The sequence below is a fragment of the Coregonus clupeaformis genome, chromosome 7 (genome assembly GCF_020615455.1).
Source record: "Coregonus clupeaformis isolate EN_2021a chromosome 7, ASM2061545v1, whole genome shotgun sequence".
Taxonomy (NCBI): Eukaryota; Metazoa; Chordata; class Actinopteri; order Salmoniformes; family Salmonidae; genus Coregonus; species Coregonus clupeaformis.
The window spans coordinates 25,542,154-25,664,049 of record NC_059198.1 but is presented as its reverse complement, the minus strand read 5'-3'; the positions used below and the strand labels follow the sequence as shown (position 1 = coordinate 25,664,049).

At 42.8% G+C, this 121,896-nt stretch overlaps 4 protein-coding genes and 1 pseudogene across 10 annotated transcripts; 4 read left to right on the top strand and 1 right to left on the bottom strand.

Moving 5' to 3' along the window:
• Window positions 1-5,882: 5,882 nt before the first annotated feature.
• LOC121568976 (netrin-1) lies at window positions 5,883-56,720 on the bottom strand. Of its 3 annotated transcripts, none has more exons than XM_041879522.2 (7): window positions 56,446-56,720; window positions 55,094-56,138; window positions 31,773-31,961; window positions 25,168-25,317; window positions 23,961-24,014; window positions 14,074-14,148; window positions 5,883-8,529 (listed from the first exon to the last, which is right to left on the bottom strand). In XM_041879522.2, the coding sequence occupies exons 2-7, from the start codon at window positions 56,106-56,108 to the stop codon at window positions 8,210-8,212; spliced, it is 1,803 nt and encodes a 600-aa protein (XP_041735456.1). In that variant the 5' UTR covers window positions 56,109-56,138; window positions 56,446-56,720; the 3' UTR covers window positions 5,883-8,209. The 3 variants fall into 3 exon arrangements, with proteins under 3 accessions (XP_041735456.1, XP_041735457.1, XP_041735458.1); XM_041879523.2 differs by having other exon boundaries at window positions 56,477-56,720; XM_041879524.2 differs by having other exon boundaries at window positions 56,543-56,720.
• A 1,849-nt stretch (window positions 56,721-58,569) lies between these two features.
• LOC121570394 (phosphoinositide 3-kinase regulatory subunit 5) lies at window positions 58,570-71,585 on the top strand. The gene is made up of 18 exons (XM_041881853.2): window positions 58,570-58,715; window positions 61,643-61,755; window positions 62,367-62,467; window positions 62,617-62,685; window positions 62,838-62,976; window positions 63,329-63,398; window positions 63,545-63,722; window positions 65,633-65,801; window positions 66,031-66,099; window positions 66,229-67,037; window positions 67,229-67,354; window positions 67,461-67,589; window positions 69,388-69,481; window positions 69,658-69,734; window positions 69,833-69,926; window positions 70,130-70,212; window positions 70,648-70,763; window positions 70,877-71,585. The coding sequence occupies exons 2-18, from the start codon at window positions 61,656-61,658 to the stop codon at window positions 71,025-71,027; spliced, it is 2,574 nt and encodes an 857-aa protein (XP_041737787.1). The 5' UTR covers window positions 58,570-58,715; window positions 61,643-61,655; the 3' UTR covers window positions 71,028-71,585.
• Window positions 71,586-71,889: 304 nt separating this feature from the next.
• Window positions 71,890-86,473, top strand: LOC121570393 (phosphoinositide 3-kinase regulatory subunit 6). 5 transcript variants are annotated; one of them, XM_041881851.2, is made up of 20 exons: window positions 71,891-72,031; window positions 74,452-74,536; window positions 74,758-74,844; window positions 75,002-75,093; window positions 75,225-75,293; window positions 75,539-75,671; window positions 75,835-75,904; window positions 76,197-76,374; window positions 76,510-76,654; window positions 82,286-82,372; window positions 82,487-82,853; window positions 83,213-83,306; window positions 83,438-83,557; window positions 83,745-83,855; window positions 84,523-84,628; window positions 84,742-84,815; window positions 85,054-85,144; window positions 85,242-85,294; window positions 85,601-85,701; window positions 85,854-86,473. In XM_041881851.2, the coding sequence occupies exons 2-20, from the start codon at window positions 74,524-74,526 to the stop codon at window positions 86,008-86,010; spliced, it is 2,148 nt and encodes a 715-aa protein (XP_041737785.1). In that variant the 5' UTR covers window positions 71,891-72,031; window positions 74,452-74,523; the 3' UTR covers window positions 86,011-86,473. The 5 variants fall into 5 exon arrangements, 4 of the variants coding, with proteins under 4 accessions (XP_041737785.1, XP_041737783.1, XP_041737786.1 ...); XM_041881849.2 differs by having other exon boundaries at window positions 75,536-75,671; XM_041881852.2 differs by having other exon boundaries at window positions 74,452-74,540; window positions 75,536-75,671.
• Window positions 86,474-90,584: 4,111 nt separating this feature from the next.
• Window positions 90,585-92,351, top strand: LOC121568640 (annotated as a pseudogene).
• A 1,885-nt stretch (window positions 92,352-94,236) lies between these two features.
• Window positions 94,237-107,600, top strand: LOC121570391 (bMERB domain-containing protein 1). Its single transcript, XM_041881847.2, has 6 exons — window positions 94,237-94,495; window positions 102,689-102,812; window positions 105,360-105,433; window positions 106,188-106,302; window positions 106,904-106,974; window positions 107,152-107,600. The coding sequence occupies exons 1-6, from the start codon at window positions 94,417-94,419 to the stop codon at window positions 107,271-107,273; spliced, it is 585 nt and encodes a 194-aa protein (XP_041737781.1). The 5' UTR covers window positions 94,237-94,416; the 3' UTR covers window positions 107,274-107,600.
• Window positions 107,601-121,896: the final 14,296 nt, after the last annotated feature.

Genomic DNA, 121,896 nt, shown 5'->3' with positions numbered 1-121,896 from the left:
CCGGTGCGGCATGTCCAATCAGCTGCAGTATCCCTATATGCAAATAGACTATTGCTATATATGGATCTGTGCCATTCACTTTGAACTGGACTGTGTTTACAGCATGAGTGGTGGCGAGTAGATGCGCTTGTTTTGAGATCAAAGCGAGAGCTGCATGTAGCCATGTGTGCACATTTGTTCATATTCTTAGCTAGTCAGTGAGTTATTAGCCCAGTTATAGCTCATTTCTAGTCAGCACTGTGGGAGTGGTTGCTTCCTACAAGAGCACAAAACGTGTGGTTTTCTAGCTATCTTTGAAAAGTGAGTCAGGTAAAGAGCATTTTTTCTGTCTTAAAGGGGCAGTGTTGTATTTTGAGACAGGCTTGAATATTCTAAGTAGCCAATAGGCAGAGGGTAGCATAATTTGCCTGATTCTCTGTAATAATGGTATGGGAATAATAACGAACTTTATTTTTTAAAGTGGTTTCTTGCATCAAACAACACATTTTCAGTCACCTCCTTGTCTGAAGGACAAGTGGATAAACAGGTTAATGTCAGCCCTGCATATTTTTTCCAATAGACTCATGGAATGTAGGCCTACATTGAACACCACACATTGGCTGCTACTGTAGGCTGAATGATAGAACAGCTATTTCCATGTTAAAATGTTATGGGATGCATTTTCTCCATTGTTTTTGATGGTAGGCCACTCTGATAGACCTACATCATGATCAAATAGCCACAGTAGCCTACTTGGCCACTGTTATAACTGTAACTTAAAACGGGTACAGCCTCAGTGTTCACAATAAACGTGTGCTAGAATAAGTGCACAACATTTTCACAACGTTCAAGTTTGCACTCAGCAGACCTGGAATTTGCTCATTCCCTAAAAAAATTTGAGGGAACATTGGTCCACACAAACCAACACAGTTGGGAAGAATGCACAACAACGCTTCTTCCCCCTCAGGAGGCTGAAAATATTTTTTATGTGCCCTCAGATCCTCAAAAAGTTCTACAGTGACACTATTGAGCGCATCTTGACTGACTGCATCACTGTTTGGTATGGCAACTGCTTGGCATCCGACCGCAAGGCACTACAGAGGGTAGTGTGTACGGCCCAGTACATCACTGGGGCCGAGCTCCCTGCCATCAAGGACCTCTATGTCAAAGACTACATCCACCCGAGTCATAGACAGCAGCGCCAGGTAGCTTAGTGGGTAAGAGCGTTGTGCCATTAACCGAAAGGTCGCTGGTTCTAATCCCTGAGCCGACTAGGTGAAAAATCTGTCGATGTGCCCTTAAGCAAGGCACTTAACCCTAATTGCTCATGTAAGTCGCTCTGGATAAGAGCGTCTGCTAAATAATGTAATTTAATTTTAATTTAATAGACTGTTCTCTCTGCTACCGCACAGCAAGTGGTACCGATGCACTAAGTCTGGAACCAACAGGACCCTAAAAGCTTCTACCCCCATGTCATAAGCCTGCTAAATAGTTAACCAAACTGCTACCCAGACTAGCTACATTGACCCCCCATTTAGCACTAACTTTGACTCATCACATACACTGCTGCTACTGCTTATTATCTACCCTGTTGCCTTGTCACTACCTATATGTACATAGCTATCTACCTCAATTTCCTGCACATCGACTCGGCACTGGTACCCTGTGTATACAGTGAGGGAAAAAAGTATTTGATCCCCTGCTGATTTTGTACGTTTGCCCACTGACAAAGAAATTATCAGTGTATTATTTTAATGGTAGGTTTATTTGAACAGTGAGAGACAGAATAACAACAAAAAAGTCCAGAAAAACGCATGTCAAAAATGTTATAAATTGATTTGCATTTGAATGAGGGAAATAAGTATTTGACCCCCTCTGCAAATCATGACTTAGTACTTGGTGGCAAAACCCTTGTTGGCAATCACAGAGGTCAGACGTTTCTTGTAGTTGGCCACCAGGTTTGCACACATCTCAGGAGGGATTTTGTCCCACTCCTCTTTGCAGATCTTCTCCAAGTCATTAAGGTTTCGAGGCTGACGTTTGGCAACTCGAACCTTCAGCTCCCTCCACAGATTTTCTATGGGATTAAGGTCTGGAGACTGGCTAGGCCACTCCAGGACCTTAATGTGCTTCTTCTTGAGCCACTCCTTTGTTGCCTTGGCCGTGTGTTTTGGGTCATTGTCATGCTGGAATTCCCATCCACGACCCATTTTCAATGCCCTGGCTGAGGGAAGGAAGTTCTCACCCAAGATTTGACGGTACATGGCCCCGTCCATCGTCCCTTTGATGCGGTGAAGTTGTCCTGTCCCCTTAGCAGAAAAACACCCCCAAAGCATAATGTTTCCACCTCCATGTTTGACGGTGGGGATGGTGTTCTTGGGGTCATAGGCAGCATTCCTCCTCCTCCAAACACGGCGAGTTGAGTTGATGCTAAAGAGCTCCATTTTGGTCTCATCTGACCACAACACTTTCACCCAGTTCTCCTCTGAATCATTCAGATGTTCATTGGCAAACTTCAGACGGGCATGTATATGTGCTTTCTTGAGCAGGGGGACCTTGCAGGCGCTGCAGGATTTCAGTCCTTCACGGTGTAGTGTGTTACCAATTGTTTTCTTGGTGACTATGGTCCCAGCAGCCTTGAGATCATTGACAAGATCCTCCCGTGTAGTTCTGGGCTGATTCCTCACTGTTCTCATGATCATTGCAACTCCACGAGGTGAGATCTTGCATGGAGCCCCAGGCCGAGGGAGATTGACAGTTATTTTGTGTTTCTTCCATTTGCGAATAATCGCACCAACTGTTGTCACCTTCTCACCAAGCTGCTTGGCGATGGTCTTGTAGCCCATTCCAGCCTTGTGTAGGTCTACAATCTTGTCCCTGACATCCTTGGAGAGCTCTTTGGTCTTGGGTATGGTGGAGAGTTTGGAATCTGATTGATTGATTGCTTCTGTGGACAGGTGTCTTTTATACAGGTAACAAACTGAGATTAGGAGCACTCCCTTTAAGAGTGTGCTCCTAATCTCAGCTCGTTACCTGTATAAAAGACACCTGGGAGCCAGAAATCTTTCTGATTGAGAGGGCGTCAAATACTTATTTCCCTCATTAAAATGCAAATCAATTTATAAAATTTTTGACATGCGTTTTTCTGGATTTTTTGTTGTTGTTATTCTATCTCTCACTGTTCAAATAAACCTACCATTAAAATTATAGACTGATCATTTCTTTGTCAGTGGGCAAACGTACAAAATCAGCAGGGGATCAAATACATTTTTCCCTCACTGTATAGCCAAGTTATCGTTACTCATTGTGTATTTATTTATTGTGTTATCTTTCCATAATTGTTCAGTTTTTCTCTTTGCATGGTTGGAAAGCAATTCACTGTTAGTCTACAGCTGTTGTTTGCGAAGCATGTGACAAATACATTTTGATTTGAAACAAAGGCTCTGATTGCATCTAGTTTTCAGCAGAGAGAAGGGGATCAGAACCCCATGGTTCTGGTTCTACCTGATTTAAACACACCCTAAAGCTTTCTCTTGAATGAAATGTGGATGCGCTCTTCTAAAAAGTTAAATGAAGTCTCTGTTTCACAGAGTCACTTCCCCTCACAGAGTCACTTCCCTCAAGCGGAGCGGAGAGGAGAGGAACGGAGGGGGAGAAAGGAAGGGCTTTACTAGTGTCAGATGAACCATGGTGGCGCTAAAGGCCCTACTGCCTGCTGAGGGCCCTGGTTGGATTGGGTCTAGGAGTTTCTCACGGCACCTTTTCTCTCCAGGCTAATCCACTCTCCAAGCCTCAGACCTCCCCTCAGCCCTTCACCACCCACCCAACCCCATAGCATTCCTGTCAATTGCATCTCAAACAGCCTCCGAATGGTGTGCAATGGTGTTGGGTGGTGTAGGCGGGAGGCTTGAGTGTGTGTGTGAGTCATAGTTGCGTGTGAGTTAATCATAACAGTGAAGTGGTGCTTCACAAGAGGTGTGAAACAGGAGAATGGGGGTGGTGATCTATTCCTGGATATGATGTGAAAAGTTAATCAGCGATGTGCTCAGACCTTGTTTCTACTACCTTCTAATTTACTAATAGCAGGTGGAGGGGTCCTTTGCTTCATTTAGAACCTTATTTTCATTTTACCTTTGGACATCACTGTCTCCACAGCAACAGAGAAAGGGGAAGCAGTTGGTAATTATATGCCCCTCAAAACTGCAGACACCCCTAATGGTCTCAGGGTTATGGGAACTGAGAACATGGATGGTCATGTGATGGGAGGTTCCTCCATCAGTGTCAGTGAATGCTGTAGACCAGTGGGGGGTATAGGGACACTGTCCAGCCCTGTCCTGTCCTGCTGTCAGCTTGGTCCCTGTCAGACGTGCGGGCGGAAGCCTTTGTTTTCGCAGGAGTCTGCAGCCTGTTCACAGGGAAACAATAGCAGGAGTGTGCCTGGCCCTGGGCTGGATGTTTATGGAATGTACAGGGCTAAAAGCGGGAATCCCACCCTGCTGCAGTCTACTGGAGACTGCCTGCATGGGAGCTGACCTCATTCCTCCTCCCAATGTCACTCCAAAGCTCTCTCTCTCTGCATCCTGGAGTAGAGCCTTGTGTTGCTCCAGATTCTCCTGTTCTCACACTGAGAGTGAGACACACACACCCAGATCCCTTTTCACCTCATTTCCCATCCCTCCCTATGACACAGTGTATAGAGAGAGAGCACATCACAACCCTTGTGATTTAAAACAGTAAGAGTGTCTTAAAACAGTCAGAACTTTTTAGTCTGAAGTGAAAGAGTTCATGTTTTGGGTGTTCAGGACTGAACTGTGTTTTTGTGGAGGAGGCATGGGGCTTGGATAGCTAGAACAGTCATCCTGGCAGCCAGCAAAACCAAAACCAATAGAAACCAATAGCAGCACATAGAGAAAGGAACAAGAGGCTTGTTGTGCAACTCTAGACACACCACATCTTTTGTGTGTCTGAATGAGCGTTATGAGTTTACACTCATCCATAGTGACCTCATCCTCTGTCTTTCTCTCCTCCATCTTTAAGGCTTGTTAGTTGGGATCATTTTACGGCCATGTCGGCCAGTCATGTTAGTGGTTATGGTCCCTTTCACTAATGAAGAACACAGCCTTTTATAAAGGGGCGGTTGGTTGGATACTTGGGAGTATTTTGGATTGGGCTTCCCTTGAGTAGGCCTAGCCTATGACCAATCAATCCTACTGTAGTGTTGATACAAACTCCCATAACAGACAAAAAACGAACTAAGGACTTGAATTGTATGAGGGCTACTTTTGGCCATGAACACATTGTTGAGAATGGAGTTTAGGATGTCATCCAATGACTATGATGCCTCCACCTCACAGTTCCATCTGTGCTGTGCATGAACTAAAAGCTTGGTGATATAATCATCTTAATATCCAGTACTTATTGTCTGTGTAGTTTATAGAGTTCAGGGATCTAAAACCAATGATGAGAAGGAATTGCTGAGTTAACTACTTTGTGTTGTTGTAAATGACTGGAGCTCTTGGGCGGTAATGTCTAATAAATGTTGAATACATTTCCTCAATGAACAACTCTTAGTATTGCTGTTTTCTGTAGTCACCTAATGTGCTGACTGTGCTGAAATGACCTCTTTAACTTGTAACTTGGTGCTGTTTAGATATATAATGGTTTTTGTTAGTTCTTTATCAGATTTTTAAAAGTTTAATTACATTTTCCCAATTGTAATTCACTGTTATTGCAGGAGGAAAATAGACAATGGCTGATGCGGTCTCATAGAGTAATGACAGACTGTGGTCATATTGGGCCACACCATTTAGCCCATGTCAATCCCAAATGACTCACTACACTGAAGTACATAACTACCAATGAGACACAGATGAGATGATGAGAAACAGTTCAAAGTCCACAAGTACTTTTACAGAGCTTTATTTCAGATTTATTAGGCTGTTCAATAGCTACAGACTTTTACTTTTTCATTACAGCCGTCTATTATCCAAAGCAAAGAGTAACCAAAAATAAAAACAGGCAAAAACAAAAGCCACATTGTTTCATGTGTCATTAAATATATTCATTTGTGATAAACATAATATATTAGTATGCATTACAGGACATTACACAAACCTTTGCAATGGACAAAGCTTAACAACATTTACAAGCGCAAGTATGAACACAAGCAACATTTAGATATATTTCTGTAGCAGATATCTGGTCATGACTGAGTACCATTCTCCAAATGTGTGTGAAACTGGTCTAAATTTACACAGTGGACCCACTGACAGCTTTGATATGTGTAGATCCAGAGATGGATGCACTGGCACAAGAACAGTTTAAATGGATTGCAATAAAAATGTCAATACAAATATGTCCAAAAAAAGTGTGTGCGTGTGCATCTGCTTGCATTTATGTGTGTTTATGTATTTCTCAAATATTTTTGGGAACGTTTATTACAGGTTGTAGATAAGCCTCTCTCTGCTGCAATACACTCCTGGGTAGGCATAACTCGTAAACAAGAGAAATATGCCTCTTTTTCAGTCATTTGTCTACCCATTTATTAAGCCTATGGTATTTAAAACTCTGGTTAATAACACATGGACATAAATCTAGTAAATGTTTAACAAAAAATAGTAACAAACTATACAACTATATAACATTTAAACAGCCGGTCACCCCTTTTGTTGAGTACCAAGTAACGTTTTGAAAATTGAATGTCTGCAAGGTTTGAAGTGAGAATCAGACGCTGGCACAGTGTGTTGATCACACAGCTTGACTCCTGTGATATTTCATCACTCCACAGGTTATCTTTCACAACATAATGTATGTATCTGTATACAGCACACACACACATACTGTACATACTGTCATCCACAATTTGGTTAGCTTAGTCAGCTAAGTAGTCAGCATGCATCTATTATTTTAACAAAACGTAGGTTCCTTTTGATAGGTCTTATCAAACAACATGAGGTGATTCACTGTTGAAGAAACCAGTATCATCAAACCAGTCTGTGGATGATTAGAGAATGCATCAATCAACGAGACAGAGTCAGTGGACATTAGGTTCCAGGACCAAAGGCCAAAGGCAGCACAAGATGATCAGTCAAATGTGTGATCTCAGTTTGAACAATCATGAATGGACATACATTCGTTCTTTGATGATTTTTCTGAAACCATACAAGTATGTTAGTTTGTATCCTGCAAAGTGCCATTAAACACTGAACATATCTTATATGTTCTGAATACTGTTGAATAATAAAGGACTAAACATTAAGTGCATGGTCAACTCATTCTATTTTAGTTCTTCTAGTTGAGAACAGAGTGCTGTCTAAATACAATGATATTGTATAATTATGTCATGCTTAGTGGTACTTTTATTTAGCTGAGGTCACAACCACACTGTCAGGATGGCAAGGAAATGTATCATTTAATAGACTTTCTCTATGATAGTATCTGAGGAGCAACTTCTTCATGGCACTTTAATGTTGATTACATAGTAAAGCATCAGCTGTAATAATGAGGTAACACCCACATGAGGAGCTCTTAAAGAAGAAAGGTAACTGGCAATAGCTGGCTTGTTTTTTCTCTTTCTCCAATTTGTACAAGTATATGCTGAAACCACAGTAAAACCTAGTTTAAATGATCAATTTAACGTGTTAACACTCTTAGCAGTTTACACAGTTTATCTTGACAAGGCCTGGCAAGCAGGAGCCACTCATTAAACATGAGAGAGATTCCCCTTAAGCCATGCCATGCCACCTCAGCTTGCTAGAAAACACTTTACAATATATATATATATATATATATATATATATATATATATATATATATATATAAAGAGCCTCTTTAAACACAGAAATGTGATACAGTAGATTGTTTTCTGATGTTCTGTAGAAATGAACTGGAAATATAAAAATAACGGTATCATGAATAAAACAAAAAATAAGTAACTTATTTGAAATATTAGGTGCAAACTCTGCAATTCCACAACGAAACAAACCTTGAAGGACAAACAGAACAACAACTGTAAAAAGAGCTCCTTCACAGGAATGTTTCTAAAATCACTAATATTCTCTTTTTGCTTCCACTCAAAGCAGCAGCACTCAGTCACTTTCTCTCTCTCTCTTTTCACTTCACCTCTCCCTCTTTCCTCTCTCCCTCTGGTATTTCCTCCTTCTTTCTCTATCCTCCTGTGTTCCTCAGACTCGAGGTGAGCCCCCTCTCTTTCTCTCCTCTCTGGCTCCTCTTAACACTTGCCCCTCTTGTCGCGCTGTTGGAACTTCCTCAGTCTCCGGCCCCACAGGTCCTTCCAGGGGATGAGCAGGCTGCCCTTGTCCGCCACCACGCCACTCTGCCCAGGGGAGTCATCATCCGTGCCCAGCAGCAGGTACTTCCTGCCAAGCTTGATTTTGGGGCACTTGCAGGCCACGTCCTTGGCACGCACCCACAGGAGCTGGTCACCGCGCCGGATGCGTTGTTCACCTTGCTTGTAGACAGAGATGATGTTGACGGTAAACTTCCACCACTCCCCTGCCTTGTCTCCTTTGAGAACGTGCATCTGGACAGCTGGATGACCAATGAGAAGAAGGAGTGAAGGGGGAATGAGAAAATGTCACAATAAAGCAAGCAACTCTTGAGTATAAGAGATCCAGTTAAAAGTTAATGTACAGTAAAACATAGATCCCTCTTAATAAAACACAGGGTAACTAAGCAGGGAATCCATAGCAGCCTGTGGGTTTCTGTTCCTGGGGTCCAGACTGGCCTGGGGGTGACCGCTCAGCTGTAAATGTCCTGTTTTACTATAGCTCCAATAACTGCTCCAATGTTTGAGTATGATTCAGGAATTGCTGACCCAGTGTGTTTGGATTGCTCCCCCTGGTCCCTCCCCTTAGCCATCACCCTGACCTCTCCTTGTTGTGTTGGCTAGCATACTCCGTATTACAGCAACAGTTGCCATAGTGCTCCACAGGGCAAAGACAATGGGTGCCCGCTGAGTACATTTGAATGAGCACCTCCCTGAGACTGGCTGTAATGTTTGACTACTGTGGACGTATCCTTAGAAACACTTTCCTTTCCTCAACTGACAAACCTGGAGAAAAAGAAGTGGTGAGTATACCGGATTCAACTCAGAAAGTCCAACAGTGAAAATGCAGCATTCAACCTCAAAAATACCACATCTGTTTGAGGTAAAAGCTCTGAAGCAAAGCCATTCTTGTGCTTTTGATAGAATGGCCTTTCAGGTGTTAAGCAGGATTTAAGCAGGACTGCACATCTTAAGAACCCTAGGCTAGAGCAACCTGGACCTGGTAGCCATTGAACCCCCCCCCCCTGCAGCAGCTCCCCTGCATGGATTTCTCTGTCACATAAATCTACCATTACTTCATCACTCTGATTGCAAAAACGCCTCAGTCATCGCAACAAGGGGGAAACAACTGAACTCACTGGGGTAGGAGCTAATCTGTGCTTGAGGTAAAGTGGCTTAGCTGGGAATGTGCTATTAACGATTGGACTAAAGTAGGGGGAAAATGAACCAACCTGAATAGTTTCCACTCACAATTGTTTGAATTGACCCAATTTGGAAAACAGTGTGTGGATGGTGTGAAATGTTCTCAAGATTCACACACACACTAATAAATACACACACACACACAAATGTATACACGCACACGCAGACACACGAGTGCACACACACACCTGTGTGTGGGCTAATGTTAGAAGAATATAGGTGTCTGAAAATAGCACAGGAAGTATTTTTTTCTACTTGTCTCTCTCTGAATGCCAACGTTCTCTATTGCGAGCCGCATCGATTGTCCCCCATAACAGCCTGGAACGTTCTAAGAGAACGGAGGGGGGGGGGGGGCCTGCTGGTGTGAGCAAATTGTACACCATTTCAGAAGAAAGGAGGCCTGTTGGGCTGAGTAGAGCATGCTCTCACAGTCCTGCCATTCATTAACAATGTGTCTCTGGGCTGGAGCCTACTCCTTCATCCAAACACATAAAGGGTGTGTGGGGGGGTGGAGTGGGCCACTATTTATCTTCCCAGCCACAGAGAGGCTTCCAGAAGAATCGGGATGTGTCCCGACCTCATGAGCTATCCAGGTTCTGCTCCCAGAGCCCCATCCCAGAGCAGCGTGAGAATCCAGCAGAGATAGCCCTCTTCTCTCCGGGTCGCTCTTACTGACCGACTGGCTAACTAGCTTCCCGGGTGAATGGACCAGACTCAACTCTCTGCTGTCTGACACCAATGCAGAACCCTCTGTCCTCAAACCTCTGCACATTGCTTCAGTCCTGCTCCTAACCCAATGAAGTCCAAAACGCCCATGGGGCTGGTGTTGAATTGAGCTCATGAATGGAGATCTAGGAAACTAAACATCTGTTTTTCTAGCAGACAATCGGGTACATCAGTACTACTTGGACCATCTTAGCAGGGTGGCACAGAGGGAGGGAGAGAGAGGGAGTGGGAGAGAGAGGGAGTGCGAGGAAGAGGGAGAGAGAGGAAGTGCGAGGAAGAGGGAGAAGAGGTGCGAGGAAGTAGGAGAGAGAGGAAGAGGGAGAGAGAAGGAGAGAGAGGAAGAGGGAGAGAGAGGGAGAGAGGGGAAGAGGGAGAGAGAGGAAGAGGGAGAGAGAGGAAGAGGGAGAGAGAGGAAGAGGAAGGAAGAGGGAGGGAGAGAGAGGAAGAGGGAGAAAGAGAGGGGTTTAATAGCACAATGGCTGCCAAGCCTCCCGCTGGGTCCCCTCTCTGAGCAGTGTGCTGGGGCTTGACCTGCACACCGCCAACAAGGGGGCTCTAATCAAATTAGAGGGTGTTTAATTTCAATACTGAGGCCCCTGTCCCATCTGGTTATCAGCTGAGTGACTGATCTGGGCCCTGCTGCCCCCAGGGTGAGCTCACAGGGGCCGCTGGGTGACGGGGCTGTGTGACCCTTCCTTTCACCGCTGGCCCTGAACGTCTGTAAAAGCTCTTTGATTCATTGTCCTCCCCGCTGGAGGGGTGTCAGCCCAGAATATAACCGTTTGTGGCTGCCGTCTCCATAGCTACGGCCGAGATGGAAAACAAAAATGAATAAACACAACATATTTATTTCTCTCCGGGGTGGCAATCCATCAGCGTCGGCCTAATTTACCACCTGTTTGCGCCCTGTGGATTGCTCAGAGCCGGCAGAGTGCACCACTGTGTTTAAACAGGGGGCCTCTTCCCGTGACCCTTGGAGGCCCGCAGCGCCACTCACACAGGGGGGTCGTGGCCCCCAAGAACAGAGACACTGTGAATCCCACAAAGGCCCAGGGACAGCCCTGAGAATGAATTAGATTGAGGCAGAGAAAAAGCCCCCTGAGGAATGGTCTCTCCATACAGCTCTAGCTCAGCCACAGGAGAATCATCAGCGCTCAGCTTTTTTGATGAACTCCGGAGAAACCAATAGGAACCTCCTGCTTTTCATGAATCAGTCTTGTGATTTATAGATGCGTTGGATGACTAGCAAGATTAAATTCATGAAAATATGGATTCTGATGACTGTTCAGTTTTCTGGTGAACTGAAACAAGGAGCTCAAATTATTGTCTCTCTCTCTGTGTTGCACAATATTGATTGAGAAAAGAAGAACATTTTGGCCATTTATGCATTGGAACTTTGTTAAAAGTCTCTGACGTATCGCTCTGTTTGATTGATGAACTATGATTGATGATGAGGTTTTTGGACATGTGACAGCTATGAAGGGGAACAGTGTGGCCAATGCAGCTGGATGTGTTTCACCATATCTGCTATAATCAGGGTGTCACGTTCTTTCATAGACGGGTCAGACCAAGGCGCAGCGTGATATGCATACATGTTTATTTTAAACTTAATAAACAACGACAAAACAATAAACCAACGAAACGTGCCGTCCAAAGGTAAAACACAACAAACCTCACACAGAACAAGATCCCACAACTACACAGTGCCAATAGGCTGCCTAAGTATGATCCCCAATCACAGACAACGAGCGACAGCTGCCTCTGATTGGGAACCACACCGGCCAACATAGATCTATACATACTAGAATACAACATAGAAAAAGCACAACAAGGAATATACACACCCTGACTCAACATATAAGCATCCCCTGAGTCAGGGCGTGACACAGGGTTTGGGGAAGTTCACCCAAATTAAAATATGACACATTGGTGTACTTACCCTGTAAGCAGTCTATGGACAAGGGTATAACTACAGAGGAATTGGTGACCAAAATATTCAATATTATATAGGCCTACTGTACAGTTAGGTCTCATGCCAGGAGTCTAAGAGAGCTTGCACTGTCTTTTATAAAGGAAACTTTAGTGGATATTTGGTGATAGGGAGTATGATCTGTTCTCCCATGGTGGCAGAGCGCTGGACATGCCTCAGGGTTTGTGCTGCTGCTGCGACTGGGGAGATTTGTACAGTGGTTAGCAGACATGAATCTGCTGATAGGAGATCTGCACCATACTACTACTGTGATTAATGGAATGGAAACCCTCAGAGGGGAGGGAATTACTCTCCTTATGGGGATATGGAGGCTACACAGTGGTACAGCGCAATGAAACACTATATTAGAGGCCGCCTGGCCTATGATATCATCCATGGACTGTCCCTACTGTCCCCTACTGTCTCTCTTACATTACCCCCCACCCTTCTCATTCTTTTTGATCTGTTTTTAGATCTAGTGTTGCTGTTTTTTGGTGCTGATTCAGAATATAATGATACAAGTCCAGCATCATCAATCATTCAAACTCAAATGTCCATTTAGCTTCAAGTTATAGAAGTTATTTCATTTGTGAAACAGTTCTAAAAAAGCAAGGCATGAGAACACAAGCTGTTTAATACCTGTATTTGGCTTGGAAGTGAATGCTTTCATACTGGCACATTTGTAATGGCACATTTAATCAGAAGTATTTCAGATGCAGATGAATTCCTGTGGAGTCATTGATGACAGAGTATATTTGTTGTGCGCTTTGGCTAATATTATTAATATGGGGCTTGCTGAAAATGCCTAAGAGCCAGCTCCCAGCCAGAGCCTCATGCTCCCAGGGTGCACCAGCCTTTCACCATGGAGCAATAATACTGGACCCCACAGAGGCTAGCGGGCCTGAAAGTAGTGATTTCCCCAGACCATGGGCAGGAGCCAGGGTGAGCAGATCCACAGGGCTTAGAGGGAGGTGGAAGGGGAGAGGAAATGGTCCGTTAGCTGTAATTGAGAGGGACTGTGAGAGGACGCAGTGGGAGCTTGTTCTGCGGCCTTTTGAAGCTCAGAGCCCTGGCTTTATGAGGTACAACTCCCCTAAGACACACACACACATCTGTCAAGGTGGAACAACAAATCCAAAGAGTTCCAGCTAAAGCCTGGCAGAGCGGAGCTTTGCAGCTCTCCAAACCAACAGGGGGGCTGGCTCGTGCCACAACCTCTCTCTGTGGACAGTTTCAGCTGGAGTGGAGGAACTGATATGAGCTCAAGATGTAGAGGATAGAGTTGAATAATCCCTTTGTTTCTCTGCCCAGACACTGATGCCACTGATCTCTATCTTTGGTGATAAAAGTAGAGGCCCTGCGGTGAGGATGCCCCCAGCAAACACTCTTCTCTCTGTCCAGCTCCCTCTCCCTCCAATGAATCTCACATAGTAATGAGTGTATGTCAGTGCAGGGATGTTAGGATATGTTAGACATAGGTTTTGTGTGGCTAGCTTACAGATGATAGATAATAATATGTATATATGTTTTACATATAAACTAATCAAAGTGTAAGTAGACTGGATACATCTGTTAATGTGCTTTACACCATCATGGCTCAAACACAGTCTAAAGCTGTCTGGTTTTGAACATGACCTTCAGGAAATATTTAATTTAAAAAAATTCCATCATGTATTATTTCCCAGAAAGCAGCACTTCTCAGTCTAATACTGGCTGGCCTGTCCATCATCGGGGTCCCCTGGGCTCAGTTCTGAGACCATTTCCCTTTGATGCAATGACTCTAATCCTGGGAGCGTGAATAAACCACAGAGAGGGGCTTGGGAGTGGACATGCCTGAGATTAATAAATACATCTGACCCTCAACCGCTGGTCGACGCCTGGGCATAATATTCCTGCATAGTGGACTCACCATAGTCTTTCTTGCAGTACTTCTTCATATTGATCTTTAGCTTGCCCTTGGATGCCTTGCAGTGAGAATCACAGTCTGTGGAAGAGAGGGAAAGAATGGGTGGATTAGGTTACAGCACACCCAACATATCACAAACATCTAGATTTGAATTATTCTCTCTCTCAAATGGTTTATGGACTGACCTCAATTATGTTATCTAATAAATGCTTTTTAGGTACATCCAAGGGTCTACACACTACCCCCACTGTAAGGGTTTGAAAGCTTACATATATTGCCAGGCCATTTTAGTGTACTTATGGTCCACTGTCTCATGTTATGCTGTTATCGTGTCCCTGTGGAGCTGGTGGAGGCTTAAGGCTTCCGCATGCTTCGGTTCGGCTGGCGCCTAGCCGAACTTGGCTAGGAAAACCGAACGAGTGTGCTCACATACTCCCTTACAAGACCTTCGCTTGAAAAATGAGAAGAATCGTCAATAGTACTGTTTGTTCATCTTGAGGCGCCGTAGCCAGTTCCTCAAAATAGTTTGAATAAATCTAAGATAACTCAAGAAATCTGTCATTAATTTTGACGTTTTTGCAGAGGAGATCTTTGTCGCACAGTTTTACATCTAACTAAGATGTTTGGTTTAGTATTTCTCAAGTGAACAAAATGTGCATGAAAGTGAGTTGTCTATCATTGAATGTCAACAAACACTTCATTGAAGAATCCCTACTGTTGACCAATGACCGACAAAGGGGCGTAGACTTCGGCTCCCGAACTTGGGATAGCATCGAGAACATTTTTTGTGTGCCCGAACAGCTGGAAACAAAAAACTTGCCAAAGACCAGAACAAACAAAAACGTCACACAATGTCGTCATAATACACTGAGTGCACAAAAACTGATTGAAGTGGATTTAACAGGTGACATCAATAAGGGATCATAGCTTTCACCTGGATTCACCTGGTCAGCCTATGGTTTTGTGCACTCAGTGTATATGCACAAACTGTTCCGAGCTGTTTAGGATGGGAAGCATGTGGACGCCTTTACACATATCCTATTGTCAGCTCTCTCCCACTCTCCTCCTCCAACCTCTCCACACAGAATTCCTAGCCTGTCAGAGTCCTGGCATCCATTGTGTCAGCACTCATGGTTGGGAAGGTCTCTTACAAAAGGAGGTCACTGAGGGAAATTAGCTAGTAGCCTACCAAAAATTAGCAGGGGCCTAAACAGTATCCAACACACTTGAGGCGAGAAAGAGAATACTCTCACGTTGGCCGGAGCCGATCTCTCTGTGGCCTTTGAGAGGAGCCTGCTGCAAACCAGCGGCCAGAAAGAGCTCATAGAGTTATGATTAATTGCTTTCGGGTCTGGTGCTATCCCTTTGACACCAGGCTGTGTTGACCTGGGCTCGCAGGCGTGCCAAGAGGCTTTATCGATGTCCGCCGACCGTCGTGTTGTCAGGGTGCCAGGCACCTTTTGTAATGGGGGAGATGGGGCTGGGACGAGAGGCCAAACTGAAAATGGAAATCGTTTGTTCCCTCCACTTTTCCACTTACTGACACAAATTGTAACCAGAACATCTCCTGGTTTTGCTCCCCCTCCCAGTGTAATAAGCCCCATGCTCTTTTTGGTGGGGTGGGAACGAGGGGCTGGTCGGCCAGGGGAAAAGGGGGAGCAGTTGGGAGAGAGGGGACCTTTCAGCTTGCCTGAATATGGACAAACTTCATTATTTCTTCCAGCCCTCTGTCCAGTCCTCCCCTTTCTTTCCCTTTATACTCAGTGTGAATGAGGTTGCCCGGGTAACAGCGGAGTGAGAAAAAAACGCACTCCCCCCAAAAAGGAGGATTGGGGCGGAGGCAGGGGGATGGGGAGTGCATGTATGTGGAGAAAACATTTCTAGTGACACGCCTGGCAGCTTTCGGGTGGTGTAGAAATAGAAAAAAGGGAAGGGAAATCCCAAAGTAAATGAATTTGACGAGTCCATATCGACCACGCCTGATTTCCATGTAAATGTGGTGAGGGCTGGGGCCCATTTGTCTCCCCCTGGCCCCTGGAGGCCTTCATCGTACCTCCCTTTGATAGCTGCCATTGCCCATTAGCCCAGCAGCACAATCCCAGCACTGGCCATCACACCCACAGCTCTCATTAAGGCCTCGGCCCCCGCTGGGAGGACAAATGTCCCCTTTGTGTGGCCTCTCGAGCGGGGCCACCGCCATTCTCCAGGGTCCCTGGGGACCACACCGCTCTTAATTAGGAGGTTGGTGTCTGTGTGGGGCTCCTGACAAGACTCCAAACCCCATTGCAGCTGGTTGCCACCGTATGTAGCAGGTTGGCCATTCACCTCAGTGAAATATGTGGCACCACACTGTTAGTATGATGATAATGATAAAAAATGACAGAACCTACAGTACCAGTCAAAAGTTTGGACACACCTACTCATTCAAGGGTTTTTCTTTATTTTTACTATTTTTTATATTGTATAATAATAGTGAAGACATCAACACTATGAAATAACACATATGGAATCATGTAGTAAACAAAAAAGTGTTAAACAAATCAAAATATATTTTATATTTGAGATTCTTCAAATAGCCACCCTTTGCCTTGATGACAGCTTTGCACACTCTTGGCATTCTCTCATCCAGCTTCACCTGGAATGTTTTTCCAACCTTCTTGAAGGAGTTCCCACATATGCTGAGCAATTGTTGGCTGCTTTAATTCACTCTGCCGTCCGACTCATCCCAAACCATCTCAATTGGGTTGAGGTCGGGGGATTGTGGAGGCCAGGTCATCTGATGCAGCACTCCATCACTCTCCTTCTTTTTTTTTTTTTTTTTTTTTCGGGGGGATGGATCAGCTTAATATTGCAGATAGATTGTATCTTCTATCAATGTAATTGTCTGCATCACTTCCAATCCCCCATGTTTTTTTAATTTTTTATATATATATTCCCCTTTATTACTTTTCAACCCCACCATCCTTTCCCTACTTGGAGTAAATTAGTGAACAACAACGCCCAGGCCTCTACTTCCGGTCTATACTTACTATCTACACCTTATGGACAGAGTTAATTTTACAATAATTCTATATCTATATATATATATATTTATTTATTTTTTTGCTCCTGAACTTCTTCTACTCTCAACCTCTCCGATCATTTTCATGATGTCCATCCGGTTTGCTTCTAAATGCCATATCTTTCTAACTGTGCTCTTTCCCAAAAGCTCCCAACATACAACCTATATACTTATTATGGACACAGTATGCTTACATTATTAGCTATCTTTGTTATTATTTGTTGTTATTTGTTATTAGTCCCATCCTTCAACTCTATTCAATACCTCCCATCTATCTCTTAACACCATCCATATAGGATTTCTATTTGCCATATATATTTCAACCATACTGTGATGTTTTACAAAAGTTCTGAACCTTTCTATTCTCATTGCTTCTACAGATTATGAATTAAAAATAAACATTTTTGCTAAAAGTATTATTATATTATTGATTGATTGACTATGACTTTTCAGATCACCCAGTAATGCTATCTGCAAGGTTAGTTCCAGGTAAATATTGCAATCCTTTAGCCATTCCTGGACCTGTGTCCAAAAACAAGCTACAAATGGACAGAACCAAAACAAATGATCTAATGATTCTATCTCTTCACAGCAAAATCTGCAGAGCTGGGAAGATTGTATCCCCCATATAAATAACATTCTATTGGTAGCAAGAATTTTATATAATAATTTAAATTGAAAGATTCTAATTTTTGAATCCGGTGTCGTTTTGCGTGTCAGTTCATAAACACTATGCCATGGGATCGGTACGTCAAAGATCTCTTCCCAACTATTTTGCAATCTATATGGGACTGCTGTCAATCCTTTGGTCCTTAAGTGAAACTGATATACTTTTTTATTTATCACAGTTTTCCTTAACCAATTATGTTCTTTAATGCAAGGCCGACAGACAAGTTCCTTACTTTCTCCCCCTTCAACTTTCCTCTTCCACTTTTGCGGTAAGGCTGCAATTATTTGGTTGTAATTTTGGGTATAGCAGACATTTCCATATGTTTTTGTTAGCTGCATGTGCGACATAACTCCACCAGTCCTACCAATGATATCATTTACGAAGATTATACCTTTTTTAAACATTCTGTCAAAAAATAAAGGTTTTTTGTCAATTAGTATATTTGAATTTAACCACAATATTTGTTGCATTATTTGTTCTGTCGTTTCTGGAGGATTAAATTGAAATTGCAACCAACTTTCTATGGCTTGTTTTAGAAATAGTGACATTTGGGAGATTATTTCCTTTTCAAATAACTGAAAGTGAGAGGTTGTAATCTGAATAAAGGGAAAAAGGCCTTTCTTGAACAGTGGGTGAGACAATCTTACTAATTTGCTTGAGAACCAGTTCGGATTTAAGTATAACTTTTGGATGACTGAAGATTTTAGTGATAGGTCTAATGCTTTAATATTTAATAATTTCTGTCCTCCGAATTCATATTCATTATATAAATATGCTCTTTTAATTTTGTCTGGCTTGCCGTTCCAAATAAAATTGAATATTTTTTTCTCATATAATTTAAAAAACTGTTTGCTAGGCGTAGGCAAGACCATAAGCAAATAGGTAAACTGGGATAATACTAAAGAGTTAATCAGGGTGATTTTTCCACAAATTGACAGGTATTTTCCTTTCCATGGTAGTAAGATCTTATCTATTTTTGCTAACTTTCTATTAAAATTTATTGAAGTGAGATCATTTATTTCCTTTGGAATATGTATTCCGAGTATATCCACATCACCATCAGACCATTTTATTGGTAAACTACATGGTAATGTAAAAATTGTATTTTTTAGTGATCCAATACGTAATATAGTACATTTGTCATAATTTGGTTTTAATCCAGAGAGGTTAGAACATGTATCTAGATCCTCTATGAGGCTGTGGAGGGATTCTAGTTGTGGATCTAAAAGAAAACATGAATCATCTGCGTACAATGACACCTTTGTTTTTAAGCCCTGTATTTCTAATCCTCTGATATTATTATTGGATCTGATTTTAATAGCTAACATCTCGATGGCCACAATAAATAGATATGCCGATAGTGGACAACCTTGTTTCACTCCTCTTGACAGTTTGAAACTTTCTGAGAAATAGCCATTATTTACTATTTTACACCTAGGGTTACTATACATGATTTTGACCCATTTTATAAGAGATTCTCCAAAATTGAAATGCTCCAGGCATTTATATATAAATTCCAGTCGAACTTTATCAAATGCCTTTTCGAAGTCTGCTATGAATAGCAGGCCTGGTTTCCCATATCTTCCATAGTGTTCTATTGTTTCCAATACTTGCCTTATATTATCTCCAATGTATCTTCCATGTAAAAAACCTGTCTGATTAGAATGAATAATATCCGACAATACCTTTTTTAATTCTATGCGCTATACATTTTGCTAGGATTTTTGCATCACAACACTGAAGTGTAAGGGGCCTCCAATTTTGTAAATGGACTGGATCTTTATATTTTCCACTTGTATCCTGTTTCAGTAATAATGAGATCAGACCTTCTTCTTGAGTGCCAGATAATCTACCATTTACATAGGAGTGGTTAAAACATGCTAATAACGGTCCTCTTAGTATATCAAAAAAGGTTTGGTATACCTCGATTGGTATGCCATCCAACCCTGGAGTTTTCCCCGGACTTAAAGTCTTTAATTGCATCCAGAAGTTCCTCCTCTGTAATTTCACCTTCACATGAGTCTTTCTGTGTGGCTGTTAATTTGACATTATCAATAGGAAAAAAATCTCTACAATTAGCTTCAGTTAGAGGAGATGGAGGCGACTGAAAAGAAAACATATGCTTAAAATACTTTGTTTCTTCCTTCAAAATATCATTAGGTGAATTATGGGTGACTCCGTCAATTGTAACCAGTTTCATTAAGTTCTTTTTGGTAGCATTCCTATGTTGAAGATTAAAAAAGAATTTTGTGCATTTTTCCCCATATTCCATCCAGTTTGCTTTATTTTTATAATATATTACACTTGATCTTTCTTGAATAAGTTTTTCCATTTCTTTTTGTTTTTCCTCTAATTTATTCTGAGCCTCTATGTTACAGTTTTTATTGCCATCTATCTGTTCTGTTAGACTTTCTATTTCTTTCTTAGTATAAACTCTTTTGACCTAAATTGCTTTTGTTTTCGAGATGAGTACTGAATTGCATGGCCTCTAAAGGCACATTTAAAGGTGTCCCATACAATAAGGGGATTCGCTGTACCTATGTTATGTTGGAAAAAGTCAGTTATAAATTCCTTTGTTCTAATTATAAATAAATTATCATCTAATAGGCTTTGATTACATTTCCAATATCCTCGCCCACGTGGAAATTCAGTCAGAGTAATGTATATGCCTATTATATGATGGTCCGACCGCATTCTGTCCCCTATCAACACTTTTTTTTACTTTTGGTGCCAACGAGAATGAGATAAGAAAGAAGTCAAGACGACTAGCTTGATTCAGTCTCCGCCATGTATATCTCACTAGATCAGCATATTTAAGCCTCCATATATCTACTAGTTCTAATGTATCCATGACATTCACAATTTCCTTAAGAGCATGTGGGTGATTGTTTGTGGTGTGATTTCCTTTTCGGTCCATTGAGCTATTTAAAACAGTATTATAATCCCCCACCATAATAATATTGTCTTGAGTTGCTTGCAGGCTTGATAATTTATTATATATATTGTCAAAGAATTGTGGATCATCATTATTTGGTCCGTAAAGGTTAATGAGCCATATCTGTTTATGGTCCAATACCATATTTAAAATAATCCATCTACCTTGCGTATCTATTTGGACAATTTGCACATTCGGATCGAAATTACTATTAATTAATATCATCACCCCTTTTGAATTTCTTTGCCCATGGGAGAAGTATATTTCCCCCCATTCTTTTTTCCACGCTACTTCATCTCGAATTGTTGAATGAGTTTCCTGTATACAATAGATATTATATTCCTTCTCTTTGAGCCATGTAAATATTGTTCTTCTTTTGTTATTATCAGCTAAGCCATTACAATTATAACTGGCTATACTTATTTCACCATACACCATAATGAGATACAAGTTTCAAGTCTATTTATCATTATATATGTTTGTAAATTTACCAATAAAAAATAGCGTAATGATTGAGTGTCCATATAGCTGTACCGTGATATTTGCATTGCTACGGAGTAACCCTTCAATTGTTCTCCACTAATTCCCCCGCTAAAGCCCCTCCCCATCCCAAGTTGAGCCGTCATCCCAGTGATCAGCATCCCCCCACGTCCCTCCGTATCCCTAAGGCCCCGAGAGGCCAGGACCCATCCATCGAAAACAGCACACAGTGCCACCCACAAAACAGAAGCAGGTTAACCGCCAAAAGCATTTCCAATGCTTTCACCTCTATATATATATATCTATATAACAATTTTTTTATTTTTTATTATGCATATCCTATTTTCCATCATTATCAATTAATATGCGTAATAATGTCGGCAGTTCACGCATAGGATTCTAACATATAACCAGGATTGCCATTGTATTACATTTAATTCATTGACAAGCAATTATTATCCTAGCAAATAATTCCCGCGGTCCATCCCATACCCCCCCAACATCCCCACCCCCCCCACAACAGATGCCAGACCAGCACACACGCACATACTCCAACACACTCAACCCCCCTCCTCCACAATCCACCATAAAATCCGATACTCAACGGCTGTTATATCCCAGAGCCCAACTCGAGAAATAACTTGATCTACGAGTGCACATACAGTTAAAGCTGATTGAGAAAGCATGCAAATTGAGCAGAAATTGACAACAATGTGAGATTTGATTAATCTACTTAATCTATGTCAAGTCCTAGGTGATGGAGATCAGATCCATCACTCTCCTTCTTGGTAAAATAGCCCTTACACAGCCTGGTGGTGTGTTGGGTCATTGTCCTGTTGAAAAACAAATTATAGTCCTACTAAAGCCCAAACCAGATGGGATGGCGTATCGCTGCATGATGCTGTGGTAGCCATGCTGGTTAAGTGTGCCTTGAATTCTAAACAAATCACTGACAGTGTCACTAGCAAAGCACCCCCACACCATAACATCTCCTCCTCCATGCTTTACGGTGGGAAAATACACATGTGGAGATCATCCGTTCACCCACACCGCATCTTACAAAGACACAGCGGTTGGAAACAAAGATCTCCAATTTGGACTCCAGACCAAAAGACACATTTCCACTGGTCTAATGTCCATTGCTCGTGTTTCTTGGCCCAAGCAGGTCTCTTCTTCTTATTGGTGTCCTTTAGTAGTGGTTTCTTTGCAGCAATTCGACCATGAAGGCCTGATTCACACAGTCCTCTTTGAACAGTTGATGTTGAGATGTGTCTGTTACTTGAACTCTGTGAAGCATTTATTTGGGCTGAATTTCTGAGGCTAGTAACTCTAATGAACTTATCCTCTACAGCAGAGGTAACTCTGGGTCTTCCATTCCTGTGGCGGTCCTCATGAGAGCCAGTTTCATCATAGCGCTTGATGGTTTTTGTGACTGCACTTGAAGAAACTTTCAAAGTTCTTGAAATGTTCCATATTGACTGAACTTCATGTCTTAAAGTAATGATGGGCTGTCGTTTCTCTTTGGTTATTTGAGCTGTTCTTGCCATAATATGGATTTGGTCTTTTACCAAATAGGGCTATCTTCTGTATACCCTCCCTACCTTGTCACAACACAACTGATTGGCTCAAACGCATTAATTCCACAAATGAACTTTTAAGAAGGCACACCTGTTAATTGAAATGCATTCCAGGTGACTACCTCATAAAGCTGGTAGAGAGAATTCCAAGAGTGTGTAAAGCTGTCATCAAGGCAAAGGTGGCTATTTGAAGAATCTCAAATATAAAATATATTTTGATTTAACACTTCTTTGGTTACTACATGATTCCATGTGTATTATTTCATAGTTTTGATGTCTTCACTATTATTCTACAATGTAGAAAATAATGAAATTAAAGAAAAACCCTGGAATGAGTAGGTTTGTTCAAACTTTTGACTGGTATTGTATATGTTTTACAAGCATGGCAATTTAAGGGAATACTTCGGGATTTTGGCAATGAGGCCCTTTTTCTACTTCCCCAGAGTCAGATGATGTCTCTGTGTCCAGTATGAAGGAAGTTAGAGGTAGTTTCTCGAGACAATGCTAACTAGAATTAGCGCAATGACTGGAAGTCTATGGGTATCTGCTAGCATGCTAGTATCCCTTTAAGTTGGACCAAAAACAAGTTGGCTTAGGCAACAGGTTTTAGAGACCAATACTTTGCTCAAGGTCTCTCTTTTTCTCCTCACACGCATGCACTGAGCAGTGACAAAGTATGAGCTAAATGTTACAGTGGTAAGTCATTTAAAATCAGTGTTGCACTATAGCACGCAGACTTAGAGCTGTGCATTTGAACAATAGGGTGTAAATAAGTAAGCAAGGGAAGGGTTATCTTCCCTCTCAGCGCAGCGAGAATTGATTGAAAAACTTTCGGGTGTGAATGAAGCATGCAATCAGATTATGGGCTTGAGGCTGAGTGGGAATACAGAATGGGAGGCCGGGGAGAGAGAGCTGACCAAAAACATCTCCTGACACATAGATATCCACTTAAAATACTACAATTATGAAGGTGACCCTTAAAATACTACAATTATGAAGGTGACCCTGAACCGAAATAAGATGTAGAAATAGAAAAACATAAAAAATATAAACTGTGCAATGATAAGAATTGTGCATGTACTAAAATACAATATATTTGTTATGTAATGCTTTAGTAATTGCCATACTCTGTGGATGCCACATGGCTCAATAGTGTCACAAACTCACCTAAGGGCTCTTCAGAGCTGATATAGGTGGCGGTGGGCGATGCAACTGGAATCTCTGTAGCAGAGAGAACACAGCACAAACATAATGACATTTCACATCACTACTCAGTTTGACAGCTTCATATGTGGAAAAAGGAGCAAAGTTGTTAGAACGTCTCAGTTCAATTTCCTGCTCGCCTTCCTTGGGGCTTAAATGAACCTCAGAGCATTGGTGATATACTCTCAGGGATGCCTTAATAGCTTGTCATGTTATTGATGGCTGATTAGGACACAGAGATTGTGCTTGGAATACACATTAATAGCCAGTTTCCCATTTGTGTTTCATTGTCTTGTATTCGTGGCATGCTGTATTGTCAGGTACAGAGAGCCAGGCCCCCCGGCCTTGTTAAAATTGAAGTTGGCAGGAAGTTTGATATCACAAAAATGTAATATTAAGCTATTAAACCTAAAACATATTATCTAGAAAATATACGAGAAACCAAATATTTTCAGCTCCAACTTTTACACTAAATTTGTTACTTTCCCAACAAAATTAAAGAAATCCTGTTCCAGTGGGTTCACAGATTTATTTTATCGCTGTGGATCCTGGCCAAACATATCACACTGATTCCTTTTCCACAATGGCTTTGTTGAATTTCCAAATACAACTTTATCGGAAATGTCACCAATTGAAACGGCTGTATAAAATGGTGGCCAATTGTAAATGTCTATGTGTCCCAGCCATCAGCGTTATCTTATCTGGTCATGCCAGCTGCGTTGGCGGTGCTAGCCACCCATTAGCCCATCTTGTGTGTGGCGGTTTCGTTTATCGGCAAGAGGCTGGAATCTATGGGCTGCTGATACTGCGAATAAACCTATCAGTCATCATTCCCCTGGACTGGCTGGGTGGATTTATAGGGAGATGGGCTGTTAACGGTGCTGCAACACACAAGGCCATGTTAGCCTAGACATTATGGCCTGTTTACTTAAGCTCTGGTCAAACAGTAAAATATCCATCCAAAGAAATAAAGGAACACGGGGAAATAACCAAATGAAATGAACTCAGGCCATGAATTCATGTATAACAAGCATGGGTTTTGGCGCGATAAAGTACTTGTCAGCGACTACTCCAATTGATGGGGCCAGTGTTGTTACTAGCTGGGCTATGGTTGGGCTGACTTGTGTGGTCTATCTGAGGACAGATCTCTAAGTACTGAGGCAGGTCATACTTATACAGGGGGCGATAGGAGAGCGGCTCTGCTGGTAGCCCTTGGCACAGCGGTTGCAGGTGATGCCAGTAACGCCGTCCTTGCAGGGGCACTGGCCGGTGGTTTGGTTGCAGGTCTTGCCGGCAGCGCCAACTGGATGACAATCACACGCTGTCAGGAGGAAAGAGCAGGAGAAAACAGAGATAACAAATGAGATGATATCAACAAAATGTAGATTATATGAAATCTGTTAGGTCTTCACTAGTATTGGTTTAATATTTAAAACCAATTAGGCATAAAGCATCCTTCTCAATTCACTGTGCCTCTCGTTCCTCCAATGTTGACTCTCTAAACTTCAAAGTAAGCTTTGAACAAGCTTAAAGTGACTCCCAGGACACCACAGATGGTGACTGGGACCTGCACCAGCAGTAAACCTCAAACAAATTACGATTACTCCCTTTTTCCTTAATGATTGTAGGCCTTACCATCAGGCATGAGTATTGAGGAACAGTATATTACATTATCAAATAATATCACATTTCTCTGCCTGGTCTGTTAGCACTTTGAGACTGCACCTGTGTGTGTGTGTGTGTGTGTGTGTGTGTGTGTGTGTGTGTGTGTGAGCCGTGTGTGTGTGAGCCGTGTGTGTGTTTGAGCCGTGTGTGTGAGCCGTGTGTGTGTGAGCCGTGTGTGTGTGTTTGAGTCGTGTGTGTGTGTGAGCCGTGTGTGTGTGAGCCGTGTGTGTGAGCCGTGTGTGACCAGTCTTTGTGTTCTCTCTGTGGAGCGTTGTGATCCACGGTGGGCAGAGCAGAGCCTGTGCGCCTCTCAGATTGAGTGTACAATCTAAAGCTTTTTGGCAAAGAGCTCCTCGCAAATATATCCTGAATAATGTTCCCCATTAATGGAAGAGTGGAACACACTTCAAAGCCGTCTGTTTAAGTTGTTAGTCGGGAGGATCGCACATTAAATGTGAGAATTTCGTTTTGTGCATGTGCTCTGCCAAACGTTTACCATAAAGCCTGTGTTTGAAGTTGAAGCCCAGCTCTCTCCATTAGAGTTGTATGTGTTTTATGTAGCAGAAGAGTAATTTGAAAATAGTTTTAAGTGGTCCAACAGAGGCTGGAGTTGGGTGCTATTAGCTGGGATACAATGGGCTTCATGAATATTAGAAGTCACTTGTTAAATAAAAAAAACGAAAACTTTTCTGTCCTCTTTCTACTCAATTTGCAGTATAAGTACATTTTGTCAAGTCTGTTTGACACATTTTATTGAGGTATAATTAAATGAGCATAAAATAAACAAGAAGGTCATGAATGAAAAGTCATGTTTCTAATCAAGTCCTCCATCTTTCCCATCTAGAATGTTCTTATGGTTCTTACGTCACACAGTAGGAATACAATAAATATGCCCACGGTTATATGAGCATTAAGTTAAAAACATGATTCTAAACTGTACGGTACATGGACTGAAACTGTAGGCTTGCTCTTTCTTTCCGTTTATTTCATGGGCATTATCTTCTAAAGCATTTACAAATGACTTTTTAATGCAGGGTGAGACCATAAAAAAAAAAAAACCTGAGGTCACTCTTGTCCCTCCCTACGGCATGTGGGTAACATCCATGTGTATTCTAAAGTTTTGTGTCTATTTCTTAAGGGGTTAAGGGGTTGTATTTGAAAGCAACATCAAAATAACTATTGTTTTTGTATTGCTTTATATTATTTCACAATAGAGATGCACCACTGCGTCTCCACTCAATCCATCCACTACCATCTAGTCCTCGTCCTCTGAGCTCAAACCACTGCACTATGCTCTTAATGTTCTGAGTCCTACACTGGGAACCAACTGGAAACATTAATTAATTTCCCCATGCGTGTGTGGAGCTGCCTGCGGTGTGGAGGTAAAGAGTTGCTGAGAGGTTGAGGGGGAGTGTAGTGCAGTGGACCGTGTGGCTGCTCCACTGCTGTGGGCTCCCTGTGCCTGGTGAAAGGCTTATACGGCGGAGCGGACGAGAGGACGGGGAATAAAACAAACCGTTAGAGCTGGGGGCCGCCGGGGGCCGCGCTGCACTCCGAGAGCCGTGTTTACACTGCGCTTGATGAGGGATGAAGTCGTTAATCTGGGAAATAAAACATGAGGCATTCCACACTGCCACTGGAGACGCTGGTGTTTCGGCCTATATGGCGGAGGGGTCTATTTCGTAACCTCCACCTTTCTGAGAGTGGTGATCCTAAATTTTGGGGGTTCAGGTTGGAGAATGAAAGCAGACTTCCTCCTGGCTGTGTTGGCACAGCATTGTGTTTCCTGTCCAAAAACAGCAGAGCGAGATGGTTGGCTGAGTTGAACAATAAATACCTTGGGCCCTAACTTATGTCACAAAGCGCTGAGTTTGTCATCTGAGGAGAGCACAGCAATCAGGCTGTTTGGGTTTGATCCCAGAGTATGGACCAGAGTAAATGGTGGGGCAGAGCTGGAAGCCGTCACATTACTGATACTGCCCACTAGAAAGCCTAAGACAGGTTGCTGTATGTGGTAAGCTCATTAGGGAAGGAGAGAACCTCTGTAACACTAACTTGCCCATAGCTTCATCCTCTGCCTGCCCCTAACTGCATCCCAAATATAGGCTGTAAAAATGTTTGGGCTGGCAGCGTGCAGTGAAACAATGATGCTCCCAACCATTAGCCACTTTCAAGTGCAAAAGATCCATCAAATGTGTTCAGAACAACAGCACAACATGAACTATGTTTGCCCTGAACTCCAATTAGGTGTGAACTTTGACAGCCACCACTGTGAAACAACCCCAAAACAGACTGGGTAAGTGGCTGTGTTTTATAAATGATGGTGGACTGTGTTGATACTTTCACTCCGTTAGACTTGGAATAGTCAGAATGAGTTAAGAGTGGAGGTCTATTGTGGTCTGCAGTAAGAAATGTAATATGTTGCAGTTCCTGTGACTAATTGGCCAGTGGTGTACCAGGCTAAAGGGCACTGGAGGATAGGTACTCCGAGACCCCGCTCTGAGCCAATAGGAATGCAGCCACGGAGACCACAATATGTGGGTCTGCACAGAGTCACTCACTTGTCACTGAAGCGCAAGCTGGGTCCCAGTGTAATACAGCACATTGGGATGTTGTAATGGGACTGGAAACAAACGACTTGAAACAATATTCTGTCTTTCATACAAGGAGGATATTACACGCTTAGAAAAAATGGTGCTATCTAAAACATAAAATGATTATTCGGCTGTCCTCATAGGAGAACCCTTTGAAGAACCCTTTTTGGTTCCAGGTAGAACCCTTTCCATAGAGAGTTCTACCTCGAACAAAAAAGGGTTATCCTATGGAGACAGCCGAATAACCCTTTTTTCTAAGATTGTAGGATATTGCTGTATGATAAATATTTGGAAAGACTAGAAGTCATCCAGTTCAGGGTAAAGTGTAATGTTGGTGGATCTGATGCTGGCTTGTTCAAAGAGACTGTTTGAATCAACTCCTGTACTCCTGAATTCCATGGCAGACCTCACTTCTATTGTTAGCCACTCATCTCTTTTTCCAGGGAAATCCTCTGAGGTTTCCCCTCCCCCGTTACAATTCACAGATATTCAGGGCGACTCATTATAGTTCTCCAAGTTAAGCAAATAAAATGTGGTCACTAGGGACCGAGTGTTGGGATCCTCCCCTGCTTTAGTGGTAAAGGTACTCCAACTACATTGTTTCATAGGCTCTGTCCACAGAAATGCTGTTATTACTGTAACATGTAACCTCTATTTGAGAGAGATAACTTATGACTTGGACAAGGAACAACGGTAGAAGTTAATGCATTTGAGGTAAATGTGCAAAATGAATATGCTTTTTATTAATCCACTCACTCAAACCTGCCTCAGCATCTGGTTGTGCTGGTGTTTGTGTGATTGCATGTGATTTAATGTGTGTGTGTGTGTGCGTGCGTGCACATGTGTGTGCGCATGTGTGTGTGGACGCATGTGTGTGTGTGTGAGTGACAGGTGCTTGTTTGCTCAGTGCCTCAGAGCCTGTCTCCTCTCCCCACGGTGCAGGGAGACAAAGGGAGTGAAGCTTTTCTCTCCTCCACACACTAATCCTGGACAGCATGGACTCAAACCTGACTTATGTGCTCACACCTGTGAGTGTGTGTGTATGGGGGTGGGGGATGATAGCAAGATCTGATTCCACTCAACTGTACAGCGGATCAACTCACATATCACTTCAGTTTGTTTTGCTTGTGTTGTCATGGAATTCCCAATAGACTCCAAATACAGTGGGGGAAAAAAGTATTTAGTCAGCCACCAATTGTGCAAGTTCTCCCACTTAAAAAGATGAGAGAGGCCTGTAATTTTCATCATAGGTACACGTCAACTATGACAGACAAATTGAGAATTTTTTTCTCCAGAAAATCACATTGTAGGATTTTTTATGAATTTATTTGCAAATTATGGTGGAAAATAAGTATTTGGTCAATAACAAAAGTTTCTCAATACTTTGTTATATACCCTTTGTTGGCAATGACACAGGTCAAACATTTTCTGTAAGTCTTCACAAGGTTTTCACACACTGTTGCTGGTATTTTGGCCCATTCCTCCATGCAGATCTCCTCTTGAGCAGTGATGTTTTGGGGCTGTCGCTGGGCAACACGGACTTTCAACTCCCTCCAAAGATTTTCTATGGGGTTGAGATCTGGAGACTGGCTAGGCCACTCCAGGACCTTGAAATGCTTCTTACGAAGCCACTCCTTCGTTGCCCGGGCGGTGTGTTTGGGATCATTGTCATGCTGAAAGACCCAGCCACGTTTCATCTTCAATGCCCTTGCTGATGGAAGGAGGTTTTCACTCAAAATCTCACGATACATGGCCCCATTCATTCTTTCCATTACACGGATCAGTCGTCCTGGTCCCTTTGCAGAAAAACAGCCCCAAAGCATGATGTTTCCACCCCCATGCTTCACAGTAGGTATGGTGTTCTTTGGATGCAACTCAGCATTCTTTGTCCTCCAAACACAACGAGTTGAGTTTTTACCAAAAAGTTATATTTTGGTTTCATCTGACCATATGACATTCTCCCAATCCTCTTCTGGATCATCCAAATGCACTCTAGCAAACTTCAGACGGGCCTGGACATGTACTGGCTTAAGCAGGGTGACACGTCTGGCACTGCAGGATTTGAGTCCCTGGCGGCGTAGTGTGTTACTGATGGTAGGCTTTGTTACTTTGGTCCCAGCTCTCTGCAGGTCATTCACTAGGTCCCCCCGTGTGGTTCTGGGATTTTTGCTCACCGTTCTTGTGATCATTTTGACCCCATGGGGTGAGATCTTGCATGGAGCCCCAGATCGAGGGAGATTATCAGTGGTCTTGTATGTCTTCCATTTCCTAATAATTGCTCCCACAGTTGATTTCTTCAAACCAAGCTGCTTACCTATTGCAGATTCAGTCTTCCCAGCCTGGTGCAGGTCTACAATTTTGTTTCTGGTGTCCTTTGACAGCTCTTTGGTCTTGGCCATAGTGGAGTTTGGAGTGTGACTGTTTGAGGTTGTGGACAGGTGTCTTTTATACTGATAACAAGTTCAAACAGGTGCCATTAATACAGGTAACGAGTGGAGGACAGAGGAGCCTCTTAAAGAAGAAGTTACAGGTCTGTGAGAGCCAGAAATCTTGCTTGTTTGTAGGTGACTAAATACTTATTATCCACCATAATTTGCAAATAAATTCATTAAAAATCCTACTATGTGATTTTCTGGAGAAAAAAATTCTCAATTTGTCTGTCATAGTTGACGTGTACCTATGATGAAAATTACAGGCCTCTCTCATCTTTTTAAGTGGGAGAACTTGCACAATTGGTGGCTGACTAAATACTTTTTTCCCCCACTGTACCAGAGTCACACAGGTCAGCAACACTCACACTGGCACAGGTGGGAGCTTTTCTTTTACAACTCTCTTTCCCCTGTCTCACATAATAATAAATAGTAGTGAAGTAGTGGAAAGTTCTACGCATAAAGGTTATCAAAGGTTGTTGGAAGACTTGTTTCCTGCTGATAATGTGTTGAATTTCTAGATATCATGGCAGAACAATTCAACTTGTTTTCCAACAACATGCGTCAAGAAAGTCCATAACTGGGGCCTCCCGTGTGGCGCTGCGGTCTAATGCATTGCATCGCAGTGCTTGAGGCGTCACTGTGTCACAGCCGGCCGTGACCGGGAGACCAATGAGGAGGTGCACAATTTCCGTGTCCCATCGCGCTCTAGCGACTCCTTGTGGCGGGCTGGGTGCCTGCAAGCTGACTTCGGGCGCCTGCAAGCTGACTTCGGTCACCTGCTGGACGGTGTTTCCTCTGAAACATTGGTGCGGCTGGTTTCCGGGTTAAGCGAGCAGTGTGTCAAGAAGCAGTGCGGTTTGGCAGGGTTGTGTTTTGGAGGACGCATGGCTCTCGACCTTCGCCTCTCCTGAGTACATAGGGGAGTTGCAGCGATGGGACAAGACTGTAACTACCAATTGGATATCACGAAAAAGGGGTAAAAGTAATAATAATCCAAAACTGGAGCAGAATATCAGCTAGTGTGAGGTTTTTGTGTCACACAGCCATTTTGAGCAGCCCACCCAGCAGACGCCCAGCCCAGATACCTTTGCAGGCCCTCCTGTGGGAGATGGCCTTGGACATGTCCCGGAAGAAGCCCTCCTTGCAGTAGTGGCAGTGGCGTCCGGCCGTGTTGTGGCGGCAGTTGAGACAGACTCCGCCACTCCTCCGCCCAGATAGCTTGTACAGCTCCATGTTGAAACGACAGCGCCGGGCGTGCAGGTTACAGTGGCAGGCTGCAGAAAGATGGAGAGAGGGGGAGAGAAAGAGAGGTGAGGGGGAGAATAACACAGAGGTCAGTGGGTTCGCATGCTTTTTACACAGGTGTTGAGTACACTTAACGAAGGCTTTGGCCTCCTGAACCTGAACCTCAACACTCAACACAAAATAACTCCCACCATGCAACCTTGCAGTTCAGCTAGTCTAGTGCTTCATAAGCTGGAACTGAAAAACGAATTCACATGTACAGTATATCATGGTAGGGTGTTGACCATGTTACTTTCCAATTTCCAAAAAGCTAGTGGAGGGGAACCAAATAACAGCTAGTGAAGTGTAGTGTATGGGGACCCTGAGAAAGTTACTGTTACTTTAATGACATCAGAGGGTCAAAGTCCTCTGGTCAGACATGTCATTTGGAGACAATGGGTTTTTAAAACAGATGGCCTGGCCAGGCTGTGAGCGATCCAGTTTCTAAGAGTTAAATGGTGTGGTCTGACTCCACGCTCTCCTTTCCCCTCCACCTGCCTATGGATTTGACCTCTGACCCATAGTGACGTCAGGAGAGAGATTTCCTTTCCCACAGATCTCGCAGCCTTTACTAACTCTCTTAGTTGTTTTATTGTCATAACATCATGAGGAATACCTTCCCAATTAAATAGGGTGATTTATTCCTCCGTTCATCAGTTCTCTCTGTGTGTTAGAGCCAGGGTGGACTTTCCACCTCTGCTCTAGTGATATTATCTTCCAAAGCACTGTGAAAGAGCTTCAATTTCTGGGCTTGCATTTGAGCTTTTCTGTTTTAGTGTCATCCAGGCACGTACTGCTGTGATAGGGCTGGAAGAGGAGAAGCCCCCATGGTTTCTTATTTGTGGATAATCTCTCCATCAGTGCACCCTGCCTTAAGGTTATAGCCACAAGATCTGAGCGATAAGGGCACATATGCTACACGTTCATCAGCACTCCCAATCACGTATCAACCAACTCACACCTGCCATTGGGGACCAGAGTTGGCAGGTGGGTGGTATTCAGAGCGGCTTCCTCTAAATTGAGGCTTTATCACACACAGTCACACACACAGTCACACACACAAACCGAGGTGTTTGGCAGCTGTCATGGGCTTATCACACCTCAAACCCCAGGGCCGATCAACACACTCAGAGCACACCAGACCCCCGGAGCTTTGAAGCGTGCTCCCTCCCTCCTCCTCTATCCCCCTCCCTTCCCTCTCTCTCCCCCTTGCTCTTTACCGCCTTCTTATCCCAGATGTTATCTCCACTTTGGGTGGAAGTGTTACTACAAATGTAATGGGATTTTTTATGAATGGGAAATGGAATGGAATGCTTTTAGTTTTCTAACCAGAGAAAAACATCCTACAGATAACTGCCAAAATAAAGGAAACACCAACATAAAGTGTCTTAAGGGCATTGAGCCACCACGAGCCGCCAGAACAGATATATATTCTGGAGTGTCTGGAACTCTATTGGAGGGATGTGACACTGTTCTTCCACAAGAAATTCCATCATTTGGTGTTTTGTTGATGGTGGTGGAAAATGGCGCCGCTCCAGAATCTCCCATTAGTGTTCAATTGGGTTGAGATCTGATGACTGAGACACACACGCATCTTTGAGACCCCTCTTTTAAAGTCACTGAGATTTCTTCTTCTAGCCATGGTAACCAAAATAATGGGTAAGTGGGCATTTATATACATGACCCAAAGCATGATGGGATGTTAATTGCTTAATAAACTAAGGACACACACCTGTGTGGAAGCACCTGCTTTCAATATACTTTGTATCCCTCATTTACTCAAGTGTTTCCTTTATTTTGGCAGTTACCTGTATGCTGGTACTGTAACTTTAATCTTCACAGTGAGTCAGATAGAAAGTTGAGAGATAAGAAATACCCAGGTAAGTATCTGGGCACATGCATTCTGCATGCAATATAGGCCGAATCTCCCTATTACTTTGACAAGCAGCAAGTCTTTGTGCGGTGTGTATCACAGTCTGTGTGTATCCAATAATGCTTCAGCCTGTGTGTGACCCACTGTGTGTGGCGTCGTTGTGGTGTCTATGTGTGTGTGAGAGAGTGTCTGCATCATGTGATTAATAAGCGTTATCTCCTTGGCTGTCCCCAGCCTCTCCTAATGAGTGCTGTGCTATCTCATACACACTTCCCTGGCCTGCTCTCCAATCACTCCGCTAATTGTCCATCAGTGCCAAGGCCTCAAGTACTAATAAACTATATTTAGACCAGCTAGCCCAAAATGTCCCTCACAGCATCTATAACACACACTGTGGGCGCCTGACAACAAAACAACAAGTGAAGAAACAAACAAATGCTACCTAGTTTTCAATATGTGTTCAATAAGAGTGTAAATTTAGTCCAATTATGGGAGGAAATGTGATTTCTGTCATTTCACATCAATAATTGTTGTTGTTATTTGAAGTACTGTAGAACCTACTTAGAGGTACACCATTTAAATCTATTTATGTTCAAGTGTTGTAATACTGTATAGTGAAGGACATGGTAGGTGTGAGACGCTAACATGATTAATCATCCCACAGCTTGCTGTAGGTGGATTCATATTCTGTGTTCTGTGAGAGAATATAAAGGCCATACATGCCCTGTATTGATACCAGGTCCTGGATTGTTGCAGGGACTCCCTGCCACAGACAAACATAACTTACCTGTCACCAGGTGTCTGATGTTAACCAAACACCCTGTGTGTATGGCTGCCTATGTTCCTAGACTGCATACAGAGGAGTTGTGTGATTTGTATTGAGAGGAATGCTGCGCTTGTTCAAGGATGAAGAGGAAAGGAATTCCAATGAAATTATTGTTTACCCAGGCTCAATTCAGGTCCTCTGTAGCTCAGTTGGTAGAGCATGGCGCTTGTAACGCCAGGGTAGTGGGTTCGATCCCCGGGATCACCCATACACAACAATGTATGCACGCATGACTGTAAGTCGCTTTGGATAAAAGCGTCTGCTAAATGGCATATTATTATTAATGAGTCCCTCAGTCAGTGAAGGCCCATAATGATAGTGGCCCATATTATGAGAGGATGACGTGTGCCAAGCCAAACAAGCCTCTCATCCTCACCCTGCAGCGATCTGAGGAAAACACAATATCAGTGCCGTGAGCAGATTCATATACAGTGAGGGAAAAAAGTATTTGATCCCCTGCTGATTTTGTACGTTTGCCCACTGACAAAGAAATGATCAGTCTATAATTTTAATGGTAGGTTTATTTGAACAGTGAGAGACAGAATAACAACAAAAGAAATCCAGAAAAACGCATGTCAAAAATGTTATAAATTGATTTGCATTTTAATGAGGGAAATAAGTATTTGACCCCCTCTCAATCAGAAAGATTTCTGGCTCCCAGGTGTCTTTTATACAGGTAACGAGCTGAGATTAGGAGCACACTCTTAAAGGGAGTGCTCCTAATCTCAGCTTGTTACCTGTATAAAAGACACCTGTCCACAGAAGCAATCAATCAATCAGATTCCAAACTCTCCACCATGGCCAAGACCAAAGAGCTCTCCAAAGATGTCAGGGACAAGATTGTTGACCTACACAAGGCTGGAATGGGCTACAAGACCCAAATAACTGTCAATCTCCCTCTGCCTGGGGCTCCATGCAAGATCTCACCTCGTGGAGTTGCAATGATCATGAGAACGGTGAGGAATCAGCCCAGAACTACACGGGAGGATCTTGTCAATTATCTCAAGGCAGCTGGGACCATAGTCACCAAGAAAACAATTGGTAACACACTACGCCGTGAAGGACTGAAATCCTGCAGCGCCCGCAAGGTCCCCCTGCTAAAGAAAGCACATATACAGGCCCGTCTGAAGTTTGCCAATGAACATCTGAATGATTCAGAGGAGAACTGGGTGAAAGTGTTGTGGTCAGATGAGACCAAAATTGAGCTCTTTGGCATCAACTCAACTCGCCGTGTTTGGAGGAGGAGGAATGCTGCCTATGACCCCAAGAACACCATCCCCACCGTCAAACATGGAGGTGGAAACATTATGCTTTGGGGGTGTTTTTCTGCTAAGGGGACAGGACAACTTCACCGCATCAAAGGGACGATGGACGGAGCCATGTATCGTCAAATCCTGGGTGAGAACCTCCTTCCCTCAGCCAGGGCATTGAAAATGGGTCGTGGATGGGTATTCCAGCATGACAATGACCCAAAACACACGGCCAAGGCAACAAAGGAGTGGCTCAAGAAGAAGCACATTAAGGTCCTGGAGTGGCCTAGCCAGTCTCCAGACCTTAATCCCATAGAAAAACTGTGGAGGGAGCTGAAGGTTTGAGTTGCCAAACGTCAGCCTCGAAACCTTAATGACTTGGAGAAGATCTGCAAAGAGGAGTGGGACAAAATCCCTCCTGAGATGTGTGCAAACCTGGTGGCCAACTACAAGAAACGTCTGACCTCTGTGATTGCCAACAAGGGTTTTGCCACCAAGTACTAAGTCATGTTTTGCAGAGGGGTCAAATACTTATTTCCCTCATTAAAATGAAAATCAATTCATAACATTTTTGACATGCGTTTTTCTGGATTTTTGTTGTTGTTATTCTGTCTCTCACTGTTCAAATAAACCTACCATTAAAATTATAGACTGATCATGTCTTTGTCAGTGGGCAAACGTACAAAATCAGCAGGGGATCAAATACTTTTTTCCCTCACATTCTCTCCGAGGTATCCAATGCCGTATTTTCATGACAACACTTGGTTTTATAGGTTGATATTTCTGAGCGCTGGGTTTGTTTTCCTCCTCTACCACATTGCTTACTGTAAACCTCCCGTTGCGGTGGCTGTGCATTAGGTCTAACTGTGAGATACTACAGACACAGCGATTGAAGTGATTTCCCAATTAGAATAGATGTATACATTTTACATGTTTATAGGACATTTTATGAGCTATGCAGTTTGTTAAACAGCTTTTGTTTCAATGTGCTGGTAAAACAAATCCTGGCATCATGCGAAGTTACACTAATAAACGGTTTTAGTTGAAATTAGAGAAAAATCTACTTGTGACATTTAATTCAAAGTGCTTGTTACAAAGCCTACATGATGCTTGCATAATACTTGCATAACACCTGCGTGGTGTGTGGGTGAAGCTTCAGAAAATGAGTCACAAGTATTCATTAACATTCATAAAGCACTGATGAAATCAAAGTGTTACCACTCCTTCCCCCATAAATATCAAAATTGCAATGGAACTGTAATATATGAAGTAATAGTTAAGTCAAGTAACTATTGAACTAAATCAAGAAAAATGACAAGTGACTAACAGCATGTGTAACAGGGTTGGTTATGTTTCCACTTGCCTCTAAAGAAATGTGTATTTAATGTTCAAGCATTCTTATTGGTTGGTTCAACTCTGATGATAATAAGGCGTGTTGTGATTGGCCCCGCTTGCAGCTAGGGGGAGATCGCGAACGTCAGGTCTTCCCAGTATGAAAATGTGATGCAAGGGGTAGGTCATGTTCTGAATACTGTTTTATATTTTACAATGTGTACAAGGTTGCTGTACGTTACTGATTTATACATGTGTGGGTATATGGTACCTGTTAGGGATTGAGGGGCTTTCTGGGATGTGCTTTGGCATATGATTGCTGTAGATAAGTGTGTTAGCTAGCATACACCGACGTAATGGTCACATAAGCCCACTGCTAACACAGTTGCCTTTATGCTACAGATTTTGCCATCAACAGCCATCCATATCGTTAAGCTCTGCACAACTAACATGCTGTTTCCCATTTAACAGCAGGTATTTACACATGTTATATTTTGTATTGTATTTTTGTATTTTGTTCGCCCAGTATGAAAATGTGATGCAAGGGATTTTGCCATCGACAGCCATCCATATTGTTAAGCTCTGCACAACTAACGTGCTGTTTCCCATTTAACAACATAAATAAATGATGCTCAACTGGGACCACTGGCTGATGTGATTTATTAGGAGAAAACACAACGCAAGGAGAGTACAATATACATCTGTTACACATGCCTGACTTATGAAAGCATAATGAATCAATCGTTATGTTTTATTAAGGATGAGAGCCTATGGGATTATATAGGCTTCAATGAGAGGGACATGGAAGTCAATATTTGGCTCATTAAGAATTATAGCAATAGTTTTAAGTGGATGATACTATATGTTGCCATTACAACAGACTGAAAATCACTCCTACATTACTCATATGAAGTTCTAATACATCATTGTCATAAATATCTGGTTTAATAAAGAAACACATATATTATACATTTTGGGGCCAAAAACATGCAAAAATCAGCAGACATGCCTTGAAACATTACTTGTAATATGACTACATTTCTATGGGCCAAGGGATTTGTCACAGAATTAAGATCCAACTGTGCATTTGGTCTGTTGATACATGTACTGCATGACTTTAATGGTGCAAATGCCCCTGAACGTCTTCTGTGGGGCACTCCCGTTAGATCAGTCACCCTTAAGCTCTTAGCTTCATGCCCCAGACACACTCAACATTTTCCTACAATAAATATTTCGATTGCACATTGCTGGAGCAGCTGCTATTTTGATGAGGGAGAAAAAACAACAAAGGCCTTTTGGAATGAGCTATCCAGATGATGAATCATTTTACGAGTTTCCGGAATGCTTTTGATGACTTTAGCTGTGGTGAAAAGACAGAAACTGTATAAAAATAGAAGAAACTTCTCTTATTTGGAGGACTGATTCAACCCGTCACCTTGGCGTAATGCAAACAAATAAATAAACAAGTGAGAGTGCAGATAAAGAGCATATAAAGACTTTGATCAGTCTGAGCAGAGCTGACAGGTTGAGACAAACAACTGTTTGAACACGAGGACTTTTAGCATGTATGATTTGTTTTTAATGAGACACACATTGGAGGCGGTGGGGGAGGAGGTTTCAACAGGACGCAGTGATGAATGACCCTGGGGCTGGGGTTCATCTGCAGTGGAAGCAGCACCTGTCTCAGTTCCTTCCTCAGCTATGGGAACTCAATGGAAATTCTGACCTCTCTACGCTGGAAGGTCTAACATCTGCATTGTCCCCCTTACTGGCCTCTCATACCATACCACTGACACTTGGCATTCAGTAGCACTCTCTCTTTTAGAAGGAATGCACACAGGCATTGATGGAAATATTGCTCATCCATGAAGAACATGGAAGAACTCAAATCAATCAAATCAAATTGTATTTGCCACATGCGCCGAATACAACAGGTGTAGACCTTACAGTGAAATGCTTACTTACAAGCCCTTAACCAACAATGCAGTTTTAAGAAAAAAAGAAAAAGAAAAAAAATGTTAAGTAATAAATAGATAAGTAAAAAATGAAAATAGCAAATAATTAAAGAGCAGCAGTAAAATAAAATAACAGTAGGGAGGCTATATACAGGGGGTACCAGTACAGAGTCAATGTGTGGGGGCACCGGCTAGTCGAGGTAATTGAGGTAATATGTACATGTGGGTGGATGATGGAAGCAGATGAGCACAGGAGGCCTGATTTTACTACAGAGATGTTATCAAACTGATGTGTTAGGATATCCAATTAGTGTCAATATTTCTAATCCCTGCTATGGCTTGTGCTCTGTTACCATAACAGCACTGAGTGAGACATGATGATCAATCACTCAGCTCACCTTTAACCTTTGAAGACCTGCCAAACCACACAAGAGTGCACTTTGTGCCCTGAGATAAGACAACAGATGGAAGAGATAAGCCAGGCTAATGAAATGGATTTCTGTGTTATGAAACAGTGTTTGATTCTGATCCTTTTCCATTTCACCCAAGGCGTGGGTCAATACGCTTAGCCCATTTTAGTCTTCAGAAAGGTAAATGCTGATTTTATCAGTAACTGCTTGCCTTATACCAAGTCAGAGTGTAAGCTTATAGGGAAAACTCCCAAGGATAACCTTTCAGCTTTAAGCTATCACTCTTGCCAAGAGAATACAACAAGAATAATTTTAAAGACCTTCTACTGAAGCTAAACGTAAACTTCAGTAGCCACTACATGGTCATGAAAAGCTCCAATCAAACTTCAATCAGACTGCCTATACTTTGAGGTATAGTACAACAACAATGTTTTATAACACCATGACAGATCTGGACTATGATAGTGTACCATAATGATAACTTGCACTCTAAATGACTGAAAGTCTGAAAAACACTTGTCCTATGTATCCTAGCTCAAGTGGCCCCAATTTCTATGTTACAGAAAACTCCCTTATAAAGGCCCTTTGGCCTGGCAGCAAAGTGTCAGAAGTGAAGTATGTTGAGCAGCACTGTGTGCCTGAGGACTAATAGGATCTCCTTTATACAACCAACCCCTGTGGCCATGTTTAGCAACAACAAAGCCTCCCTAATGGAATCCCATTTCCCACTACTAACGCCGGTTTAATAGCAATGTGTGTGTTTGTGTGTGTTCTCTCCCTGTTCCCCGTTTCAGTGAGACACCATACCCCTCTCTCCCTTTGGGCTCTCTCTCACACAGAGGCAGTCTGGGAAGGCATCTCCCCTCCGCCTCGCTACGCAGTGATGTCATGGGGAGCGCTCTCTTTTTACAAGCGCAGCTCTGTGATCTCTGGCGGAGATCAATTAGCTGAGCAATCAGGCCTCCCCTGCTTTTGTGTGAGTAACTCCTCGTAAAACAGAGCGGTTGCCTGGCGAACGGGCACATGGCGTCTCAACAAAAACAGCCACCCAAAGTCAGGCCAAGCCATGCTCTAAGAACGAAGGCAAAACCAAACCGTGATTCTGCTGTTCTGAGCGTAACATTAGCTAATGTAATGTAACATTAGTGAATGCTAATGTATCATGTGTGATGGGTGGTGACTGGTGCCACTGTCAAAACCAGTTGTTAATTGGCCTAAATGATGCCAGTCTGCTGCACACAAGATGTCATAACCATGGAGAAGTTGAGGTTGGATCATGTTGTATGAGAGTTCATTGGAAGCCTCTCAAAAACCATTACAATGTGCTTGTTGATCTCAATGACAATGTATGTGTCTTTCCCAGGTATTCCTTTGCTTGTGTTATCAGTTAAAAAGGCATAGCTACTGTATGGTATGCTGCCTTTTCCTTTTAGAATAGCTCAAGTGGAACCACACATCACCTACACATGAACCCACAGAGACTGCTCTGTATCACAACCCTTAACTACAAGAAAAAAGACCTGACACTTTGGAACAGCAAAATTGTATAATTGTGCAATCAGTAATAGCCAGAGAGCTCTGCTCCCTCCCCTCAACAACTAGTTGTGGTGCCAATGATAATACACCATGTCTTGTGAATAATAATATATAATGAGCAGCATATCTCAGTCCATTTATCCTGCCTGCACTGGGCTGGGAACAGGACGAGAGCAGGCAGGAGAATACCTCAGTGGAAATGAACTCGCTATCAAACAGAGCCCAATCAAACTGCTACTCTCCCAATCGACAGGCCTGTTCTCATGGCCTCTGGTCTGAATGAGTCACGCTCTATTTAAATACTCCAGGTCCCCACAGTCAGGAGTCATCATCACCTCCGGGGAGCTACTTCTGAATGATAAAGGTCGCTGAGACTTAGCGTGTGCATTAGCTGTTAGCGGCCACGTTAAGGGTAATTGTAACTTATGTGAACTCTGCTGCTGCCTGGGCGGTCAATGCGGGAAAACATTGGACTATAACATTTCCAATTAAAGTATCAGGCTGACGTGCTAGTGGCAGAGCGTCCTGTAGTGTCATGAGCTGCCGGGCGGTGGGAGAAAATAAACAAGTGTATATGAGGGGGTGTCGGTTTGACGGGTCATCTGGGGAACATTTCCGCTTTAGCGTATGTACTGTACAGCACCGGTGAGGAAACATGCCAGCATGAAATATACCTCAGCGCTGTAACATGGGTGTTGTAATCATCTTATGAACAACGTATTAATTTCTGATTTATTTGTCTATATTTTGTCTGTGCAGGTGTTTATTTTCATAACTGTACTGTAATACATCCAGTGTGTAAGTAAAGAAACCAACTGACAGGGAGGCTGTTCCTTTCCTTCCTCAGGTTTATTTCTTTGAGTTTATGAGAGAAGTGATATAAAATCCTTTGCTCACTAAGCTCAATAAGCAAAGTTTACACTCTTCCTGAACTTTCACAATGGTCAGTTGATGAGAGGTATGGCTCAAGTTCTTCTTGATTTACTATAAATGTGTATAGCAACATATACTACACCAGCCCTAATGCAGCAGAAACTATATAGATATTAGTGAACAGAGGTCACAAGTCAGTCACACAATTGACTTCATTTACTGTTACTGAGTCAAGATCATGAAATGATTAGTGTAGTGCTGACGACACACAAAACCACAGTTGGCTTCTTAACCATTTGAGCAGACAATTTATATAGTTTGAAGGAAAACAAATATGTCAAAATACTTTCCATAATGACATAAACAAACATCCAAATGTCACAATCTAGCAACAAAAAGACTGTGTTACAGTCCCATTGATTTCCTGAATTCCTATACTCCATACAAAATGCTTGAATGTGCATATCATTACCCCCAAATAAATGAAGACATATTTTAAGACTGGAAAGTGGAAACCCTCCACACTAAGGTTTTCAAAGTGAATATGATTTTTTCCCAATAACAAATCCATCATAACCAAGAGGTCCTAATTTTCAGGAGTGCTTATCTCTAGTAGCATTGCATCCCCTTTCCCTCAGGTGTAAGACAGGCAGTTCAACAGATGTGCAGCATTATAGCTCATCCACTCATCATCTCATCTCTGAGACCTTCCTTCTGAGAACCATGCGGTCATGGTCCAGGGAGCGACCCTCTCCTGGTGCAGATGTCGTCCTCCTGCATTGCCTTCCATTCCTCTCCACAGGATTTACTGGCCTTGGTGGACGTTCACAAGCCTCCACGCTGTTTTATTGGAATGCAGCAGCTCTACAGTGGGGGCCTTCTTCAGGGTAATTTACTGGCCGTGAAAATAACTTCAGTTGGTGGTGAGGTGGGCATGACATAGTGGGGGGCCAGGGTGTCCATGGTGGTTAAGGTTGGGGTGAAGGACCTGATCTTTATCACCACCATTCATCAGGAGTTCAGAGCTTGTGAGGCCCATTGGTTTTACTAGCTGATTTCTTCATTAACCACAAGTATCTCAGACAGTGCACTATGGTCTGATTAGTGGAGAGAGGCAAAGAAGGTCCACGACTGCCAATGAAGATCAGGAGATTAATTCGTTCTGCACATCCATGAACACAACATCTCTACACAGCCTCTGTCATATCCTGGCTTATAGGTCCCTTTCTTCTTCTTCTTCTTCTTCTTCTTCTTCTTCTTCTTCTTCTTCTTCTTCTTCTTCTTCTTCTTCTTCTTCTTCTTCTTCTTCTTCTTCTTCTTCTTCTTCTTCTTCTCTTCTTCTTCTTCTTCTTCTTCTTCTTCTTCTTCTTCTTATTATTATTATTATTATTATTATTCCATGTCCTGAGGCTGGAGGTGTCAGTGATCAGAATGTAAACAGGCTCTGTTGTGGTGAAGCGTGTGGTCAGAGGGGAGTCTCTCATTCATTCAGTCTCCAGACCAGAGGAGATAAAATAGAAAGCTTGCAGTGAACATGTCCTGCCCTGGGCACTCTGGAACTTTGGGGGCTGCGGTGCGGTGGGCTCCAGTCCAATCCTCCCCACAGCGCGGGGAGGATTTTTTTGCGTTCCGCCACGCGCGCCCTCCACACTGTCTCCCCCGTGGCGGAGAGCGAGCGAGCGAGCAGGAATCCGCTGAGCTGTAAATCATAAATGACGATCCATCGTAACCCTGGCGTGTTTATTGTGCTTTTCTCCCCTTTTCTCCATGTGCTCATATATAACCACGCAAACCCCCGATGTCAAAATCTCTCTCAAATATGTTATATTTTTTTGAATGTGTCAGGCCAGCCATTTTCTTTCTCAATAATCAGAGGATCATTAAAGGTCCTTATCCCAGGGTTGTTTGAGGCTTTCCTTTTAGTGGCTTAAGCTTTCTATATTAATCAAAACAGGTGGAAAGCTCATAATGTGAGATAAATGAGGAAATGTTTGAGCCCTAGGGGTTCCAGCTTGCCTTGGGAAAAGGGACTGAGTAGGTCCATTCTAGCGAGATGAAGGAAAATGTTATGGAATAATTGTTAATTATTGTTTTCGTGGAAACACTGAGAAGTCATTGTGAGTTGTGTTTTTTCATACTAATTTCACCAAAGTCCCAAAGTTTGTTCTGGTTGCTAGGTGGCTTTCAGGAGATGGAATTGGGCTGGAGAGGAAAAGGCAAGGTTCCTCCTTTTGCACGCCAACGGTTTGTTGTCTTAGGGAACCCAATCAACCTACAGTAACTACGTCCTGAGCCAGATAGAAAATACACCAATCTAACCTGTGCATTTGAACCATCTGGTTCCAATCACTGTCAAATACAATTTAATACATTTCACATAGACTTACATCACGTTGATGTCTGCCATTTCTGTCACTTTCAGTTAGGTCAGAATTATCAACTTGTCTCCAGATAAGATATCACAGAACTGTCTGGCTTTTCACAATGACTTATTCAGCTCTGACAGTTCCAATATGTGTTTCATTGTAACACTATGTGCTACTGGCTTGTTATGTTGATTTTTCTGTCAGTTGTGAGTGATTGGGGACAAAGACAAACTAGAACGAAACAGTAAAATAGGCTTAAAGGCCTACCAGGGTTAGTTAATGATCTTTGTGGGGGTAATTTAAACTATGATGCAGTGTGTATACGACCTGTTAACTTTAAGGGTTTACTGTAATTTATGCAATTCCCTGAGATACGGAGTGAAACCCTTCTGAAGCTACTGGCTACTGTTTCCATTGTGATTTGAACGTGGACACTGAGGTTGTGGCCTGGAAGTTGCTGTGACCTTTAAGGTCATTGAAATGGTCTTGTCTCCTTTGAATCATCTCCATCTGTTGATGGAATGGGCCAAGTCCACCATTTTGGGTTTGATACGTGTTGAGGAAATGTCACTCTTGAAGTTCAAAACATCTCATTACGGAGCCCAGACCCTGCCATTGTTACATCACAGCGTAATCTAACTTGGGCTTTGGTCTGTGTTTGTTATTGGGCCTCTTAGCTCATTCCATTTCCCACCCGTCTGTGAGGAAACCAGATATCACATCTCAAACTCACTATCCTGAAGAAATGAAGCCCAGTATCTTGGAAAATAAACCATCTGGCATAAAGAAAAGGGTTGTGAAAAGAGGGCGGGCCAATGATCCCCATCGCCTCACCAACCCCATGCACACACATTATATGCACACACAAACACGCACACGTGTACAGTCAGTGTTCATCACCCAAGACATCAGCATGACAGGGAGGATGTTATCTCTGCCTGTGGGTTTGGACCAGCAGGAGTGGGAGGAAGTCACGCCTGAGGGTTTGGGGTGTGTGGAGCGACCATGACCCCAGGCAAGTGCTGGTTCCTTGCCCAGAGTATATGACAGCCACCCTGGTTTTCGTCCATCTTCTCCAGGACTGTAAGACTTATGAAAGACTGTGTAATCCTCTGCCTGTGCAGGGTTCCATGCTCCAGGAGCCAACAGAACAGAGATCTGCTCCACACAGCACAGCAGCAGCAGGAAGAGGAGGAGTACGATTGATGAATCCCCAGGTTTTAACTTCTTACAGCAGATGGAACCCTGGGATATTTACAGTTCTGTGGGGAAGGATGGGGGTCTGGTAGCCATCCTCCTCGAGCTCTACTGATTCTATCCTACTGTTATTTATCCTCCTGGATTTCCCCCCAAATCCACTAAGTGGTTCCTTATTCGGAGAAAGGAATTGGTCACTGGGGTATGGGAGAAAGACGTGGTGTCGGGGGGTGACTGAAATCAATTTAAAAGTACCGAAGATCCTTTGAGAAGCCCAAGCAGAACTTATTTGGACAAATAAATAAAAGTGGGAACAACTCCATTTCTTTATCACGGTGGTGATTGGGTCTGCTGTTTGTTTGTTTTACAACGTTCTGGAGATAAGTGGTTTTTAATTAGGAGGACGAGAAGCATCGCTGAAGTCTGCACATGTGAACTGAGCAGAGAGAAGTTTAACAATTAGACGCTACACGAGCTTCGCTGTATCTGAAGACATGTTTTCCAGCTGAAATTAATTGAGTGTTGATACTGTGGTAGCACTATCATGCAACAGTATGGATCAGTCAAAGCCTTCAACCAGTCAAAAATGTTTACTTTTTGGTCCAATTTGTTGGTGTAATAGCAGCAGTTGTTGGAAAACTCCTTAGCTCTGACCCAAACTGCATGGTGAAAAAGATGTCCAGAAAATGAAAAGCCCCCTGCTGACTGTCTCAGATTCTAATGAGTATCAAGCCTTCATTCAGCCATAATAGAGCCAGTTGTCATTTGTTGTCTTTGTCTTTGAGTTAAAAAGGCCCTGTATCCACATAACAGCAGGGAGGATGGCATCAGCCAAGGGCTGTTAGCTCGGCTTCTACTGGGAATTTCACAATGCTGAGGTAATAGGGTAATTGCAATAACCAGCCATGCCATTGCACAGGGAAGTATGTGTGTGCGTGTGTGTGTGTGTGTGTGTGTGTGTGTGTGTGTGTGTGTGTGTGTGTGTGTGTGTGTGTGTGTGTGTGTGTGTGTGTGTGTGTGTGTGTGTGCGTGTGCGTGCGTGTGTGTGTGTGTGTGTGGGCAAGGGGTGGTAACATCCCAGTACTGGCTGTGTTGGGTGGCAGCACGGTGGGGGAGCTGGTGGGGGGTCTGTAGCTGAGCAGTGGAGCGCGGAGCGTGTCATTTCACTGGGCCATTAATCATTCCCAGACTCCCCAGCTCCAGCGCCGCGTAGGGGCTCCATGCGCTCACACTCACGCTAGGTGGTCCTGTCGCCGCCGTGGCAGCCCAGGCGGGCAGAGGGTGGCGGAGGTTAAACCCACGTAGGTTAAACACACAAACACACATCAGCTTCCCATGCCTATGTCAACAGATACACTCAAACAACACACACAGATAAACAAACTATTACACATTCATTCCATCACACACGGTTATCAACAGATATAAATATTGCATATTTGCTTGTTTTGACAGAAGTGGCAATCTCTTCCTTGGCTTCTCTTCAGACACTAGAAGATAATCACATCTAGCAACCAGTGAAACACACTATTGAATCCCTCTCAATCCTCCACATCCCCTGTTCTCTACTTTGGAATTAGAAGAGTGCAGATTTTCTTCTGGTGGACAGTTTATATTCCAACACAGGATGGATACATAGTAGACAGACTCCCAGCTCTACCTGTGCTCCCCCTCCTCTGGTGCCCATTAAGAACCCTTATATATTTAAGCCTGTATTTATTTAACCCACCCCCACCCCCCACCACTGTACCTCAGCATGGTTACCCCATAGAGATAATGAGGTCACAGATTAGCCACGTGTGCGGCTGTTCCATTTAGTTGCCAGACCCACCTGTCTCCGTTTTCACTGTGAGATCTCTGACTTATACAGTCTCTACAATTTCCTCTTGGCTGGTGATACAGCACCTCAAGCATTCATAATGTGACCTGTGATATGTGTAATGCAACACTTGTCAGCAGTTATCACGTATTAGTAACACTAGACAATACATTAACTGTTTCAGTTCCTGAAGAGATGAGAGTGCACACCCAGATTCACAGAGACTGGACCTGTATGTCCTCTGACACACTGAAGCAGTGTGAAATGACCCCTCATGGTCATCTGACGTCAGAGTCAAGAGAAAATGAATCTTAAACCAAAGCTAACATTTCCTTCCAAATGTTGAGGGCCACCTCTCCAAACCGCCGTCCACAACATAGCTATAGAATATTTTCTCTATTGTCTTAAAAGCCAGAGTAAAGCCTTTTTGGCTCTACGTTCATGTCTGTCTTGAATTATGAGCTCAACAAAACAAAATCCCCCAAAACATGAAGCATTTGCCCAGAGGACACTGGATTCCACCAGAGCTTGGATTTTGAGATCCCAAAAATACACGTCTTTGTTTTTTAGTCTCCTTGTATACAGTGAAACCTCCCAGCTCACTACAGCCACACAGGCTGATGTGCCAAAAGGACTGTCCTGCAGGCCCACCATATGGAGATACACTGTAGTTTCCACTTCAGTTATGGAACAGAACTAGTTTGGGGATGTTTTGGAATGAGTAACAGCCCAAATGTACTGCTATTCATTGCCTTGTTAGCATAGAGGTCCATCGTGTGGACTTTTAGAACTCCTGATATTGACTGCAGATTATTGTATTTTCTTTAGACTGCAAATGTTATATTCTTTTTTTATATGCAGTAATTGTCTCTACAAATGCGCAGACCATAATTTTTCCTTGAAAAATCCTAGAGGCCAAACAATGTACATATTTCCCTCCAGGCACTGTGCTCTATACCCACAGTTTCAGATGACCTAATGATATGTTTTTAGTCCTGCTCAATCTAAGAGCAGTCTAACTGACCTTCTACTCCCAGTGGGGTGTTTAAAGGTGTCTGAGTTTTCATCTGTCTGTGAGAGACTCCCAATACTGACCTGGCTGCAACCCACCTGCTTCCAATTAACTATTCAAAAAGCTCTCCTGCCGCATGTATTTGTTTTCATTTTTGTGTTTTCTTTTGTTGGTTATTTTTCTCTTTCATTCAAAAAACATTTATTTTACAGAGATGTATTTTTAGGTCTGCATGGGACATTTCCTTTTGCTTGGTACCCATAATTGAATGGTGCATTCTTTCAGCCCATGAGACCTTTCTTTACTAGCTGTGTTCACTAATAAATACAGTATTCTATGAAAACAAGTAACTATCCATAAAAAACAAGTAACTCAATAAAGAGAAAGCATTTCAGTGGTTGTTTGCTCCAATATACTTTCACTTAATATGCTACATTCTTTAACCAACAAAATATTTGTTAAAACTGACAAAATAAAGGTTATTAACATAACATAACATCGTGGTCCTCTGTAGCTCAGCTGGTAGAGCACGGCGCTTGTAACGCCAAGGTAGTGGTTTCGATCCCCGGGACCACCCATACACAAAAATGTATGCACGCATGACTGTAAGTCGCTTTGGATAAAAGCGTCTGCTAAATGGCATATTATTATTATTATTATTATTATTATTATATTATAACAGAAATAACAATAATATAAAATTATTCAAAATAGGGATTAATAACTTGACAAATCAAAACCTACAAACATGTCACCAAATCCAGATGGACTGGACCTAAACCCTGGCAGTAGATAATGGCTGCTTCGGGCCGAAGAGTTCCTCTACAAGAACATCTATGACATCATCTTTCAATAAATTATTTTCCCTGTCACATGGGCTATAAAGGAAGCGGAATGAGACCCAGATGGTGGGCAGCCCCGGCCCCGACCCAGCCTGGCAGTCCATGGGAAGGCAGCAGGACTGGAGTCAGCAGAAACAATGTCAATGGTCCCAGTCAGCCACATGGAGAAAGAACAGGCCTGCAGAGAGACTCACTGAGTTGCTGCACACATAGAGAAGGCCTCGTCAACATGGGGTCCATCAGAGGTCTGGGGTTTGTTAGAGCCTATCTCCTATTCACTTTTTACCAAACAGGTGGGATAGCCCAACCAGCGATATCACAGTTTAAACAAAGCTCTGTGTTCTATAACTGGGTCTTTTGACTGAAAAGCTTCTGCAGTAGAACATGAACTTCTACTTTAAAAATGCTCTCTCTAAACTGTTCCCTTTGAGACATAGTGAACGCAATCTAATGGGCTTTCGGGGAGATTTAAGAGCTCACATAAAGATTCAGCACACTTTGACACTATTTTTAGTGTTGGTCTAACACAAGTACGTGCTGGACTGCCCGGGAGGTGAGCCAGTGGGCTATTGACATAATTACATCCCATTCAACATCACTGTATGTGGTAGACGTGTCAGTCCAAACCAAGAATGACTTCTGTTTATGTTCGATAGCTGCCACATACTTTCAACAGTGTACAAAACATGCTGATAACAATTAGAGAAAAAAAAATATCTTATGAGAGAATGTGGCTGTTTCATCGGTTTGTCAAAATGTGAATTCAGGTACATGACATGCATAATTTGTATCCTATTTCAATCTAAATGTAAATTCACTTTTGTCCTTTCCTGTAATATGTACTATAAACCAGGGGGTTGGACAGTTTCTTTTCAATTGCTTTCTCTCTCTGGTTCTTTGTGACAGGCTCTTTGTTATGTTGATAGGCAATGCATTTAATTTAGGGGGGTTAGACACATGTAGAGATCTGTCTAAGGCAACAGGTCAAACATAACGGAGGTGCCAGTGGCAAGTGACTGATACTGCCCCTCTGCCAGAGAATCCCAGCTCAGAGAGAAAAGAAGGCCATGCTGAATTACCAGGCCTTGGCAGGAACTTTCCAACTCTCCCTCTACATCAGTGGGCCAAAAGCCTATAATGTACATTAAAGAGGAGAACATTAAATCAATAACTAGGCTTGGATGCACAAATGCTCCACAACTGTACGAGCCTGGTAAGGTCATCTCAATTAAATAATAGTGTTGCATTTAACCTCTGTTCAATACAAAGTTCAAGTTGAACAAGTGCAAAATTACACGTATGAGTGACTAAGGCTACCATTTTCAACTTGCCTCCAAAGCCACTTGGCAGGCAAGTCTTTCCCACAGTTTCCTTCACACCCCATCAGTCAACGAAGTGAGGAGAGTAGGTCTGACGCGAAAGGGTCAGTGCTACGCTGTGCATGGGTGGAATACAAAGCAGCTGGGATGAATTTAAGAGATGTGCTTCTTCTGGAAGAGAAAACCTGATGGTCAGAGGAGGAGCCGATTCTCAATTTCTCTCCTTCATTTATCTCTTCAATGATAAACCAATCACTGGCCTTTGGGGGTATGGTGGTAACAGATGAAGCAGATCATGCAGATGTATTTTCTCATAGCATCTAAGATGCTAAATTAAAGGCAAATCCAATCATGAAGATTTTAATTTGGTTTAAATTAACTAACTTGCTTTGCATGCCACATCTGGCCCTTCATTGGACACTGTGTTAACAAACCTCCAAACGAGCTTCAACGCCATACAACACTCCTTCCGTAGCCTCCAACTGCTCTTATACACTAGTAAAACAAAATGCATGCTCTTCAACCGAGCTGCTTCCACCGTCTGACCTAGAGTATGTGGACAACTACAAATACCTAGGTGTCTGGTTAGACTGTAAACTCTCCTTCCAGACTCACATTAAGCATCTCCAATCAAAAGTTAGATCTAGAATCGGCTTCCTATTTCGTTAATAGGAATCGGCTTCCTATTCCTTTACTCATGCTGCCAAACATGCCCTCGTAAAACTGACTATCCTACTGATCCTTGACTTTGGCTATGTAATTTACAAAATAGCCTCCAACACTCTACTCAGCAAATTGGATGTAGTCTATCACAGTGCCATCCGTTTTGTCACCAAAGCCCCATATACTACCCACCATTGTGACATGTACGCTCTTGTTGGCTGGCCCTCACTACATATTCGTCGCCAAACCCACTGGCTCCAGGTCATCTATAAATCACTGCTAGGCAAATCCCTGTCTTATAATAATAATAATAATATAATATGCCATTTAGCAGACTTATCTTAGCTCACTGGTCACCATAGCAACACCCACCCGTAGTCTGCGCTCCAGCAGGTATATCTCACTGGTCATCCCTAAAGCCAACACCTCCTTTGGCCGTCATTCCTTCTAGTTCTCTGCTGCCAATGACTGGAACGAACTGCAAAAATCTCTGAAGCTGGAGACTCTTATCTCCCTCACTAACTTTAAGCGTCAGTTGTCAGAGCAGCTTACCGATCACTGCACTTGTACACAGCCATTCTGAAATTAGCCCACCCAACTACCTCATCCCCATATTGTTATTTATTTTGCTAATATGCACCCCAGTATCTCTATTTGCACATCAACTTTTGCACATCTATCATTCCAGTGTTAATTACGAAATTGTAACTATTGTTGCACTATGGCCTATTTATTTATTGCCTTACCTCCATAACTTACTACATTCGCACACACTTGTATATATATTTTCTGTTGTATTTTTGACTTTATGTTTTGTTTACCCCATATGTAACTCTGTGTTGTTGTTTTTATCACACTGCTTTGCTTTATCTTGGCCTGGTTGCAGTTGTAAATGAGAACTTGTTCTCAACTGGTTTACCAGGTTAAATAAAGGTGAAATTAAAAATAAATTTAAAAAAATTGGATGGGAATGGGAGGGTAAAAATGCATTTCCACTAAATATGATGGCCTCCCCGCATGCAAAGCCATGGGAAATGGACATTGTTTTACTTCCCCAGTGCAGCACTTGCAGTGTAGCCAACTACTCTCCCATATCCACATCTCACTCTGTCTCGCCACTTCACTCTCTCTCCACCTCTCTGTCTGTTTCTCCATATCTCTCTGTCTCTCCACCTCTCTGTCTGTTTCTCCATCTCTCTCTGTCTCTCCACCTCTGTCTGTTTCTCCATCTCTCTCTGTCTCTCCACCTCTGTCTGTTTCTCCATCTCTCTCTGTCTCTTCATCTCTCTGTCTGTTTCTCCATATCTCTCTGTCTTTCCATCTCTCTCTGTCTTTCTATCTCTCTCTGTCTTTCCATCTCTCTCTCTGTCTTTCCAACTCTCTCTCTGTCTTTCCATCTCTCTCTCTGTCTCTCCACTTCTCTCTCTGTCTTTCGATCTCTCTCTCTGTTTCTCCATCTCTCTCTGTCTCTCCACCACTCTCTGTCTATCCACTGCTCTCTCTCTCTTTCTGATAGTACTCTAAGTCAGGGGCCAACCGGAATCCCAGAAAGATCATTAGCAGCAGCCATTCTGAGCCCCTTTAGCCAGACCACTGAGTTGGGCTGTAGCCCAGTGAATAACAACCTCCCCTCGCCCAATACACACAACGAGGTGTCAGGCCACCCTTATAATTCCCTTCCCTTCCCTTGGACTGCATGCTTATTCTGGCTGTTCTGACGCTTTATCTGATGACATAGAAAGTGAGGTGGTGAAAGGGGCCTCATGCTGACAGCATGATGGATGCCACAAGTGACAACCTTTTGTTTCAGCAAAACACACTGACATGCCGGCCCTGCACAGGCAAAATGCAGAGGGCAAGGGGAACAACTTGTTCTCTTGTTCTGTGTCATTGAACAAACCATGGCAATGTCAGAACTTGTTTATTTTCCAGGTTTTGGTTCACTGTAGATGAGGTTTGTTCTGTGTGGTACTGTTGATACAAGTAATAATAATAATAATAATAATAATAATAATAATAATATGCCATTTAGCACTCAGATACAAGCACTCAGATCTGTTGAAAAATAAGCACCACAGCAAATATACTCTACTGATGATATTAAACTTAGTTCTGGTTTCAAAGTACCTAATGTTTTGTCCCTCTCTGAATAGTTGACTTGGCCCAAAGTGGCAGTTTATTCTCTACTGCCAAAAGTGTCAATAAAACCACCTTAATCGCCCATCCAATCTGATAAAAGCACCTGCTTATGGAAACACAACATGCCTCTGCAGTCTATCTCTACAGCTGCAATGTTTCCTTCCTATTGAACTGTTACTACAGTCGGAAACGCTGCTCAAAATGTAATTACGTACTTGGGCACCCGCACTTCCTTTGGAGAAATAACTTCCTGCCTTTTCTTTCAGGGATTTTTTTCTGAGAGAAATATAAAATCAGAGGCCAATATAAAGCATTTAAACTAAACAGTAATCATGTGTTTCTCATGTCTTCCAAAATGGATAGTATCCCAAAATTACATGTTTATAAATGTATTTATTTACATTTACATTTTAGTTATTTAGCAGACGCTCTTATCCAGAGCGACTTACAGTTAGTGAGTGCATACATTTTTATACTGGCCCCCCGTGGGAAACGAACCCACAACCCTGGCGTTGCAAGCGCCATGCTCTACCAACTGAGCTACATGCTACATGTTTTTTTTATTGGGGGGGGGATTTCCATTTGTTGATATCAATATCTAACTATTTTACTCTCCAATGACTGATGTGGTTACATACTTCAAACAAATATATATGATGTGTTGTTCTAAACAGTACAAACATGTCATTGGCATGTTGGTGTCAACATGAGATTAAATACTATTCAATTCATGAATTGAAAATTGTCCATTATTTTTAAAGGAGGATGAAGTTCATGATTTATGTTAATTTGTAATCTCTTAATTGAGTGATTTGAAATGTAAATTAAGCCAAGGTTTAGTCAAAAGTTGATTAATAATACAGTCCATTTTGATATGAGTGTAATATAGTATATCATAAAACAACGTAAAAAAAATAAATTATTGTAATTAGGCCAACACATTGTGGTTTTATTTTTCATAAAAATCTGTATTTTGGTTTTGATTTACGTTTTGCATAAATCATTGCAATGTGTAGCTAATCAGCGTTTGGTTTTATGTGGATAATTGTCAGTAAATTCAATTCCATACAGGATGATAAAAACAATGTTTGGAACAAGGACCAGGCCTCCCTTTATTAAATTCAAATCATTCAATTAAATGATTTTCAACAAAATGATTTTTTTTACATTAACACAATAAGTTGGTTTTAGGCTACAACATTTGATATAAATTATGCTAACTTTTTCAAATTGGTTGATATATGTTAATTATTTCCCCTCCTCCCAATTACTGTGGTTTCCCATTTTGATTCGTTATCAAATAGGGCATATTTGAACAGGGTAACTAATTTACTGGTGTAAACAAGGAGAATGTGCTTTTTATAGGCCATTACGAATGCATGGTGCATTAGTTTTATTTGACACAATTCAACGATTTAAATCAAATTAATTAGCCAAAAACAATCGGTGGTTTACAAAGCCTAATTCATATTGGATCAATGTGAGATGCTTAAATTGAATTTGAATTTAAGAAACTGAATAATTAACAAATCAGGTCTGCGTTAGGCTATGCGTAAAATTCATTTTTCTAGGCATAATAAGAAACATGCCCACTCACACAAAATACTTTCGATCATTATAAGTCTTGTAATTTAGAAAGTACATTTACATCTCGAAAAAAATACGTTATAACACAAAGCTTTTGATTATAAAGGTAAATAGTTAACATACCAACACATTCGTTTGCCTCTCTTGCGGTTGCGCGCTGCCAAGGACGGTCATAATGGAAAGGTTTGCACCTGTCACACTCCGGCCCCGCGGTGTTGTGCTTGCACTCGCATACCAGGTTTCCTTCCCTATCTTTTACGCACTTTGAAGCGTGGCCGTTGCACTTGCACCGCCCGCCAACCTGCAGGTCTGATACCGCGTAAAAGTAGGAATCTCTAGCCAGCTCCGAGTCGTCCTCGTTCTCATCCCCAAACGTGTGCAGTCGGCTGAACGTCACCTTGATGTCGGTGGCTGTCACCCAGTCCTGCAGCACGGGAGAGTTGTCGAAGTCGTGCGCCGAGGGTCTGCCATCCAAGGTGCTGAACGCAATGAGCCCACCTGTCAGCGGGTGCATGTCCGTGTGAGAGTCCGTGCAAATCGCCTCTTGTTCGTTCTGCTTGGTAATTGCCGCCTTATTCTGCTTGTTATACATCTTCTTACACTGGGTAGAGTAGAATTGGAAAGGAACCCAGGATTTGCCATAGTCCATGGACTTAAAGATAGCCATAGATTCGGGTCGGGGTGAACAGAACTGCAAGCTCACATAGGTGACCTCAAATGTTTTACCCAAGGACAAAGTGAGAGTGACGTTCTGAGGATACTGGACATAGTTTTCTGACTGCCAGCAGGTGAGGTTATGAGGGTTGTTGAGATCAGTTAAATACGCGGGTGGATGAGTCTTCTTTGGGTCCCCTGCATCGCAGGTGTGGCAATCCCTAGTCCTCTCCTCTCCCTTCTCGGTCACGACGCAGTACCTTGAGGCCGGGGTTCCACAGGTGCTGGAGACGCGCACGTCCTTCCCGAAAGCGGAGTTCACGAAATCGGGGATGCACCTCCGGGGGTTGCCGTTCTCATCATAGCATGGGTCTGGAGGGGACGACTGGGCAGCAAACATACTCATCCCATAACCTCCAAGAGCCCCCTTAACCAGCAGAGAAATGGCCACCAAAGTGACCCAAACCTCTAAAATCCTTATCATTGTAATCCGTGCTCTTTAGTGTCTCTTGCGCTGAAATGTAGTCGTAGAAAAAGAGAGACATATTTAAAATGTTTGTTACATAGATTTAGAGGAACACTATCATATCATGCATTATAAAATGAATAGCCTATAAAATATATATATTTGACCATTTATATATAAATGCTATTTAGCCTACATCTGAAATTATCCATGATGAAGACAAACCAGCAGAATACTATTCACACATGTTACTATTAAATCAATAGCCTATGTACATTTCTGTGTTTTGTTCTCCACACATAAACAGATGAAACACAAACAGTCATGCACATGTATGTGAATGAAATCATCTTACGAGACAAAGAAAACTCCACAGAGGACACTACCTCGCAATAACTGTTCAGCCTGGAAGAGAAGTGTTGTAAAACGTAAGAATTTAGAGGGCAGCCTACTTTTTACGCACGAAAATCTACCGCTAGTTTGGCTTTTTCTGGGTTTCTAGACATAAATTGGAAGGACCAGCTCGCTATTAGCTTCCCTGTCCCTGTCTTCCACTCAGTCACACCTCTGTCTACCTCTGTCTCTTGTCTGTCCCATTCCCTTTCTGACGCTCTCACTGTTTGAACAGAAAAGTGAGACCCTGTTATCCAGCAGAGCTTGAGGTCATATGGAGATGCTCGCAGAGCTGAAAGACAGAACAACGACATCCACTGGTGTGTGTAATTAAATAATAAAATATACCTCGACTCAAATGTATTTGAAATATGTTTGTAAAGTAACCATGATAATTAGGATTTTTTTCCTCTTATTTGAATTATTGCAAGATCACACAGCTGGCAGGTCCAATGACAAATTATGACAAATTGTAGCCAACATTCTAGATAACTTCAGTGTTCTTCTCAAGTTACCACCTGTGCCACAACAGGATAGCAGATGCAGGTATAACTGATAAATAATCATTAAAAAAAACGTTTAACTTGAATCTCACAAAAGTGCCAACCCAACAGGTTTCATCTCAGCCTTAACCGTATTATTGAAGTACTTTAGTAGGATACGTTGTGATCAGATTTGCCTCAAATTTAACGATAGAAGTCCCGCCAAGCTTCAGTAAATTACACGCAAGCAGCGACATCGTGCGGTGGCGGGAAGTAGTGTCACGAGAAAGGAATTCAAAGTAATCTATCCTTGAGAGATTACTGCTGACTGTGCCCGCCTTTGTTGGCTACTCTGAAGCTCAGTAAACGCTTGATTGGGAAAATGGAAAAGAATGGGCCAAAAGCAAACCAAGGTCACATCTCTTTAACTGTTTGACACATTTTCCCATATTGAAAAAGTATAATTTTGTGTGGCAAATTTTTTCAGACATAAAAAAATTGAAGGTAGACAGCGAAATGATGTTGCCACAAGCAGCACCGCAGATAAGTGTTCATGGCTAGAAGGGATACAACTTTTGTCAAATTAAAATTTTAGCTAACCTTACCCTTTTCCTAATCTTAACCTAATTATCCTAACCTTCTGCGTAAATTCTCCTAACCTGCTATGAAAAGTCAAATCTGACAAAAGCGGTATCCCATCTAGATAAAACCCAGATATTGAGAGGAGCGAGATGCAATACTTCACTCTCACACAGTCACACACACAGCGCATGTGCATGGGTTCGCGTCACGCTGTTCACAGCGTATTAGCCAGGGCACCCAAACAGAAGAGAAATTGAGCCTAGCACTTCAACGCTCTTAGTTGTTACGGAAATTGACCCACTGCTGGTCATTACTAGTTACCACAGCCACAACGTCATAATTATGGCTAAACCCCTCCTATTTCTACAATTTATCTTCTTAAAATCTGATTTTAAACCTTACCCTAACCTTAACCCTAACCTTCTGCTAATCTTATGCCTAACCCTAACCTTAAATTAAGACCAAAAAGCAAATGTTTGTTTTCATGAATTTTTATGATATAGACTATGTTGACTTTGTGGCTGTGCTATCTTGTGGACACCCACTATGCTGTTTACTTTCTGCATCTACTTCATATGTCATATCGCTGAGTCTACCTTTAAGCCTTCAAAGATGCTTTACAGTTTCAGTTGACCAGAAGTTGTCAATGTCATGCAATTTTTAAGACATTATAATCTGTCCGATTCTTAGATAGAAGTAGGCCTACTTAATTACGTTGACAGTGTCAATCTCTTGACAAGATGTCAAATGAGGTAAATGTATTTGAGATACTAGGTCCCATGTGGCTCAGTTGGTAGAGCATGGCACTTGCAATGCCAGGGTTGTGGGTTTGATTCCCAGGGGGACCAGTATGAAGAAACATGAAAATGTAAGCACTCACCACTGCAAGTCGCTCTGGATAAGAGTGTCTGCTAAATTACGTAAATTAAATGTGCCTGCCAACTACCACCTCAACATGACTTTCATTCAGTTCCTGTTTAGCTACATATGCTCACTTGACTTTGCATTTGGCATCATCTATTTTCGTTGGGCTGTGGCAGCACACACAGTGAAGGATGTGGTCGCTGTATTCATTTCCCTTCCACTAGTGAGCTGCAGCTGGATGGAATCAAAAACTCTGGGATATAAAGCAATACTGAATGACACAGACCCTTCAGGACAGCTGCAGGTAAGACTTAACAAACTTCACTCAGTGTCTGGTCTACTGCTTTGATGAAATGTCAGCAGGTCCTTTCTCCTAGAATAAGTTAGACACTTTGTAAGAACTTGTTGGTGTATATCTTGACTCAAGACTTAATTGAAACTCAAGACTTCAGTTTAAACTGCAGTTGAGTGTGTGTGCAGTGTTGATAACTTCTGTGCCATTCCCAACAACAACACTGATCTCACCTCGGGTGCAAACCAAGATCAGTCGCTTAGCTTTCTTAGATTTTTTTTTTCAGAGGTGTGAAATTTCAAAATCTTCCAAGAAATGTTGCTGCAAAGATAAAGTGTTGCTAAGGCCTTTGTTTCCTGTTCCTCTTTCAACATATCATCCACACAATCTGTCAACAACAGTCTAAACCAAGTCACAACATGATAGTTGTGGTGTTGGACATATGCTTCACGTACTCCAACACACTCAGTTATTGTTGCTCCCAGTACAATGTTGTTGTCCCTGTGTTATGTGGGAGTCCTCCAGCCGGCACCATGGATCACAGGAACAGTGTGACAGGGTGACAATAGGTTGACACCTGCTTCCTCTGCAGACAATGACTTTTCTGCTGGCTGAGGTTGGAAGTCTGGCCAGGGCCAGTACAGTAATGTCAAGTAGAAAGGTGCTCATCAGACCAGAGGAGGCTTTGTCAATGAGTTTGTGTTAGTTAGTGTGTCATAGCTCAAAGCACAAGTGTTCTGAGGCACCAAATGGAGATAAAATATCCAGCTTCATTGATTCACAAGTCATATACTATATATACAAATGTATATGGACACCCCTTCAAATGAGTGGATGCGGCTATTTCAGCCACACCCACTGCTGACAGGTGTATAAAATCGAGCACACAGCCATGCAATCTCCATAGACAAACATTGGCAGTAGAATGGCCTTAAGGAAGAGCTCAGTGACCTTCAACGTGGCACCGTCATAAGATGCCACCTTTCCAACAAGAAAGTTTGTCAAATTTCTGTCCTGCTAGAGCTGCCCCGGTCAACTGTAAGTGCTGTTATTGTGAAGTGGAAACGTCTAGGAGCAACAATGACTCAGTCATGAAGTGGTAGGCCACACAAGCTCACAGAACGGAACCATCGAGTGCTGAAGCGCGTAGCGCGTAAAAATCGTCTGTCCTCGGTTGCAACACTCACTACTGAGTTCCAAACTGCCTCTGGAAGCAACATCAGCACAATAACTGTTTGTTGGGAGCTTCATGAAATAGGATTCCATGGCCGAGCAGCCGCACACAAGCCTAAGATCACCATGCGCAATGCCAAGCGTCGGCTGGAGTGGTGTAAAGCTCGCCGCCATTGGACTCTGGAGTGATGAATCACGCTTCACCATCTGGCAGTCCGACTGACAAATCTGGGTTTGGGTGTCAGGAGAACGCTACCTGCCCCAATGCATAGTGCCAACTGTAAAGTTTGGTGGAGGAGGAATAATGGTCTGGGGCTGTTTTTCATGGTTTGGGCTATGCTCCTTAGTTCCAGTGAAGGGAAATCTTAACGCTACAGCATACAATGACATTCTAGATGATTCTATGCTTCCAACTTTGTGGCAACAGTTTGGGGAAGGCCCTTTCCTGTTTCAGCATGACAATGCCCCTGTGCACAAAGCGAGGTCCATACAGAAATGGTTTGTCGAGATCGGTGTGGAAGAACTTGACTGGCCTGCACAGACCCCTGACCTCAACCCCATAAAACACCTTTGGGATGAATTGGAACGCCGACTGCGAGCCAGGCCTAATCGCCCAACATCAGTGCCCGACCTCACTAATGCTCTTGTGGCTGAATGGAAGCAAGTCCCTGCAGCAATGTTCCAACATCTAGTGGAAAGCCTTCCCAGAAGAGTGGAGGCTGTTATAGCAGCAAAGGGGGCACCAACTCCACATTAATGCCCAGGATTTTGGAATGAGATGTACTTTTGGTCATGTAGTATAGGTGAAAAGCTACCATCAAGTTCACACAACAGAACTGTAAATATGGTAAGTGTGCACAGGAAAGGTTTCAGTGAGTAGGACAACGTAATTTTATTATTCCATGTCATCACATTCCTGCCTTCCGGGATCTTAAGCACTACAAATTTGTAACATATTGCACAAATTGGATTTGTAACATATCACACAAATTGCTAAATTCGTATGATATTGTATCATACAAATTGCACAATTCGTAACATATCACACAAAATGGATGATGTAGTACATAATTGGATGACGTAGTACACAAAAAACGGGGACCAGTTTTTGCTTGTGGGCATCACTTTCAAAACTACTGGCTGAAATTATACAACATTTTGAGAGTGCATCTTTAACTGCCATTACATTTACATATCTCCTTATCTCATGTAGGGTATGAACTTCACCCTCGGGGTGCTTCCTTAGTCACCTTCCAAGTAGTCATAATAGGGAGGCTCTTTTCCTGTTTGTTCTGCCACAGGTGACCCTCAGTTTCCTATTTACATCTCAGTCCCTGTTGCATGGCAACAGTGGCAGGGCTGCCTTTGGACCCCAGCTGTACTTCACAATGACACCTTCCTGTCTGCACACATGAAGAAAGAGACCCTCCAGGCTAAATATAGGGCCCCATGGGGACACAGGTCTGTGTGGGAGGCCACAGCAGCTTTACTCTGGGCCTAAGGCTCCTACTTAATGTATGCCCGATCTGATCATCAGTCTGTGGATTAACAAAGAGCCAGGGGAGTTCACACTGCTGAAACATGGAAGTGTTCTCCATTACCATTTTTTTATTACAGCTTTGAGTCATCCACAGGATGAACACTTGTGGTTGCATCTCCACTGGCATCAGCAGTATATTATTGCAGGTTTGAGCAGGAAGGCCACAAGTAATTAAGACAAACATAAATGTTGTTCAACTACTGAAATTCCTGTGATGCTTCTGCAGGAGATAATCTAAGATGGAGCACACCTCGTGCACAGAGGACCGGATCCACCACGCCCTGGACATGTGCCTTTATGGCCTGGGCAACAGCCTTCCCAACACACAGCCCTGGAACGGTAAGCCTCATCACTTAGAGTTGCTGATCTAATGGTCTTTGAAAAAAATCTCTTAAGAAGGAAGTTCAATCATCTCTAAATCCAAATGTAATCTCCGGATATGATTAATCAGTGTGAAATTTAACCACTTCCACATCTGAATGTTAATGAATGTGGTGCATTGGTTATGTAGTCAATCATGTGAGTTTTCATTCATTAAAAATACTCCCATTGTTGTGAAACAGTGTTCAAACGTTGGGTCATCTAGTTTCGCCATGAGTCAAAGGGGAAATGAAAGAGATGACACATGGGGAGGAGGAGGTGAGGACATAGGTCACAGGTCAAACAGGAAATTGAGATCATTTCAAGAGAATTTCTAGGGCCTAAGTCACTCCAAATGAACAAATGGTATTTGAAGCTTCAGGCTCTATCACAGCACTCCTGAGTGACAATGTGATATAAATACTTTACATTTGTACACATCCCCTTAAAAAAACGGTTATTAAATATGGACAGCACAGTGTCAATTTTATGTACACAGTATGATTTATTGGATTTGAACACCATTCCTACTGAAAGGGGAAGTAAGATAGTATATTTTTCCTACATTGTGTGTTTGTCTGTGTGTTTAGCTGGCCTGTGCATAAACCGCTGGAGTTTAGAGGAACTAGTGAAGAGAGATCCACAAAATTTCATCATCCTGCTACAGCAGATTCTGAGGAAAACACGAGAGGTATGGCTCTCCATGTAATAAAGTGTTCTACGTCTGTGTAATTTACTGTAGCTGTAATGTAACTGTAATGTAACTGTAATGTAGCTGTAATGTAACTGTAATGTAACTGTAATGTAACTGTAATGTAACTGTAATTCTATATTCTGTAGGTTCTAGAGCAGTGCCAGGATGAACTGGTGATCCCACTGGCTCTCCTGTTCTCCTCCACTCTTCTGCAGGTGAGCCCAGATACATTAGACCACCACACTACAGAAACTCATCATCACCAACCATGTCCAGAAACCCATGTGTGGACAACTTCTAAGTCTCAGACCAGTCCAATATACCATAGTTCTCAGATGATCCAGTTAGTATCTTTCCTCTGTTTCAGACCCCTCACTTCTCCCCTGACTCTGGGGTGCTGCAGGAGGCCTGTGAAGTGTTCCACTGTTTCCTGTCCTGGCCGGAGCCCTGCTGCAGCACCAGCCGACACCTGCTCTCCCTCATCCAGCAGGAGCTCAGGGCACCAGGTATTGAACCCTAGGCTATACAGCCTTCCTGTTGGTCTGGGTCTCATATCATCTTTCACTTGTCACTGTCCTGATTCAAATTCCATTTTCTTCCACATGGAGGCACTATTGTTTAAACTAGGGCTCTCCAACCATGTTCCTGGAGAGCTACCATCCTGTAGGTTTTCGCTCCAACCCTAATCTAGCACACCTGATTCTAATAATTAGCTGGTTGATATACTGAATCAGGTTAGTTACAACTGGGGTTGGATCGAAAACCTACAGGAGGGTAGTTCTCCAGGAACAGGGTTGGAGAGCCCTGGTTTAAACAATACAAGAGGTAACGCCATCCCTTATACTGTATTTCCACCAGGTATCTCATTTCAAAGACTAGTGAGAGAAGAACAGGGCTTGACCACCACCACCAATCACTCCAAAACGATGTAAGTCAACACAGGCCAACAAAGACCAACCGTGATTAAATCATTCAACATCGCTCCAACTTGAAACATTTAAACACAAACCACCGTTCTCCTCTTTGTTGTGTGTGTATTCATAATGTATGTGTGTGTATGTGTGACTGTATTAGGACGGTGTTGTTAATGAGCCCAGGCGAGGACGTCCCTCCTGAGTTCCTGTCTGTCTCTGAGCAGCTGAGTGGTGTCTGTCACTCCCAGAGGGACACCTCCATCACCCTGATCAAACATGCCCTCCAGGCTGCCCTGGGGACCAAGTACCCCCTTCACATACTGCATAATGCACTGCAGGTATGTCCTATTATATGTGATTCCTAAATTATGTGTTCACAGTTCAGTTACTTTACTTACTGTCAGGTAGGCATTTGTATATGATTATCTGTACCCAAGGGTCATGAATTACCTTTTTCCATTCACCATTTTCTAGCTCCATGGTTTGTGAACGTATTTTTGGTTGTTCGTTTTGGATTTATGCATCTATGCATTATGCATGGTGCACCAACACTATTGAAGAGAATCTGTATCATACAGTTGAAGTCGGAAGTTTACATACACCTTAGCGAAATACATTTAAACTCCGTTTTTCACAATTCCTGACATTTAATCCTAGTAAAAATTCCCTGTCTTAGGTCAGTTAGGATCACCACTTTATTTTAAGAATGTGAAATGCCAGAATAATAGTAGAGAGAATTATTTATTTCAGCTTTTATTTCTTTCATCACATTCCCAGTGGGTCAGAAGTTTAGTATTTGGTAGCATTGCCTTTAAATTGTTTAACTTGGGTCAAACGTTTCGGGTAGCCTTCCAGAAGCTTCCCACAATAAGTTGGGTGAATTTTGGCCCATTTCTCCTGACAGAGCTTGTGTAACTGAGTCAGGTTTGTAGGCCTCCTTGCTCGCACACGCTTTTTCAGTTCTGCCCACACATTTTCTATAGGATTGAGGTCAGGGCTTTGTGATGGCCACTCCAATACCTTGACCTTGTTGTCATTAAGCCATTTTGCCACAACTTTGGAAGTATGCTTGGGGTCATTGTCCATTTGGAAGACCCATTTGCGACCAAGCTTTAACTTCCTGACTGATGTCTTGAGATGTTGCTTCAATATATACACATAATTGTCCTTCCTCATGATGCCATCTATTTTGTGAAGTGCACCAGTCCCTCCTGCAGCAAAGCACCCCCACAGCATGATGCTGCCGCCCCCGAGCTTCATGGTTGGGATGGTGTTCTTCAGCTTGCAAGCCGCCCCCTTTTCCTCCAAACATAACAATGGTCATTATGGCCAAACAGTTATATTTTTGTTTCATCAGACCAGAGGACATTTCTCCAAAAAGTACGATCTTTGTCCCCATGTGCAGTTGCAAACCGTAGTCTGGCTTTTTTATGGCGGTTTTGGAGCAGTGGCTTCTTCCTTGCTGAGTGGCCTTTCAGGTTATGTCGATATAGGACTTGTTTTACTGTGGATATAGATACTTTTGTACCTGTTTCCTCCAGCATCTTCACAAGGTCCTTTGCTGTTGTTCTGGGATTGATTTGCACTTTTCGCACCAAAGTACGTTCATCTCTAGGAGACAGAACGCGTCTCCTTCCTGATCGGTATGACGGCTGCGTGGTCCCATGGTGTTTATACTTGCGTACTATCGTTTGTACAGTTGAAAGTGGTACTTTCAGGTGTTTGGAAATTGTTTTCAAGGATGAACCAGACTTGTGGAAGTCTACAATTTTCTTTCTGAGGTCTTGGCTGATTTCTTTTGATTTTCCCATGATGTCAAGTAAAGGGGCAGTGAGTTTGAAGGTAGGCCTTGAAATACATCCACAGGTACACCTCCAATTGACTCAAATGATGTCAATTAGCCTATCAGAAGCTTCTATAGCCATGACATCATTTTCTGGAATTTTCCAAGCTGTTTAAAGGCACAGTCAACTTAGTGTATGTAAACTTCTGACCCACTGGAATTGTGATACAGTGACTATTAGTGAAATAATTGCCTGTAAATAATTGTTGGAAAAATGACTTGTGTCATGCACAAAGTAGATGTCCTAACCGACTTGCCAAAACTATAGTTTGTTAACAAGAAATGTGTGGAGTGGTTGAAAAACGAGTTTTAATGACTCCAACCTAAGTGTATGTAAACCTCCGACTTCAGCTGTACATATACTGCTCGCAAACAGATTATACAATATCTGTATCTGTCTAACAGTCAAAAGGGGCAGAGGATCTGGAGCAGCTTGTGACTGCAGTAACAGAGGCCCTGGAGAAAGCAGCCTCTACACGGGACCCAGACACAGCCAGAGAGAGTCTACTGCAGAGCCTGAATGGGCTGGTGGAGAGCATTGGAATACCCCCTACAGACTGCAATACAGGCCCTGGTGAGAGAACTTTACTACATGCTTCATCATAATCTCACCATCTGAGATTATGATGTTCCTGGAACCTATAAGCTGGTCAACTTTGGGCAAACAGGACTGACTGGAGATGATTAGAGATGGACAGATGAAGAAGTCAAATTTTGAGTTATGACTCTGAGAAACTCAGTGTCACATACATTGCTTGATCCTGCTTGATCTGATTAGTCTTTGTTCTTTCTCTTCTTATTAGGAAATGTCCATACACTGATGCTGCCCTTAGCCAAATGTCACATGTACTCCTGGGATAAGGACAACTTCGGTAATTAGCTTTTTTCCCATTGCTTCTTTCTCCAAGTCCAAGACAGTATATTTCAATGCCATACTGTAAAATATGTATAGCCTTTGTGTCTGTGGCTTGTCAATGATGTCATTCTGTGTATTCGTTCAGACATTTTAAATGACATTCTTCAGAGTGAGCTGGACCAGCTCCCAGTCCTTAACCTTCCCAGAGACAAGGGAAAGGAGGATGATGAAGAGGAGGAAACAATAAAGAACCGATACACAGACCACCGGATCTCCACTGTGTCCACCTGCTCCAGAGACTCTATGTTCTCCAGCTACTCCCTGTCCTCCAGCTGGTCTGTGCCCACCACCCTGTCTGAGTCTTCTGGGGTGGACAGTGACTTCAGCGAGGACTTGGAGATAGATGACGGCCAACCAGAGACCAGGAGGAAACCTAAGTCAAAAGCTCACCTCAGCCAGCGTTTCTCCATGCTCTTCAAGTCGCAACGCAGCTCCTCCCTCTGTCGACGTGCCCAGAGCATGGGCTCCCATGGTGATGTCATTAGAGTCGGCACGTCTGGAGCGCGGTTCAAGCGATCCAAGTCCTTGCCTAGACAGGTCCGCCTGCCTCGCAGTTCAGGGGTTCCCGCCCCCACCTCAGATGGACCGTTTCCCCAGAGTCACCACGTGTGTGTCCAGAAGAGGCCCATCCTGAGCTGTGAGGAGGGGGATGGGGTAGAGATGTCCACCCTGGTCAGGGTGGTGGTGTTTGGGGAGGACCGGGAGGCAGGGAGGCTGGCCAGGGCCTACACTGACCTTCAGCAGAGGGAGAGCAGGTGTCCTCGCCTCACCAGGGCCTGCAAGCTGCAGTTCTACTTTGTCCCTGTGAAGAGGAGGAACCTGGGAGGTCCAGGAGGAGTGACCACAGTGCCTGAGGGGCACCTAGGGAGTCCACTGAAATGCCCACCATCTACGGTGAGAATAGCCAGCTTTTTGGTTCTTCCAGAAGAGGACAAGAGCATTGTCTACAGCTGACTTCATAGTTGTGTACAGAAGACAAAAAAAAGTATGATGTGCCATTAGATAAGATAATGAGAGCTTATAATCACTCCCTAACCCTAACCCTAACTTTGTACAATTTATCTTATATTTGCTGTCACATCCAGGAGTCAAATGGAGTTATACTTGAGGACAGCACCACTGACATCGCCCAGTTGATAGGCATGACTGACCCCTGGTACAAAAGGAGCGTGCTCAGTCTCCTCAGCCTGTCCTCTGATGTCCTGTGCGAGGTACCACAATTACAACTTCACCTGGGTTCCTTTTCAAACAGGCCATCATGTGCCCTTTAATTATCCTAACTGGGGATTGTATTTCTATATGAATGTAATTTCCCAGACGACTTCTAAAGTGGATTGTAACTCAGAGAACAGCTCCTCTGAGCGCCTTCTCCTCCTGGCAGACCTGGTGCTGTATTACTGTCGAAATGCAGCACAGCCTGTTCTGCTACAACTCTACCAGGCTGAGGTGAGCCCGGTCCTACTTTAACTAATACATATTTCAACACTGTATTCAGATACACTGTGAAACATTGTAGGATACAAAGAAGTTCTATAAAGTCAGATCTGTCTATACCAGTAAATGATTGAGTCCACATGAGTGAGGTTTTGTCACACACACACACAAACACGTGCATGCCATTCAAAGTACTTTCAATTATGTGTGACATACAGTGGGGAAAATAAGTATTTAGTCAGCCACCAATTGTGCAAGTTCTCCCACTTAAAAAGATGAGAGAGGCCTGTAATTTTCATCATAGGTACACGTCAACTATGACAGACAAATTGAGGAAAAAAAATCCAGAAAATCACATTGTAGGATTTTTAATGAATTTATTTTCAAATTATGGTGGAAAATAAGTATTTGGTCACCTACAAACAAGCAAGATTTCTGGCTCTCACAGACCTGTAACTTCTTCTTTAAGAGGCTCCTCTGTCCTCCACTCGTTACCTGTATTAATGGCACCTGTTTCAACTTGTTATCAGTATAAAAGACACCTGTCCACAACCTCAAACAGTCACACTCCAAACTCCACTATGGCCAAGACCAAAGAGCTGTCAACGGACACCAGAAACAAAATTGTAGACCTGCACCAGGCTGGGAAGACTGAATCTGCAATAGGTAAGCAGCTTGGTTTGAAGAAATCAACTGTGGGAGCAATTATTAGGAAATGGAAGACATACAAGACCACTGATAATCTCCCTCGATCTGGGGCTCCACGCAAGATCTCACCCCGTGGGTCAAAATGATCACAAGAACGGTGAGCAAAAATCCCAGAACCACACGGGGGGACCTAGTGAATGACCTGCAGAGAGCTGGGACCAAAATAACAAAGCCTACCATCAGTAACACACTACGCCGCCAGGGACTCAAATCCTGCAGTGCAAGACGTGTCCCCCTGCTTAAGCCAGTACATGTCCAGGCCCGTTTGAAGTTTCCTAGAGTGCATTTGGATGATCCAGAAGAGGATTGGGAGAATGTCATATGGTCAAAATATAACTTTTTGGTAAAAACTCAACTCGTCGTGTTTGGAGGACAAAGAATGCTGAGTTGCATCCAAAGAACACCATACCTACTGTGAAGCATGGGGGTGGAAACATCATGCTTTGGGGCTGTTTTTCTGCAAAGGGACCAGGACGACTGATCCGTGTAAAGGAAATAATTAATGGGGCCATGTATCGTGAGATTTTGAGTGAAAACCTCCTTCCATCAGCAAGGGCATTGAAGATGAAACGTGGCTGGGTCTTTCAGCATGACAATGATCCCAAACACACCGCCCGGGCAACGAAGGAGTGGCTTCGGAAGAAGCATTTCAAGGTCCTGGAGTGGCCTAGCCAGTCTCCAGATCTTAACCCCATAGAAAATCTTTGGAGGGAGTTGAAAGTCTGTGTTGCCCAGCGACAGCCCCAAAACATCACTGCTCTAGAGGAGATCTGCATGGAGGAATGGGCCAAAATACCAGCAACAGTGTGTGAAAACCTTGTGAAGACTTACAGAAAACGTTTGACCTGTGTCATTGCTAACAAAGGGTATATAACAAAGTATTGAGAAACTTTTGTTATTGACCAAATACTTATTTTCCACCATAATTTGCAAATAAATTCATTAAAAATCCTACAATGTGATTTTCTGGATTTTTTTTTCTAATTTTGTCTGTCATAGTTGATGTGTACCTATGATGAAAATTACAGGCCTCTCTCATCTTTTTAAGCGGGAGAACTTGCACAATTGGTGGCTGACTAAATACTTTTTTTCCCCACTGTAGCTGACCCTGGCTGGGGGAGAGAAGAGAAAAGAGGTGTTTATCCATTCCTTGGAGCTAGGACACACAGCAGGGACACGAGCCGTCAAGGCCATGGGTGAGTTTGCCCACCTCAAACACACACGTATAGGCATACATATGCATGTACGTGCACAAAAACACACACCACTCTCAAAGGTTATTTAACAAAACATGCCTGTGCTTTATTCTATAATCTATAATTGTGTATGTCCTTCTACTGTAATATCAATCATGATTGCCTCTGTGTTACAGGTGCAGCTAGCAAAAGGTTTGGGATTGATGGAGATCGTGAGGCCCTGCCATTAGCACTAGATGTTGTTTATAACAAGGTATTATTTAGCACTTTTCAAAAATACTAAGTAATCAACACTATTATAAAATTACTTGAGAGACATTATTTTCCAACCCTTCCACCATTCTTTTTTAGGTTTGTGTAAGTGGGAGGAGTCAAAGGACAGAAACAGACATGGTTTGCACCTCGATAAACTTGAGGAAAGCCTGCAAGGGACCTGAGCAGCTAGGTATGTGGCTTACCACAAGCTTTGAGGAAGATTAATTGAGAAAGATTAATGCAAAAATAGATTTGTATATTTTACACATATTTAGTCATATCGTTCTCTTGATATAACTCCCATGAAATGTTATTTTATTCTTGGTAGTTCCTGTGCAGTTGTTAGAAAATATGACATGAACTACTCAAGATAATATATGTGTTTATATCTAGATTCTAAAATGGAGAGTCTTCACTTGACAATGACAAAGGTGCTGAAGATACAGAGCTCCAAATCCAAGAAAAACTACAATCAGGTGAAGTAGAGACACATTGCTTGACACCAGGGCATAAGAGACATAAGCGACCGCTTAGGGCCATGCGGCCGGAAATGCAAACTTGTAGTGTATTCAAGGTTTTAAAAGGCTTCTGAAGTTTGTAATTTCCACTTTAAAATGTCAGACTTGATTTGCCCTTACAAAATATTTATCAACACCCTACAAGAAATGTCCATTAATTATAATCCACATAATAATTCACATTTCCTGTTGCTGCAGGGTTATTTTCCTGCTGTAGCAACAACATTTTGCTTAGGGCCCCAAAAAGGCTAGGGCCAGCCCTACTTGACACCCAGTAGCTCTGTTTTGTTCAGCACAGTTCATGGAAATTGAAAAAACATTGACCCACGAGTCATGTGTAGTGGCTTACCTTGACTAACTCCTGTCCCTTGCATCCTTGACCTCTCCCCTCAGCATATCTCCAGGTCAGAGGTGAAGGTGGACAAGGTCCAGGTGAGTGGTGGCAGTGGGACCACCTTCCCTGTGTGTCTGGACCAGGATGAGAAGAAGATCATCCAAAGTGTCATCAGGTACTGTATCAACTAAACCAACCCCAGGCCTGATCATGTGCTGCCAATATACAGTATATTACATAATTATTTTACATGACATCTTGCGGACCCAATGTTCTGTTGTTGTGTAGGTGTGAGGTGTCGTTGTGCTGTAAACCAGGCAGCGGTTCTGACTGGAGGTCTCACAGGAGCCAGCCTGGTCAAGTTCAGCCACTGCACCCCTCCTTCTGCTCCCTGCTCTGCCTGCCCATCACCTCCTTCTGTGGCTCTCAACCTTCATAAAACCTAAACCACTCAGACATAAACACCCACATGTTGTCCTGATAATAATGTATGCCATTTAGCATGAAGCTTTTATCCAAAGCAACATACAGCCATGTGTACATACATTTTATGTATGGTCCCAGTAATCAAACCCACTACCCTGGCGTTACAAGCACCATGCTCCACAACTGAGCTACAGAGAAAGTTGTATAGTTTTGCACAATTGGTGTTCTCTATACTGTAATAGTCAACTCAGTCAAAAATATTTTGGCTTGCATGATCTTTTCTCCTCTTTAATTTTTTGGCCAACCTTGAGTGGATGCCTTGTGATGCATTGTACTTGTGTGAGGATGTCTAGACTAGACAAAGGGGATTTTACTGTTGTGGTGATGTGAGAAAGTGTTTCACTCAGGATATTGTACAGTCACCATGGGCTCCCATTGCTAGCAGTGCACTGTACTTTTTTAGTCATTCTTATTATGTCTGAAGATTCATTCATTATAATGTTCTCTATGCTATAATGTCAACATTTAATTTTTCAACTATGAATGGGCGTATAGACTCCTAAGACCTCATTGACAAGTGTATAGCATTAATAAATAAATATATTTATTTAAATAAATAAATAAATCCTATTTAACAGGAGTCCACCCTGTTGAATTTATTTCAGCTAAGCAATGATATAAAGGAAGTGAAAATTCCAGTTCGATTCCTGTCGCTGCAAGGAAAATCATTCAATTTCCACCCCTCTTCCATACCTTGGCATTTTTTCCGACCTTAGCCTGCCTACATATTACAAAGAAGGTGTGGCCAAATACACGGTTTTTGTTCATGTAGCCTACTAGATTAGCCAGGCAGGCTGACGCGCGACCACGTACCTAGAGAGGCTACTGGATAGAATGTGAGGAGTGAATTGTCTCTTTTTTTACCAAACTTCCTCCTATGAACGCAACAGTATAACGTTACGGTGTAGCTGCAGCTGTTCATCAGTCGATTCGTACACATCCAGTGTGCAGCAGCAGGTGCGTCTCTGTAGGGTGACTACTGTATCATTGTATTATAGGCTATACTGTAATAGTAAAGTGTATTTGCACCTGTAAAGCAGACTTTTGCGATGGTGTTGTAATAGTGATTGCTGCAATGCAGTTTGCTGTTTTTACATCTAGAACTCTAAATACATCTCTTACTTTTAATAATCTCACGCATAGATCAATGCACATTGATATCAATTTCGCTGTTGCTTATGACCATTTTTTTTGTAAATAGCCTAGGTCAGCAATAGTTTACATGTAGGTTTATATGCTGAGCCAGTCAACTGGGTTCCCTGGGGAGTTTTTCACCCTAGGCTTGCACTTTTAAAAGTTCACTTCAGTGACAAATGACTAAAAAGTTAAACACAAATTGACTAGGATTTATTTGATTGATTGAAAGAAAGGAATTTTAAGTAAACTTTGAAAGTAGGAAGTATTACTATCGCAATGACAGTGAATGACCCTACACTTGTATCTGGAATTTGGTGAAGGGAAGACAGATTGATTGTAATTTCTCATGCGTTCAGTATTCAAATGTGCATTGTGACAAGTGCATAGAGAACTCGATAGTTCTGAACATCTTTGTGTCGTAGCAGAAGAGGAAGTCTCGCATTCATCCATAAATCCTTCTGATCTGTGTAGTTAATGTTTTGATTATTGGTCTTTCTGCCTTTCAGTTTGTCAGAGTGTACTTCTCAGTCTATAACTAGTCGCCATGCTCTCTACACCCACACATTTCTGTAGACAGGAAACAGGTTAATTCTGGCCTCAACGTGTGATCTGAGGAGACTTACTGTACTGTACGCTATGTGTTGATGCGGAAAGGCAGCATTAGACCGTTTGAGGTTGTATGATTGTAATAGTGTTTTTATGTACGTTTGTAAATTACATCAATTCATCCATTATAATTTGTCAATATAATTTGTCTACCAATGTTTCCCTGTATGTATCGACTTTGGTGTCTGATAGGTTAGGTGTCTCTTATCAAGTGAATGATCAAAAAGGCTTTATGTTTTTATGAGTTGCAGAGAAGTCGACCCACCTTCCGTTCCTTGGTTGTCGTACAGTGCATTCGGAAAGTATTCAGACCACTTGACCTTTTCCACGTTTTGTAACGTTACAGCCTTATTCTAAAATTGATTAAATATATTTTTTTCCTCATCAATCTACACATAATACCCCATAATGACAAAGCAAAAAGTGGTTTTTAGAAAATGTTGCTAATTTATTACAAATAAAAATGGGAAATATCACGTTTACATAAGTATTCAGACCCTTTACTCTGTAATTTTTTTGAAGCACCTTTGGCAGTGATTACAGCCTCGAGTCTTCTTGGGTATGACGCTACAAGCTTGGCGCACCTGTATTTGGGGAGTTTTGCCCATTCTTTGCAGATCCTCTCAAGCTCTGTCAGGTTGGATGGGGGGCGTCACTGCACAGCTATTTTCAGGTCTCTCCAGAGATGGTCGATCGGGTTCAAGTCCGGGCTCTGGCTGGGCCACTCAAGGACATTCAGAGACTTGTTCCGAAGCCACTCCTGCGTTATCTTGGCTGTGTGCTTAGGGTCGTTGTCTTGTTGGAAGGTGAACCTTCGCCCCAGTCTGAGGTCCTGAGCACTCTGGAGCAGGTTTTCATCAAGGATCTCTCTGTACTTTGCTCCGTTCATCTTTCCCTCGATCCTGACTAGTCTACCAGTCCCTGCCGCTGAAAAACATCCCCACAGCATGATGCTGCCACCACCATGCTTCACCGTAGGGATGGAGCCAGGTTTCCTCCAGACATGACGCTTGGCATTCAGGCCAAAGAGTTCAATCTTGGTTTCACCAGACCAGAGAATCTTGTTTCTCATGGTCTGAGAGTCTTTAGGTGCCTTTTGGCAAATTCCAAGCGGGCTGTCATGTGCATTTTACTGAGGAGTGGCTTCTGTCTGGCAACTCTACCATAAAGGCCTGATTGGTGGAGTGCTGCAGAGATGGTTGTCCTTCTGGAAGGTTCTCCCATCTCCACAGAGGAACTCTGGAGCTCAGTCAAAGTGACCATCGGGTTCTTGGTCACCTCCCTGAACAAGGCCCTTCTCCTCCGATTGTTCAGTTTGGCCGGGCGGCCAGCTCTAGGAAGAGTCTTGGTGGTTCCAAACTTCTTCCATTTAAGAATGATGGAGGCCACTGTGTTCTTAGGGACCTTCAATGCTGCAGAAATGTTTTGGTACCCTTCCCCAGATCTGTGCCTCGACACAATCCTGTCTCGGAGCTCTACGGACAATTCCTTCGACCTCATGGCTTGGTTTTTGTTCTGACATGCACTGTCAACTGTGGGACCTTATATAGACAGGTGTATGCCTTTCCAAATCATGTCCAATATCGACTATATACAGTACATGTGGTGTCATCAACCCCTGCTCCTTTCTCTAGGTGGGAGCCCATGATGCTAAAATGTGATGTTTGACCTCCAAATTATCTTGGGATTAATAAGGAAAGAACCCCATGGAACCCTCCAGTAGGTACACTTTCACTCACTCAGTCTTTGAACTCATACAGTATTTTAATTATTGATGTATACTTTGCTCTTTACTGTTTACTGTTGTTTGTCTCTATTAATCACTTGGGTAGACTGGTGTTTAGTAGTAAGAATCCCCACACATAGGCCCACTGTGTTTTAAACAGAGCTGCTATCTTGTCAAAATATGACATGTGATGTTTATAACTCTATTATTGTAGCTGTCAGTATGTCGTCAGCAGTGGAGTCCAGTATGTACACCAGTATCCGGGCCATCCTCAGACAGGCTGCCTCCTCATGCAACAAAGGTACATTATCAGTGCATACAACAATAAAAAGGAAACGATTATCACGTATCATTATGTGGCATAATTATCTGTTATAGTATATTATTAGTATTACACAATTTAATGGACTTGAGGACATTATGTGGTCAATTCAGCAGCATTGTATGACTTCCTGAAGGTATGCTGAGGTGGACTCTTCATAAGAAGGTGGAGACCCATCCGTCTAACAGTGTCTCACTGGTCAGGGTTCTGGTCAAAGAGCTGGAGAAGGTTGGTCTGCCACTACTAGAGTGTTTTGTTCTTGCAGAATGACACATGGCATGCCCTTTGTCTTCAGAAGTAGAATTGGCCATTTTAATTGTCAGTTTGTTGATGAAACCTTCCTTCATTTGTTGATTCAGGTGGAGAGGATTGACGATAAGATGCATGTCATTCCATTGCTTCACACTCTCATCTATGTTATTATTCAGGTCAGATCCATTTACCTTACCTTCATCTGAAATTACCTTGATCATAGAGTAGCTGTCCTGTATTACTGACGTCTTATTTACTGTGTTATTTCCACGTATCATATTTCTTGTGTTGAGTTCCTGGTTATCTTTATCATGCACAGAATAGTTATATTGTTCCTTGTTTGTTTTTACTTGCCAATCAGCTCTGATGTATGTATCTGATTGTGATGGCTGTTGTTTTTATTCCGGTGTATCGGCAGCAGTCTGCCCACATTCCATGTAACCTGTATCAGAGAGTGTATGAGTGCTTGAAAAGGCTGCTAACACTTCCAGAGCCCTACTGTACTATCACACTGAGATACATGAGGAGCATAAAGATGGAGCAGATCACACCAGGTACTCATCAATAGCACTTTACACTTCAGTGGCATGTACTGTAGCACAAGTACATTTGAATCATAAGAAGACAGTATACAGTTCTCCAAACATTTATCTGAGTTTCTACCTTACTCCCTTTGTTTTGCTAAAGCTCCCTCCTCTACAATAACTTCCTCCACAGGAGCTTTGTATCAGAGAAGGGTCATTGCTGAGCAGAGCCTAAGGAACAAACATTTTCCCAAGCAGGAAAGGTGAGTTTAAAACACCACTGAACACATGCCATCAGAATATATTTTACACTTCCCACTGAAGTCCATTTGTAGTCACTGAATCATTTTTAGCAACAGCTGACTCATTTAATCGTGGTTATTTCTCGTAAGGTGAGGGTGGTATTTTTTTTTGCTCTGTGTGAGCTGTGGTGGTACTTTCCCTTTCACAAACTGATGCTTGTAAATGAGGACTTTCCCCTCACCTACTATGAGGTTGTGCTGTATCCACAATAGCTGTGCTGACTGGCTGCCCCTCTGACTGTGTCCCCTGTAGGGTATTTGTGTTTGCAGACCCTGCTGTGTTCTCAGGGCCCATGTGGCAGGCGGTGAGGGCAGACCTGGAGCTGGCCAGCCCCCAAAGTGACACACTGGCAAGACGGGTGCTACTGCACACTCTGCAGGCTGGACTGGTGAAGGCCTGTCATGGCCCCATACTGACTCAAGCTCTGGAGGTGAGGGAGGTCAATGGGCTGTGATGATATGAGACGTTTGGATTAATTGATTTCATATTTGTGTGCATCAGATGGATCATGAAATCACATGTGTGCCTGCGTGTGTGCGGGCGTGCATGTGTGTGTGTGTTGCAGGATCTAGGAGAAGATGTGGAGCAGTACTTCCAGGAGGTGGTGTTAGCTGTAGAGCAGAGTATAGAGAACGGCGAGGCTGGCCGTGACCAGTACCAGACCAGGCTACAGCACATCTACAGTGACATCCTGACCTCTGCTAACCAAGGTGTGTGTAAAGGAGAATAGGTTTGGGCGGTATCCAGATATTCATATCGTCATATTGTCCTTCTCTCATCTCGGGATTTACGGTATTACCGGTGTAGTACACAATTAAACAGAAAAAAACATTGGACATCTACAGTGGGGAAAAAAAGTATTTAGTCATTTTTATTTTATTTATTTTATTTCACCTTTATTTAACCAGGTAAGCCAGTTGAGAACAAGTTCTCATTTACAACTGCGACCTGGCCAAGATAAAGCATAGTAGTGCGATAAAAACAACAACACAGAGTTACATATGGGGTAAAAAAACATAAAGTCAAAAAATACAACAGAAAATATATATACAGTGTGTGCAAATGTAGCAAGTTATGGAGGCAAGGCAATAAATAGGCTATAGTGCAAAATAATTACAATTAGTATTAACACTGGAATGCTAGATGTGCAAGAGATTATGTGCAAATAGAGATACTGGGGTGCAAAAGAGCAAAATAAATAACAATATAGGGATGAGGTAGTTGGGTGGGCTAATTTCAGATGGGCTGTGTACAGGTGCAGTGATCGGTAAGGTGCTCTGACAACTGATGCTTAAAGTTAGTGAGGGAGATAAGAGTCTCCAGCTTCAGAGATTTTTGCAATTCGTTCCAGTCATTGGCAGCAGAGAACTGGAAGGAATGGCGGCCAAAGGAGGTGTTGGCTTTGGGAATGACCAGTGAGATATACCTGCTGGAGCACAGACTACGGGTGGGTGCTGCTATGGTGACCAATGAGCTAAGATAAGGCGGGGATTTGCCTAGCAGTGATTTATAGATAGCCTGGAGCCAGTGGGTTTGACGACGAGCATGTAGTGAGGACCAGCCAACAAGAGCGTACAGGTCACAGTGGTGGGTAGTGTATGGGGCTTTGGAGACAAAACGGATGGCACTGTGATAGACTACATCCAATTTGCTGAGTAGAGTGTTGGAGGCTATTTTGTAAATGACATCGCCGAAGTCAAGGATCGGTATGATAGTCAGTTTTACGAGGGCATGTTTGGCAGCATGAGTGAAGGAGGCTTTGTTGCGAAATAGGAAGCCGATTCTAGATTTAACTTTGGATTGGAGATTCTTAATGTGAGTCTGGAAGGAGAGTTTACAGTCTAACCAGACACCTAGGTATTTGTAGTTGTCCACATACTCTAGGTCAGACCCGTCGAGAGTGGTGATTCTAGTCGGGTGGGCGGGTGCCAGCAGCATTCGATTGAAGAGCATGCATTTAGTTTTACTAGTGTTTAAGAGCAGTTGGAGGCTACTGAAGGAGTGTTGTATGGCATTGAAGCTCGTTTGGAGGTTTGTTAACACAGTGTCCAATGAAGGGCCAGATGTATACAAAATGGTGTCATCTGCGTAGAGGTGAATCTGAGAGTCACCAGCAGCAAGAGCGACATCATTGATATACACAGAGAAAAGAGTCGGCCCAAGAATTGAACCCTGTGGCAACCCCATAGAGACTGCCATAGGTCCAGACAACAGGCCCTCCGATTTGACACACTGAACTCTATCTGAGAAGTAGTTGGTGAACCAGGCGAGGCAGTCATTTGAGAAACCAAGGCTATTTAGTCTGCCAATAAGAATGCGGTGGTTGACAGAGTCGAAAGCCTTGGCCAGGTCGATGAAGACAGCTGCACAGTACTGTCTATTATCGATCGCGGTTATAATATCGTTTAGGACCTTGAGCGTGGCTGAAGTGCACCCATGACCAGCTCGGAAACCGGATTGCATAGCAGAGAAGGTACGGTGGGATTCGAAATGGTCGGTGATCTGTTTGTTAACTTGGCTTTCAAATACTTTCGAAAGGCAGGGCAGGATGGATATAGGTCTGTAACAGTTTGGATCTAGAGTGTCACCCCCTTTGAAGAGGGGGGATGACCGCGGCAGCTTTCCAATCTCTGGGGATCTCAGACGTTACGAAAGAGAGGTTGAACAGACTAGTAATAGGGGTTGCGACAATTTCGGCGGCTAGTTTTAGAAAGAAAGGGTCCAGATTGTCTAGCCCAGCTGATTTGTAGGGGTCCAGATTTTGCAGCTCTTTCAGAACATCAGCTGTCTGAATTTGTGTGAAGGAGAAGCGGGGGGGGCATGGGCAAATTGCAGCGGAGGGTGCAGAGTTGGTGGCCGGGGTAATGGTAGCCAGGTGGAAAGCATGGCCAGCCGTAGCAAAATGCTTGTTGAAATTCTCGATTATTGTAGATTTATCGGTGGTGATAGTGTTTCCTAGCCTCAGTGCAGTGGGCAGCTGGGAGGAAGTGCTCTTATTCTCCATGGACTTTACAGTGTCCCAAAACTTTTTGGAGTTAGCCACCAATTGTGCAAGTTCTCCCACTTAAAAAGATGAGAGAGGCCTGTAATTTTCATCATAGGTACACGTCAACTATGACAGACAAAATGAGATTTTTTTTCTCCCGAAAATCACATTGTAGGATTTTTTATGAATTTATTTGCAAATTATGGTGGAAAATAAGTATTTGGTCAATAACAAAAGTTTCTCAATACTTTGTTATATACCCTTTGTTGGCAATGACACAGGTCAAACGTTTTCTGTAAGTCTTCACAAGGTTTTCACACACTGTTGCTGGTATTTTGGCCCTTTCCTCCATGCAGATCTCCTCTAGAGCAGTGATGTTTTGGGGCTGTCGCTGGGCAACACGGACTTTCAACTCCCTCCAAATATTTTCTATGGGGTTGAGATCTGGAGACTGGCTAGGCCACTCCAGGACCTTGAAATGCTTCTTACGAAGCCACTCCTTCGTTGCCCGGGCGGTGTGTTTGGGATCATTGTCATGCTGAAAGACCCAGCCACGTTTCATCTTCAATGCCCTTGCTGATGGAAGGAGGTTTTCACTCAAAATCTCACGATACATGGCCCCATTCATTCTTTCCTTTACACGGATCAGTCGTCCTGGTTCCTTTGCAGAAAAACAGCCCCAAAGCATGATGTTTCCACCCCCATGCTTCACAGTAGGTATGGTGTTCTTTGGATGCAACTCAGCATTCTTTGTCCTCCAAACACAACGAGTTGAGTTTTTACCAAAAATTTATATTTTGGTTTCATCTGACCATATGACATTCTCCCAATCCTCTTCTGGATCATCCAAATGCACTCTAGCAAACTTCAGACGGGCCTGGACATGTACTGGCTTAAGCAGGGGGACACGTCTGGCACTGCAGGTTTTGAGTCCCTGGCGGCGTAGTGTGTTACTGATGGTAGGCTTTGTTACTTTGGTCCCAGCTCTCTGCAGGTCATTCACTAGGTCCCCCCGTGTGGTTCTGGGATTTTCCTTGTGATCATTTTGACCCCACAGGGTGAGATCTTGCGTGGAGCCCCAGATCGAGGGAGATTATCAGTGGTCTTGTATGTCTTCCATTTCCTAATAATTGCTCCCACAGTTGATTTCTTCAAACCAAGCTGCTTACCTATTGCAGATTCAGTCTCCCCAGCCTGGTGCAGGTCTACAATTTTGTTTCTGGTGTCCTTTGACAGCTCTTTGGTCTTGGCCATAGTGGAGTTTGGAGTGTGACTGTTTGAGGTTGTGGACAGGTGTCTTTTATACTGATAACAAGTTCAAACAGGTGCCATTAATACAGGTAACTAGTGGAGGACAGAGGAGCCTCTTAAAGAAGAAGTTACAGGTCTGTGAGAGCCAGAAATCTTGCTTGTTTGTAGGTGACCAAATACTTACTTTCCACCATAATTTGCAAATAAATTCATAAAAAATCCTACAATGTGATATTCTGGATTTTTTTCCCTCAATTTGTCTGTTATAGTTGACGTGTAGCTATGATGAAAATTACAGGCCTCTCTCATCTTTTAAGTGGGAGAACTTGCACAATTGGTGGCTGACTAAAGACTTTTTTCCCCCACTGTATTACCATAATGCTAGCAAAGCACAATTAATAGCGAATTTCCATGAAGGCTGCTAGCTAAATATGCTAACGAGCGCAAACGAAAATAAACAAATTGCAAAGACAGGCAATCCAGCTCATAAAGTTATACATATATAGGTAGGAGCTACCGAATGTCATTTTTGGTGAGTTTGGACATTTACAAGCGAATGTGAACGAGAGACATTGTGCAAATGAGCAAAGTTTTGATGCGTGCTTGTCTGAAGGAAGAACAGCACTGGCTCTGGAGCAGCATGTGTACACACTGTTTCTGTGTGGAGTCTGGAGTCTCTAGGGCAACGGGCCTGCCTGTTCTGCTCGGAGAAGAGGGAAGGAGTAGCAGACAGCCAAGAATGTAGAGGAGAAAAAACGCAAGGAAATCAAGATAACATTGGCAGCTGTACAGATTTCTCAGACACGGCAGAAAGCTATCATATGATGCCCTGTCACCTTATTAATTCAGCCACTTACTTAGATAACTTACTTAGACATGGGGCGGCGCACAATTGGCCCAGCGTCGTCCAAAGGTAGGGGAGGGTTTGGCCGGCAGGGATGGCGTTTGCAATGCCAGGGTTGTGGGTTCGATTCCCATGGGGGGCCAGTATGAAAAATAAATAATGTATGCACTCACTAACTGTAAGTCGCTCTGGATAAGAGCGTCTGCTAAATGACTAAAATGTAAATGTAATAACTAGCAAGTTAAACTTAGGGGTCGCGTTAAAGAAGAATTCTGCATTTTTCACGAAAAAAATATAAAACGTATAAGAAACACCTTGCTGCGTTTTATAAACGCAGATCTAAAATGCTTCTTATTGTAATTTCTGCTCGGCATCAGACTAATTCTGTGCTTCAGTTGCACTCCACTCGGATGAGAATTCACCAACGGGCATTCTATCAGCAGACAGCGCTCTGACTAATGTGGAGCTACTTTTCTCCGGTACTTTTTAGTGTAGCCAGACTACTTTTCTCCTGTAAAATGCTAGATTAACTTTAAGCAAAACATTAGGAAATGTAGCTGGCTACATTCTTTCTATGATAAACATTAGAAATATGATGGCCATGCATCATTTTTGAAAAAAAAACCTTGCTTTTTCATATTAAGCTCATTTACTTGTGTGGCTGCCAGCCAAATAGCGTTTCACTTCTGTTGTCATTTGATAAAAAATTAAGCTATTTTCTGCCGAATGTGTTACACTAATGTATTTTCTGTGAAGGAAAACTATAGTTACACGCCCCTGATCACTCTATTGAAGCAAAAAAACACTGTTGACTTTCAATATAAAATATAATACCCCTGTGAGTACTCAGCTGGACTGATCTGCTCCCGCTTTCTCCCATTATGCTATTTACAAATAAACACGTGACTGGCTTAACTGTTCTGGGGAACTACGGTAAGCTTCATAATGTAAAATAGTGTGACAGCTGAAATGAAATACGCAATCTGCTTTATCTCTTAATGTATTGCACAAGTTGACTGCAGGTATTTACTTAAAGAGTAGCTACAAATATTATTTATTTGTGAAAAACTTCAAAGAAATAGTTTAAACGTTATTGACTGTATTGAAAAAACGATCCCGTGGCTATTTCCAAATACCCCAGCATACGGTATATACGGTATACCACCCAAGCCTAGAGGAGAATAATGAAAGAGATTTGCTGACTGTGACAAACAGGATATTCACTGTTTATTGTGTTATGTTCACTCTCTCTCTGTTCAGACCCAAAGGCCCGGGGCTCTCTTTCTAACACTCCATTGCCCTCTCCAAAGATTCACTTCCACCTGTGGACAAACGAAGAGGAGCTGTGTGAGTCAACATTAGAGAACCTTAGTCTCTAGGCCATTATAAAGACTTGAGAATACTGTCAAATCAGACTAATAGATAGTTTGGCAATCTTGAATCTTTCATATTTTTATATAGGGAATGAGCTGGTGAACTTCACCCTAAACGTTTCCCCTTCTGAGCGGAACTCTATGTACCAGGAGGAGGAAGAGGAGAAGGATGTGTCCAAGAGGGGTTCCCTCCTGTCTGTTGACAGTGGAATAGAGAAGGACCTGTCTGACATGGAGGAGCGGGAACAGAGCAAGCTATTCACCCGGTCACGGTCACCGGGTTTCAGAGGGAGAATGAAGCCGGAAGACAAAATGGCGCTGGTGCAGGAAAACATCAAGGGGCCCACCAGTAGCACCCCTCTCCCTAAAGAGGAGGGGAACCATACAGCACGCATAGTGGTGATGGGAGACGACAGGGTGCTGGGGAGACTGGCCAAGGCGTATCACTCCATCCGGTAGGAAGTACTTCTACTGTCCCTTAATGTCCCTTAATACATAGTTAGCTTTATCTTGGCCAGGTCGCAGTTGTAAATGAGAACTTGTTCTCAACTGGCTTACCTGGTTAAATAAAGGTGAAAAAAAAAAAGATTACATTTTTTTTTTCCTCATACAATTTTTATCCAAAGCGACTTAAAGTCATGCGTACATACATTTTATGTATGGGTAGTGCTGGGAATTGAACCCACTATCCTGGCGTTGCAAACACAATGCTCTACCAACTGCGATACAGAGGTCTACACTGTAATACACTATAATTTTGTCATTTAGGAATGTGTGTGAACTGTTTTACAATGTGCATTGCTTTTGTGTACAGAAAAAAGGAGGCAAAACATCTCATCTTGACCAAGAGAGTGAACCTACAGATATACTACATCCCTGTCACTGATGAGCCCATCGTCAATTCACCTGTGAGCAATAATCCAGTCCAAAATCAAATAATACCAATAATGTAAAATAAACATCCATCTCATGCTGCACATGTACAGTAACCGGTATGATTTGATAGGTTAAGGAACCACAGTCTTTTTCTGTTTTTCAGGGAAGCACATCACAAGTTGGAGACAGGTTGTCTCTAGCCTCGTTCTTAGGAAGGGTTGATCCCTGGTACGAGAGCAACATCAACAGTTTGGGAGCCATGATTCCAAAGCTGGCGGAAACGGTGATGATTACTACTACATGCATTGTTTCATAAAGTAATCACATGGTCTAATTCTGATCATGATTATCCAGAAAGATCCATCAAATAGTGATAGGATACCTAAATGGAAAGGGGTTTTAAGAGAGAAATAGACATCCAGTCATGTCACAGTGAGACCTAATACTGTGTCTACTATGTGCCATTGCAGCAGTCCAGTCACAGCAGGTCATCAGAACCCAACCGATTCCTTGTGGATGTCCTCTCCTACTACCTTCGCTGTGGCCTACAGCCTGTCCACTTCACACTCTACTCCGTCAAGGTCAGGCCCCTGAGATACATCCACATGTTATAGTCACACGTGTGTGTGTGTGTGTGTGTGTGTGTGTGTGTGTGTGTGTGTGTGTGTGTGTGTGTGTGTGTGTGTGTGTGTGTGTGTGTGTTAGCAGCAGGATGATACACAAACATATGGCTGCCCATGAATAGTTCATACTTAAGAGTTCATAGCCCAGAATAACATAATTATTACGGTTTTCATCAGGGGTTAAATTGGGAATTCGGAGGTTGGGAAGCCCTATTTGATGGATGGGGGGGATTAAGGTTGGAGTTTAAGTTATGGTTAGGGCTGGAGCTAAAGTTAGGATTAAGTTTGTGGTTGAGGCAAGGTTTAGGGTTGAACCAGAATGTGGACGTAAAGCTAGGCTTAGGGTTGAACTGGGATGTGGACATGAAGCTAGCATTATGGTTAGGGTTGAGGTTTAGGCTTGAACTGAGATGTGGACATGAATCTAGGGTTAGGGTTGTGGTTGTGGTTGAGGCTAGGTTAAGGGTTTAACCAGGATGTGGACATTAATCATTTGACCCAAGGTGCAGGAGCCCTGCTTCGAGTAGCTCCGGCTCAATTTAACCACTTTTTATCATTAAGAAAAAAACAGAACACAATTTCTCCCTAATTTCAGCTTGTTCTTGTTGCCCTGTTGTGTTTTTAGATATCTGTCTCTGGCCAGACTGGCAGCCCTGTGGAGGAGGTGTTTGTGTCCCACCTGGAAGCAGAGTTCCCAGAGTTTAAAACCCTCAGAGAAAATTTGAGACAAGGTACTGTTGTCAAAACTGTGAATGCAGCCTGAACCGTGTTGTAAGGACAGGGACAGAAACTATCTGGTCCTGTTATTGCTTCTGTTGGTGATTGTCATAATGTCTCTGTGCAGAGAGATCTAGTAGGCGACGAACAAGGAAGCCACTTGGAACCTGTGGAGCGATGGTTTCTGTGAATTACAGTAAGGTACTTTCTGAAGGCTTTCTTCCCTATTTGTGTTATACAATATGTGGTTAGTGGTTAGTGAATGTGTTCCTGCTTGTTGAGTGTAGTCACAGTATCACTGTAATCATTTAGGAACAAGTGGTACACTTTTAAATGAAAAGTAACAACTATGGAAATATCTAGATATCCTTTAAGTCCGTATGGCATAATGTCTTAACTACAGTACCAAATGTGTTTGTGTCTCATATACTTTCTGCAGGTCTCCTTGAGCAAACAAGAGGTTGTTAAGGGAATGTCAGTGATGACATGTGGAGTGGTCATCAGTGCAATATCACCCAATGAAACAGAAGGTTTGCATTAAAACATATAGTAACTACCTAGCTGTTCTCAATGGCAACTTGGTTTCATTACCTCAAATCAACAATTTGTCATCCCTACTTTCCCTAGGTCTTGATTTCCTCACTGTCAATTTTGACAGCACAAATCCAAGATGCTGCGCGGTAAGGATAATTCTGAATGTGTGATAATAAATAATTGAGACCCCAGTAACACCATATTGAAAAGTACTAAAACTGTCAGTCAGGCAACACACTGCCTGATGTGGTTTCTTGATCTTATCCTCATGTCTCACCTCCAAAGTAGATTATTGATTAATGCAATTATATATAATGGTAGAGGTTTGATTTGAGCCCATAAATGCAAAGAGGGTAGGCATACAGTATGTACTGGAATTTGGAGTTACATCCCACAATGATTTTTGCTCCCAACCTATCAGGATATGTAATTTTACCCTGCTGTGTTGACAGGAGATCAGAACCCAAAACATTAAACTCAGAATCCTGGAGGATAAGACCTTCACTGTCTGTCTGGACAAAGACTGTCGCAGGAAATACACACATGTCCAAAGGTCAGCGATAACACTCATCAGCAATATAATGCCATGATGCTCTACCATCTCTACTATTGATCAATACTATACAGTAGTTTTTTGGTTGTCTTTTACAGAGAATTTCCCTGTGCTCAAACTGTAATAACTAAGTAACTAACACTCTTTTACAGCATTGAGATCTCTCCATGCTTGGATCCAGGGTATTGCCTCCAGACAAGTAACAAGTCCAATTTCAGTGTGGGAGAGGAGTGGGAGGCGGGGCTGAGCAGGTACTTGTGCAAGATCCTGCCTCTGCCAATCAACACCTTCACTGGCATCAACCACTGAGGGGATTTGATTATTTGGCCTGGGCTCCGGCCCGGGCTCCCTCCCGGGCGTGAGCCAGGTGCCCCGCTCTGGCCAACGGCGAAGGAAGCTAAAAACAAAAGTGACGCAGGTTAAACATGTGGAGTAATGAGTAGGATTCTGTGTTTTCACATGCAAAAGGGATTTATTTTGATAAAAAAAACACTTTATCTTCCCAATGAAAACTAGTTTGAAAATTCTAACATATATTTTATGAAAAAGAGATGTTGTTTGTATTTTTGGGGGTATTTTATTAGGATCCCCATTAGCTGTTGCAAAAGCAGCAGCTACTCTTCCTGGGGTCCACACAAAACATGAAACATGGCATAATACAGAACATGAATAGACAAGAACAAGTCAAGCACAGAACTACGTCAAATTCTTTTTTTTTTTAGGCACACGTAGCCTACATATCAGTACATACACACAAACTATCTAGGTCAAATAGGGGAGAGGCGTTGTGCCGTGAGGTGTTGCTTTATCTGTTTTCTTTAAACCAGGTTTGCTGTTCATTTGAGCAATATAAGATGGAACGGAGTTCCATGCAATAATGGCTCTATATAATACTGTATGCTTTCTTGAATTTGTTCTGGATTTGGGGACTGTAAAAAGACCCCTGGTGGCATGTCTGGTGGGGTAAGTGTGTATGTAAGAGCTGTGTGTTTGACTATGCAAACAATTTGGGATTTTCAACACATTAATGTTTCTTATGAAAAGAAGAAGTGATGCAGTCAGTCTCTCCTCAACTCTTAGCCAGGAGAGACTGGCATGCATAGTATTTATATCAGCCCTCTGACTACAATGAAGAACAAGACGTGCCACTCTGTTCTGGGCCAGCTGCAGCTTAACTAGGTCTTTCCTTGCAGCACTCGACCACACAACTGGACAATAATGAAGATAAAACTAAACTAGAGCCTGCAGAACTTGCTTTTTGGAGTGTGGTGTCAAAAAAGCAGAGCATCTCTTTATTACGGACAGACCTCTCCCCATCTTTACAACCATTGAATCTATATGTTTTGACCATGACAGTTTTTACAATCTAAGGTAATGCCAAGTAATTTAGGCTCCTCAACTTGTTCAACAGCCACACCATTCATTACCAGATTCAGCTGAGTTCTAGAACTTGGGGAATTATTTGTACCAAATACAATGCTCTTAGTTTTAAAGATGTTCAGGACCAGTTTATTACTGGCCACCCATTACAAAACAGACTGCAACTTTGTTAAGGGTTTTAGTGACTTCATTAGCTGTAGTTGCTGATGGGTATATGGTTGAATCATCAGCATACATGGACACACATGCTTTGTTTAATGCCAGTGGCAGGTCATTGGTAAAAATAGTAGAGGGCCTAGAGAGCTACCCTGCGGTACACCACACTTTACATGTTTGACATTAGAGGAGCTTCCATTAAGGAAAACCCTTTGAGTTCTATTAGATACAGTGCGTTCGGAAAGTATTCAGACCCCTTCCCTTTTTCCACATTTTGTTACGTTACAGCCTTATTCTAAAATGGATTAAATAAATAAAAATCCTCATCAATCTACACACAATACCCCATAATGCCAAAGCTAAAACAGGTTTTTACAAAATATTAGCAAATGTATTACAAATAAAAAACAGAAATACCTTATTTACATATGTATTCAGACCCTTTGCTATGAGACTCGAAATTAAGCTCAAGTGCATACTGTTTCCATTCATCATCCTTGAGATGTTTCTACAACTTGATTGGAGTCCACCTGTGGTAAATTCAATTGATTGGACATGATTTGGAAAAGCACACACCTGTCTATATAAGGTCCCACAGTTGACAGTGCATGTCAGAGCAAAAACCAAGCCATGAGATCGAAGGAATTGTCTGCAGAGCTCCGAGACAGGATTGTACCAAGGCACAGATCTGGGGAAGGGTACCAAAAATGTCTGCAGCATTGAAGGTCCCCAAGAACACCGTGGCCTCCATCATTCTTAAATGGAAGAAGTTTGGAACCACCAAGACTCTTCCTAGAGCTGGCTGCCCGGCCCAACTGAGCAATCGGGGGAGAAGGGTCTTGGTCAGGGAGGTAACCAAGAACCCGGTGGTCACTCTGTCAGAGCTCCAGAGTTCCTCTGTGGAGATGGGAGAACCTTCCAGAAGGACAACCATCTCTGCAGCACTCCACCAATCAGACGAAAGCCACTCCTCAGTAAAAGGCACATGACAGCCCACTTGGAGTTTGCTAAAAGGCACCTAAAGAACTCTCAGACCATGAGAAACAAGATTTTCTGGTCTGATGAAACCAAGATTGAACTCTTTGGCCTGAATGCCAAGCATCACGTCTGGAGGAAACCTGACACCATCTCTACGGTGAAGCATGGTGGTGGCAGCATCATGCTGTGGGGATGTTTTTCAGCGGCAGGAACTGAGAGACTAGTCAGCCTAAGTTTGCCCACTTTGCCAATGAAGTAATCATTAAAATAATTGGCAACATCAAATGGTTTTGTGCTGAATAAGCCATCTGATTTGATGAGTTGAATTTGTCTTTCTGCCCATAATTTCATTTAAATTATTCCAAAGTGTTTTTGCATCATTCTTTATATCATTAATCTTGGCTTCATAATACAGTTTCTTCTTATTTTTTGTTTGTTTAGTCACATCATTTCTCAATGTGCAGTAAGTCAACCAGTCAGATGTGCAGCCAGATTTATTAGCCACTCCTTTTGCCCCATCTCTTACAACCATACATTTTTCCTCATCAATCCGTGGAGCCTTAACAGTTCTAACAGTCAGTTTCTTAACAGGTGGTTGTTTATCAATAATTGGAAGAAGCAATTTCATAAAGTGCAGTGTCTGGATGCTCCTTATTAATCACATCAGACCAACAAATATTTTGAACATCATCCACATAAGAGTCACAGCAAAATATTTTGTATGATCTCTTATCCACTATTTTAGGCCCAGCTTTTGGAACTTTGGCTTTCCTGGATATAGCCACTATATTGTGATCACTGCATCCAATGGGTACGGATACAGCTTTAGAACAAAGTTCTACAGTATTAGTAAAAATGTGATCAATACATGTGGATGATCTTGTTCCTGTAGTGTTTGTAAACACCCTGGTTGTTTGTTTCTGAATGATGCAACATGCTGTCTAGTAGACAACATGACAGAGCAGGGCAGATTACTGTTCGAGTTGAGAATTGCGCTCCTCGCTCACCACTTTTGCCCATTCACGTCATGGGCCATAGACCGGTGCACCGTGGTCCAGCTTAATCGATGCCAATGCCTAGTAGTGTGGGTGGGGTTCAACAGGCACAGTAACATTTTTAGAGCTGTCACTCCTGTCTACAAAAGTGCAGCTATATTCTTGAAACACAACTAACTTTTGTAATTTTCTGTAACACAGCAGATTGACTGTATAAAAGACATGTTCAGCAGTTGTATATTTCCTTGCAAATTCCAGATGGACAGTCCAGTGAATTGTTGATGTTTTGAATGTATTTAATCTGGACTACTTTCTACAGTGCTTGTTTGCAATAAATGTACTGTTTACACTATGCTATTAAAGGAAGGCACTGTGTTATTAATCACAGAGGAAATTACTTCTTACATCTTACCCGATTCAAATGTTTAGAATGAAGAACATATTTTTGACTGTGTGACTTTTTTGTATGAATAAACTATGAGTTCATTGAATCATGTAGCACTGGACAAACTCACCACCTGAGCTGGGTGTTTTTTTTCCCTGTCTCGTGCAGTTGTCATCCTCATGCCCTGAGGGCGCTGCAGACAAACAGATTAATACGTGCAAGGTGTGTACCACAACTTTGCTTTTTCCATTTACAGAGAGGTGATAACAGGTGGTTATGCTCTCGTGACAACTGTCAAGAACGATATAAGAGACGTAAAAGGTCAGAGCCAAAATGACCGAGCACAAAGTATAACCATACGTTAATTAAAGTCTACGGATAAGTTGTGTAAAACAGTTTACTGTAAAAAATTACGTGGACATGGACGGAGTGGACATGCCTCTGTTGAAACGGGTGCATCGACTAGCCTCAAACACGCCAGCTGCGCTGAAAATGGAATTAATCGTTTAGACGTTAAGCCATTGTAGCCTACTGATGTTAGTGGTTGATGTTTTTGGCTCTATTGAATTAGGTTACAGTTTTTTATTGAAGTTTTGATTAGGTGCATATATGGCCGAGTATATCTTTATTTTCAGTGATTTGTCATTCTTATAATATAGGCATTTGTTAAAGATAAATAAAAACAAATATGATCACATCCTCAATGTTAAATATGATTGCTATGTATCTATACTTGATTTTAAGCTATATTGCATTATTTTCCAGGTATTCAAACATTAACCAAATAGTAAATGTACATTTATGAAAAATGTAAGCACTCACTAACTGTAAGTCGCTCTGGATAAGAGCGTCTGCTAAATGACTAAAATGTAAAATGTTAGCTACTGTTTGAAATATGTTTATAATTATTTCTCTACATATTATTCGTATGTATTCACAGTGCGTGCTCTGTATGAAGATATTCTGTGAGTCAGCAAGTTCACTTGGCTGGCAGCCATGAAGAGGAACAAGCAGATAGACATTAAGGGTGCTCTAGCCCTCGCCAGCACCTTCCACTTCCTGTATTCTTGTGCCAGAGCCTGCATCCTCCCCTTCCTCACCCTGTACCTCAGATACCTGGGCCTCACTCCCTCCATGACAGGCCTTCTCATGAGCACCAAGCATCTCATCTCCCTGGTCTGGAGCCCTCTGGACAGCTTTCTGGCCAGACACTACAACAAGAGGAGGGCAGTGATTACGGGGTCTCTGGTCTGTTCAGCACGGGCAGCCCTCGTCCTCCTGCTCATCCCATCCACAGGCGTCGAGATGCTGACCAGTCACTGCAACATCTCTCACCTCAGTGTGAGCCCCACTGAAGAGCTGAGTGATGATGTGCCTGTTTTTGGCAGTGTAATGCCTACCACACACACTACCTCTGTATCCCAGTCAGCAGCACATGAATCTTCACCTACAGAGACAACCGGTGACACTGTGTCTTCCCCTGTTTCAGTGAGCGAAGCCACAACCTACACACTCCAGCAGCAACGTTCCAACAATGTGACTTCTCAATGGTCACAAGTGAATGTATCTGTGGCCAACCGCAGTAAAGGAGGGGAGAGCAATGGCTCAGAGTCCCACCACAGTGCCTCCAACACTTCACCCACAGTGAGGAGGGTCAGGAGGTCAGGAGAAGCAGCAGCAGAGGGAGAAGGACGAGGCCCGCTTCCAGTTCCTGGGCAGCCTCCAAGTTATGGACGTCCAGCACCAGCTCTTCTTCATGCTCCTCATCGTGGTGTCGCTATGGGAGCTGATGGCCGCCCCGCTGGAATGGACTGTGGACGATTGGCTGTATGAGTACTTGGATTTTGTGGATGCCTCTGATCGCTATGGTAGCACAGGGGTGTGGGGGCTTCTTGGGGCAGCGTGTGGGGTGGGTGGTGCAGGACTGCTGGTGAGCCACCTGGACTGCCTCATTGGCTCACACACACCCAGGAGCGCTGTCCACTTCTACTCCTATGCAGCTCTGACAACCCTGGCCGTGCCTGTGGTATCCTTCCTGCCCCTCTACCTAAACAAGAAGCGTAGTCGCTCCACTGGGCTCTTCAAAGCCTTACAGCTGGTGCGAGGGGACCTCCGGGCCCTGCTGTGTGCTGTCACTGCCTTCCTAATGGGGTTGGCGGGGTCTGCGGTGGATGACTTCCTGCTGGGGCAGATGCAGGACCATGGGAGCAGCGAGCTGCACATGGGCCTCTCTTTAGCCTTAGCGGTGCTCTCCCGGGCTGCCTTCCCTCTGCTGAGTGGCCAGGTGTCAAAGCTCCTGAGCCCAGGCAGGGTGCTGCTGGTGGGGACGGCCTGCCTGGCCCTGCAGTGCCTCTACTACTCCTTCCTGTGGGGCCCCTGGGCTGCACTACCTGCCCAGGTGCTGAGCTGCTTCAGCAGTGGTGGGCAGTGCAGATGAAGTGCGAGGACGTGGCCACGCCGGGCATGGAGAGGAGCTTGAGGAGGGTCTACCAGGCCCTCTCTCTGGACCTGGGGGCAGGGCTGGGCAGCTTGGCCGGGGGGTTTGTTGTCCACAGGTTTGGGGTATCTGTGCTATTCAGAGGGGTGGTGGTGATTCTGCTCCTGTGGTGCCTGTTTCTGCCACTGCTCCAGTGGAAAGCTACTCCCGCCTCCTCACTGCTGACACCAGTGAAGTGGAGCAGGAGAGAGACTGGCTGGAGAAAGCCATGGAGGATGACAAGAGCAATAATAACACGGGCAGAAGAATAACTCATTAGCCCTACAGTACAATATGCAACACAATGGGAGCAGGACACCACCACTTACTGACATGTCGCTCTTCATTTAGTCTGCCTTCTTGCTGCTCTACAAACTGCTAAGTGAATCCGTCCTTGGCTGGTTTAATTGAAAACCAAGTATTGCTTTTTAATTCTCATTACTGCAGCTTTATTCATTTAGTGCTAATGCTCTGGCATTCCCCACCTGCCCAGAAGACGTTTAACATTCTTCAGTTAAACTAAGCACATGGACTGCAAGCCTCACTATTACACTGGAGGTTGATCCACTGTGAATGCAGAGTGATGATAAACTGTAATTTGCATAAGCTATAAAGAAACTCTGGATAGCAAATAACGGAGAAGAATTAGGTGTGGGCAGGTGACTGAGTAACTGTGCGAGTGCTTATGAGTGTTAGTACAGTCCACGTTAGGCAGCTTTACTGTCTGTAACATAAGGCCACTTGAGTTCAGGTGTGGTCTTTGGGCGAGACAAAACCCTGGACTAACAGACTCATCCTGAATGTGTGGTTTAGCCTGCTCACATATGACAAAGATACTTACTCTCTTGAGTCCACTGTGAAAATGTTATGTATTGTTCAACGTTCAGCTGTAGGAAATTGACCCAAGGGTTGATGTCTACTAACTAAACATTAAGTGGCTCTTGTGTGGGGGAAGTACGAGGAAGTATTAGAAGCTATCTGTGGTTGGTTGCTGAACCTGTATTTCAAAGGATGTTTGCCAAACTTGCCACAGGTGACATTGCCCATTTTGACCTGAATGCTATTTCAGTCAACATAGATATGCACCTCTCCCTGAAAGCTTTGTTTAATTTATAATGCTTGGAGTGGATACAGCAATACATTACATACAGTGGTTGATATACATGTCCAATTAAAAAAATAAAATTCCATTATTGTGCCTTGAAGACATTCTCAAATATTGAAGACTGGCATTACAATACCTTTTGTTTATCTAATGTTTATAGTATGTTTATTGATACATTGTAAGTCAATGCAGTGGACAGGATATGTCAATACCTCACAACAGGGTAGTGTCAAACATCAGAAAATGTATTGTGTGAATATCAATACACCTCTTAATGTAACAAAGCAAAGGTCAGTAGTATGTGGCAGTCCTCTTGAATCTTTGTATTTGGCCTGGTCTGTCATGACTCATGACTGTAGAGAACAGTCAGTTGAATGATAAGGAGCTAACAGCCTGAGCAGGCGCCATAAGTAAAATATTTGTTTTGGAACAGTCGATCCCAGACGGGTGTCCTTCTGTTCACTTCCACCTTATACTGTTGACTTATTCACGCACTATCCTGACCTTGTCAGCCAGTGATTTTTTGGGGGGTGAATTGTCACCTCATGAAATTGATTGAACTCTTTTATCTGTCTGTGTACTGTAGACTTATAGGCTACTGCTCTCTACTGATGACTTTAGTCTGAAGTCCCTTTGTGTACACAGCTGCTGGATCAGCTCAAAGGGTAAGTGACAGTGACCTGGGCTTGTAGTGCTGCCTCCTACTGGCCAGAGGCAGCACCTGCTGCCAGACCAGTCTTTCCAGACCAGACAGAGCTGGCTGACAGCCCCAGTCAGTGAACATAGATGATGCCTCCTATACAGCAGCACCATCTGCTCCCTCCTCACCAGTCAGTCCTCAAGGGCCCTGCAGGATGAAATCATGTCAGCTCCAGCATTAACAACTCAATCAGGCATGATGAAAAATGAATGGTGAAAGCTGATATCACATGTGAATGTTATTAATTGTTTCATTTTTTGAGGTGGGGGAATATTGATTCCCCCCCCTTTGCAAGTCACAAGGTGGCGCTTCACGTTATACTTCAGTCATCCGACTCGAGCTGTGTCCGTGGTGCTGAAATTGCACTGTGTTCTGCAAATACATAGCCAGCGTTCAACATGTATTCTCCACGTGGTGATGGTGTTTCGATATGGCCACATAAATAGGCTGCGCCGTGTAATTCCATTTTCAATTAGGCTAAGGGTATTTATCTGCTACTGATTTATTATTATCAAGCCTGAAGTCGTTCAGACCGAAGAAATGGAAAAGGAGCGAAAATCCTCCAAACAATATGGGTCTTTGGATCGAACCAAATTGGATGGAAAAGCCGATAAGAAGGGTGAGCCTTTGCAAAATGATTAATTATGTACAGTGCATAGCATGGAAAGTTGTAGATATACGGGCTACCTTTTTATTATCTATTCTACTTGTGTTTTTTTGCATGAGGATAAGTTCAGTTTGATAGGACTTGGTGCTGAAATCTTTCAGTTTTAGACTATTTTCTTTACAAAAATCCAAAATGTTTTGTGATTTAGAGACTTTTTATGAAGATTATATGATACTCAAATTGAGCTATACACCTATACATAGAAATACTTGCAGTAATTCAGATTAGATCAAAGTGTTTCACAACTTCGGCTATTTGCCTATTATCACCAGAACCTTGACTATGTGAACAAAAGGTTATTCACTGAACCCCTCTATGGACATGTTAACATTCTTTGTATGTATCTGCATGCTATGTATAGAAATGTCAACCAGTGACCAAAATACTGAATTCACAAAGGTAATTTCTAACTTACAGCCACTGTCAGATGTATCATTGTCATATTCCTCATGGCTATAAGGCTCAAAATGTTACTCTGGTCCTTGTGCTAATCATAAAATGAACAACACTTGACTGGGTTAAGGACACTCATTGGTGAGTGGAATGGAGTAGTGATCTGATATTGTTGTGTAATGTCTGTTTTTTCTTCTTCTGTACTAGTAGAATAATTTCATGAACATGGACCATGGATAATGTTACTGCATTTAGAAGTAATAGCCAGGACAGAGAGACACGTGATGAAAGATAGATCGATAGATCTTAAGAGTGAGACATTTATTTTCTGAAAATAGAACTTAATGCAACAAGGCATAGAACAGAGCAAATGTTCCCAGGATCTTTATGTAATCTGGTTGTGCAGTGCAGACTGCAGGGGAGTACACTTTCAAATGACATCTGAAGGCTGGGGGTGGCAAGGCGACCTAAAGAGCGACTTTGCTTGGAATAAGTAGGCAAAAGAGAATGAGGGACAAAATGATGGAAATCGGGGGTGTTTGAGCTGAGGTTGAAGAAGAGGAGTTTTTTCTTCTTCTTTTTTTTACTTCCTCTTAATGTTTTTGGTATGCAGAGGGGCTCAGTAGAGTGGACTGGTATCCTAAAAGAAGCCCTGAAATGCTGCTGTCCTGACTCATTGTGTTATTCTGTCTGTACAGATGCAGTGTGAGGATATCACTCACCTTTGCCTCTAGCAGTGACTCTTCATAGGTGACACAGGAAGAGACAGTGATGAGTCTCCACAAAGGTGAAAAGGAATGGAGTATAGCCAGCCACACACAGAGCCCTGGTAAAGCTCTGGTAATCCAAAGTGACATTTGGAAATCCAATTGTCAGGAGCAATTTTCACAATAGGGGCAGAAAATTGCCTCCGGAGGAAGGCACATACAGCAGGCAACTCACGATCAAAACACAGACCCCAAGCTTGCTCTGAGGGTTTTGTCAGAATGCGTAATTATTGAAGATCCATTGAAAAAACTAGATGGAGCTTCTAAAACGCTAATGATGATGTGTGTGTTTTTGATGGCGTTAGCCTTGTTATCCCTGGTGATTTGGCCTCCGTTTGTAGCTAATGTTGTCTTTTCTGACAAGGTCAAGTAATTAAGAGCCAATTGCAGCACTGTTGGATGAGTCATAGCTGGTCTGTGAGGAAGCTGCAGGCTGAGCAGTAAGTGGTGCATTACTGGGCTTTCAGTGGGCTGCAGGATTACATAGTGGTGAGGAGTCAACCTGGAGGTCTGAGAGGTCAGAGGGAGTTGTTGACTCTTAAGGGCAGTTCACTCTGGGAGGTGTTTTGAGTTGTCTCATTAAACTAATGTTGACTAAGAACACAATAGCATTGGATAAGAAAAGCCAATAGACTGAAGAAGGACATCTCAGCCTTTAATCCCCTGCTGAGATCCGAGTCATTTGTCATCATCAAGCTGCCTCAAATTCCACTCACCATCATGTTCAATTTTCTCACTCATCCCCAGCCTTGCTAAGCAAGTCCGTAGAACGTTACACTGAGCAATGAAAGGTTTATTCCAATTATCCAGCCCATTGTCTGTTGTAGGATAGAGCATTTCTAGACAAAATGAAGGGGAATCTACATGATTATCACTGATTGCAAATCACTAGTCCTAATTTCAAATTATTTCTTTGTAGTTCCCCAATATACCTTCATGCACCAGTTTAGTGTATATGTTGTTTATGTATTGTGATGTCACGAGAGGCTACACAGCTTTCAGCGGGATTGCTCAAGTAGTGCAAGGAGACCAGGTTCAACCAAAACAAGGATTTTATTAAAGGTCTTGGGAAACTAACGAAAGTATAACACAATTCTGTTCTCTTGTGGCTCTTTAAGGGTTAACAGTTCAGGGATGTCTCTTCCACATCCAAAATCATAACTCTCACTCGCTCAAATAACTTTTCCCCAGTCTTACTGTATTCCACGTTGCAGCTAGTGGCCAACCCAGCAAAACGTCCCTTCCAAATGTCCCACACGTATTTCCACCGGTGCATATATCCAAAGGTGAGTATTTCCCCAAAGGTAAGTATCTCCAAATCCTTATATTCCTCCTGGAAGTGGACGTGCAGCACTCTTGTCCTCCAGAGAGCCCAGCTTGGAGACTGTGTCTCTTCCCTTCCCAAACCTTCAGCTCATCAGCTCCTCATTTGTTTCAGCTGCGTGGGAAGATTGGCCATAGAGGGGTGGAGTTCCCGACCATACCAGCAGATGGAGCCATAGCTGTCTGGGTTTGCAGCCACCTCAGGGGGATGTAACGTCCCTCCAGGACACAGCCTCTCGTGACATCACACATCCCCCTCCTCGGGACCGACGTCCTCGTCGGGGTAAAGGCAGCGAAGAAGGCATCACGCCGGGAGAGGGCGTCCGCATTGCCGTGGTGCTTGCCAGCCTGCTCTCTCTTCAACTCCTCCACCTCTAGGACCAGGGACTCAGCCTCCTGTTGTCTCTCCTTGAGTTTCTTACTGAACGCATCAGCCTTGGTTTTAGCAGAGTTTAGCTTCTGTTGAGCAGCTTTCAGTTCCTTCTCTCTCTCTGCCTCCGCATTCTTCATCTTGTTCTCCAACACCTTGTACTTCTCCTCTGCCTTCTTCTGGACCTCCTTACTACTGCGCAGGGTCTCCTCACACTCCTCGATGGTCCTGCGCAGCCTCTCCAGCTCCTCCTGTTGCTTATGGAAGGAGCTCTGTTGGAGTTTAGCCTGGAGGATATCTAACTCTTCTGTCTTCATGTCTAACTGTTGCTTTAACAAACGATACCTCTCAGCGGTCCCCTTCAGACCAGACAGTTCTTTTGTCCAGATTCTGTAGCTCCGTCTCTGTGTCGGTCTGGGCACCTGCCATCCCTATCCGAGTTCGGGCGGGAGTGAGTAATTCGGAGGATTGCACCGGGAGCCTTCCCAGGATGAGTCTTGCCTCTCCGGTTCCGAGGTACTCGGGTTATCCTCTCCTGAGACTCTCTCCAGAGTGGGTAAAAGGCTGGGCAGTCTCGTCCAATTAGGACAGGGACGGGGAGGGAATCAACCACCCCCGCCGTCGTGTGTATGGTTCCCCGTGTGCTGGTCATTGTAAGTTCAGTAATGGGGTATTCTCTGGTGTCCCCATGGACACAGGAAACTGGGAGGACTTTCCCCGGGGTCAGACACGTTGGGCCCACCAAATCCTTACGCACCAGGGTGGCCCGGCTACCAGAATCCAGTAAGGCCTCCACATCATGGTGATTCACAGTTACCGGGCAGGTGGGGGGTCGATCTGGGCCGCCATCTACGACTCCCAAGAGCGAGGCAAAACGATGTGTGGGTGCTGAGCTGGAGGACTCCGCAGTGGGCATAGGTTCATCGGCTGGTTTCCCCACACTGCCAGGAGATATGTCCCATCTCCCCACACCGGTAACACTGTCGAGGTTCCCCATCCTGGTGTACTCTTCTTGGACCCGCCTGGTTTCTGGCTCCCCTGGAGCCGGGATAAGTCCTGACGCAGCGGGGTTCGAGACCTTGGGGTCCTTTGGACGGGTTTTCCCCATTTGTGGTGGGGCCGCACTCTGGGGTCTTTTTCGGAAGCATTCAGCATCTCCGCTGTGGCCTGGTACTTTTCCACAGCTTCCACGGTCAGATCAGCCGTGGTCAAGGCCTGTTGACTGATGAACCGTTTTGCCTCATAAGGCAGGGCGCGTAGGTAACGATCCACCACAACGGCCTCCACCACCGCCGCTGCTGTATTCCTCTGCGGATCCAGCCATTTCCTTGCGATTCGGACAAGTTCATGCATCTGCGCCCGAGGAGGTTGGTCTGGTTGGAAGGTCCAACTGTGAAAGCGCTGGGCCATACCAAACTTTGTGAGTCCATATCTGCTGAGGATCTCAGACTTCAGGGCATCATAGTCAGTAACCTGGTCAGGGCCCAGGTCCCGGACAGCATTCAGCGCTTCCCCGGTTAGAAAGGGGGCTAACAGACCAACCCACTGTTGCTTGGGCCAGGCTTCCCTAGTGGCCGTGGCCTCAAATGCATGCAGGTATGCCTCAATGTCATCGGTAGCTCCCATCTTAGATATAAAGTCACTTGCCTTTATTGGGCGGGTATTTTGGACCACCCTCTGTCTCTGCAACTGCAATTCCTCTGCCTTCAGAAGGTTGGCTTTCTTTGCTCCTCCAAGAGAGCCACGTTTGCTTGCATCTGGGCTTGCTGGCCAGCAACAAGGGCTTTCAATATGTCCTCCATTTCAGTCGGGCGGGGAGCCTACGGCCAACTTGGAAAACTGGGTGATCAAACCTTCGGTATCCTCCTCCGACATGCACTATTAACGCTGAGCGTGCCTGTATTCTCCACCATCTGTGATGTCACGAGAGGCTACACAGCTTTCAGCGGGATTGCTCAAGTAGTGCAAGGAGACCAGGTTCAACCAAAACAAGGATTTTATTAAAGGTCTTGGGAAACTAACGAAAGTATAACACAATTCTGTTCTCTTGTGGCTCTTTAAGGGTTAACAGTTCAGGGATGTCTCTTCCACATCCAAAATCATAACTCTCACTCGCTCAAATAACTTTTCCCCAGTCTTACTGTATTCCACGTTGCAGCTAGTGGCCAACCCAGCAAAACGTCCTTCCAAATGTCCCACACGTATTTCCACCGGTGCATATATCCAAAGGTGAGTATTTCCCCAAAGGTAAGTATCTCCAAATCCTTATATTCCTCCTGGAAGTGGACGTGCAGCACTCTTGTCCTCCAGAGAGCCCAGCTTGGAGACTGTGTCTCTTCCCTTCCCAAACCTTCAGCTCATCAGCTCCTCATTTGTTTCAGCTGCGTGGGAAGATTGGCCATAGAGGGGTGGAGTTCCCGACCATACCAGCAGATGGAGCCATAGCTGTCTGGGTTTGCAGCCACCTCAGGGGGATGTAACGTCCCTCCAGGACACAGCCTCTCGTGACATCACAGTATGTATAGTGTTTGACAGTTCTAAGCCATTGCAGGTTGAGATGACTATAATGGAGATGATTATATTCAGTGTTTCATATAATCTTGGGAAACTAGGATCTCATCATGGATAGCAATCACAGCGCTTCACAGACTATGACCAATGAAACAGACCGGCCCCCTCCTGGCACCACTGCTGGAGATGGGCCAAAAGAGGAAATGTTAATGAGACTGCACAAGTCTACTTAATTGATAAACCTTAACCAGTTCATTATAGATTCTAGAAATGTACTAGCCCGTGGGTGCTCAGCATCTATTTCCTACTTTAATTGTCACTGATTCTCAGTCTTCTATCTCATTGTCTGAGATTCTTTGTCATTGTTCATTAAACTCAGGCATGTATCAATATCCTGATGTCAACTGTTCAGAGAGAGCTGCCGTCATGCCATCCCAGTCTCAGCACCACTGAGTCTCTGTCCAGCCTGGCAGTGTGCCACTCAGAGGCATGTTCCCTCCATGCTGTCCCACTGGGGGAGGAAACCCAGGAAGCATGCTGCACACATGCCATAATTAAGGCAGGCTGAAGACACACACACTCACCACCACGCACACACCCACCCACCACTTATGCTGCTGCCATACTGTTTACTATTGTTATTTTTATTTATCCTGCTACCAGTCACTTTCTCCTAATCCCTGCCTACGTGTACATATCTTCCTCAATACTCCAGTATCCCTGTACATTGTACATTTGGTGCTGGCACTGACCCTGTATATAGCTTCCTCTCTTATAATTTTTTTCTCATGTTTTGTTTTTGTTTTTTATTAGTTATACTATTTTGATATTAAATACTTCACTGTTGGGTAGGGCTTGCAAGTTCAGCATTTCACTGTACTTGGCATGAGACAAATAAACTTGAAACTTGAAAAGACAGGAGAAAGTGCTCTGGCCTCCCTCTCTCTTCTAAGACACGATCATGTTGTGCTGGCATAGGTGGCGCGAGCAGAATAAACAGTCATTTGTTCCTGTTTCCGTGCTGATGCACAGTACTATGCCAATGTAGCAGTAGAATAACTTGCTAATACACTACATGACCAAAGGTATGTGGACACCTGCTCGTCGAACATCTCATTCCAAAATCATGGGCATTAATATGGAGTTGGTCCCCCCTTGCTGCTACAACAGCCTCCACTCTTCTGGGAAGGCTTTCCACTAGATGTTGGAACATTGCTGCGGGGACTTGCTTCCATTCAGCCACAAGAGCATTAGTGAGGTTGGGTGACAGTCGACGTTCCAATTCATCCCAAAGGTGTTTGGTGGAGTTGAGGTCAGGGCTCTGTGCAGGCCAGTCAAGTTCTTCCACACCGATCTCGACAAACCATATTTTTATTTATGTATTTATTTTTGTAATTTTTACCCCCTTTTTCTGCCCAATTTCGTGATTACGATCTTGTCTCATCGCTGCAACTCCTCAACGGGCTCGGGAGAGGCGAAGGTCGAGTCATGCGTCCTCCGAAACATGACCCGCCAAACTGTGCTTCTTAACACCCGCCCTCTTAACCTGGAAGCCAGCTGCACCAATGTGTCAGAGGAAACCCTGTTCAACTGACGATCGAAGTCAGCCTGCAGGTGCCCGGCCCGCCACAAGGAGTCGCTGGAGCGCGATGAGCCAAGTAAAGCCCACCCGGCCAAACCCTCCCCTAACCCGGACGACGCTGGGCCAATTGTGCACCGCCCTATGGGATTCCCGGTCACGGACAGTAATGACACAGCCTGGGATCGAACCCCAGGCTGTAGTGACGCCGCAACACTGCGATGCAGTGCCTTAGACAAGATGGTGAAGCGTGATTCATCACTCCAGATAACTCATTTCCACTGCTCCAGAGTCCAATGGCGGTGAGCTTTACACCACTCCAGCCGACGCTTGGCATTGCACATGGTGATCTTAGGCTTGTGTGCGGCTGCTCGGACATGGAAACCCATTTCATGAAGATCCTAACGAACAGTTTTTATTTTTATGTATTTTTTATTTAACCTTTATTTAACTAGGCAAGTCAGTTAAGAACAAATTCTTATTTACAATGACGGCCTACACCGGCCAAACAGTTCTTGTGCTGACGTTGCTTCCAGAGGCAGTTTGGAACTCAGTAGTTAGTGTGCAACCGAGGAGAGACAATTTTTACGCGCTACGCGCTTCACAATAACAGCACTTACAGTTTTTTTACATTTACATTTTTAGTCATTTAGCAGACGCTCTTATCCAGAGCGACTTACAGTTAGTGAATATTTTTTTTTTTTATACTGGCCCCCCGTGGGAATCGAACCCACAACCCTGGCGTTGCAAACACCATGCTCTATCAACTGAGCTACATCCCTGCCGGCCATTCCCTCCCCTACCCTGGACGACGCTGGGCCAATTGTGCGCCGCCCATGAGTCTCCCGGTCGCGGCCGGCTGCGACAGAGCCTGGATTCGAACCAGGATCTCTAGTGGCACAGTTAGCACTGCGATGCAGTGCCTTAGACCACTGCGCTGCGCCACTTGACGTGGGCAGCTCTAGCAGGGCAGACATTTGACGAACTGACTTGTTGGAAAGGTGGCATCCTATGATGGTGCCACGTTGAAAGTCACTGAGCTCTTCAGTACGGGCCATTCTACTGCAAATGTTTGTCTATGGAGATTGTATGGCTGTGTGCTCGATTTTATACACCTGTCAGCAGTGGGTGTGGCTGAAATAGCCGAATCCATTAATTTTAAGGGGTGTCCACATACTTTTGTTTTCTTGTTTCCCTTCCAGCAGAGGAAGACATTGTGTCAATGGCGGACTCCACCATCACAATAGATGACATCGAAGGGGAGCTTTTCAGAATCGAGCGGATACGTGATGTTCTGGTACGGAGGGAATCAGAACTAAGATACATGTGAGCATTTTTTTTTATAACTATCCAACCACACCAACACTCAGTTTCTGACATCTTTTGGTGATTTATCAGAGCCCTCTAGTATGAGGTAGAAGAACAGGATACACATTTTGGGCCTTTTCAGTCTCACACATAACATCCATTCCCTGGCTCCTTGTGGAATGGGTTGTGGTTGTACTGTAGTAGGTTTTTACAGGGCTCATTAGAGTTCCACAGTATTCCCCTCGGACTTGGTGATGCTCCACATATGACAGCATCTAGCGATGGGAGCGACCAAGTGCATGAAGGCGAATACTGTGTAGAGAGGACAGCAGCACATTGTCTGCTCTCCTATTAGTCTACCAGCTCAGCTCCTACACACTTTTGTCTCGACACTGCACATGGACTTTGTTCTGAAAAGAAACGGTTTTATACTTTTCTCTGTCTGATCCCCTTGGCTGTAATGTTTCTTCTTCATTATTGTGACATGTGTAGGAGAGAGCGGGGAGAGACTCAGAGAAAGGATAATGATGCTGGGTATGGGGAGGTCCAGTTGCTGGGGAGATGTGCACTGAAGCATACAGTAGGCTATATTCTCACTGTTCCTCCTCAAGACCTCACCTTTCTGGGTTGGAGCTTACATATAAGCAACACTTTAAACAAAGTAAATGGGATTTCTGTGAGATTCAGTATGATTACTGAACACTAACCCTACACTACACTAACAGTAATCACTATTGGCCTGGTAAACAGCCGTACTTCTGCTCACCGTTAAGTAGATGAGCACAGCGGCACAGAGAGAGCTTTTCTCACTTTCTCACTACTGTATCTGTGATTCCTTCTCTTTCATCTCCAGGGACAGGAGCATATTGACACCAGTCACTGCAGAGCTCAAGGTCTTTTCAAGGCTGACCACAGCTCTAACAGAGAGAAACTGAACAGTGATAGCATAATAACAAGCAATGTACCTTTGTTCATGTGGAAAAGTAATTACTGTTAGGTTTCTGATGTGTAAAGTAGCTTGTTTTCTTATCTACTTAGGTGGAAGTTAAATTAAAAATGAATAACATGACATGGTTTGCTTATGGAATTAAATGATAACTCTCATTTGCATGCAGTGCATTAGGTGTATGCAGTTCAGTGTGTATTCTTTTTAATGCTGTAGGCACTGCAAGGTGGTTTATTGTGAAAGGCAGATTTATTGTAATGTCGGGGTGCAGCTTCAGACACAATGACAGGGCAATAGAAAGGGAATCCATATTAAAGCACATACACAATTTCCATGCAAATAAGCTGTGATGCAGCTACTGCATTGGTCACTCCTATGAAGTGGCTTGAAAATAATAACACATTTCCTGTGCTTAAAGGCCTGGGGGCATGTTTATCTAGGAGGTCATTTTCCTCTTATCGTCCGATGGAAAAGCCCAGTTATCCAGAGCCTCATTAGAATTCCAGTGGGAATAGCCACATCTGTAAGAGTGTCTGACCAGTATTGTTTACTTAAACCTCCCTACCTGAGTCAATCAGTGAAATGAGATATGATGCAGCTGCAGCTCAGAGAGATGGGGAGTGACTCATTCTCAGAGGCCCTGTGGCATCAGAGTTGTTTCAGCTAATAAACCCTCAGCCAACAATCATTTCAGTCCACCTGAGAAGAGGAGAAAGCTAATTTTGTTCGCCATTTGCACTGAAGTGGTTTCTGTCTGTAGGATAGGCTAATATGGTTCTTGTTATTATGTCTATGTTTACAAAGCTGAAAGGGAAATCGCTTCAATTCTATAGCATTACATTTTACTATGTATTTGGCCATGTAAATGTACTGTGTTTGAATCGCTTGAGGAGTCACTTTATTTTTTTATTTTTTATAGAAGCCATTATCTCTACACTCATCTAGAGTATATCTCCCTGTCTCCTAGCTCTGCCTGCCTGTCAGGCAGTTTTTTCACTCAGCAGCAATCTTTTGAAAATTGCTATAATTTGCTGTTGTTATATTGACCACTGTTGTAATAGAGGAGTTATTGCAGAAGCTGAGGGCTTGATGGGAAGTTTTGCCTCAGAAGACAGGACAACTGCAGGGTTGTCTGGCACATTGTGGTCCCAAGGGAAGGGTGATCACATCAGAAGGTCCTCTGTCACAATCCTTATTACTGTCCAGCAGGACCTGTCTGACTGTAGTGACTGTGTTCTTCAGTGTTAACCCTAATGTGGGGCTATACATGCAAGCCACAGTGCCTTCAGAGAGTCCACTCAACACTGGAGCCTGCATGATTGTATCTTTAAGACTACAATCTCTCCATCCTCTGTATTGAAGCATTTTGTATGGGTTTCAATTGTTCTGTCAATAAGAGCAATTAGGATTGATTCCTGACTGTCAGACTAAGTGTGGTACAGGGAGAAGAACAGCCACTGTACTGACAGTCGATACGTGACAGGATCCGATTCTCACCTTGTCCTGGGTTCTCTTCCCCTGGCTCATACGAAACAGCTGTGAATATAGATTTCCTTTGAAGTATATCAATGTGGTTTATGATTGAGAATGAAATGGATTCCTCAATTTTTTCCCCTCAGGATGGACGACATTCAGCTTTGCAAGGAAATCACACGGCTGAAAAAAGAACTTCAGAAGCTGGTGTCTGTTTCAGGTAGGCTACCATACACTCTTAGAAAAAAGGGTTCCAAAAGGGTTCTTTGGCTGTCCCCATAGTAGAATCCTTTTTGGTTCAAGGTAGAACCCTTTTTTGTTCCTGGTAGAACCGTTTAGGGTTCCATGTAGAACCCTCTGTGGAAAGGGTTTTACATGGAACCCAAAAGGGTTCTATCTGAACCAAAAAGGGTTATTCAAAGGGTTCTCCTATGGGGACAGCCGAAGAACCATTTTCGTTTCTAGATAGCACCTTTTTTCAAAGAGTGACTCTCTCTGTGTGAGGTGAGGTGAGGTGTTCAATTCACATTATAGAGCGCACACACACTTGCTGTGGCAGAAAATGAGGGAATATCTCCATTAAAAGGGCTTATAGTCCAGGTAGTTCTCTAGGAAAACCAATAATAAAACATTTGCAGTACAGAAAAGCAGAAGATTTGGAGCACAACATGCTCATTATCTCAGCTTATCATTTCAACATTTCAGCTCTAGCTCTTTCTGTATTATCTCACATTTTGTAGGTTAGATCCAGTGGTAATGCTATCCACACCCCTTTCTCAGTATTGTAACAGCAACACCATGCACAGTCATCTGGTGGTTACAGATCCATCAGCCTAAGCTTAATTTGCCTGGTGCTTAATCTTGAACTGGAGCTGTGTGAATGCTTAATGATTCCTAGCATCTATGGTTACTATATGAACCGTTTATGACTGCTGTATGACCACTCCATGACTATACTGTCTGTATGACTCCAGACACAGACAAATCCAACGAGGACCGGCAGAGGGAGGAGGAGCTGCTGCAGCAGATCCACAAGCTGGTGGAGACCAGGGACTTCCTGGTGGATGACGTGGAGTTTGAGAGGCTCAGGTGAGGGCTGCCATGATCTTAAAGTCAAGGAAGTGTGGGCCATCATGTTCTTAAAGGCAAGGGATACTATAACTAAACATGTTGCCGAAGTAGCATCTAGTGACCATTAATATCGGTGACTCAGTTGTCACCTCTGAGTCATACTGTATCGGAACCAGTTTGTGACCATTCCTCCATGTCGCTGTGCAACCCCTTGCATTTGTTTAGCTGTCTTGCATGTCAGGCAGCCCTGCTTCTATGACTACAAGTCTGAGTGACACTTTTGACAGCTCTCAGAAAGGTGGGTGATACGTGGGAAGCAGATACTTAATAATTTACAGTAAAGTGATGTTAACAGTAGAAAACCATAAAGAGAAAATGATTTATTTTTTAAGTGAATTCACACCATCCACACATATGAACAAATGTTGGAAGTGTTCATGTGAGCCTCTTTGTCTCTATCCAGTTGTTTGGTTGGTTATTTGTTAATTTTGTGTGTGTGTGTGTGTGCGTGCATTCTTGTGTATGACTGTGTTTTATGTCAACAGTGGCTGTGAAAGATATAGTGGGAAGATTTTCCCTGTTGTTAACTGTGCATACACCACTCAATCTCCTTCAACAGGGAGAGAGAGGAGGACAAAGAAATGGCTGATTTCTTACAGTCTAAATTTCCCAAGACCTCAAAGAAAAAAAGTATGTGCATATGTGTTACCATAGTGCTGTGTAGTCAAGGCTCAAATATGAAGCTTCCTTTTGTGCAATTAGTCCAAGTCGCATTGATTGAACCAAGTTAAAATATGATAACAACATTAACAATGCTGATGGTGCCGATGACGATGATGATGATAATGATGTCTCTTTTTTTCCCAGATGTCACAGAGGACCGAAGGATGACCTCCAAAGCCCAGCAGACTTCGTCCACTCCCTTCGTCACAAAAACCGGCCTCACCCTTCTGAAGGAGTGCTGCGGCTTCACATGCTCTGTCATGTAGACTCCCTGCCCTGTGGAGAGACAGAGACACTTTGTTGGTGTCTGGATGGGGTTATTTGTGTGGAGCGGGCAGACGGAGCTTTCATACTTAGACTATGACCATAAACATATGTTCAGTGACAGGTAGGGTTAGGACTGTGTTCCATCAGTGAATATATTGCTGGGTCGTTGCACCAATTCAGTGCATTTTGAGAAGTGTAGATTTCAACTCATTTTTACATTCTGTCATAAAGAGCACATGTTCAACTTCATTAAAAAATAAAAACGTTTTCCCATCTCAAGAGGTTAAATACAAAAATTACTATAATAAGTGCCTATCAAGTTCCAAATAAAGTAACAGGGTTGACCGCAACAGGGTTGACGATTTAATCTTAAATTACATTTACATTTTACATTTTAGTCATTTAGCAGACGCTTTTATCCAGAGCGACTTACAGGAGCAATTAGGGTTAAGTGCCAAATCCGCTTGTCACGGGGAATAGAAGTTTGTTGTGTGCAACAGGGAGTGGCAATTTAATTCAAGCTTCACAAAAAATATATATATAATTCAACAATGTCTAGCCTGTCTATCTATGGGTAACAAGGTTGACCTGTTATGCTTGACCTGCTCAGTTTTCCACCACAGAACACCAGGAAATTGCCAAAAAAGTAGAACCAGCTCACCTACTTTTACACTATGATTTGACTATTAGATGTTTCTTTTGAAAAAAAATATTTAAAAAGTAATAGTTTCACCATATTAAAACCAGAGTTCAGTTCACGTAACAGGGTTGACCTTAAAATGAGGGACAGACGTAAATTAATCACTAATCACATGAAATAAATAATAATCTTCAGAAATGACTTTGTCAAAGCAACAAAATAACTAGGGCTTTACAATGATGGTGAAATGTAAGGGTTAAGTGGGTTAAAATCTTCCTAGAAGTCACAGACGGTGCAGGGAGGGACATGTCAAAATGCAGATTTTTTGCACTTTAGTAAGTCTTTATTTATATAAAAAAATCTTCATTTTTGAATTCTCCATCTGGTCTATATCAAATGACACTTCATTTAATATAACAGGCTTTTAAAATTCAACATTGGTAAACAATTTCTACTTAAAATATCAAAGGGACGCAAAAGGCACTATTTTTGTGGAACGACCCTGCTGATCATTTCCTGATAAAGTATATAGCCTACTTGACTCAGCCCAGTCCATACATCAACACATATCTTCCTCATCACCATGGTCAAAATAAGTATTCTGGTCTGTAACCATGTTTCAAGTAACGAACAGCGGTACTATCCTTTGGACAGAGTGAAAATTACAACAGAACGTTTCCAGTCTGATACATTATTTTTATCTCTAGCAAATGTGGGTCAGGTCCTGGAAATGACTATCTGGCAACCCTTAGATGGTTGGTGTATATTTGCGGATGTACAGATAATCTAAGGAAAGCTGTCTATAAAACCTATAGTGTGATTTGACACGGTGAGTGACTACGTTTAAAAGCTCTGCAGCAGGAGAGTCGTTGAGCACCAGGTTATTGGCAATTATCTTATTCAAATGGACCCTGTCCAATTAAAGTAATTAAACAGTATTATGTGTTGCTATGACTGTGCAATTATCCCTCTCCAATGCATTAGAGCTTGACACTTCATTCCCCTGAGCATTGTCTAGACTGCTATGACTAGCAAACCTCACTCTGTCTTTTGGTGACATTTTACATGGTCACGGCTAACTATGACACTGCTTAACCTTGTTAAAGGCCACTGCTTGCTTGGCTTCCATGCCAGGTGAAAAAAGGAGCTAAAATAGATCCCCCTCTCTCAGTCATTTGGCCCCTTGGTATCTCCCCTCTGGACTAGCTGCTTCACTGTGGTAGCTACCCTGTCAGTAGCTGTGCCTGATTGCTGGTGTCGTATCGCGTCGATGCTGGTACTTATTGCTGATAAACAAAGGAGTCCGCTCATACTGAACCTTTGATCATAAGTTTTGTTCATATCACAAGCTTTCAGCATGAGTTTTACAGACCTGCAGTGTCTGGAGAAACAGTGTCCCAAAATAATCTGTCTGTTTCTAACCCCCTCTTTGTCTAGCCCATACTTATAAGGAATGCAAAAATATGGGTTGCTCCCTCTGCTGTCCAATCACCTGTCTCCCCTGGGGCGTCACCCTACAAATGGCTACTTTTGAACTAAAATAAACATCCTTTCAGTTCCACGTAAAAACATTAACAAAGACATAATCCTAATACACTACATTCCCCCCTTCGAGACGAACTAAAAGTCTCGAAAACAAACAGAATAGGATTATGACACGTAACAATTTATCTTATTGAGTATCTTTAACATTAAACCAAAAACATTTTCCTCTAGAGTGTAAATACCTTTCTATGAAATATGAATAAATGTTTATGAAGTGTGAATACATTACTATGAAATATGAACAAATCTTTATGGAGTGTGAATACATTACTATGAAATATGAACAAATCTTTATGGAGTGTGAGAGCGAAAAACTGTCTGGCAGCCTTCAATCAAGACAGTAAAATTCTCTCACGGTCCCTCTGCCCCAGGCAACCACCTAGGTACTCCCGATGAATTCATAAATCTTTATCAATGCATTTGAAACTATGATGCAATTAAATACACATGAAAGCCCCAGCAAACAAAATACTATCCAAAATGTCCACTCTAAGGCTGGTCAACCCATCGGACCCTACCGTGGACCTCTATCCCTGCCTAGACTCCCTGTCCCTAAGCATTCACGAAATAAACAAAAACATCTAAGATCCCCACATGTATCCAATAACATCAAATATCATTCTACAAAAAGTAATACCTAAGAATATGACACAAATTATGTATTACACATGCAAATATGTCTATATTTCATTGCAGACACTGGAATGTAGTCCACTACACTTTATCTCCTCCGTAGTCTCGACTTCCAATGCATTGTTGATGATGGAATCGGAACCTTTCCACCCCTTCCTTGTTCCATCTCCTCCAGTCATTCTCCTTTCATATTGTCCCTTCATATTGTCCTTGTTTGCGTATTTCAATCTCTACATTTTCCCCCAAATGCTTCTGGAAGAAAAGAAAAGACCAAACAGTATCTTTTGCAAAACAACACTTTCAAATTAAAACATCAATATCAACTAAGAATATAAAAATAATATATAAATGATGTATGAATCACATCATCCTATTTCCCCCCTTTGATTCATAACATCATACTAAAATCACACTAATATTGAAAGAAAAAAAAATATTTGAAAAATGATCAAATAATCAAAAAGGATATTTATCCATCAATTCTCCATCCAGTCCCACTTGTCCATCTTCATCCAGATCAGGAACAGTCAACAACGGCATCTGAGCGTTGTCTCCAGGCATCACAACTCCAACCTATCTCAATATCATAGCTTTCTCAAAGGTCAGTAACAAATTACAAAAGAAAAACATCACATACAGTGCTATAAAAACTGCTATTAAATCGTAAACCATCACTGCTCCCACTGGGCCTAACTGATCTTGCAACCAAGACTTCGCTGACCATCCAGCTTCTTCAGATCTACCAAACGCATCCCTTATATTCTTCAAGGCATCTATAACTATCTGGAATCAAAGTATAGGTAATATTATCAATATGATCTGCCAAAAATGTTACACCATACCATGGAAAAAGTCCCCCCTTCTCTCTTAGACTTATCCTCCAATGATAGGCTTCAAGACTATGAAATGTCGCCATGTCTCTTTTCACCCTATTTCCAAACCTAGATTCAGATTTATCTGTGTCCGGTGCTACCCCTCTTTTAATGGTAGAAACCTCATATGGAAGCTTCAACGTTGAAATGTAACAACATCCTGTCCATCCATAGGGTAAGAATATATACGCTTTATCACCACAAACCCTCCAAATATCTCTAAAATTCTCAATAGTCACATTGTCAGGCAAAATCTGATCTTCCACCATCAAAGTCTTGCTGTTCTTACTAACTGGAACGTAAAAAGTAACATTATATTTCTCATTACTACCCTTAAGGTCATGCTTACCCAAAGTCATCATATAATCATCACAATCTGATATTCCCATAAACATACCCCTTACATCATATGTTTTATTAGAACAAAAACAACTTTTAGCCCTCACTGGTTTCACCTCCAATGCTTCAGGGTTCGCTGTTACCTGATTTTCCTTCCCATCTAACAAATTCCCATAGGGTAATTCATTTAACCAAGAACACTTAAACCTAGGCTTAAACAAATGTTTTGACAACGACATTATTTTATCTGTTACTGATTGTTGCTGATACAATAGCCATGACAAAGCATAAGACTGACACATACTCGATAGAGGTCGAGCGACCGTCTCACCGCGTGTCTGGTGCTGGAATTCTCAACAGACATGAACCCTCAAGATTCCTCACTGATCTTACAGAATGAGCTAGCTGCTGGAACCAAAGATTCCTACCTGCCCATCCATCTTTAATTTTCACAACAGAAGAATCAAACCCATATGCCTTCCATTTAGTTTCTCTCTTCCCTAACGAGCGGTACTGATCAGATACCTCTCCTTGTCTGTCATTAAAATCAAAGACCTCATCCTGTACCTCCATGATAGTATCCTTCACTATTTCAGATGAATCTATATTGTTCTCTACCACTATCTGCTCTCCTATTTTAACCCTATCCTTACTATCATTGACAGCACTCTCCATCCGTACCATAAACCCCTGAGCTACCCCCTTTAATTTCAGAAAAGTTGTTGTCGGTGTCGGTGTCATACTTCCTACATTTGTCATTGCCGTCGCATCATTAATCCCTTCCAAAGTTACCATTAAAGTAGTTGATTTAGTTGATGTATTAACACCCTTAACTACTTCTAGTGGGAAAGCTACCAATATCCTCTGTGTATTATTTACTGTTGGAGTGGCTACTGTAATATACTTCTCCTGAACTCCTTTGGTGACTGTGGAAGCTTCAACAGACTTCAACACTTCCATTATACGCGTCACTTTACGAATTACATAGCCTTTTAACCAATCATTCTTAACCGGAACAAATTTTAATGCTTGCACTAGATAAGTACACATATATTCTCCCTAATCTTCTCTTATCATTCAGCAACGCATACTTTCTCAATGCATCTGCTCCTAACAGATCTAAACTCCTACCATATCTATCTTCCCACTAAACTCTAAAATGTCCTTCACCACTGTTCTCTCTCTCTTACTACTAACTTTGAAACTTAGCTTACTGTCTTAGAGTTCCTTCAACCCTAGTTCTCCTAACTTTTTTAATCTAATCTTTTCTCCTAACCTTTAAAAACCGTTTCCACTGATTTATTCACAAAATCCCTTTACCCCCAATTTTTAGAATATGTGATTGGGAAGTCCCCACCTGCTTCTGACTTCTTCACACACAGACTTGGCAAACGATCAAACCTCTTTTAGCCTAGTTTGAAATCTCTTTCCCCTCTTGGTGTAGGAATGTAACCAAGAATAACAGTCACCCTTTTAACTTTATTTTCCAGACAGATTGTCTAATAGGCAGTCTAATAGATTATCATCCTTCCTATGATATTATCTTTTTAAGCAAATATGATTCCCAAAAACCCTACTTTTTAAGATCTTCTACCAGACAGCCGTCTAGTGTACATCTTATTGTACAGTTCAATTTACACCATGCATCTCTTCCCAACAATGCAATAGGTATATGTTCTAATATTAGTATGTCTATTTTAATTTCTCTTTGATTTTTTATAGCAGAGCTCAATTGGTTCCTTAAGAGTAATTAGCTGTTTTACTACCTCAAATCCCTATCCTAATTAGTTAATTTTACATAGTGAGATGTTTAACCTCTTTAGGCTGAACACAGATAAAAGCTTTTCCACTATTCACCTCTCCTAGTCCTTTGTTTTTACTTCAATTGTTAGATATTTTCTCTTCTTCTCTAATCGGTGCTATCAGCTGACACCCCCCTTCGTATCTTCTCGGCACTCTAGAATCCTTGAAGGGTTCACCTAGAGAACAGGTGATCTTCACTTGCTCCTTTATCTTCCTTAGAAATGTCCTCTGTTGTTTCCTCCTGGCGCATTGCATTAACAGGTAAAGTGACCAACCTGTCCATAATTATAACACTCTTCTGAAAGTTGCTGGAAGTGTGGCTGAAATCTTCCTCCTCCTTCTAAGCCTTCTCGTCCTCTTCCTCTCCAATTCTGTGTCTGTCCAGAACCTGGCTGTGGATATGAAACAACTGGTACCCCCCTTGGTGGCTGGTACAATTGCATTTGACATTGTTCAGTTGAAGCTGTAGCAGTGATTGTTGATTTGGTTCACTCTGATTCTTCATAACCAAAGCTTGTCTTCTTCTTCTTCTCCACCAGTTGTATTTGATTGAGTTTTCTGAGAGTTTCTTCGTCCTGTTCTTTCTTGTTGTTGACATATCAGGATTCTTCAACAGCTTATATTCTAAGTTCTGTCCTCGAAATATCATCTTCCATCATCTTCTTACTAGTGGCCTTTTTCCTTGGCCTCACTGTATTCTTCTCTTAGTTTCCAGACATCTCGTTTTTTTCTTACTTCTGGAGTTTTGGATTCATTTTCATTGTCGTTTCTGCTTGTCCTCTATCTATTATTCGTTCATCTTCATCTCTGATGCAATAATCACCCTCCTGGATGATCCCTGGAAGCTGAGGATAAACATCCCTAAGCTCTACTTCCTTCTCATAAGGTGGGGGTCTTTTTGCTGAATCCGTATGTGAGAAAGGTGTACTAACTTCTGCCATTAGTTTTTCTGTCGCCTTCTCTTCCTTTAGCCTTTTCTCTATACCTTTGTTTATCTTATCGCTGGAATCTTTTATCAGTTTTTGTTTGAGAATGAAGGACAACTTAAGAACACCTAGCTCCCTGTCTCTTTTCTTTACGTTGTTCCCTTTTTTCCCTTCTTTTGATCTGCTTTATGAATTGACAGAAGCACTTTCATTATGTTGATGACGTCAGGGATTAAGATTCCCCCTACTAGCTATGGTTTGTTCAATGTCAGGCCAACTTTTGTTTCATTTGCCGGATAACCTAGCAATACTTTAGTTAAAGGATTACTATTTTGTACTATATCAACAGGTGTAATTACCTTCATAGCCTTGATGTCGTTTTTCCCCATTGTACCAACCCTTTTATATTCCTTTATTGTGAATTATTTTATTTTAGACTATATAGCCTATGGCTTCCCCCCTTTAATTATTAATATAAACTAAACAAAAAAAAACAAAAAATATATATATATATTTTTTTTTAATCAATCAACAAAAATATGAATATTAAAAAATTATATTAAAAAAACTTTATTCAAAAATATTTCTAATTAAAATAAAATATCAATTAAAAATTATGAATATTTAAAACAATTTTTTATTTCCATATCCTATTCTACCAATTTATCAATTAGTGGCTATCTTACCACAACCCATCCGGAAAGCAAATGCAAGTAGTCAACCTCAGACTACAATACCCATAAACCCCCTTGCTTTATAAGCACCTAATTATCTTAATTTTACAGAATAATGTCAGTACTCGATTTCCAACACAACCCTAATCAACCCAAGTGATGCACAGAAACTCCAAAATGCAAATTTTATTCAAATTGATCAGTCTGTTGCCAAGCCTCTGTGAAATTGTCATAGCATCAAATATCCTGTAGGGGAAGATTTTGTAAACAGAACCAGCCTGATATCTGACTCGATCCTCTGTCGCGTCACGTGATGTATACATCAGCACCTCCTCTCTTTCTCCCTCTCTCTCTGCTCTCGCCCCATCGTTCCTCTCATATGACAAAAGAACAGAGACACAGAAAAAGAATTTAGCAGTCTATGCAGTCACTGAGTCACTTCAACCATTCAATATTCCTCCACTCCCATTCGCTCTAAGAATCAACTCAGGACTAAATAGCTCAATAACATTTTTATTTATTTTAATCCGTCATTTTATTTTATTTATTTTAATCCGTCAACATATATCTAATTTATAAATTTAATAGATCTCAACAAATAGTTTCATTTTCAAACAACAGCCGCTTTAACAACTAGAAGATTCCATTCGTGTTCAAATCTCTACGTTCGCCTGTGTCCATCTCTCCCCCTTGCACCCCAGTGTAACAGAAGTCTGACCCATTTACCCAAAATCCCCCGCGTTGTAGTTTTAGTAAAATCCCCCGTGTTGTAGTTTAGTACCGTAAAATCAAACGTGTCATAATCTCGTGCCGTAAACTCCCCCGTGTTGTAGTGTAGTGCCGTAAAATTAAACGCATGCGCAAATACATTTAACGATACGATTTCCAGACAACAGAACGTTAGCATTCTGCCACAGCTCCTCTCTTTTACCCCTTATAGTCAAACAATAACACTTAACAGAGCTCACAACGCATAGAACCTGAATTCTACACACACAAACATAATTTAAGAGGCTTTATTCCATCGCAATGGCCCTCTAAGGTCACACGTTAGCATGCAACACAATTAGCATTTAGCATTAGCATTTAGCCTTAGCATGTATCTACCCTGTGGCATGTGACAATGTAACCTGCATTGTGCCTAAATTATTTTTCCTTTACCACTAACTTTATGCTGCCGTGAGTTCATGGATATCCTATGAGAGGTTACATCAAACAAAATGCTTCGTCAACCACCCGCTGAGCGGTAACATGCAATAGAATATATTCCAAAAACCCCAGTCCCAGACTGACCTAAAAACACATCTAACGCGCAAAAGGATTTTCGGCCCATCCTGGATGGCCTCGTTTCGAGGTCTTTTCAGATTCACAATGCCCTAATTTTGTATACGTATATCTGCCTTGTACATCTGCCTTGTATTATATCTGCCTTTTTATATCTGCCTTCAATATCTGCCTCATTCACTACCATCGATTGCTCTAAAATTTTTGAATAATTATGACAGACCCCTAGTCGACAGCAATAACACCACATCAGCACACACCCAAGTAATTTTACATGGTACACCTTCACCAGCGCACATCCATAAGCCAGCCAAACAACTAACGCCCAATAATTTGTGAGGAATCTCACCTTATAGCCGGCTTGAGCGGTAGTCACCTCGCTGCTCATGAATGAAACAAAGGGAAGATGCAGACCAATCCCGGACGAGCCCCCATTTGTCGTATCGCGTCGATGCTGGTACTTATTGCTGATAAACAAAGGAGTCCGCTCATACTGAACCTTTGATCATAAGTTTTATTCATATCACAAGCTTTCAGCATGAGTTTTACAGACCTGCAGTGTCTGGAGAAACAGTGTCCCAAAATAATCTGTCTGTTTCTAACCCCCTCTTTGTCTAGCCCATACTTATAAGGAATGCAAAAATATGGGTTGCTCCCTCTGCTGTCCAATCACCTGTCTCCCCTGGGGCGTCACCCTACAAATGGCTACTTTTGAACTAAAATAAACATCCTTTCAGTTCCACGTAAAAACATTAACAAAGACATAATCCTAATACACTACACTGGAAAGCCCTCTGCTTTCAAAATGGTAACATTGTTTTCATTTCAGTTTAAAATGCCATGTTTTGCTTTTTTTGTTTCCCCTTACCTTCTATTATGCTGATTGGTCCGAAGGGAATTGCTGTTGTTGCTAATTTGCGATACTTGTCATTTTTTGTGACAGTAGAGGTAAATGTGTGATAGTGAAAACCATGTACTGTGAATGTGGCAATGACAAATATCTAAGAGTATCAAGGACAACTTTCCAAGCATAATGGAGATCAGAATTTATCCCCTTTGAATTAGATAATATGCCTTGAAATCAACTGTCTGCTGATAATTCTATTACATAACACTCTGTAACCTGACATCTATCAATGAGCACAGTCTGCTCAATGTAACAGCTCATTCACAATGCTCTGTATATTTATGTCGAATTCGCTACAATGGTTTAATCCAAACTGTCTGGTAGTAGCACATTATCTGGGTGGAAAACTGAAAATGTATATTCACATTTATGATCCTAATGGCTATGGGAGTTGTTTGTGATTAGCCTAATTGTTATAATGTTTTGTGGCTTAGAATGTCAGAACTTCTGGTTGTAAATATTGTACTGGTTTAGAGTGCTTGTCTAATTAAAGAGTTGTAATGTAGGTTTATTCTCCATGATTTATCCATTATTATTAAATCATTGTTTAAATCTGTACTGTATTACCAACAAGCCAGGTAAAAGCTCTTGCAAGGATATTGTAAGCTGGTTATAAGGAGCTAAATTGAGTTATTTCAAGATCACGTACATCTTTACCTTAATTGAATCTCGTACTTTCTTTACTCTCATCTCTGTGAATCACTATACTAACAAATGCTTTGTGTTATTAAGGGATTGTGACAATTAGGCAGTTTTTTTGCTTATCTTCCGCGCTCACATCTCAGAGACATGGGTGGGCGTTGAGAGCATTGGAAACAAAGCCACAGGAGCCAGTGGAGGCTGCTGAGGGGAGAACGGCTCAATAATGGCTGGAACGGAGCAAATGGAATGACCATGTGTTTGATGTATTTGATACTATTCCACTGATTCCTCCAGTCATTTCCACGAGCCCGTTCTCCCCAATTAAGGTGACACCAACCTCCTGTGATAGGAGCGTTATTAAACTGTCACCACAAAGCAAATGTAATGCGTGGGGTTTGGGCTTTAACATCTGACCTATTACAAAGAGCATTCTGCCACATGCGTGTGTAACTGTCATGACAACGGCCCATGATGGGAGCGATGGTGTTGCTCTACAATAGTGAGAACCAGCTGTTTGTATTTTCGCCCCAGAGCACGTTCCTCCTCACCTCAGCCCCCGCGCACTGCGCACACAGATGACTCATCCAAGGGACTCAGGGGGAGAAGGATCCACTGTGGCTTTTTCTTTCCCTGAAATCCTTCACTCCATAGCAAGTCCACCACTGGGGGACCATCTGCAAAGGAAAGCTGATCCTAACAAATAATAATACACACTGCTTCAGAATGGAAGACTGTCAATTGACAATACAGTAGCCTATACCCTGTTCAAGATAGAACGAGATTGGTTTGGTTTTACTGGACCTGATGATATGGGTGTTTTAGATGTAATTGTTGTTTTGAAAGATGATGTCTATTGAAGATACTTGAAGACTCAATCATTTCTGTGGCATTTACCTGACAGCTGAGAGAGAGGCACAGCCGGTTGCAAATTACCAGACTCTGCGTCAGTGAAGACACTTCACTACATTTAATTTGCAGGCCAAAAAAACATATAATCAAGCAGCTGCACAGAGAGAATTCAGACACATTACTTCCAACCCACCCTAATTGGAAGCTGCTGAGTCTCAGCAAGCTCGTTCTCATATGCGACGTGGGCCGAGACATTAAACAATCCCTGCACAGAAGATAACACGGCTCACCAATTAGGGACAATTTCTGGCAAACACATTTTTCTCTTTCTTCTTTCTTCTTCCTGCCCTTCACTCCTGCCCTTCTCTCCTGCTCTCCTCTCCTGCCCTCCTGCCCTACTCTCCTGCCCTCCTCTCCTGCTCTCCTCTCCTGCCCTTCTCTCCTGCCCTCCTCTCCTCCCCTCCTCTCCCGCCCTCCTGTCCTCCTCTCCTGCCCTCCTCTCCTGCCTTCCTCTCCTGCCTTCCTCTCCTGCCCTCCTCTCCTGCCTTCCTCTCCTGCCCTTCTCTCCTGCCCTCCTCTCCAGCCCTCCAGCCCTCCTGCCCTCCTCTCCTGCCCTTCTCTCCTGTCCTCCTCTCCTGCTCTCCTCTCCCCAGCTGAAGTTCCCCTCTTGTTGTGAGTTGTTATGATCGAAAAGCTCAAAGCAGCGCCAGACAAATAAATTCCTTGTAAATACAACCCCATGGTCAGGGCTGTATGCTCCCCTGCTGTATGTATTTTGTTCCCTTGACAAATGATTTTGACATTTACACCAGTGAAACTAAATAAGAGATCTCAGTGGTCATGTCAGATATGGAGAGAGGTGGCACATTGGGAGGGATCAGGAGGCTGCCCACTGGAAGCTGTTGGTGGAGTGGAGGAATATATCAGGCCTCTCACAAAGGGCCAGAAGAATAACCCAGCATGCCTTAATAACATGTTTGCAGCTCCAACTGGATGCAGTCACTCTTCACAGTTTTGTTCCCTAGCAACATGTCACATTAACTTTCAATGTAATGTTGTTGTTATTGATAAATATAGATATAAAGGCTGTGAGATTATTATTTTTTATAATTGAAAGCATGGTGTTAGAGATAGCATGCTGAGGTGAGGTGGTTTACAGTTTTTCTCAATTGCTAAAACACTAAACCCTATTGTCTGAACCAAATGCTCAGTTGCCTGAACCCACTGATTGAATCAATCACTCTTTTGGCAAAACCATAAGCACTTTTCACCTGTTTAGACATAACTTGCCAACACATTTTCATTGTGATGCACCCGTGCTGCATAATGGTGAGCACAGGTGACAAAAGTCAAACACAATTAGAGCACAGGTGTCACCACTTGAACACAACAACTCAAAATTGATCACACTTGTGGCTAATGATGTGAGGGAACATATACAGTAAGCCAGTTCAGAGAGCACTGGTTTGTGAGGCCCTACAATGGATAGAAATCTGAGAGGAAGAGTTCGTGTGAGAGGAGGTCGAGGTGGTCGACGTGGTCAGCGAAGACAAAGAACAGTAATATCTGATGAAATCAGAGCTACTGTGATTAACCATGTTCTTGTCCATGGTATGAGCATGAGGGAGGCTGGACAAAGGGTACAACCAAACATCAGTAGATTCACTGTGTCCACCATAATCCGAAGATTTAGAGAAGAGAACAGGTAATTACCATTTTTTGACATTATAGTACAGTATGTAAATGTTGACAGCAATTACTGTATGACATACTATATACTGTACCACAGTATACTGTAAGTAAATATATGTTTCAGTACATCACTGTACCAATGTACTGTAGTATTGTAATGGAGGGTTGGTCTAACTGTTTGTAGGCCTAGTATTCCATGTATATTTTTGTAACTCCATGTTCTCTTTTTGTAGAATTGAAAGACTGCCACATGGGGGTGGGAGGACAGGTATGTTCTCCCCACACCAAGAGACCCTAATTGTTGATATGGTCCGTGAGAACAATGCCATTAAACTGAGCGAAATTCAGCAGAAGATCATTGAGGACCATTTAAATTTTGAGGGTATCAACAGTGTCAGCCTCTCTACTGTTGATCGTGTCCTCAAGCGCAACAGACTGCGCATGAAACAGCTATACAGAGTGCCCTTTGATCGCAACTCAGACAGAGTCAAAGAGCAAAGATTCCAGTATGTACAGGTTGGCATATATCCAGACACATTCAATGTTGATTACTCTAAGTAGTGATTTACTGTAGTGGCCTAAATCACTTTTTCCGTATCACTTACAAAACTATATCTATTTCTACAGAGGGTTTTTCAACTGGATGCAATGGAAAGACCCCATCAATACATCTACATGGATGAAGCTGGGTTTAATCTCACCAAAAGGAGAAGGAGAGGCTGTAATGTGATTGGCCATCGGGCCATTGTTGGTGTTCCTGGGCAGCGTGGTGGCAATGTCACATTATGTGCTGCCATCAGCAATCATGGGGTTGTCCACCATCATGCCAACCTGGGGCCCTACAACACTCACCAGCTCCTCATTTTCCTCAATCACATGCGAGATGCTTTGTTAGGGCAGCAGGATGAGCATCCCATCTGTTGTTGTTTGGGACAATGTGAGTTTTCACAGAGCCCTCCAGGTTAGAGAGTGGTACAATATGAACCAAGGTTTTATCAATCTTTGCCTTCCACCGTACTCCCTTTCCTAAACCCCATTGAGGAATTCTTCTCCTCATGGCGGTGGAAGGTATATGAACGCCAACCTTACACCAGGGTAAATCTCCTGCAAGCCATGGGACTTGCCTGTGGTGACATAGGTGTGGAGGCATGCCAAGCCTGGATACGGCATGCCAGGGTTTTTTCCCCCGTTGCCTGGCCAGACAAAATGTGGCCTGTGATGTGGATGAAGTCCTGTGGCCTGACCCAGTACGGAGACATGATGCTGTGGCTGAGTAATGCACTTATTTGTATATTTTTGTACTTTATTTTTACATGGGCTTACTGTACACAAGTGGCAAACGCATAAGATTTCTGTTTGTTTTTACAAGTGCTACATGTAAATGCACAAGATTTCTGTTTTGTCTTTTTGTACAAGTGCTAAATGCACAGTTTTTTTTTGTTTTGCAACATGCATTTAGCCTACAGTGAACAATAAACATTTATTTCTCCAGCTTCATGTCCTGAGCATTGTGTTTTCTATTTTTCTACGTAGTGTTTAGTGACTGTTCAGTAGTGTTTTTAATTTTGATTGACTCGGGGCACGATTTGACAACATAGTTCAGTTTTGAGCACAGATTGAACTGTTTTGAGGTGAAAGTTTGGTTTTGCAAGAAGAGTCTGAGGTTTTGTGAATGTAGCTTGAAAATTGGGTTTTGTGTTCACAGTTAAGAGAAAAGGAGAGCAGCTTTCAAGAAATGTGTCTTAGCAATCGAGAAAAACTGTAAGTTAACAATAGAGGTGTTAGAATCTAAGTCAACATCATATCAAATTCATAT

What these genes read in the sequence shown, in the direction of transcription:
- LOC121568976 (XM_041879522.2), bottom strand. Translation starts at nt 56,108, where the DNA reads ATGATAAGGATTTTAGAGGTTTGGGTCACTTTGGTGGCCATTTCTCTG. An exon ending in CCACAGGAGGGCCTGCAAAG is followed by an intron (nt 25,318 to 31,772) that starts GTATCTGGGCTG and finishes TCCTCCTGACAG; the next exon opens with CGTGTGATTGTCATCCAGTT. An exon ending in TCCTATCGCCCCCTGTATAA is followed by an intron (nt 24,015 to 25,167) that starts GTATGACCTGCC and finishes TCTCTGCTACAG; the next exon opens with AGATTCCAGTTGCATCGCCC.
- LOC121570394 (XM_041881853.2), top strand. Translation starts at nt 61,656, where the DNA reads ATGGAGCACACCTCGTGCACAGAGGACCGGATCCACCACGCCCTGGAC. An exon ending in TGAAATGCCCACCATCTACG is followed by an intron (nt 67,038 to 67,228) that starts GTGAGAATAGCC and finishes TGTCACATCCAG; the next exon opens with GAGTCAAATGGAGTTATACT. An exon ending in TACAACTCTACCAGGCTGAG is followed by an intron (nt 67,590 to 69,387) that starts GTGAGCCCGGTC and finishes TCCCCACTGTAG; the next exon opens with CTGACCCTGGCTGGGGGAGA.
- LOC121570393 (XM_041881849.2), top strand. An exon ending in AGCCCATCGTCAATTCACCT is followed by an intron (nt 83,307 to 83,437) that starts GTGAGCAATAAT and finishes TCTGTTTTTCAG; the next exon opens with GGAAGCACATCACAAGTTGG. An exon ending in CAAATCCAAGATGCTGCGCG is followed by an intron (nt 85,295 to 85,600) that starts GTAAGGATAATT and finishes CTGTGTTGACAG; the next exon opens with GAGATCAGAACCCAAAACAT.
- LOC121570391 (XM_041881847.2), top strand. Translation starts at nt 94,417, where the DNA reads ATGGAAAAGGAGCGAAAATCCTCCAAACAATATGGGTCTTTGGATCGA. An exon ending in GTGGAGTTTGAGAGGCTCAG is followed by an intron (nt 106,303 to 106,903) that starts GTGAGGGCTGCC and finishes CTCCTTCAACAG; the next exon opens with GGAGAGAGAGGAGGACAAAG. An exon ending in CAAGACCTCAAAGAAAAAAA is followed by an intron (nt 106,975 to 107,151) that starts GTATGTGCATAT and finishes TTTTTTTCCCAG; the next exon opens with ATGTCACAGAGGACCGAAGG.